Source organism: Osmerus mordax, chromosome 16 (genome assembly GCF_038355195.1).
Source record: "Osmerus mordax isolate fOsmMor3 chromosome 16, fOsmMor3.pri, whole genome shotgun sequence".
Taxonomy (NCBI): domain Eukaryota; kingdom Metazoa; phylum Chordata; class Actinopteri; order Osmeriformes; family Osmeridae; genus Osmerus; species Osmerus mordax.
In genome coordinates, this window is record NC_090065.1 from 4476006 (window position 1) to 4602200 (window position 126195).

The window sequence follows — 126195 nt, forward strand, 5'->3', positions numbered from 1 at the left end:
CCTTCAGCAGTGGAGAGGCCCACAGACACCCAGAGCCGCAGCACCAGGGGGACCACACCACCAACGCAGCCACACCCACCCTGCAGCCCATCTCTGCCCCCCTGCAGCCCAGCCCCATGCCCTGCAGCCTGCAGCAGAGCAGCCTGTCTGAGAGGCCCGACCTCAGTGTGAGCACCAGGGGAGAGGTGAGACCCAGGGCCTGGCTCTGCCACGTGTGTCACGCTGGGGTTTCAGGGCACAGGCCCCCTCAGCTTATGCTTCTGTGTTTTGCCATGTCATGTTAACATATGAGGGCATGTGTGATGTACAGTACTGTTTTTGTGCTTGATTGTGGCTGGTAGTTTCAATGGCAGTTTTAGCGTCAGACTTCCTGGTGCTTAAAGTCGTGTTGGGAGACCCCCCAGGTGGCCCCTGCATCATCCAACACACTGTCCTCAAGCAGCTAACAGTGACCCAGCTGTTTAAACAGGACACGCGTTACGTAACAGCCCAAAATCACTGGGCTCATGACTTTGACCTGGATAGAGCAGGCATGATGGGCAAGAAAAGTAAGTAGATATTCAGAGATTATAAAATGTCATTCAAACTGCCCCCATCCTCTCCCCGGCCAGTGGAGCCAGGGTCAAACATTGCATGATAGAAGTTCAACTTTTTTTTTCTCCCAAATCTCCAGAGGTTTGGTGTCACCTCTACCCCCCCCCCACCGCAGCACTCTGCCATCTGCCTGCGGAGGGCTGGTGCTGGGCAGGCATGACCTGTTCATGAGGAAAGGACAAGCAAATCTGCCCACCAGGCTGTCACTCAGTCTCCTCATTCTCAAACCTGCCCCCATCGCAAGTTTCACTTTTTATTTTGATACACATGGACATTTGTCAAGGAAAAAGGTTAGAGAATGTTTTGTCAGTGAAAGTTTTACAGTCCAATCACCTTTAGGGTATTCTTAATACATATTAGAGTAGGTGTTCCTAAATGTGTTGAGATGGAAACAATACACACATTAAACTAGAATGTTCTACAATGCTAATGTTCCGGAATACTCTTCTGCTCTACAGTTCTAGAAGATGATGTAGAGAGGAGTCATTGGCAGGTCAGAGACTCTAATAATAACTGTGTCCCAGTTGGAGTATGAGTTAAATGTGTGTTCGGGGTGTGTGAGGATGAAACTGGGCAGGTATTGAGTAGGTGGTGCAGGGGTGAATGGGTCCAAATGAGAAAGTTGGTTGCATTGCACATGTATTCAATGTAGACATTTATCCTAAGTAGCTACCCACTAGTTCATCTCTATTTGGACTTCTGCCTCGTAACGCCCGCACCTCACCCCCCTGCAGCCAGAGGCCCCGTGCTGCTCAGCCTGCCAGCAGCAGGAAACAGCACATGAACACATAGGGTCGATATCCCCTCATCCGCCACAGTCACTGTCTGCCCACGCTCTGCCAAACTCCACCCCCCCCCCCACTGAGGTGTCTGACCAAGCAATAAACACACATTTCCCTTCTCAAACACACACCAATGAACGGTCACCTGCTAAATTCAGCATCAGCAGATGATCATTTTGGAAGAAAACCTCTGTGTGTCCAGATGACTCAACCCTAAACACCAGCTGAGTCATTACCTGGTTCCACTTTTAGATTTTTCATCGGTTTATGTTTTAACGCAGCCATTATGAGAATTAAAACATAAGTCCCGATTATGCAGCTGAAGCTCAAAATCGATGCACTCAGTGACGGTGATGAGTGATTAAAAGCACATTGTTCCTCACATCAGTGCCTCCCCTGTCGCCTAGGAGACGGACGACTGAGGGTTCTGCAGGACGTTTGTTTCACAGTTCCAGACCTGAGACTCATTCTAGTTTTCAGACACAGCAGAGGGACGTGTTCTAGACCTGGAACAGGTGATTCGTCAGGCTGATCCTGAAGTGTGAAATGAAAGGGGAAGTAGCCGTTTTCAGAATCGCTGTAGTGTAGCTGTTCAACCTGGGATCTGGCATCTGACCAGGCAGACCAGGCAGACCTCACCTGGAGGAACACCAAAGAATGTTGAATGAGGACAGGTGCATGGCAAACGGATTCTGCAGTGTAGATAAACATAACTGATTTCACAGTACCCAGGCCACCACAGTGATAAAAAAAACAACTAAACATTCATTTAAAACGATTAAACTGTAAAAGTCAATTGCGAAAATATAGTTTGAATCCATAGGGGTGTTCCATAAACGGTTGACAAGGACAGATAGGCAGTGTTTGTGCTTTGAATGGCACTCAGGTGGATGAACAGAAGAGGACTGGGGAATAGTGTTCACACTGGCTTTCAACTGCATGAACAGGGGATAAAGGAGGCTGCAGAGACATAGCATCCTACAAATCAGCACTGGCATTATGTACCCTCCATGTACCCTCCACCCCCCACACACTCTCTCATTCCCAACTCTCCTAGCCCCTCTAGCTGGAACCCTCTCTACCCTCCTTCCTCCTGTATTTTGTCTCTCTCCGCCATTGTCTCTGTCTCTCCTCTCACCTCCCCCCTCCCTCCCCAGCCCCCCCTCCCAGCCTCTCCTCCTCACACTTGGACTGTTTCCCTTTTCCCACGCTGCCTCCGACTATAGAAGTCTCTTGAGCCAAATCGGCAGGGTTCTGTTCAGGGACAGAGGGAGAGATGGAGAGCAAAAAGAGACAGAGAAGGGAGGGTGGGGTGCAGTGAAAGAGAAGGGGAGACAGAGAGGAAAGTGTGTGTGTGAGAGAGAAGGGGAGCAGAGAGAAAGAGAGGAGAGGAAGAGATAGGGAGGGAGGTGTGAGAGACTGAGAGGAGAGAGAGAGACTTAGAGGAGAGAGAGAGAGAAAGAGAAGGGGGGCAGAGAGAGGAGAGGAAGAGACAGAGAGGGAGGTGTGAGAGACTGAGAGGAGAGAGGAAGAGAGAGAGTGAGCCACATGATAGATTATTTGCCATCCTGTTAAAGCGTGATGTGTTGCAGTGGGTTGCAGTCTTTTTAGCGAGAATCTAATTTAGGCGAGGCAGACCTGGCTGTTGCACAGAGTGTAAAAGACAGTGAGTGGGAGGAGGGAGGGGGTGAACACACACACACACACACACACATCATCTACTTTGTTTGAAGACATAGTTTGACAGATTTCATAATATGTACAGACAGCTCCTGCTCCAACCAACAGCGTAGTCACATTTTATTTTTCATTTTACTGCTGAGAGGATTATTGTGACATATGGCACTAAACCTCCTACTCATAGAGATGTTTTGATAATCAGACAATCAATGCCAATTCTTCACTTATAGCATAGCAATTCATAGTCACAGACCGCTGGCAGGAATGTAATTCCTCAGTTGCAGCCCCAGTTCCTATGTACAGTATGTGTGTGTGTGTGTTTGTGTCCTCTAAGAAAAGCTGCCATCAGCAGCTTACGGTAGCAGTGATGTATCCTGTCTGCCAGATCTCTGACAGCAGCCCTGATGCATTGTGACTGCCACCCAGCTAATCCCTTATCACATCCCAGAGTAACCTTTCCTTTTATAGATGGTCATTCTGGATGTGTGTGTGTGTGTGTGTTCCTCAGGTGCAGTTGGTGAAGACCAAGCTCTCTCCGAATCCCTCCGCCGTGTTTCAAAGTGGGCCGAGGATCTTCAACATCTGATGTTCCAAAACCAACCATTCCACTGGGCCTAGAGTCACAATCTGTCTGTTCCACACGCCACGAGCAATCTATGCAAGGGAATGTTCTAGACCAGTAAGGCATTGTCTGTAGAATGTCTTCAATTATGTAATTGTTGAAAGAGAATAACAAACCAGATGTCACAAACAATAGAATACCTTTACAATCCTATCCCTATTGCTATGGAATTGAATATGCATGTAAGAAAATAGTTTGAAAACAAGCTTTTGCAGTATTAGACACTCAAAAAGAGAAACTGGCTGCTTGGTATATTGTGTGTCGGCCTGTTTGTACAGTATGTGTGTTTCTGTATGTACAGTATGTGTACACCTGTTACTTTGGAATGATTTTGTCCTCCTGTGTGTGTCCACTCTGGCCTGTGTGTAAGAGGGCGGGGTTGCTTGATGTTAAGTGTAAGCTCACAGCACTTTGCCCTAAAAGTATAGTGATTTCTTTGATCTCTGCTAGCCTTTTATTAAATTACAATAAACTTTGAATTATTTATTTCCTTTATATTCAACTAGTTTACAATTTTGCAAGAGTAAATTTGTTCTAGTTTCATTTTGTAAAAAATTGTTGTTTAAAGAAAACAAAGATGAAGTATATGATGTAAATGCTATTACAATAAAAGAATATTAGGTTCTTATAAAAATGGATTTCCCCGAGTCATTCGTCCATACTAATCATCCTCATCATGGGTCTCTCATGAATGTGGTGCCTACATTTGCTGTGTTGTGTCTCTAGAAGCACCTCGGTGCACTTATGTGAAGAGTGAACATAGGAGATAGATGAAGACCTTTGGCATGTCAGTCTAGTGTACCAGTGCTGGATCCAACTGTGTAAAGCAGCAGCCTGTTCTTGACTGTGATGCTGATTATGTCAACGGCCTTTCTCTCCTGTCAGGTAAGACGCACAGATCATCTAGCATAGCAGGAGCCCTCTTCCTATGTGTGTTCAAGCATGAGAGACAGTGAGAAGAGGCCGTCTTGTATGAAAAGAGCCATTTAATCCGAATGATTCATATCCTCCAGGAACACTGAAGAGTGCTCCAAGGGTACTCCATGTTCATCAAGACAGCTGGTAAATGCATGAATTCCCCTGCTGGAGTCTAGGACTCCAGGAGTCTAGGACTCCAGGAGTCTAGGAATCCAGGAGTGCAGGACTCCAGGAGTCTAGGACTCCAGGAGTCTAGGAATCCAGGAGTCTAGGACTCCAGGAGTCTAGGACTCCAGGAGTCTAGGAATCCAGGAGTCTAGGACTCCAGGAGTCTAGGACCAGGACAGGGTAGCTGGGCAGGCCTGGTTCCAGGCAGGCAGCAGGGATGGAGCTGTGGCCTCACAGCCAGGTTAGGAGGGACCATGTCAGCTACTCGACAGCGGATGGTGACCCCTCGAGCAGAGGGCTCTCACTGGCTGGTCATGCAAGTAGCCTCCTTCCCCGCCTCTGCCCTGTGGGCTAGTCTTTGTCCCGTAATATAGCATCTATGCCTCTTAATCTGCCATCTCTGTCCTGCAATCTAATCCCGTCCGTACCGTAATCTACTGTCTCTGTCCTGTGATCTCCACACCTCTCCCTTCTTCATTTTCCTCTTTTGGCCATTTTGGTGCGTCTCTGCCCTGGTAACATCTGTGGTAGAAACACCTTGTGTAGAAATGAAACACAGGTTTGTAAACAGGTTCTGTTCTATTACAAGAATATTGATGGTATTTTTGGTGAGCACAAAAAAAAAAAAGGAAATACAACAGTCAGATAAATTCTACAATACATTAAATTTGGTCAAACAGGCAATACGACCAATCAGGCCAGAGGGGCATACACACTCACACAATTCATACATAACACCCAACAGGTTGACTTCCAGTATCACACAACTGCATCAATACACAACATTTTCATCCGTAATACTGTACACTTACTATCACAAACTCATCCATTCATACACCACTATTATGACTTTGCTGGTTAGGGGATTGATGTACAATTAAACAAAAACAGAATTATGAGACGTTCATACAGTACTCAACTTGGTCATACGTTTCGGTTATCACAGCATACATACTGCCAATATATGGATCACAAAATGCAGTTGCATTTGACAAGGGAGTCGAAGCAGGTCCAATGGGAATATTATTATGGGATTATTATCCCAGACTCACTACAATGGGCATCAATTCTTCCTGTATTTTGTTGTTGGGTGAGAGCAGCACTGACAGACATGTTCATATGGTGGACATGTCTGTCAGTGCTGCCACTCTCAACACACAGGACTGCAGATCAGGGCTGTTTTCACGTCACTCATGCAGCGCTGCATTGATTTGGAGGCGAAGGTCACCCTCTGTCTGATCTTGAGGACATCACTAATTCATGCTAAAGTGCGCACGCACGCCATTAAAATCATCATTTCTACTGCCTAGTTCAACTCCATCTAGAAGTAGCCAATTCAGATCCAAGAGCAAATCATGTGTAAAAACAAAAAAACAAACAAAAACACACAGTGAAACCCATTTCCAGTTCAAAAAGCTAATCTATTTCAATGTATCTGCATTGACTGCATAAGAGGGATAGTGTCCTGTACTGAAGACTAAATCAACAGGATTAAGACTCGTCTAGTGGTGAGGGAGTGGACAGTCTGGCATGGCACATGTCTGGAAAGCACCTCCACCTCCCTTGCAGCGGTCAGGAAACCCTTCCCCACATCCACCTTGTTACCCAGGTGAGAGAGAGAGGGCATCTCTGACGACACAGGTCCCTCTCTTTTGACCTTCAATGGCGTTACAGGACTACGCAGGGCACTTCTGTGAGGAAAAACAGTCAGTGAAAACAGTCAGCGAAAACAGTCAGCGAAAACAGCGCAAGACTGTCAGATGAACTCCCGTTATAGGAGAAGGCCCAGTTAGAACGATGATGATGATGATGGGGTAGCCAATCAACCCCTGTTAAGAGTTCCGTCGCTCCCCTCGGTTCCTCCTTCATGGTGGTGTCCCAATCATAAGATGGAGTCTCAGACAGACGGGGGGGGGGGGTTCAGTTGCCGTGACCACCGTCCAGGGTCAGGTAGCCCATGTGAGTGTTGGTCAAGAAGTCACATGATGGGATGCTGCTCAGCGCCTGGTGGACATTCATGGCTGTGATCTCCCTAGGCACCCTGGGAAGGGGGAGGTATGGGGGATAGAGGGAGGAGGAGGAAGACAGGGAAAGAGACAGAGAGAGAGATAGACACACAGAGACAGAGAGTTGAAATGTATTTGGAAGAGAGGAAAATATATCAGTTTTTCAGGATTTTTTCTTTTTTTTCTACCAGAATTGGATGTGGTTTTGTGTGTGTCTCACCTGTTCTGTCCAGATCTGACAAAGGCCCCAGCTAGAGATTCTCTCAGGATGTCACTAGCAAATTGCTCCGTCGCCTACCGAACAGCACAAACACAGAGTCAAAACACAAGCAAGCATACCTTTCCCTCCAGCCCCCTCTCCCTCCAGCCCCTTCTCCCTCCAGCCCCCTCTCCCTCCAGCCCCCTCTCCCTCCACCCCCCTCTCCCTCCAGCCCCCTCTCCCTCCAGCGCCCTCACCCTCCAGCGCCCTAACCCTCTCCCTCCAGCCCCCTCTCCCTCCAGCGCCCTCACCCTCTCCCTCCAGCCCCCTCTCCCTCCAGCGCCCTCACCCTCTCTCTCCAGCCCCCTCTCCCTCCAGCCCCCTCTCCCTCCAGCGCCCTCACCCTCTCTCTCCAGCCCCCTCTCCCTCCAGCGCCCTCACCCTCTCTCTCCAGCCCCCTCTCCCTCCAGCCCCCTCTCCCTCCAGCCCCCTCTCCCTCCAGCCCCCTCTCTCTCCAGCCCCCTCTCTCTCCAGCCCCCTCTCCCTCCAGCCCCCTCTCGTTCCAGCCCCCTCTCGTTCCAGCCCCCTCTCGTTCCAGCCCCCTCTCCCTCGTTCCATCCCTCCATCCCAGTGGAGAAGGCCTCTACGTAAGGAGCAGGCTCTCTCCACAATAACAGTCATCTCATCCTCCCGGGTTCTCAAGTGAGTTCCTCACCTTCAGAATCATGGCCTCAATCACTGGAGCAAACACACTCTTCTCCACCTCCACCGGCTGAAAGGCCACTCCGATCTGAGAGGAGGAACAGGGGAAGGACGGAGACAGGCAGGCAGGGATGGAGAGAGACGGAGGGAGGGAGACAGGGAGGGATGAGGAGAAGATGGGAGATAAGAAAGGAGAGCTGTGTCAGGAGAAGGAGGCGCTGGAGTGGTGAATGAGTTTCCCTCCTCTTGTATCTCAAGAGACGGTCTCCTGCATCCCAGCCGTTCCAAGGCCAATCAACTCCAGCCTGTTAGCTACAAAGAAAATGTCCGGCAGACGCCGGGGGAAAAGATCGAGGCGTTTCCGTCGAAAATCTAATAACCTGGATCAAATCACCATCAATTTGTAGGAGAGGGGGGAATTATACAGAAAGCAATTTGCTCACCAAAGTAGAGGACGGATCGTCAAATTAAACAAATGACATCAGTCACCCCCCCCGCCAAAAAAAAGGAATTAATAGAAAAGTAATGAGGCACGGCAGTGGCGCTTCCCAGGCGGTCCTGACCTGCTGTGCCGTCTCACTGACGAACTGGGCGGAGGGGCAGGGGGGCAGGAAGTACTTGGGCTCCGGGTCGGCTTCCTGCTCCTCCTCCTTGACCTTGGGCCTGCGGGTGGGCGGGGTGACGCTGGTGATGTCCACCAGCTGGTCGTGGCCGTCTTCCGGCTCCGTCTTCAACAGGATCTGCATCTGCTCCAGCTTCTGCACCACCTCCTCACAGCTGCCCAGCGTGGACGGGCACTCTGCGCACACACACACACACACACAGGTTTAAATGACTGTGGGCCGTTTCACTGCCCGTGACAGAGGAGGCACTTAGATGGTACCGAGTTCAAATCCTCGGACTACCTCCAGACCGGCTACATCGGACATTCATCACCAGCCATCTACCAGGCAGTAGCTGTGCTAACCAGAGGACCATTAGATCTTCTGTGTGCTTGGCTTCCATCGCATCGACCGCGCCTCGTAAAAGTCGGCGTGACCCTGAATAACTGTCCTCACACACGCAGGGGAGAGATGAAGGCAGAGGGATGTACAGAGGGAGGGGGGTGGGGGGCAGAACAGAGCGGTGTTGTTGCTGGTCAGGCCCGTGTGAGGCCCACTAGCCTCCTCTCTGTCCTCTCATTAACCAGGGCGAGGCTTCCTTAGGCTCAAGCAGGCAGCAGGCAGCACAATACAGGCCCAAGCACACAGCAGGCAGCACACTGGCACTCTCACAGTGCAGTGGACAGGCTGTTTCACTGGCAGGCTAGATGCCGTGGACTTCACACCGGACACAAAACAGGAGGGAGTGAAGGAATGTTGTGAATCGCTGTCGTCTATTGAGGTGGAGGATCGGGGGGCTGTGAGAAAGAAGGGAGAAAACAAGGACAATGGACCACACACACACACACACACACACACGCACACGCACGCACCAGGCTCGTTATCTATCTGGGTGAGGATGTCCTCTATGGACTCCTCGTCGTTCTTGCGCTGGGGCTCAGGGTCGGGGGGGGTGTATCCCCGCTGTCGGCACCACTGCACCACCTCTCTGGTCTTGGGGGGGGTGAGGGCCTGCAGGCGAGGAGCGCGGTCCAGCACGTCCTGGACAACACGCTTCACCGCCACTGCCCTCTGAAGCTAGGACACACACACACACACACACACAGCAGCATGATCAGGTTTCTAATCTACAGTCTTCTTCGTGTTTCTAATCTAAAATCAACACATGTTCCCACACTTTGTAAAACATCAAATTCAAGTACTTTTCAAGGTACAGTTCCCTCAAATTCAAGGACCCAGCATGGCATAGTTTCTATTTCTTGTAGAATATATATAAAGCACTTTCAAAGGCCCATGTCTATTTAAGTCTATTTTCAAAAACATCCCAAGGCCTTGGTTCTTTCCCCCTTACATTCACGAACTTACAAGGATTTCCAGGACGCTCTTACAGTACGTACAGGGACATTCCCCCCGAAGCAAGTAGGGTGAAGTGCCTTGCCCAAGGACACAACGTCTTTTGGCACAGCCGGGAATCGAACTGGCAACCTTCAGATTACTAGCCCGACTCCCTAACCGCTCAGCCACCTGACTCCCTACATAACATTTACAGCTAAACAGCATGACATCACTCTCCTGTACCTCGGAGGCCCGCCTCTTCCCGATGTTCCAGGAGTAGTACTGCTCAACAGAGGAGGCGCAGAACGCAGGGGAGGCTTCAGCTGGACACACCAGAACACACACACACACACATTACACACACGTTACACACACCAGAACACACACACACACACATTACACACACGTTACACACACCAGAACACACACACACACACATTACACACACGTTACACACACCAGAACACACACACACACACACACATTACACACACGTTACACACACCAGAACACACACACACACATTACACACACACACCCAGAACACACACACACCCAGAACACACACACCAGAACACACACACACACACATTACACACACACACACACACATTACACACACATTACACACACGTTACACACACCCAGAACACACACACACACATTACACACACGTTACACACACCCAGAACACACACACGTTACACCACCCACCAGACCAGCACGACAACCCACATCACTACCATTCAGTCAGGGGGGCTTCTTGTTAAAATCCTTCCCCTTCTGGATGACTAATCACAGCATTTAGACGACTATGACTCCTTTTCAAGATACTGGGGGCTAATCCCTCCTGATTGTACTCAACTTTTGGGTTTAGATATGTATTTACTGTGTCTGTGGGGAAGGCTGACGAGCGCCAATCCACACTGGAGGACAGGATGAGAGAGACAGGGAAGGGAGAGACAGAGAGAGACGGGAGAGAGACAGGGAAGGGAGAGACAGAGAGAGACGGGAGAGAGACAGGGAAGGGAGAGACAGAGAGAAACGGGAGAGAGACAGGGAAGGGAGAGACAGAGAGACGGGAGAGAGACAGGGAAGGGAGAGACAGAGAGAGACGGGAGAGAGACAGGGAAGGGAGAGACAGAGAGAGACGGGAGAGAGACAGGGAAGGGAGAGACGGGAGAGAGACAGGGAAGGGAGAAAGACAAGGAGACAGAGACAGACAGAAAGAGACAGAGAGAGAGAGAGAGAGAGAGAGAGAGAGAGAGAGAGAGAGAGAGACAGACTCACTCTTCTCTAAGATGAGAGGTAGTTTCTTCATGACGGCGGTGAGCAGCTGCATCATGTTCTCTATGTGCTCCGTGCTGAGGAGACACACACACACACACACGCACGACACTATTAGTATCACTGGATTACCAGGGATGTGTATTGATTGGAGCATGTGACTGCAAGTCAAGAGGTTCAAATCTCCCCGTGTGTTGCTTTGGATGAAAGCGTGGGTTAACGGAACCCAGTTGTAAGCGCGGTCCTCTCACTTGATCTCGTGCGTGGTGGTCTCGGCCCCCTGCTCCATCTTGACGATGGCGGCGGCGGCAGGAGCGGGGGTGGAGGAGGAGGAGGTGGGGGGTCCGGGGGCCGGGACGGTGGGGGACGGGACAGCGCTGACCGGAGTGCTGCCGCCTGGCTCAGTCTTCACTGTGGACACGGAGAGGGGGGGGGTCAAACAGATAAAGAGTCATGGAGCAAAGTGAGGGTGTTAGGAGGACAAACAGGTGGGAGGTCAGGGATGGAGGGGTGAGATGGGGAAGATGGGTGACAGAGGAGAGGAGGAGGCCAGGGTGTCTCCTCTCACCTTGGGCCAGAGGCAGGGAGAGGGAGAGGGGGGAGGCCTGGGCAGGAGCAGCACTGCCTGGGGAGACTCCTGCTGCTCCTGGTGTGGTGGAGGGGGGGGAGGGGACCGGAGCCTGGGCCTCTAGACACAGAGCTGGACTGGACAACTGCACACACCAGAACACACACACACACACACACAAAACAACATCATGGATGGAGGACGTTTATGAGTTAAGAAGACAAACATTCACGGCTTTTAAACCCCTTTATTTACATGCCATCTTTTCCCTCCCCTGTCCCTAAAAGACAAACTGAATGGCTTTTCAAAATAAAGGTCCTGAGAAGCGGGAGGATTTGTTGTTCCTGAAGACAGCAGGGCTCAGCTGCTTAGCCAGACAGCTGCTCGGTACCCAGGTGTGCCGCCAGCATCCAGCGCTTATAGTCCGTGTTAGACAGCTTGGTTCTAAACCCAGGTGCGGCGTCTCTGTCTGTGTTTGAGTGGGGAGGCTGATGTGGGAGCACATCTGAAACATGAGTGTGTGTGTGTGTGTGTGTGTGTGTGTGTGTGTGTGTGTGTGTGTGTGTGTGTGTGTGAGAGAGAAAGAGAGCAGCTTCATATTGCTCTGTTCCAGCTTGTCTGCAGTCCTCTGGGCCTTACCGCTCATCATCCTGGACTCCATCACTGCACCGTCTGGGGAACATCTCCCATCCCACAGCTCCCTCACATGGCCTCCTCCTGCCTCTTCCTGTCTCTCATCCTCTCCATCAATATCCCTACTCCCCAACCCTCTGTCTCTCTCTCTCTCTCTCCCTACCCCCCTCTCTCCCTCCGTCTCTCCCTATCCCCTGTCCATCTCTCCAATAACCATTTTAATCTCCCCCCCCAAAGCTCATCCATCCATCCTCTGCCAGGATCTCATCTCTCCGCCGTATCCAGATAACCTAATTCCCTGATAGATCAGATGACTGTGTGGGGGTGTCTACGTGGGCAGAGTGCATGGTGTGGATGTGGTCCACCACGGCTGGGTGTGCTACCTTTGCTGACAGGCATGAGGATGGTCTGGGCGCCCCCAGGGCCGGAGCCCACGCCCAGCTGCTTGAGCTGGTTGGCTGGGATGGTGAGCACCGTGGGCTGGGAGCTGGGTCCTCCAGGGTGGATCTTCAACATCCCTAGACGCACAGGGCCACAACACACACTGGTGAGACACGTCAGGACAAGACTGCAGAATAGACTGCTGGAGAACACATCTGAATGAGGACGAGTCAAATCTATAGAAAAAGAATCACTCATTTTGGGTCCAAACCAACCAAACAGGAAACAGACAGCACGGCTGTCTGTGACATCACTTCCTACCTGAGAGAGTGGTGCCAGTCTTCCCTCCTGCTGCCGCCATCCCACTGACCAGCGACGCCGCGGTGACCAAGGACGTGCTGGAGCTCTTGGACACACCCACCACCGACCCCGCCCCTTTGGACAGGCTGATGACGGGCATGTTGGCGACGCTCTTGGCGACCGTGACGACAGCGCCGGATGCTGCTGAGGCGCTCTTCGTCATGGTTACCGCACAGGCACCGCTGGAGCCCTTCACCAGGGAGACGGTTGCCGCGACGCTCTTCGCCATGGAGCTGGCGGCAGCGGCGTTCTTGGCGGCGTTGATCACTGCCGCCTGATTGGCTGCCACGAGAACAGGGTGTTGCTGGGATACGGGCTTGACCCCGTCAGCAGCCTAGAGCAGAGAGACCACACGTTCGTCAGCCAATCACGCAAGAGCGCACAGGGACAACCTCACCCAATAGCCGTACGCAGAGAGACTCCCACCTGTTGCGTCGCGGTTGCCACGGCGGCAGAGGGGATGGAGCTGGTGGCTGTGATCACGCCGCCCGTCATCCTCAGCGTGGTCGTGCCCGGCTTGGAAAGGTGAGCTGCCGTTGCCGAGGAAACCGTCTTCACCGAGCCATCAGACAGCTTCACCTGGGATGCCTGGGACCCGCCCACGACCTGTCAATCAACACACATCAACATGTTGAGCATACTGACGCAGCGTCGAAGACTTCCTTCACCTCTGAGCTAATGTGTCACATTGCAACCGGGGCTTTCTGAACATAACACTTCACTTCAACTTAGCTGCCTGACGGGCAGCTCTAGCAGGTCCTGTGGATGCTCATGATTTACCCAGGAGTGACAGGTTCAACAGAGGCTCTGCTGACCCATTCACACCAGATCCATCAGCCTCAGTCTGTATGGCCAGAAGAGCCAGACTGACCTACATGAGACACAGCTGTCCTTCAACACCCTGTACTTAGAACAACAACAACATTGAACATTGAAAATCCTTTTAGTGGCTCCAACAGAGAGCTTCCACTAGCACTGTTCTAACCCGGTATGTGAACACAGCAACAGCAACAACCACAGCTCACATGAAGAGAGACAGGAGGGAGAGAGAGACAGAGTACAGGGTGAGAGGAAGGAGGGGGAAAGAAAGAGATGGGCGGTGAAAAGAAGATTTAGGAGGCGAGAGAGAAGGGGGAGACAGACCAAACAACGTCTGGATGGGGAGGGAGGGGGGGGAGGGAGAGTTACGTAAGCCGAGGCAGAACAAAGCATCCTGCTGAGTCCAGCGCGGCACACAGGGCAGCTCCACCAGCTGGTCCCTTGGCAAGCCCTCCCCTCAGACGCTCTCAAGACTGTACCTGCTCTGTCTCTCTCTCTGTGTTCTCACCCACACCTCCAACACCCCTACTGACTGCCTCCAACACCCCTTCTGACACCATCTTCACCCTGCTTAAAACGCGCCTCATACACAGGGCTGCCTTCAAACCAAACCGTCAATTTCCCCTAGTTAATGGAAGTGAGGAGTTTGGGATGCTTTGCTGAAGAGGCGAGCAGTGAGCAGTGGGCACAGCACTGAGAGAACTAACTGGCACAGGGAGAGAGAGAAAGAGAGAGCCTTTTGGCAGTGTTGAGTAAATTAGTCCAAATTACAGCCCCAGACCCCTGCCAAAGGCACAGTCATTAACTCTGATCTCATAATCTGGAACAACACACACCCATAAAGAACTCTTGCAGACACAAACACACACACTGATGTGAACACCAGGGCTGTGACTAAAGACCATTTTGGTAATCCCAAAAAATAAAGAAAACCGAAGAAAACCACTGCTTTGCAAAACTACATTGCTGGAGACAATTTATTATTTACCTAAATAGTCAAATAGAAGATGTACAGCAAGGTAGGCAGGCTACTGTTGAGGCAACATAACCTTCATGTCTTGGGCAAAGCACTAACCTGAGCCAAAATGGCCGCCTTCTGTCCTGCCGTGACCCGGATAGCCTGCTGGGTGCCGGTTGCCGGGGACGACACAGTGTGACCCGCAGAGCTGGATGTGCTCTGCTTTCCTGAGCTCTGCGAGGCCGGCTGGCCAACCAGAAAGGTGCCCTGGGGAGGACCAGAGAGAGCACAGCCAGGTCAATACCCCAGTCTGACACACACAAACACACACATACAGGAACAGCCAGGTCAATACCCCAGTCTGACACACACAAACACACACAGGAACAGCCAGGTCAATACCCCAGTCTGACACACACAAACACACACAGGAACAGACTGCGTTAATTTGTTACCGACCAGTGGAAAGAGTTGACTGATTGTGACTGTGCCCTTGAATGTCTCTCTCATCACCACACATTGGATGAGAGAGGGAGACAAATATGCCCAAAGATAACCAACGTCCGTGGGCGGGGAGAGTGCACAGCGCTCCAACATGAGGTCTTCATGTGGGCTCAGATGGACATGGTGCAGGCCTGGGTTACTCCTGACTTCATTAGAAGTGGCAGGGGAAATGCCCATGCAGCATTGTTCTAATGCTGACTACAGGATCAATGGTCCAGTAATGAGAGAATCTCATTACAGCTGCACAGCACTCAACTACTCCACCAGAATACTAAAGACGCATAGGGTTTGATAAGGATGAATACCTCGCCTTTTAACATTTTAATATGTATGTGTGGGTGTGTGTGTGGGTGCGTGTGTGTGTTGGGATGCAGTTAGCCTGTGGATCTAAGTCCCGTCATATTTATAGAGGAATGTGTCTAAAGACAGGTTTGAGAATGAGATCTCCTGTCAGGAGTATTAGAGTGATCATGTGGAAGTGTTTAAAGCCTCTAACAGGCTTTGAAGACAGGGTTTCCTCTACTCTCCACAGGGGCGTCTGGGAGAAACATAGAAAGACGTGTGTGTGTGTGTGTATGTGTGTGTGTGTACCTGTGGGGTCTGTTTGAGAATGTAGGAGAGGTTGTAGGGCAGACTGTTGGAGTTGTGTGTGTGTGTGTGTGTGTGTACCTGTGGGGTCTGTTTGAGAATGTAGGAGAGGTTGGAGGGCAGACTGCTGGAGTTGTGTGTGTGTGTGTGTGTGTGTGTGTACCTGTGGGGTCTGTTTGAGAATGTAGGAAGTGTAGGAGAGGTTGGAGGGCAGACTGCTGGAGTTGTGTGTGTGTGTGTGTGTGTGTGTGTGCGCGTACCTGTGGGGTCTGTTTGAGAATGTAGGAGAGGTTGGAGGGCAGACTGCTGGAGTTGTGTGTGTGTGTGTGTGTGTGTGTGTACCTGTGGGGTCTGTTTGAGAATGTAGGAAGTGTAGGAGAGGTTGGAGGGCAGACTGCTGGAGGAGGAGGAGGTCTGGGAGCTCCCAGAACCTGCGGAGGAGCTGCCCTGGGACTGCTGACCTGCAGGACACACACACACCCAGACGCAGCGTTTAGAGGTGTCAACAGAATTATAACCCTTTAGGCCATAAACAAAGAAGCTTAAACTCTGTTTAGTGGGGGTCAGATGGCTGAGCGGTTAGGGAGTCGGGCTATTAATCAGAAGGTTGTTGGTTCGATTCCCGGCTGTGCAAAATGACGTTGTGTCCTTGGGCAAGGGACTTCACCCTACTTGCCTCTGGGAGAATGTCCCTGTACTTACTGTAAGTCGCTCTGGATAAGAGCGTCTGTTAAATGACTAAATGTAAATGTAAATTTCAAAACCGAAACTGTTATTCACCAAAGGGGATTTAAAGAAGACTTAAGGTGGACATAGAGAGGGGATAATTTTTGTAAGGAAAATGTAAAGAAAATCCTGGACGTGAGTGTTTGGTGTGTGTGTGTTTAGCGTGTGTGTGTGTCTGTGTGTGTTTAGTGTGTCTGTGTGTGTTTAGTGGGTCTGTTTAGTGTTTGTGTGTGTGTTTAGTGTGTGTGTGTGTTTAGTGTGTGGTGTGTGCATGTTTAGTGTGTGTGTGTTTAGTGTGTGTGTGTGTTTAGTGTGTGTGTGTTTAGTGTGTGTGTGTGTTTAGTGTGTGCATGTTTAGTGTGTGTGTGTTTAGTGTGTGTGTGTTTAGTGTGTGTGTGTTTAGTGTGTCTGTGTGTGTGTCTGTGTGTGTTTAGTGTGTGTGTGTGTTTAGTGTGTGTGTGTTTAGTGTGTGTGTGTGTGTGTGTGTGTGTGTGTGGTGTGTGCATGTTTAGTGTGTGTGTGTTTAGTGTGTGTGTGTGTTTAGTGTGTGGTGTGTGCATGTTTAGTGTGTGCGTGTTTAGTGTGTGTGTGTGTTTAGTGTGTGGTGTGTGCATGTTTAGTGTGTGCGTGTTTAGTGTGTGTGTGTGTTTAGTGTGTGGTGTGTGCATGTTTAGTGTGTGTGTGTTTAGTGTGTGTGTGTGTTTAGTGTGTGCATGTTTAGTGTGTGCGTGTTTAGTGTGTGTGTGTTTAGTGTGTCTGTGTGTGTGTCTGTGTGTGTTTAGTGTGTGTGTGTGTGTGTGTCTGTGTGTGTTTAGTGTGTGTGTGTTTAGTGTGTGTGTGTTTAGTGTGTGTGTGTTTAGTGTGTGTGTGTGTGTGTGTGTGTGTTACCTGCTGAGCTGGAGGCCCGGAGGATGGCTCCCTGGGGGATGAGCAGCAGCTTGCCCTTCCCTGAGGGGTTCTTGCTGTTGGTGGTCAGGTACAGCTTGGTGCCCGGGGGCAGGTTGGCCAGGTTGGCCAGGTTGTTGGCAGGCAGCTGGAGGGTAGCCATCACTGAGGACAGGAAGGGCCACAGGTTAGTCTGGCCCAGGTGTTTCTGGGCGTGAGAAGTGTGTTTTGAGATTATTGGAGACTTGGGGGGGGGGGGGGGGGGGGTTCTATGCATATCTGACCTCCACTCTTTCCACTTCCTCCCGCGGATCCCGTTGCCTTGGCAACCACCTGCTGACCCACAAGGCTGCTGGCCGCTCCGCTGACGATGGCCTTGGCCACGCCTTGGGCGACCACCTGCTTGCCGGCCATCACCTTGGAGACGGAGGGGCTGCCCTTGGCGACCAGGATCTGTCCGCTGCTGATGGCCACTTGTTTGACAGCAGACTGGAGGGCCGAGCCCACAGGAACACCCAGCACCTGGAGACCAGATCAGGGAAGACCCACCTTTACACTCCTGTTTCATATTGGCAAAGTGGCTTGTGGATCTCTCTGATATATGTGTACCATAGGGGACTGTGTGTGTGTGTGTGTGTGTGTGTGTGTGTGTGTGTGTGTGTGTGTGTGTGTGTGTGTGAAAACGCCCCGGACCTTGCTGGACATGGCCCCTGCTCCTGACGCCCCTCCCGCTTGTTTCTGGGGCGACATGGAGATCACGTGACCTCCTTTCAATGCGACAAACTGCTGCGTTGCCGTGGCGGCTGGCTGCTGCTGGGCCGTTACCGTGGAAACCATTTGCTGCTGCTGCTGCTGCGTGGGAACCTCCCCCGGCTCCTGCTTGATAATGACCTGCAGGCGGACCAGAGGTGGAGGAGAGAACACACACAGTCATGATCCCAATACTCAGCATCATGACCAAGCAAACAGGCCGAGTCTAGCCTGCTAGCTGGTGCTAGCTGTTCCCCCTAACCTCCATCCTGTCCACTGCAGTCAGTCAGTCAGACAGACAGGCTGCCGCCTCATCACTTCTCCTCAGGAGTGTCTAATATCATCATCGTTTGGTTTCCTCTCCATGCAGCAGGGTTTGCGTTCCCCATAAGGGGACAGGGAGGTGGAGCAGACCAGGCTGGCTGGGCCCTGGGCAGTGTGATGGGGGACAGGGAGGTGGAGGAGACCAGGCTGGCTGGGCCCTAGGCAGTGTGATGGGGGACAGGGAGGTGGAGGAGACCAGGCTGGCTGGGCCCTGGGCAGTGTGATGTGGGACAGGGGAACACATAACAGCTTGGCAGTAAAAAGTGGAGGAACTGTTCTCCACTGAAGTGGGCTTTATTCTTTGTGGAGGGGAGAAGTGGGAGTGAGTGGATATTTTTGCAGGCTTTTAGAGTTTATGGAAAGGCTGGGCGTGTGTGAGTGTCAGAGAGAGAAAGAGAGAGATGAAAAAAGGCTGTTTGTGTATGCGTGTGCCTGTCTGTTTGAAAGTTTATACAGAACCTTGCGATTGTCTTTGCATTGCCAGTCCCCCCCTCCTCCTCCTCCCCTCCCCCTCCTCCTCCCCTCCCCCCCCTCCTCCTCCTCCCCCTCTCTTCCTCTCCCCCCTCCACAGACACACACATCCCTCCCCATCTGCAAGTGCTGTCCCATTTAAAATAGCTTGGCGAGGCGCTGCCTCACATGAGCTGAAGACAGCGCCATGGCAGACTATTAATACACCCCCGACGGTGAGAGGAAGTCCAAACACACACACACACACACTGCATCGCAAGGCAAGATCATCGCAGTCTCTTGAGGAGACAAAGAGAGATAGCAACAGATAGACATCTGTGAGGGCTTGCACATCTCCAGTCCTAAACTACATCTGGGTTAGCTACCCTATTGTGCAAAGGTCTTAGGCACCCAATATTTTTTACATGAATACCGTCTCAAATATAATTTTTTTTTGTCTTCTGTATTTGTGCAGAAGTATAGAAATTGCTATGTTGTGTATACATATATATATATTTTATTTATTTATATTTTTCTTTTCTCAGACTTTTGCACAGTACTGTACATCTGGTCTGGGCGAGTTCTCCTCACCCTCCTGTGTCCCTCCTAGGAGTGAATTCTAGTTCTAAGCTAAACTTTAGATGTTGTTCCAGAGTCCAAACACACCCACACACACACTGCCCTCACCTTGACCCCTGAGGGCAGGAAGTTGCTAGTGTGTAGTTTAGGAGCAGGCGAGCGAGTGCCATGGGATCCTGGCAGCTTGGCTGAGGGGCTTCCTGTAGGAAAAACACACACACACACACACAGTCATTCTTTCCTTTGACAACCCCAGGAATAAATCACTTCCTACACTTCAAACTTGGGATAAAAGCTGCCCTTCCGTAGACAGCAGACATCTGTGGCTGGGCTGAGGTCAAATCCTTTCAAGCACTGTGCTGGTATGAAAGAAGTTTTTCTCCTTTACTTACTGAGAACGACCTTGACTGGGTGCTGCTATCAGTAACTTGTGCATGAACCAGATGTGAACCTAGGGCTCCCATGCAGCACACACACACACACACACACACACGCTCATGACGGACTGACATGCTGTTAGAAGCACGCACTTCTGGTCCCTCCCTGTGTGCTGTTCTTACACTGGGTCCTGTTTGCACGGCGCTCTGGATAAAAGAATCTGCTAAATGAATATGTTGATCCAGCCTGAGCAGGTGGGGCCTGGCACATGCAGGAGGCTGACGGGAGGCTGAGTGGAGGCTCACTGGAGGCTGTCTGGAGGCTGACGGGAGGCTGAGTGGAGGCTGAGTGGGCCTCAGAGCAGAGTGCTCCTGCTCCACTAGGGGGAGCCGTGAGCTCAGTCACTTCTTTTCAATTAACTTGCTTAATTAATCCCCAAGGAAATTCAAGAGAAGTTCTATTGATGAGAATCAAGGCGTTTTAATTTCATGGAGCTCTTGTGACTGGTACATGGAGCACATGGTTGGAGGTGGATTTGGAATCCCCAGTGAAACACTGTGAACTGAGTGTTGGGTGTTCCAGCGCCACGCAAACAGGAAGTGCACACACAAACATACACGGCTGAGCGGGCCAGTGTATACTTCTCCAACCGCCCAACCCTCTTCTAATCTCTCACTCTAATGGAACACAGCAGCCCAGTCGCCATGGAAACCCCTCTCAAACCTGCCTTGGCACACATCATGATTTGTGAGCGAGAGGGAGAGAAATGGAGGCAGAGGAAAGTGATGCAGACACAAAGAGCAAGAGAGGGCAAGTCAGACAGAGAAAGGTTCAAGAGCAAACCCAAGTAAAGAACACAGACGGAAAATGTTGTGAAATTCAAAGTCGGGGCGGGAGAGAGAGAGATAGAGGGAGAGAGGGATGGAGAGAGATAGAGGGAGAGAGGGATGGAGAGAGATAGAGGGAGAGGTATGGAGAGAGATAGAGGGAGAGAGATGGAGGGAGAGAGAAAGATGTAGGGAGAGAGGGATTGAGGAGAGGAGTGGGGTGATGAGTGATCATCCAGCCTAAGTCTCAAGGTTGTGTGTGGGTGGCAGGAGATCCGTTGTTCATGCACATATCCAGCCCAGGGGAGCTTCAACCCAGCAACGTGGTATTCTATGTGGGAGGCACACAGCTCCGCTGGGAACAGCTTTTAGGACGAGAGAGAGTCCTCTCTCCCCTCCATCTGTGATCTGGTTCAGAACCTGATGTCTACGGGAAACTAGTGGGTTTGTGCCTTAGTCATAGTTCCTTCAAGCTACAAAAGATGATCTCTCAAGGTAAAGTCTTGTGAATGGTTAGTCTGGTGAAAGGAGAGACATCTCCAGCAGTCTTGGTAGTGTGGGAGACATCACGATGAGGCAGACCACGTACCTGTGGAGGAGGCGGGAGTGGTTGCCATGCCAATGACCTGACCGGGCTTGTCGACGATGATGTAGGGGTTGTTGAGCATGGAGGAGCCCTGCTTGGCGTGGAGAGGGGTGGAGGAGGCGGGGAGGCGGGGCAGGGGAGAGTGGCTGGGGGTGGAGATGGGAGAACCTAGAGGGCGCGCACACACAGACGATTCTGCTGTTTATTTGTTACTGCTTACGGCTAGCATTGAGGAAGGGGGAAAACACTCTAATTCTATTGTTATGGAAAACAAATGTTATCCCTTTAAGGATTTTGTTTTTTTGACAACCCCCCCCAAAAAATCAATTGCTACAGAGGGCAAGCAGGAGTTAAATGAGAATCTAAATCAGAATTATTGACAGAAAAGCTTCAGTAGTCTATTTTCTGAGGCATGTCTAAAAGAAGTCCCTTGTGTCTCCCTGGAGTCTGTGGCTTGGCACCCATCTAACATTTGACGTTTTCAAACAGATTGACTGTGAGATTGTTTCCATTTCATTTCATCTCATCTCATTTGAGTGCCGAACTCCCCACTGACGAGAGAGAGTCGGAATCTGGATGAGCACAGAGCAAAATGACAAAACAACAAAACAACACTCCTAAACAGTCCGGCCCTCTCTCCCTCTCCCTCCAGTCCAACAACTGTACGCTCCAGTTGGAGATAGTTACCTGACACAATCTTGCAGCTCATGGTGATTGGTTGGAATGATTTCCCAGGGGACTCGGCCGGGCTGGGCGCCTGTCCCTGGGGAACGATCTTACAGCTCGCTGTGATTGGCTGGAAGGCCGAGTTGCCATGGGAACCCAGGGTGATCATTTCTGTTCCTCTGGGCCTGGTTGGGGTGCGTTCGCCGGGGGCGGGGGGCGCTGCGTGCCCTCCTGCAGGTCTTGGTGCCTCTGCTTTGATGGCCAGACCTGGGAAGAAAGTGGTAAGAAGGATGATGATCATTAACACTCACTCCAGGGCTCGTGGAGAGATAATTAGCTGTACTTGTCCTGGCCGAGAGAGAGAGTGTGTGTGAGAGAGAGGCATAAAAGAGACATGGAGAGAGACGTGGAGAGAGAGAGAGACAGCTTTAACGCCCTGCTTCATAAATAATTTTGTGGAAGCTCGCGGATGAGAGGATCACAAAAAGAGGCAAGGGATGAATAAAATGAACTAATGTGCCATTTGAGGCAAGAGGGTATTAATAAAATGATTGATGGGGTTGAAAATGAATTACAAGTAAACAATGATGCTTCTGCGGTTCCATTCCATAATGTGATGAGAGAGAGACTGCTGTTTTCATTTTCTCACTGCAGACACGTGTTTGTAGTAGAGAGCTTTAACAGGCATTTCCTGAGGCCCCACCTTTCTCTGTGGAAGCCGGGTGGGGGTCCTGTGAGAGGGGCTCTGGGGAGACGGCGCGTCCAGACACAGGGCCTGGCGTCTGGGCCAGGGAGCAGGGGGAAGAGGGGCTGGGGGCCCGGTGAGCCCTGGAGGAGGACGAGGGAACAGGGAGATAGTCCTCCCCTAGAGAGTTCCTGTGGAGCTCCACATCCACCACCTGGAACGGACACACTACTTAAGGTCTGGTGTGTGTGAGTGTGTGCGACTGTGTGTGTGTGTGCGACTGTGTGTGTGTGTGCGACTGTGTGTGTGTGTGTGTGTGTTTTTCTTTACCGTTTCTGCCCCAAGGGTCTGCAGGCCTGTGTAGGTTCTGTCCAACTGTAGACAGAGACAAAAATGGGACAATAAAGAGAAGATGAAACCGAACACCCCTCTGATTAGTGTCTGATGGTGTGAAAGGTTCACACTATAAATCCAGCCGGGTCCTGGCAGACCTTCAGGTGGTGGATGATGTCGATGCGTTTGTTGCGTGGGTCTTTAAAGTGAATCTGGATCCGGACGGGAAACTCCCCCCAGCCGCGACGAGTCAGGTGGAACTGAGACTCACTGAGAACACACACACAGGAGTTAGACACGCACACATGCAGATCCAGACAAACACACACCTGCAGGCACAGATACCCACACCCACAGACTAAACCAACACGATAATTATGTGCTTATCTGGCTTAACTGAGCAGACATAAAAATGAGTGAAACAAAAATCTCTCGCTTTATTAACAGAATTTCACTCTTCTTGAGTAGTATGCACTAACGGAGCCTTGGTCTGAAGCTATTGCTTATCAGTGGTTTTGTTGAGTAACTGTTCACGGGTTAAGGTATAATAAGAAAGTTGGAAAACTCCAGAAGGTTTTTGCAACGTGTTTTTTCCATCAACTACATCAGGGTTTGTATGAAAACATGGATGCTCGATTTACTCCAAGATTCTATTCATGACCTAAAAAGATAGTGAGAGATAGAGTTAGCTTTAAGAGAGAGCCATGTTTATATTCCTTGCTGCCTTTTTGCCAAGTCCTCACGTGCCTGCTCTCAATCATCTCAGAAGCAGTTCCTGGAAAAGTAAACATCTCTCTCTCTCCCTCCCTCCCTCCCTCCCTCCCTCCCTCCCTCCCTCCCTCCCTCCCTCCCTCCCTCCCTCCCTCCCTCCCTCCCTCCCTCCCTCCCTCCCTCCCTCCCTCCCTCCCTCCCTCTCCCCCTCTCCCCCTCTCTCCCTTTCCCTCTCTCTCTGACCTGGGGTTGTGATCCCTGCGGCCCACAAGGTGATCTCACTGTGTGTTCATTATTATATCCACACTGAGGGACTTGAGTAGATGTGTCAGATCAGCAAGGAGCTCCATGTCTGGATGTGTCTGGATCAGGGAGTCAGAGGGACTCCTCCAGTCAGCAAGGGCTTATCTGGGCCGGCGGGGGATCTGCACGTCAGCTAAAACAGCCTTACTGGAAGCTTCAGAAAGTCTCTCTGATTTGCTGAGACCCGTAGCCAGGGGTTCTCAGCATTTGAAATGCAAAGATGACGTTATTCCTAAGAAACACATGTTATGCAAGTTCTTAATGGCACAGCCCCATTGGACTGCGCTTTTGACATTTAGCTCCTTCTGAATGTGTGTGGGGGTGTGCTGGTCTTAACACGTCAATGCCCTGAGCTGAGAGAAGCTCTTTAAGGTATACAAGTTCGAATTAGCCTGACTGTATAGAATGGCAGGGTGTGCCAGATAGCTAGCAACATGAGTCACAGGTTGTTGACACCTGTCGTGACTCAGGTTTGTCTTCGGACTAACGTCACACGCCTCGGGTCAATCTTGGCACCTGAGCTATGGATGAAAGGCCTGGAGCCTGGAACTGGAGGAAGATGGAAGGTGAGGAGCTGGTGGAAGAACCTCAGAACCATAAAAGCCCAAATGTGAAAGTACCAGACATGATATAAAGGACAAATAACCAGCATAAAGCTACAATCTTGTGTTATCTCTCTAAATATTTAAACACTGTATATAGTTTACAGCAGTGAGATGAGGCCTATTCACTGCAGAACCCCCCTCGCATGCCTCAATAGATGACATTTTCATGGCCCAGTTCAGAGAAAAGCATAACACCAATTTATAGAGTTGCGTCTAAGGACTGCTTCATCTCCCGCCTGTCTCAGACTTGAGGCCTTGTGTAGTAATGACATTTAGACATTTACATTTAGTCATTTAGCAGACGCTCTTATCCAGAGCGACTTACAGTAAGTACAGGGACATTCCCCCGAGGCAAGTAGGGTGAAGTGCCTTGCCCAAGGACACAACGTCAGTTTGCATGACCGGGAATCAAACTGGCAACCTTCGGATTACTAGCCCGATTCCCTCACCGCTCAGCCACCTGACTCCCCGATGAGTCCTCCAGAGGGCACTGTAGCAGTGAGGACTCTGACCACTGTCAGTTTCACCTGATGCTACTTCAGTCTTACGGAGGGTAACATCACGCTGCGTGGGTCAGACACTATCTCCACCCCGCACTGCTGGTTTCATTCACACTTCTTTTTTCTTCCCCAATTCAACCAGATGGCGATTCAGCAACAGGCTAATCAAGTCGACCAATGAGGCCTTCTTTTGGCTCGAGTGTTTTGTTTGTGGAACATGTGAGGAATGTGTTTGTGTGAGGGAGCAGTGCTCTTGCTCGTGACCCGTCAACTATTCGGTCTCTTCAGGCCAACCCTCGTGCAGCACAGGAGCCATGCTACATGCCTGATCAAAAACATGTTCTCTGGAACCTTCTACCCTTGCCTGAGGCCTGTAGATAGAATCAACACTCAGCCTTCAACTCAACAACAAGCCCTGCCCCTTCGATCCATTAGCATAGACGAGTCAAACACACACCAGACTTCTACCAGGTCGTTGGGCTTGTAGCTAGGGTGCAGAAAGAACCAGACTTTCTTGACAAAGTGGTCGATGCTGGGCTCTCTCCTGGACCCTCGGACGTACACCATCCACTTATGGGTGGACTGGTCATTCTCTTCTCGCTTGTCAGGAGGGATGTACCTGGGGGGGAGGGACGGAGCAGCAGGAGAAGAGGAGAGGAGGAGGTTGACAGAGTCATGTGATGGGGAGATGGGAGGGGAGAGAGGTAGAGAGAGGGAATGGGTGTGGAAAAAAAGACATAAGATAAAGGTGAGATCAATATTTAGGATAGAAATTCAAAGATGCAGGCCACAGGAGAAAGAGAGGGAGAGAGAGAGAGAGAGAGAGAGAGAGAGAGAGAGAGAGAGAGCGAGAGAGGCGGAGGGAGGGAAAGAGGCGTGTTGGTGGAACAGATAGGCAGGCCGAGTTCAGTAGCTGTCAGTTACGTTGCACACTCGCTGGGTCTGAGAACAGTAATGATGGAAATCAGCCTGTGGATCAAGACTGGGCTTGTACACGCCCCACATCTTACCCAACACTTTTGTGTTCTGAGAGAGCAAAACAAGAGCGATACGCTACTGGTTTGACACTGGAGTACAGAGTGTGAAAAGAGACTGGATGTTCCATTTTGTTCTCCCTCTTTGTCCTCTGTTGTGATGGACATTTCTATCATAACTGGTTTCAGACACAAACAAACACATTTCAGGGGTTGAAGTCAGAGTTAAATAAGTCAAGCAGCAGTCAAGAGAGCAGTTATAATCCCCTTGTACACTGGGAACAAATATAACATGTTGCGCCCTTTACACTTGGCCTGGTTTCTCGTTGTATCGATGGACAGGTTAATGTGTGAGTGGTTGGTGGCCAGGAAGTTGCCAAGATAAAAATGCAGGACAGAAACTTACTTGGAGACATTCCCAACTACAATGGTCTTCTTCACATACAGTCTGGAGGCCTCGTCTCCTGTCGTGAGGTAAGTCACCCTGTGCTCTCCTGATCCTGATGCAGGCACGCCAAACGTGTCCTGAAAACACACAAACATTCACTCGGGGATCCCAGTGCTGGTTACCATCACACGGTAAATCGAAGAGGGAACATCCAGCCAGTTCTTCCCTCCTTCCGCACTCACTTTCCCGATGTTGCGCCCAGGCCTGGCCTCCGGGCGGTCCCCGTCGCCCCTCCAGGACCCATCGCCGTCCCTCTCGGGGCCCTCTCCCTGCTGGGACAGCGACTCGGACTCCGAGGGCCCCTGGGAGGTGGCGTCCGAGCCGTGGTTGAGGGGCGAGGAGGAGCGCGAGGGGGAGTCCAGGAAGCGCCTGATGGCTGGGTGGTTCAGCACGGCAGGGTCACTCTTGGAGGCCTGCTGGAGAAGGGACAGGAAGAGAAGGGAAGCGGAGAAGGTTTGGTTCGAGGTCCTGGGGAGAAGAGGAAACGCTACTCGGGGAAAGCAGCATCCATCTCAGGAAGTGTTTTCCCTCATTGTCCAAACGTACAGATACGTCTTTCCCCCCCCCCATTTCTGATGAACTTCAACACATTAGACTTTGAAGTCTTTCTCTACCGATACACAGAGTCTGCTCAGTAGAGCCTCACCTCAGAGAGCTTTGGCAGGCCAGCGTTGGCATAGTAGTTGGCCACTATGCAGGCTCTAAGCTTATCCATCATTCTCCTGGCTTCATTCAGACGCTGTCGGAAAAGATACAGATAATTCACGACCAACGGTGTCTCTTAAGAAGATTCGTTTTAAAAAGTCATTTCAAAGAGTAGTGATGTTGCCGTGTCTCCTTCAAGTGAAGAAGTGACAATCCAAACGTGATCAAATACCTGTCCGATCACTTCAATCTCATGCTCTTTATTCTTCATTTCCAAGGAGAATTGTTCTTTGATGATAGCCTCAATCTTCTGTACTGTTGCTTCACGAGCTGGAAAATGGTTCAGATAGACTTTGTGTAACTCAAGTTCAAGTTGTTTTGGCCATTTGTATAATGTACAGGTGCAAGTAGCCTACATTGACATTCTTTGGTCCTTCTCTTGTTTCCTGGCTATCTAAGCCTTATCTACATGTACATAATAGAAATGAAATTTAGAAAGAAAATGTATAATAATACTGAATAATTTACCTAACAACTTGTCAATGATCATAGACATGACACTGTTAGTAGTGACAAAACCAGTCTCAAGCACCACAGTAGCAAACTATCCACATGCAGAACACTACACTATAATACTAGCTACAATACATACTCTGTACTCCAGAGGTCTTACATGCAGGACTAATTCTAATTCTGCTAGCAGCTGTATTTTACCATTGTGTTCCACCACTTTGTTTCGCTTGCTCTCCTGGACCAATGAGATGTCCTCATAATCAGGATCATTATCTTCAATTTTCCTCTTGATGCCTGACATGACTGCCTGGGAAAAGTCAAGATAGTTTAAGTTGAATTAGCTGAATTAACCTGAAGTCACTCGTTTAATTTGTTCATACAACCATGTGCAGCTGTAATAACACCAATAAATATATATTATGGCTTCAAAGTTCCATGAGCGTATAAAAAGTATTACTAATACTATTAACATCTCTTTTCTGTGCCAGCCAGCACCACTAACTTCATACATACTACATGACTAGCTAGCTAGGTAACTACTGCACATTTTCAATAACGTTACCTTCGTTTTAACTTCACGGGTATACTTGTTTTTATACCTAGCAACATATGCACTTAAATCTCTGTTGCGTTAGCATTAGTTATATTCGACTGTGTATCTACCATGCCTAATGGTCTATGCAGAAACCTCGCATTAAAAGTAGGACGCTAACTAGCTCATTGCTAATAGAAACTAGCTAGCTAAAACGGTGGTAATACATTGACGGATCCCTATCACTACTCTACCCCGTTGTCCAGAAACAGGCCTACTAGCGTTGTTTCTTGCAATTGATTATTTCAATGTGCACGTTCCTAAAATGAACCATATTTTCAGCTCTCTTTATATTTAATATATTAATGAAAAACTGATTAGTGTTTCTCAAATTCATAAAGTACATTGGCACCATCATCGCAAAACTGTTCGATAATCAACCCTACCTCACGATTGTGCAGGACCCGGGAGGCGAAACAGATGTCCTGCTAATGTTAGCTCACCAGCTATCAAATTTACTGTTTCTGGAAACACAAACAAGTCAGTTTAATTATTCTACTGCCATTTAAAGCCCAGTAAAGATACGTTACTGTATCAATTGTATTTTAATTCGAAGCTAGCCAGCTAACTCAGCTAGCTAGAATAGTTAGCTAGCTTAGATGTTAATGTTTTGATTAGAGCCTCGCGTGGGCTTTGAGGAGATGGGCCTTGTAATTCTGAAGACTACCAATGGAGGGTGCTAAAACAGCTCAATCTTGCACTGAAAAGTACTGCAATGTTGCAATGCATGGTTACAGTTGAAATCAGTTGAAAGACAGAGGCACTTTGATAAGTAGTATTGGAACTGACTGAGAATGTTTACCAAAAGAGAGGGCAACATACCTACCATAACACGTATTTGTAGTTTTCCATAGAATTTCTGTGTGTGAGAATCAGAATCTGGCTTTATTCGCCATGTAAATTGCCACAGGGAGAATGTCCCTGTACTTACTGTAAGTCGCTCTTGAGAAGAGCGTCTGCTAAATGACTAAGTGTAAATGTAATATAAATGAATACGATAGGCTACGAATCTTAAATATAAAAAGTTGAAAAGGGAGGTATAGAAATACAACAGCTAGTGCCAAATGGAATATCTAATCGGCCTACATACACCGACACCTACAGTACAGATCTTTATCTATGAGACATACAAGTGCCAAGAAAATAAACCCGATAACCTTTTTTTGGTGTGGCACTTTCTATTCAACAACATTTAAAATAAAGGGTTGGCGCGGCCCCATGTTATACCTGTAGATACCTGTGGTTTGACAAAACCAAGCAATAACTGCAACATGAAAGGCGCCATATATAATATATAACTTGTATTAATTAAGCTACACATAACTTCAAAATGACTCACAGGGAAGATAACATAGTCTCGATCCCTAATTTGTTGTTTACAGTTGATGTTGGTTAGTTGAAGCCTGTGGGGGGCATGCAGCTGTGAGCCTTGTCTCTCACCAGTCTGTAATTACACAGCCTATAAACTATCCCTTTGCTTCACAACATGAGCGTGAGACAATCCCCCCCCCCCCCCCCCCCACCCTTCGAAACCCGACATTAACATGCCACGGCCCTCACACCCTCTGACCCGCTGTCCCTGCCTCTTCCTTTATGTGAACACATCTGGTTTTGCTTTGCCCCGATGTATGCACATTTGTTTGTTATAGGCCTATCATTTGGTGTATAACCCCCCCTACAATGCATGTACGTCTCATTTTTTTGTAGCAGAACTGATAACTGACAGTTCCGCCAAGTACACTGTCTCTACTACATTCCTCCTCCACATCAGCACCTCACTTACAACCTAGGAAAAGTGCACACGTCAAGATTCCAGAATTCCAATGGAATGTTCTATATTTCTTCATAATGGAAGACGGGATGGAAGACAGGGAAACTGATTGTTTTGTTTCCTTCAGGAAAGCTATCAGCATGATAACGAGCCACACGATTCAATATCGATAGGGACTTTATTGATGCTTCAGTACACAAGTCAGAAATTACAGTCCAACGAATTGTTGCATAGACAGTCAGATATATTTCTCATCGTGATAAAGAGCCACTGAGACGAAAAGAGAGGTTAAAATAGCACATCATACATACTATAGGTTATAATTTATTTTTTTAATCAAAATTACACATTTCAATGTATTGGTTCGTTCCATGAAGGCACATAGGACTGGTATTTCCAAAGCATATGAAGGCCCCAATCTTGTACACTTATACAGACATATTTTCCCATGAATGCAGGATCAGCTGTTACTCCCAGGGGTCTGATTGGAGCAACTGGAAGCCTGCGTTAAAATCCATCAATTAGTTTCCCTGTTTAGCCCTTGAGAGTCGTCCAAAACATTTGCAGACCAATTGTATGTGGCAGAAGATTGTAACACAAGCATCACACATAATCCCATAACTCACCACAAGGAAGAGAAAGAAAGTTAGACACTGAAAAACAACGGACGATCTCACCCAGGCAAAACATTGTATGAACCTCTACACTACTAATGAAAATCAATCAATCAATGTGTTATAAAGGCAAAGGACAATGTTTGGGTCCTGTATGAGTAAATCCTCAGTGAAATCACAGACGCACACACAGTCAAGACGACGTCTTTATCACTCTCTCTCAGTCGCTTTGTTTCATTCGCTCTCTCTCACTCGCATGTCAGTCTACTCTGGTCTGCACCCCCAATTTAAAAACCCTGAGCAATACATTCGAAGACAGACTGTGGGTGGGCCAGAGGGATTCTAGATCATTCCAACGTCCAGCCACAACATTCCTGCATGTGGCACCACTCTATAGAAATGACATCACATGTCAAACACCCATTGTGCTGGAACGTCTTGAAAACACACAGCCAACATGTGTGTCACCCTGTCAGGGTGAATTTCAGGTGATAAGTTATGCTTCATGATATATTGATCATAGAAACGAATCGCAAAAAACTGATCCCAATATCGCCCTCAAAGGTCTCCTGCGGCCTTTCCCCCTCAGACTCTGTCAGGCTCCCCCTCTCATCTCTCTCCCTGTGTCGCTCTCATGGTACTCATGGTGGGGCTGTGGTGATTCAAAGCAGAGGCAGTCAGAGACCATGACCCGCTGACATGCCCTCTTTCTCTCTCTCACATACGTCGCATGAAAGCAAAGAACATTTAGTGATACAGTAAAAAAAAAAAAAAAAGATCACAATCATATACAAGTCATATTACTCCACGTCATACTGTAAAAGTGCACATTTGGGGCTCTTTGTTACAAAAAACTCAAACACTATGCAAAATACAAAAGAGATACATTTAAATAAAAAAGGAAAAAGTGACCTTATTCACAGCAACATATCTCTATTCTAACAACAACCAAAGTAATAGGTGACTTTTACTGACCACAATCCAGACTGTTCAAATTCCCACCTTCATATCTTTTCCTGCTTGAAGCGTACAGGAGAAAATACATTATCATCCTAAACAGTGTACACACACACACACACACTCACACACCAGGAGGTATGAATGGTTACCCCCAGCCACATTGTTTATGTGTGTGCCGGTGATAGTCCCATTGAGTCTAAATCAGGTTTGCCTAATGCACGCCAGGTAAACTGATGAAGTTGCACATTACAGAACACGCTTCAACCAACTACTGCTGGTTAACTAGCTCTATGATGTGTCCACACCACAAAGTATAACCGACAAACTTAGAACAGTCTTTGAGATCTACAAAATCCTGTCATCTAAAAATCACCCAGGCACCCATCATCCAAACCAAATAATCTATGTGTACATTGCAAACAAGTGCAGTGGTACAGCTAGTTACATTAATTTCAACAAACTTCCAACAGTAAAAAAAAACAAGCAAACAAGTATAATTTAAAAGTAAAAACATGTCAAATGTAGGTAACACAGCACAAATAGCACAGGAAACAGTTAAAGGGAGACACGACTGTAAGTTATAAAACCACAAGGCATAAATCATTGATGAGAAATTGGATATAAGAGGAAGAAGCGGATAAAAAAATGGAAGTAGGAAGCCTGAACAGGAAAGGGAAGTGAGATAAAGTAGACAGAGCAGTGCTACAGTTTTCCAACTTCAGCATGGGAGTTAAAACAGAGATAACAGCAGCAGGGTATCTGCAGCCATAGTCAGGTGGTCAGCGGTGGCCACGTTCTGATCACGCCTCCCGCCTCCTTCTCTGTCTCCTCTCCATCCTGGTCAGGATCAGTGAACCCAAGTGATCATGAATGAGGGTAAACATGTCGGAACACAGGTGGAGGAGAGTGGAACACCCCGGATTTGATCCAAATCAAATCAGTGCCTTGTTCTATGGGTACTACCTCTCTACTTTTATCTGTCTCTGCATCAACGCTTGGTTTTGGTCTTGTCGTTGTATCTTTCGTTTTACTCGTCGAATGTTTGGTTCTCGGAAATCATGTCAGATACTGTGATGTTGCAGTATCTGATGCCTATCATCAAACGACAACGCTTTTCCACAGAAACACAGAGGTGCATAGCTGGAATACAAGCTTGTCAACCGAGAATACTGCTACATGAGACAATGAAGAGATTAATGAGCCAGAGTCATGCTGGGGTCAACAATAGAGACCTTTCAAGACGTGTGCAAGGATGTGTGCTTGCACAGATATGCGTGTTCCCAAAGTTTGCAAATGTTTTCCCTGCGTGTTTGTGTCACTGAAAATAATTCAACGGACAGACAGTTTGTGTTAGTTAGTGTGTAACGTGGTTACGTGTGTGAGTGTGTGTGTATGTGTGCGTGTTTGAGAGTGTCTTTGTGTGTGTGCTGTCATGGCTTATGGAACTTTTCGTTGTATCGGTGGATGGTGACACAACCATGGTAGGAGATGGGCCTTGGCATCGCTGCCACCCCCGTGATGATTCCCGTGGCTGGGTCGTAACACAGGATGTTATCTGACGCCTCGCCTGTCTCCCCCCTCCCTCCCAAGATGAAGATCTTCCCGTTACACACCGACATACCACAGCTCTCCTACAGAGGGGAGAGATGAGGAGGGGGAGAGATTTATAGAGATAGAAATGAAATTAGGAAAATGGAGAGGGAGGGGGGGGGGGAGGGAGGTATGGAAAGGTAGAGAGGAAACAAGGGGAATAGAGAGGGAGGGGGGAAAGATGGACAGAGAGATTAGGGTTGATACTGAAATTGTTTGGCGTGGCTGTGTGGTTCATGTGTTGGTCATTGTTGTGTTGTGGTTCTTTACCTGCTTGCTAAAGGTGCTGACCACATGCATCCAATAGTCCTCTATTGGGTCGTAGCAGAAGATGGACTTGGTGAGACCTCCCGACACGTAGATCAGGTTGTTGAGGGACACCGCCGTGATGCAGCGCTTAGCAATGGGAATGTTGGCCCTTAGCAACCAGGAATCGGTCTCTGGGTCATAGCACTGGACCTGCGAGGAGGGATGGTTGATTGTTCATTCTTTTGACTGAATAGATCCAAATAACAGCTTATAGACACTACACTCACTAGAGACATGTTCCACAATTAAGACGGCAACACTCGATGACCTGCCTTCTTCTGTGCTAAGTAGAGAAGCAGCTGTCTACCAGACTGAAATCTCTTTGTGTGTCAGGTAGTCTGTCGTACATCTGGCCCCCGAGGCCAAGCCCTCTCTTTTGTCTTCAACCTCCCTCTCGCTGTGTCCCAGACGTGCCCCTTCCCCTTCTCTTTTATCTACCTCAACGGCGCTAGATAAAGCAGGTGAACCGGTATGGACCACAGCCCACTGTCTCCCTTCAGGCCACTTCCAAATGACCCACGGAGGTTTGGAGGGGAATCACAGCTATCCAAGAGGTCTTCCGAGAGTCAAGTTATGATAAGTTATGCTAGCTTCTCTACATGTTCTAGTTTACTGGTAGGATCCCTGAGGGCAGGCACACAAACAGTCACACTCAGGCACGCACACACACCTTTACTGTAACCATGGAGCTAAAGGAAAGGAGTCAGGGAGAGACAGGCAGATTGATAGGTAGTGAGAGAGGAGAAGAAAAGAGACAAAGACACAAACATAAAGACATTGTGTTCATGCCAACTAATTACCTCGCACACAAAACCTGTCTGCAGTGTGAAAAGGATAACTTTACCCAAGATAGTCCCAGTATATCAGCCTGGAATCAGTCAATAAATCATATTCAGGTGATACAAGCTGTGCCCTGAGGTAACTCAATCTTCAGGAGAAGGGAAGCCTTTTTGAATTGTGGGACTTCCTTCTCATGTATTATCATTCTAGACTTGAACAGACTGTTTGTTCCAATGCAGCCATATCTGTCCTCCCAGTCTGATAGTGACTCTATGACAACCTGAGGGTCATTGGGTGTTCACTAGCTGATATGACAAGGTTCAAATATTTGTGTGCCACACAGTAAAAAGTGGACAATAGGGACAATGAATGTCCTGATTAATTTGAGCGTGAGCTATGATTCACTCATAACCGTCTATATTTAACAGTTCAAGATAATGCTGTCAGCTTTTAAAGGTGGATCCACTGTGTGACAAAACAACTGTGATTTTTTGGACAGTCTCTGACAATTCACTCCACTCCGCCCCCCCCCCCCCCTCCCCGCAAGTGCATGTTGGGAAGATGCCCTCATGGGCGGGGTCTCTCTGCCCACCTTGTCTGAGCAGGTGTTGTCATCGGGCCCTCCTCCAATGACGAAGAGCTTGCTGGCACAGCTGGCCACGGCGGGGGAGCTCACAGCCTCCTTCATGGGGGCCACCTCAGTCCAGCGGTTGGAGAAAGAGTCGTAACACTCCACACTGCTCAGGCGACTCTGGCCGTCGTAACCGCCCACGGCATAGACCTGCGAACAACAACACACACACACACACAAACAAACACGTTAGATAACAAGTCATGATTCAACATTGGGAGTAGAGCACGCCTAGCTGTTAATTCCAGGTATTGTTATTGTCTTTGGCTTTGAGATGACGGTGCTTATGGAAGCCATAGCCACGTGTGCTCTTCCTCTCACCAGGACGACAGAGATAGAACCGGTGAATCAGGTAAACGGTAAAAGTGACATGATGCATCATGACAGGCAGGAGTCCAGCTCCTCAGTGTGTTCTCCTAACTCCTGCTGTAGCCCGGTTTGGCCAGGTATGACACGCACACAAACTCTCTCTTATCTCCCCATTCTTTCGGAGGGACGTGACAGATTAGCCGCCCGGGTCGAGCTTGTCGTTTCGGTCATTTAAGATCTCGGTGTGGAGGCAAAACAGGGGGTGGTTGCAGGTGTTTAAGCATGACAGTCTTTTCTACTGTGAGGACAGTTAATATCAGCAGAAAGTCGGAGGACATTTACCATGTTTGATAGCGATGTATGTGTGTGTGTGTGTGTGTGTGGGGGGGGGGGGTCAGATGGCTGAGCAGTTAGGGAATCGGGCTATTAGTCAGAAGGTTGCCGGTTCAATTCCCGGCCGTGCACAATGTCGTTGTGTCCTTGGGCAAGACACTTCACCCTACTTGCCTCGGGGGAATGTCCCTGTACTGACTGTAAGTCGCTCTGGATAAGAGTGTCTGCTAAATGACTCAATGTAAATGTAATGTAAATGTGTGTGTGTGTTATGTTTGCATTCTGTGATGGAGACAGAGATCAGACAGTCTGACAGGTTAAGCAAACAAAAGACGTTCTTGCGTAACTTAGTGCCTTAAGGCTGGTCCTGTCTTATATACAGAAAACCCGCCATAAACACGAGAGCAAGGAAGAAGTAGGAGACAGAGAGGGGGAGGAAACAGAGACAGGGGGAAGAAGAGAGAGAAACAGAGAGAAGGGGAGGAGAGAGAGATGGGGGGTGAACACAGAAAAAGAGAAACATAGATAAAGACTGGAGAGTGGAGATGGAAGGGAAAATATAGGAAAATGTTAAGAAATAGAGGGAAGCCTACAGGACATATCTGCATAGCAACAGTGTCAGCTCTACCGACTTGCCAAACTGCAAAACAGACGAACCAATTGACACTACCTCCAACTACTCATGCAGTCTCCCACAGCTGGCACTAACCCAACCACAACACATAGTAGAGAGAGAGAGAGAGAGAGAGAGAGAGAGAGAGAGAGAGAGAGAGAGAGAGAGGGAGAGGGAGAGGGAGAGGGAGAGGGAGAGGGAGAGGGAGAGGGAGAGGGAGAGGGAGAGGGGGAGAGCGACACAGAGACAGAGAGACAGAATCAGAGTGAGAGAGAAATCGACAGAGAGCCAGAGATAGAAAACCAACAGCATTGCCATGCTGTTCCACAAGAGTCAGAAGACACCCACATGTCGATAACAAGCCACCAGTTCACAGAGGGACAAAGACAGAGTGTGCAAGTGTGTGGGTATGAACACGTGTGTGGATGAATGCGTGTGTCTGTGTAAGTGAGTGTGTATAGCGTGTAAGTGAGAGCAACCACAGGTCACAAAGGGGCCCCCCCCCGGCCCTTCCTGTGAGGACAGAGGGTCCTCCTCATGTGGACACACTGACACAAAGGGGAGTGGAAGGAAAGGGTCTAAGCCCTGAACACACTCTCCATAAACATTCCCTTGTTATACATGCAAAAAGATACGACTTGCACTCTATATAAGAACATTCCTCATAGGCTTGATAAGGACAATAGATACTCTGCACACACTTGCGAAATGTTATTGAGGCGTAAATAACAGCACTCGTTCCAAACACAGTCCCATCAAATGCATCTCCAGCAAGACAGACATATGTACCCACACATGCAATATTCCAAACTTATTTGATACAAAGACTTTAGAACCACATTCACACACGCACGCTCCGCCACGTGACAGAAGAGGAGAGTTCCTTTTGGAGAGGAAAACAGTGGTGACCTAGATTACTCTGCTTTCTCTGACAGGGAACCAGACCAGATGGACATCAGAGGAAGTAAGTATCACTTACAGCCTAAAGGAGTGTGTGTATGAGTTACTGTGTGTTTGTGGTGAGAAGTGTTTTATCGGGTGAGTGGAGAGTATATGAGATGTGAAATTAGGAAACTTGAGTGTCCATCAAACACAGGAAAACATGGGAAGAGGTTCTGGCTTCAACTCTCCAAGAATCAGCAGCAGTGACCCGGAGAGGAAATGACCTACTCTAGAGAGGAAGTCAATGTATTTATAAACAATAATATTCTGCATGCCAAAAGATTATTGAGTCCCCAACTTATGGAAAAACAGCAACGGTTACAGAGGGGAGAGGAGATAAGGGGATAACGAGATTTAAAAACAGGATTGACAGTTGTTAATCTCAGATTTAATCAAATCTCCATAGAGGAGACAGGTCTATGAGATGAGAGTGTAATGAGAAGGCAGAGTCCAACATCATCATTCTGGGGATCAAAACAGCGCTTTTTAGAGAGCGGAGAAAGGGTGAAAAGAAAGCAGATGAAAGGAAAGACACATTAAAGAAAGTGTGGCGCAGACACACAGGAAGTGTTTGGGGATATCTCGTTGTTATGTGACATACGTATCAGTGACCTATGCTCTTTTGTAAAGCTCTCTCTTGGAAGTCACTTTGGATAAAAGCGTCTGCTAAATGCATAAATGTTAATATGAAATTATCTCTCCAAGGATTTATAGCAGTTCTTCCTAGATTTCCTAAGACTAGAAGTCTTATCAGTTACCTTTCTGCTGTATGCCTGTGCCCCTCAGATGGCCTCTGTCGTGACATTGGAAAGGTGCCATGTCTCTCAGGCCCTAAGGCAATGTTACAGTCACAGTGTATAATGACTAGGTTTGTGAAGTCATGTAAACTACAGAAGGTCCCCGCTCATCTTGGAAAGTGTCTCTGTAGTGTCATAGTTAGTGTACAGCAGCTATCAGATAACACTGGCAGCAGACAAGCCTGTGTGCCTGTTACTCCCACATGCCCAGCCATGACAAGACCACACACCTATCTACCTCTTCTCTCCCCCTCTCACAGCCCGTGTCCATACACAGCTGGTAACAGGAGCGACTCAACACTCACGAACACGATGTCCTCTCCCCCACCCCCCATTTAGCAGACACTTGTATCCAAAGCAATGTATAGTACGGGGGTGGGATTTGAACTTTGACCTGCAGTCATGTGCTCTAACCACTGAACTATTGTATAGTACGGGGGTGGGATTTGAACTTTGACCTGCAGTCATGTGCTCTAACCACTGAACTATGTTTGCACATGCTGTACTGTAAACACACAGACAGGGACACCGAAAGCACATGCGATGTTCTGTATGAACCTTCCTCTGCTTTCCTGTATTGTTCTTAAACTAGCTCAACAGGTCTATGCTGTTAAATCACGCAAATTCTTCCTTATAACCAAAACAATACTGTAGTTGACCACTGGTCTTGGTGTTTGTATTGCACATGTCCAACATAGCTCTTTATGTGAGGGCCTGTAATTAACATTATGTACACATCGTTGTAAGTACTTACTGCCTTACTCAATAATTAGTGGACTGTGAACTTCGCAGATTAGTCAATGCACACACACACACATGCAGGCCTACACACACAGGTGCAAGCACGCAGGCACACACACTCACATACAGTCACACATGATTACATGCTTCAATTCAGTAATGACTCAGTGGTTTGTTGTGGTTCTGCAGCGATTGCGCAAACCATCTGGCCCTGGCCAGGCCTCCCCTGGCCAGGCCTCCCCTGGCCAGACTGCGTGGGTCTAGCTGGGTCTTTGACAAAGCGCCCAGGGGATCTGTGTGCCATGGCACAGTGAGGTCACAAGATACCCTGGCACGACACAGCTAGAGGACACACTGGCCGTGTGGGGAAACAGCTCAGATCCACCCAGGTTGAAATACAGCTAAGCCCTCTTCATTCAGTTATAACACTAGGAAGCTAGTGAGGTCTCTAACTCTTGGCAAGAATGGCTGTGATGATGATGACGAACATGTTTAAATCATAAACTCCACATTAAGGTGGTGAAAACAGAGAAAGACGCTGACCAGAGAACAGGAGTGAGGAAAAGAAGGGGAAGAATACAGGTTGACCTGAAACAAAAGGTTCCATTGAGCAGCTTCGAACAATGCTCTGTCAGGTGTTTTCTGATCAGATACCAGATCCTGAGCCAACCGTTCAACCAACTGTGAAAGTTGTTGATGCACTTGTTTAATAACAGGGGGCAACCCGCCTGCTGTCTGCTGCCTAAGCGTGGACCAGGTTGAGCTGACGGTTTATAAGCCCTGGGGCTGCCTGGCATACCTCTCCTGTCATTCTCTAAAAGAGTGAAGATGGAAAAACGTGCCTGGGTGATTCAACGATGTTGCAAAGATGATCTGTGAGGAGGTCAGTGGATCTGTAAGGACTGGTCACGGGAACATCGTTAGAATACTACTGGTCTCTGATTATATGCTGTACTTACTGCGTGTTCTATTTGTACGTCGCTTTGGATAAAAGCATCTGCTAAATGAATGAAATGTAAATCAAAGACGTGTCCTATGGCACTGAACTACCTGTCATTTCTCTGGCTGTTACGGGAATTTGTGTGCAATGGTACGCGGTGAGCAGTCTTTATCTTTCATCAGTAACTTCACAGTTCCTTGTAGGTTGCATTCTTTGAAAATGACGTCCATCGAGCACTTTTCCTCATAGCTTCATTTGTAGAGCAAATCAAACAGACGTTCAGGTTGTGCACTGCTAGTTGGAGTGATCTGTTAACGGTACTTTTCCGGTTTCTTTCGAAGACACATCAAACCCCCGCCGCCAAGAACATCCTGTTGGCTCACCTGAACAGGACTGCCGACGGTTTCTCAGCTTTACATTACAATGCTGATGCAACTTCTTCCATTGACGCCTGTGTGTCGTCATGATGTCTAAGTCTTTGTCTCTACCGACCTTCTTGTAGGCATGTCGTGATCAGTCCACACCACCCAAACAAACAACATCAAACACCAACAACAGTTTGGTTGGTTTGGTGTGATATGCCTGTTGGCGTTTGTTGGGGCAATGTGACAATGACAGTTATGTGGTGTTTGTTGGACTCTGTTGGGGCAGTGTGAACTAGGTGTACAGGGCTGGACCAGGAGGGGTGCTCACCTTGCCCAGGAGGACGGTCATCTTGTGTCTCCAGCGGCCCTTGTTGAGGGAGGCCACTCTGATCCACAGGTTGAGCTGGGAGTTGTACATCCACACGTCACGGCTGTTGATGCGACCCCCTTGAACAACACAAACACGAGCACGCTTTGAGATTGTGTTCATTTCAGCAGATGCTTTTCAACAGTGCACACATGTAGAACACAGCCCATGTCTACATCAGGCATTTTAATACAGTTGATGTGAAACACAGTATTGACAGTATGCCAATGTGCACAAACAACAGAAGAAGAAAAACAATATTATTATCTAATCTGTCGGCTACTGATGCATTTCTAAGAATAGGATTAACTGTAACCAGATTTTGTCTGATAGAAACAACTACTCTAAAAATACTTCACAATCAGAAAAAACACATAATCCATGAAAAGATTATGTTTTGGGACTAAAATGTCAAGGCCATTGTTCACAAGGGCACAGCTGATGGCTTATCTCATCAAGAGCAGGCTCCATGTGTAAACCCAGTAATCAAAGTCCAGTCCCTAACTAACCAAACACAGTCAACACTTCCACGCACCTGCCACCTCTTTACACAGCTTTGACTACAACATTTCTTTGTATTTAGAGTACATGCCATGCAAACATCAAAGATTTTTACTGAGCTTTTAAACATACACACTGTACATGTGCACACACATTTGCACACACACACACACACACACACACACTTACACACACGTGCATGTATGTGCACACACACACACACACACACACACACACACACACACACACACACAGTGTGGATCTTTTGTAAATGACAGAGCAGCAGTTGATTGGTTTCTTCCTCTGTCTCTGGGCAAACCTGTACTCAAAGGAACCGTTTTTTGCCTCTCTTCCTCCTCTGGCAAGAAAAACAACATTCAACACTGCGTGTCCCAGACACGTGCAGAACAAGTCACAACGCAACACCAATATCTCCCTCCCTCTCTCTTTGCCTTCATCCCTATCTCTCTCTCTCCTACCTCTCTCATGCTTTTTCTCACATTCTCCACACCTGCCTGTTGATTCTACACAGTCTAAATCAAAAGGCCCAGTTGATCCCTGTGACAACACGAGAAGCACTGAACCAACAGAACAATATATAGACTAAGAGTAGAATATAGGTCAAAACCACACAAGAGCAACATCGTCCCTCTGGCATGAGGCGGAAGCAGAGCAGACAAAAGGCTGATTGACGATGAGTCTGAGGCTGTGAGCTCTGAAAATCGAACAGTACTTGATAAAGGTCCACTGGAAGGCTAGGGCCTAACTACCACGTCCTCATGCACACAGGAGAGGCTTAGAACAGGCCATGTCGTGAGACAGCATGGAGTTTGGTTAAAGGTGCAGAGAGGCCAATTGGACATGCCCAAACGTCTGCCCAAATGTACACAAACAACGACTGTGTTGTGTGCCACCCCTTGAATGAGAATCCTGTAGTAAACATATAAATCGTGCTTGTTGTTTTGTATGACAACAAGACTTTGCTTAACGCCGCCATTTCTTAGCCCTGTGATTTTCTCAGGGCAGGAGCTCCAACTGAACAATGGGTATCCATACTTGATACAATAACTCATGGGCTCAACCTTCCATAATGACACAACATTATTCTCAATCCAGTATGGTCTACAACCACTGTGGTGCAATTTTATCTGTCTCGGAAGAGGGGTTTTCTTTAGATGAAGAGGGTGGTGATATCCTGTTTGGTAGTAGGCAAAAAATCATATATCCCTTTTATATACCACAGAAAACAAAACAAATGGTTTGGCTCATTGGTTACATTCATATGAGCACTGGCCTCTTTCTTCACATTGTCAGCCATGGTTATTAACAGACTTCTTGGAAAGAAACACGCTTGTTTTATGATCCAGTCCATTTGAACTTTGGCCTTTCTCCCTGGCCTCTTGTCTAACATGGCTGGGTGGCAGAAGAACCATGCTTATTCTGGCTACCAGCTAAATCGGTTAACATAGAGGAGAAATTTACGGACTAAATCTATGGACTGACCTGCTGAACAGAATTCTTTCTTAAGTTCTCTTGAGTAGGAAAGAGCTCATGGATGACTTAGGTGACAGAAATACTGCACATTTGCATACATGTATTTGAGCACAGTACCTGTCATTATGGTCTTTTTGGACTTTGAGAAATTCCAATCATTGGGTACATGCTAACATTACCTCTAGACCTCTACTCCAGGAATGCAAATCTGGCTCTCTAGCCATTGGCTGTCGTCACAGTTCTGTATTTTCATAAAACCACGACACTTAGGAATCCAGCCCACCATTCTTCAACGGTACTTCTAGGTCAGGTGTTATGGTAGTTGACAGTACAGTGTCGTGAGAGCAGAGGGTCTGTGATAAAAGACAGCCATGGTTCCAGTCAGGTCAAGACAAGACCGCCTGAGAGGCCCCCGGTGCCCTTTTGATGCTGTTGAGTCTATTTCAGACCACAGCTTACTGCAGCTGTGCTTGAGACAGGAGGCCCTCCAAAGTATGTGTCCCAGAGGAAGAGAAGGGGGAGGGGGGTGGGGGGGGAGAGAGAGGAACATACCAGGAATAAAGGGGGTTCAAAGGAAAAACGTGGAAGATTTAAATCGAGACAGAAGTATCTGTTTTGGAAAAAAAGAAGCCAGTACAGTGGGGTGGGGGAAGACCAGGGAAGAGAGAGAGAGAGAGAGAGAGAGAGAGAGAGAGAGAGAGAGAGAGAGAGAGGAGGAGATAGGGAGAAACAGAGAGAGATAGGGGGAGAGAGAGAGAGAGAGAGAGAGAGAGAGAGAGAGAGAGAGAGAGAGAGAGAGAGAGAGAGAGAGAGAGAGAGAGAGAGAGAGAGAGAGAGAGATGTTTACTTTTCCAGGCACTGCTTCTGAGATGATTGAGAGCAGGCACGTGAGGACTTGGCAAAAAGGCAGCAAGGAATATAAACATGGCTTTCTCCTAAAGCTAACTCTATCTCTCACTATCTTTTTAGGTCATGAATAGAATCTTGAAGTAAATCGAGCATCCATGTTTTCATACAAACCCTGATGTAGTTGATGGAAAAAACACGATGCAAAAACCTTCTGGAGTTTTCCAACTTTCCTATTATACCTTAACCCGTGAACAGTTACTCAACAAAACCACTGATAAGCAATAGCTTCAGACCAAGGCTCCGTTAGTGCATACTACTCAAGAAGAATGAAATGCTGTTAATAAAGCTCATGTTGCTTTCATTAGGAACAGTGTATGACGTGAGGCTTCTGCCCTGTTAAATCAAGGCCCTGCTGAGGTTAGTAAAAGAGAGGCTTGCACCATACTTGGCGCATGCTCTCTTCCCAGCATGCATCAGCCAGGTCAGAAGGCTACAAGTCACAGCGGCCATGAAAAGACTGATCTACAATCAGCCTGCAATCCTGTTAAGCAATGTTTTCACCAGCAATGTTCTCACCAGCTACACAACTGACCTGTGATCAGTAACCTACAGAGTTCCTTGAAAGACATCAATAACAAGTTGTGTGACCCTAAGCACAGGCCAATTGGGGAAAAGAAAGTGAAGAGGAAGCTGGGCCAAAGAGGACCTCCCTGTGCAGCGAGCCTGGAGTGTGAGCCCAGATGTTGTTCTCACATTTTCCTCTGACTCAAACAGCCTGTGGCTAAATAAAACACACAACGCTAACAGCCACCGCCTCCCGGCTGGTCTTCCTCCTCCACTGTACCAGTCCTTAATACTGAAACTGGACTTACTGAGGAGTCAGAAATATGAGACAGGCCCATTGGTTTCAGATATTTGAAATAGGATTCAGACATAGCCAGGTAGGAAGTAGGGTATAAGCAAGCTACATCTAATGCAAATAAGGCTTAACCGTTTTTGTCCAAAATCAATCAAGTCTAACGGCTCCATGCAACGTCAGCGTGGTGACGGCTCTTACCTGATACCAGGATGTCGTTGCGCAGGGCACAGACGGCATACTCGGACTTTGTGAACTCAGGAAGCTTGGCCAGGGACTTCCACTCGCCCGTCACCGGGTCGTAACACTCGGTGTAGGGCAGGTTGAAGCCCCCCACCCTCTCACAGCCTCCCACCACCACGATCACCTCAGAGAAGCCTGTCGACCTGTGTGGAGGAGACAGGGAGCGAACGAGAGGGGGTTAGAGAAGGGAGAGAGGGGCAGGTGAAGTGGGAGGTGTCCTGCACCACAGTGAGATCCAACACTGGGAAGACCCAGCCATGGCCTGACCTGAGACAGGAACAGAATTAATATGATGATGGTGGAGTTCAGAGAGAGGATGGTTTAATATGCCGGGACAGGTGGAGAATGGAATGGGGATATGGTTTCTGTTGGCTTGCATGTGGCATACAGTTATCTTTCGAGACAAATAGAAGAGAATAAAATATCACACTTGGGGCGAAACTGACTTTCGAATTGTCCCCTTATCTGATTTCCTTGCCATAAGCGAAACTCACACGCTGAATACATTTCATTTCCTTTAGTCTAGCAACGGTGATCCACTGCTGGCCCTCGGGCAACAGTTTGGAAGTACCATCTGTGTACCCCATCATAGACATCCCACCATCAGCATCAGCATGCTGCTCGATTGGCTCTCCATTACCCTCTCAGCACCAGCAGGGTGTCTGTGCACTTTCCCCCACATTCTAATGTCTTCATTCATGCAGGCTGTTTCGAGGCATGAGGTGTGTAGAAGGGGGGGGGAAGTTCTCTCGTGTGTGCTACCCAGTAACAAAGCACAGGCAGTTTTGAGGAGAGCTAACGGAGGACAGTGAGGCCCTGGGGGTGTCCCCGTAGATCTGGGGCCGGGGTAAGGTGGGTGGAGTTGGAGGAAAGGAGAACTCATGAATCTGTCGACAGATCCTTCTCTATATCTCAGGCTTGGAGGGGCCCCAGGGCTATGCAAACACAGTCAGACAGACACACACTAGAGCAGCTACCTGGCTGATCTCGTTTCATCTGCCTGGATACTGACGCGATTGAACTCAAACACCTTTGTTAACTGACGCCCTCCGCTGTTGCCACTGAACCAGCAGATACATATACGGATTAACTCTTAGAAGAAGGGCCGCAAGTGGTAGGGCAGCACAAAGAGTCGATCTGTCATCACAATCAACAACTGAAGTCGTGCTTCAGTCTCAAGGTTGTTTTCTACGACAGTTGAAACCAAACTTTCAACGCGTACAGTCCACCTAAACATGCAACGAAAATCGGAATCTTTGGGTAAATGGGGTACAAAGAGTTAACCCTATCTGTTCATAAAAGGCTAGGTTAACGCCTCCAAATACATGCATGTTTGTGTTTATGAGTGATTCTACTTCCATTCTCGTATGACAAGATGGAACAATGTATGATCCTTCTGTGATAGCTGCTCCTTGCAACATTTCCCTAATTTTCAAGAGAAGTCGAATGTGTATGGACTTGTCATGACATTTTTAGTAGAAATTGGGCTTATAAATCTATTCTCACTCAATGAAGGCTCTGTGTGCTTAGCTAAGCACAATAAACTGTATGAGAGAGAATGAGTATCCATACACACGCAAACACACATACAACCTCAAAAGGTAATTGAGTGCGTCAGTATGTTGAAACCCCGACCATATAGGAGAGCACAGTGGAATGTCTATTCTCTCTGTATGTCTCTCTCTTCCTCTTTCTCTCCCTCTCATTACGACTGTCATCTGTCTTTTGACCAAAGAAGAAGGTGGATGGAATTTCAACGCTCCTTATATGCAAAGCACATTCAAACAGCAGGTCCTAGTAAAAAAATACCAAAACACCAAGTCACAGTAAAATAGCTAAGCATTCCTGTGAGATGGTGTAGTACATCACAACGCTTCCTGTTCATGGTTACCTGCGTGGCCTTGTCCTGGGTGACATCATCTCGTTCCCCAGCACGTGGTAGCGCCGGGCCTCATGCAGCAGCTGGTAGCACTCGGGAGCGTTCTGGATCAGCTGGTCTCCCTCCACCGTCTGGACGAAGTAGTTGGGGTGCAGCAGGGGCAAGCGCACGTGGTGGAGCAGCTCCTTGAGCAGGGGCCTTCTGTTCTCCACCGTGTGGTACACCCAGCGCATCACCGCCTCAAACACCATCTCCTCCTTCCCGATGGCCAGCTCGTCGCTCCCGATGTACTCCTCCAGCTCGTCCATCCTCAGGTCCAGGAACTCCTCGTGCTGGGCCACGTCTTGGAAGTTGGCCAGGGCGTAGCCGCGGCAGCGGCTGGCCAGCTGCTTGAGGGCGTGAGCGTCAGCGAAGCGCTGGATGCCCAGGCAGTTGCAGGGGTCCAGCTGGTCCTCCAGGAACTTGGCGCAGGCGTCGCGCAGCGTGGAGATCTGGAAGAGGCTGGAGGTCTCAAACAGGAACTGGACGTTGTCTGTGGTGATCTTGGCGCGGCCCGTGTACACGAAGCTGAGGAAGGAGTCCATGGCCTCGGCCAGGATGCCGTTGATCTCCACCAGCATTTCGCGGCTCTCGCGGTGGTCGTTGCAGAACATGGCCCGGAAGTAGGAGGAGCAGGCGGAGAGCACGGCTCTGTGGCAGGGGAACTCGCGGCCCTGCACGCTGATGACCACGTCTGTGAACAGGCGGCTGTCGCGGAACTCGTTGAACACCTGGAGGATGGCCTCGGAGTGGGACGAGCCGGAGGAGAAATCCAAGATGTCCTGACTCGTCAGATTCTTGGAGTCCACCTCGAACACCTTGGGAGTTATAGCAAACGACAACATTGTTGCGTTTCAAAGTTGAGGGTCTGTAAATGGGTCATGTCACAGTTGACTGTCCAGGTTGGTGAGTCAAGATAGTTCAAACACACAGACATGTATCTTAACCATTACAAAACCGGACAATTTTGCCACGAGCAAAAAAAGAAAAAGACTTGTCTAGCGGTGTTTGTAGAAACTCACCTTGCGTTTGACAGCAGGGGAGTCCCGGGTCCCCGAGTCCTCTCTGTTCAGCCTTCTGCCCAAAATCAACACCATGGCTGCTGCCTCACCGTAGAGATCTGCTTTAGTCCTGAGAGGGAAATGGAGAGGGACAGGGAGACAGAGTGTTTAAATGCATTGTGTACTGTACGTTAATTATTTAATATCGCAAAACTGTTAAGTGTGTGACAAATGTTTCACTTAATAACATCATGTGTTGTTGTCATGTGGGGGGTGGGGGTGGGGTGGTTAGATGGAGCAAGAGAGGAACTGCAGGCTATAGAGGCAAATAAGTCACAAGGGAAGTATGCGAAACAGAGCAAGACACAAAAAAAATACGTAACACAAACAATTCCAGAGCCCTGAGCCCTAGGATAGAGTTACAGTGTTTTGCATCACTGCAACGAGAGACTAGTAGTTTTAAGGATTGGATTTTAAGCTAGAAGTAATACTTGAGAAGACCTCCTGGGGCTATGTAACAGTTTTCCCTCAAGCTCTGTAGGTGACATGGTAGGCTTACATATTCATTACACAAAAACTGTACATGCTGAACTCCTGTCTGGAGATGAGTTAGGCAACATTGGCAAGGACAACCCACATGTCAATCAGTTTTTTTTTAGAAAGGCAAGTTAGGACTGTAAAGAAAGAGCGCAATAATACCATGTTTTCAACCGCGATGTTTGAAGACTGAACAACAATGATCGCTTTTTACTGCCAAACAGATTAATTCGCATTACCCAGCGTACCTCTTTCTCAAGTTTTCTTTGATTACTCTCCAGAAAATAGAGACTAATTTTATATGATACATGTAGGCCTATTGTTTTATGACTTGAGAGAAAAAAAAGAATGGCAAAGACACTAAAACAGCACAATATTACCTATTCTTATTTTCATCACATACACTTGTAATAGTAGATTTACATTTACATTTAGCCATTTAGCAGACGCTCTTATCCAGAGCGACTTACAGTAAGTACAGGGACATTCTCCCCGAGGCAAGTAGGGTGAAGTGCCTTGCCCAAGGCACAACGTCATTTGGTTTGCATAGCCGGGAATCGAACTAGCAACCTTCTGATTACTATCCCGCTTCCCTAACCACTCAGCCATCTGACTCCCTGATAGTATATCAGTCTGACAATTTGCGACGTGTAAAACATGAATAAGTGAATATAACTGTTTGCGAGCGTATCCATGCATGGATGTAGCTAGGATTCTTGTGGACAATAGTCACGGAACAGGATCCTACTTGCACCAGTCTGCAGTGCTAAAAAGATGACGTGAAGTCATATTCAGCCGAGTTATTAATAACGTGGACCTCGGTATAACGTACCCATTATCGCAAACAAAACACACCTATTTGCTTGTGTTTTCGTGTCAGTGCGTCGGTGGATTCACCGACTCACTCAGTGAGTTGGAAATAATGAGGACAGGTTTTGCCAGTGCTCCCTGACACGCAATTTCCCTCATCCTACCCTTTACATCTTATTCATATTACTTCATGCATTTTACTGTCTCTATAATACCATTATTTGATGCAATCTTGTAATCTGATAGCTCACAGTTATAATAGATTTTAACCAAGCGCACTATAATAAACAAATGTTCCCATGGCAATTTTTGGAGTAAACGTTTCTATTTTTGTTTTTGTTTATTTTAATCTAAGGTAGCAACGCTGCAGCAGTAGCATAAGTAGCATGCAGACAACGACTTGCAGATTTATGCAAATAATGTAGATATACTATTTATATAAATACATTTGAGGAGTAATCAATATGTAATTGAAATGAACTTGGACATGAACGTCTGATACATTTCTCCAGTCTAGACAGTTAAAAAATATTGACAGAATCATACCTTATACAGAAGTTCCCGAACAAAACAATCCAAGTAGGCTAGTTTGTATTGGATAAAAAGCACACAAAAAAAGAAAAGTAAAGTGTTCCCTGAAAATAACGACTATACTGTAGCCTACAAGCTAAACTTCTTAAAGAAGTGAACTAAATTATATAAATCATGCACCAGACATTGTGACTTGTTATGATGGCAGAGACAAAGAAACAGTACTGAGCTGTAAACATAGAACAGAGTTGGGCTATATGTCACATCCTTAAAAAAAACATACTGTTCCAAGTCAGCTGGAGACGTAGGGGGATCATGGGTAGTGTATTTCGTGTGAGAGGGAAGTCCTTATTTCTGGATGGGGAAAAAACAACACCTCCCAAGATGCGCATGTCCTCCACGTGGCTATTCTTTGTTTGCAAACAAAACAGCTTTTAGGACAAAAAACGGTCAACCATAAAACTGCCAAATCAGATTGTGTAATAATCTGGATATTTGCCGTAAAGTAAAATGTTGCCTAATAGGGCAACGTATTTTTGAGTTAGTATGAGGGTATAGTTTAAATAGATAAAAAAAAAACTTTGGCATGGCCCATATGCTGGAAAAGTTAAATTATTTACAAAACATCGTTGAACAACTATGGGTAAACCACAGCACTATCGTTCCTTCTATCACCCATCTGTCAGTTTGTTTATCCAGACACGTGATAGCGCAATACCCAAATAATAATAAAAAGTAATAGCCTATTCCGCTTTAAAAGTGGTAAACAAAGGGAACGTAATTTGATATAGAGCACGTGGATGGAACAATAACATGCTGCACACGGTCCTCTTTCAGGTGAGGGAAGAGGTACGATGACGTCACAATTTACGGGTAATTCAGACAGCAACTTCCTTAATTCTGTGAACTGCCTTGCCACATCCTCTTTGACCCTTTTCCACAGTTTGTTGTGAATTTCCAAGTTAGTGGAGCCAAGTCTCAGAACATAATATAAGCCTAGGCCTGCTTTAATCAACAGTACCCTCTAGTGGAAACTTTAGTACACCCAAGCAATTCAATTACATACACATTAACACCACACACACACACACACACACACACACACACACACACACACACACACACACACACACACACACACACACACACACACACACACACACACACACACACACACATACACACACACTGCTGTCCTCTCCATGATGATGATCCACAATTAAGTTCTTTATTAAACGATAGTTCCTTGATGGTGTAGTTCCATCGGCATCCCGGTCACACAATGGGGGTGATGCTGGTGGGTCTCCTCAGGCTGTAGAAGGCGTGCAGAGGGGCTCGCAGGTCTCTGTAGCGCAGGCCATACAGGTACGGCGCCAGGGCTTTGGGCAGAACCAGCAGCACGTTACACACCACCAGGGACACCCAGAGATCGGCCTGCAGGTCCAGGGGGCTGTGGAAGGAGTAGATGAGCAGCTCGATGACCAGCACCAGCATCGGGCAGAAGGAGAGGAAGAGGTGGAGGTAGTGGATGAGGAAGGTGCCCTTGGCTCGGTTGGAGCGCTCCCCCCTCCAGACCCCAGACATGTGCGTGTGGCAGTAGAGAGCCAGGTATCCAGAGAAGGCCAGGAACAGGATCAGCAGGATGATCGTCACTGTCAGGAGCATGGAGGCCTGGGAACCCAACCAGACCACAGGAGTGGGGATAGGGGATATAACAATCCAGCGATCACGTTTGAGTATAAAGCACGTCTCAAATGTTTACAATGTTAACCAAAGTGCTGTAATATAAATAGCTAAGTGCGGGTGAAGATTGTTACAAAGTACACACAAGTAGAAGAATCAGACAACAGCTTGGATCTGAATGAGCTCTTGTTGAATAACATGCTCCTGCCGTTGGAATTATGGCAGTAATTATCTTGCATTGATCAAATGTGTTTTCAGATCCCTCCGAACCTGTTTCTGGACAGCCATCCTTCCTTGCTTACGCTCCAACTCTAATCAAGCTCTCTAATTAGCTGTTATCCATATATAGCTATATATAGCTATATAGCTAGAATCCAAATATCAGTTGGGGGTTGGAGCAAAAACTCTGCAGGAGGCCAGCTCTCCAGAAACAGGGTTGTAGATCATTCGTTTTCCTGATCGACCGGTCGATTCATTTGGCTGATGAGGTGACAGGTTTGAATGGCCGGCTGGTGACGGAGTGCTGGGTACCTGCAGGGGTGTGGAGTGGCTGACGGTGAGGACCAGCAGCAGGGGCAGAGAGCAGATGTGGTGGGAGCAGGGGGTTGTGGAGTGGTACCACACATATACCCCCACCGAGGCTGCTGGGAACAACACCGACACAGCCCAGATGCACACCACGACCTGCCTCGTCCTGCAGAGAGAGAGAGAGAGGAGAGAGAGAGAGAGAGAGAGAGAGAGAGAGGAGAGAGAGATGGAGGGAGGAGAGAGAGATGGAGGGAAAGAAAGGGAGATAATAAGGAAGGGAGTGAGAGAGAGAGAGGGAAGGAGAGAGAGAAGAGAGAGAGAGAGAGAGAGAAAAGAAGAGAAGAGAAGAGAAGAGAAGAGAAAGGCATAGCCAGAGTTGTAAAGACAAAGATACATGGAGAGGAAAATGCAGAGAGAACATTTTGAACAAAAGATCATGGACTTCAAACAGGCAAAAAATCCTTATAATATCTGCTAAATTACCTTGACACGGGCCACAAGGCTAGGTACCGAAGCGGCACTCGAACAGCCAGCAAAGTGTCCAGGACCATAGCCATGGTGCTGAGGATTCCCACACTGTATAACGCCCCCATCAGGAAGAGAATGGTAGCGCAGGTCCACTGAGACATCAGCACACCCGCCGCAATCACACAGGAGTTCAGCATGTACACAGACAAAAACAGCATGTCGCTAAGCAACGAGTTGGCCAGCAGGAGGTAGCGGGTCTCCTGGCGCATTCTGGGGCTGGGGGGGGGGGAAGGGAGGGAATGAGGGGGAAGAAGAAGAAGAAGAAGAAAGACTGAGGAGAGATAGTTACCTTGGACTTTGGACAAGGTATCCACCTCCCTGCACTGTAGGAGGGAGGTGATGGACTGCATGCCTGGGGGAGTACTCACCTGGTCAAGATCTTACCCAGGATGACAGGGACAACCAGCAAGGCGGCTATGAAGGCCAGGATGGGACAAACCTTCACCGCCCTGGTGTGGCGAGGAGGCAGGAAGATGTTCCACTCTCTGGCAAAGTGCTCCCTCTGCCTCTCCAGCCGGTCTGAGGAGTTGGTGTGACTAAAGGTGTGATAGTGTCTCTCAGCGCTTCCCGACCTGTTGTACCAGCTCCCGAAGGTACACAGGACAGACAGCACCAAGTTCCTCTCCTTCCCCATTATCGAGGACAACGCCTCGTCAACACCACCGTTCTCCATGGCAGGCTTGGACGATTCTGACATTGGGAATGAGGCGAGGGGGTGTGTGTCCTGTTGGTGTCTCCTATCATCCAGTGGTGCATTAGGTAATGGTTTCCTTGGACACCTGTCTGTGGTCAAACAAGGTCTAGGTGGCTAATGGCCATAAACACCATGCTCAGGCTGTCTGAGGCTTCGTAACGTTACGTAATGTTATTTGTCACAAAAAGAGGAACAGTGTATGAAACAGACTCAAATATTTCTGTTTGGTTTGAAACAGGCGATGGCTCAAGTAGAACATGTTGATGATATAAAGTGAGTTGACCTGACACAGTTTCTTTATGGCCCCTTTATCGTTTACATCCGGAGACTCACAATACAAAACGATGGTTTGGGATAGAGACATCATGAAAAAGGAAATGCAATATTCTTCAAGAATGTTTAATTATTTTTGAAATATTTTGTTCATTTCTGGACAGAAACAGAAATCGAGTCACATTGGGTATAAATATGTATGAGGGACTGTGACTGAATACACGATTGGGGTAAATACTTTGAATTAAACAACTTTTAATACATTTAAGACAATTGGTCTTTCACATAATATATCAATGTCTTCATTTCATGTATCTCTGATGCCTTTATTGAATGCCCTCTCCAGCAGCAGCAGGTGTGTGTGTGTGTGTCTAGACCCCGGTGACCTGACTGGGCCTCCAGCATCGATGCAGCAGGTGCAGCATAGTGTCCGAGATCTCCCTGTACCTCATACCGTACAGGAAGGGGGCGCACAGTCGGGGTAGCAGCGTCAACACGCACATGTTGACCGTGTTGAGCCACACCCGCACGTCCAGGCTCACGTGCTCATTACTCAACAGGAAGAGCTCCACGGTGAACACCAGGCCCGGTCCGAAGTAGAGCAGGAGCAGAACCCCGTGGGCCAGCAGGGTCACCCGGGCTCGGGAGTAGCGGCTCTGCCAGATCCCCTGGGTCTTGGTCACCATGTAGAGGCGGATGTAGCAGTACAGGATCAAAAAGCTGCACAGGAAAACGCCGGTGGCAAAGTACAAATGGACCCCGATTATGGTGTTCCCCCCCATGGTGCCCAGGGAGATGAGGACCAGGCACATGGCGGGCCTCTGACGCACGTTGTCCCCCATCACCTCCATCAGGATGACCTGGGACAGCGGGTACATGGCCGCCCCCACCCACACCCCGGCCAGGATGCGCCTGGCGCGGGCCAGCGGGAGCAGGTCGTGGTAGTGAAGCGGCCAGCGGACCGCCACGTACGTGTCGGCCACCATGAGGGTGACGGTGAGGATGGCGCAGCAGTAGGCCGTGACCGTCGCCGCGGACACCAAGTCGCAGAGCAGCCGCAGCATCTCCACGCTCAGGGCGTTGCAGACCACGGTGGTGAGGTTGAGCAGGAGGAAGATGATATCGGCGGCCAGGGTGTTGGCCACGAGGAGGTAGCGGGTCTCCTGGCACAGGGTGTGGCTGAGCAGGATGCACGCTAGCAGGACGGGGTTGGCCAGTAGGGTGACGATGGTGAGGAGGGTGGTGGGGATGAAGAACAAGTCCAGGTGCCAGCTGTGCAGACTCTGGAACCACTCCTCTGAGACATTGCGCATGTTGCCCATGTTGACAGGAAGGGCAAGTCTGTGTGTTGACTGAGTGATGATGTTGGAGAAAGTGCTTTTGATTTCTCCTTTTACAGAGCAGGACTGTTTGCTGGTGTGTGTGTGCTGAGGTGTTGTACACAGATGGTACGATTCACATTGACCACTGCTTTCCTGAGGTTCAAGACAGAAGGGTATCTCAGATATCAACAGACTTATTAAAACAAACAGTGGTGTTGTGTTGAAGGAGCTTATCTCAATGAACGGGCTCTTATCTGCATTATACAGACTTTCAATTCACACAGCAACCATAACTGACTAGTTTTAGTGTAATGAGTGTGACGAACATTGAAGGGTGCTTTTTCCATGGAAAATATCTCTAATAACAACCAGTCCTCTATGGACTTCAGTCCCTGTGTACTTATTATTAGAATCAAATAATTTTTATAACGCCCTTCTCACGTGAAGGGCTACTTTGCCTAATAACTTTGGTTTTGCCTAATTTGTATAACACATGCAAAGAGGAACTGACTACATTCACAAAAACTTTAATTTAACTAATGTTAAAGTAGTCTCATTAAATAATACCAGTATCTTTCAAAACAGTCAAGTATTTAAATATGCAATTGAACTGTTGTCTTATTAACACCAGCTGTTATTCCCTCTAAACCTGCAAACCTGTACCAGCCAAAATACTGACGTTTACATAGTAACAACTATTAGCACAGACACAACCATGAACAAAAACTATCGATTTACCAAAGGTAATGAAATCTCCTCAAGCAACAAATGAAAGTCAGGGGTTTCATATCCAATATCCACAGCGTTTGGGGCGAGCATCCATTAGCCTTCATGCTTTTATAAATCAATGGCAGCTATGTCTTCCTGACGCTCCTCTGCTAGGTTTATCAGCAGATGTACTATGTGTTGACTCATAGCTGATAACGCAGGGATGTGGAAAGCTATAGCCACTTAGCCATCCCATAGAAGCACTGGCTGAATATCAATTCAGGCGGTAGTTCACACATCAGTTCTCATTCACTCCCCTTCATTGATGTGTGCCTGAATAATGAATTCCTAGGTGCCTACCCCAGGGCTTGTTTCTTATCTTGATTTTTAACCATTTTCTCTCTATCCACCCGTCCTCTCCATTAAAACACAAAGGAATCAAACCCTAAAGGGAAAGGACACATGTCCTGATTGAAATACTACCCAGTCTCTGCTTTCAACAACAATACCAACACTTTAGGTGTGAGTCATGGCAGTTTAGTTGACGTACATCTCACTTTATATTGACACCAGTGACTAAGATGTGCCAAGTCCATGTTCACCTCTATCAGTCTTTTTGTACAGTGTTCACTCAACCCAACATTACCATCCTGTCTAAGCAGCTTGTATGCTAAGGCAAGTAAGCAATGGGCAGAGTGATGGGCAGAGTGATGGGAAGAGTGATGGGCAGAGTGATGGGCAGTGATGGGCAAGAGTGATGGGCAGAGTGATGGGCAGAGTGATGGGCAGAGTGATGGGAAGAGTGATGGGCAGTGATGGGCAGAGTGATGGGCAGAGTGATGGGCAGAGTGATGGGTAGAGTGATGGGCAGAGTGATGGACAGAGTGATGGGCAGAGTGATGGACAGAGTGATGGACAGAGTGATGGGCAGAGTGATGGGCAGAGTGATGGGCAGAGTGATGGACAGAGTGATGGACAGAGTGATGGGCAGAGTGATGGGCAGAGTGATGGGCAGAGTGATGGGCAGAGTGATGGGTAGAGTGATGGGTAGAGTGATGGGCAGAGTGATAGGTAGAGTGATGGGCAGAGTGATGGGCAGAGTGATAGGTAGAGTGATGGGTAGAGTGATGGGCAGAGTGATGGGCAGAGGAAATGGGCTGCCATCCCGTTACGCACGTTACAAGAACATGCCCTATTTAACGTTACACTATAAGGTCTTGTTTGTCCATAAGCTTTGACAATCCCATACCACAGAACAAAAAATTATTTAGTGCAGTCACAGATTATATCATAAAAAAAAGTTTTCATAGACAACTATGGGGCTTATTGTTGTTTTTTTATGATTTACTTATAAGCAACAACATCAACTTGAAACACATGAACTGCAAGTCCACATTCTCAGCCTCATCTCTTCCTCCTTTTCTGGTATCCATCGATTTCTCCTTCCTCCTCCTCCTCGCCGTCCTCTTCATCACCCCCAGACATCATTTCCCTCTCCTGCCCTTCCTCCTCCTGCCACTCTTTCTCCATCAGCTTCCGGAATATGCTGTACTCCTCCTGTGTGGCCATGGCAACTTCAGCAAGGTAGGTCTCCTCGTTGACGCCGAGGATGTCGTTGAGTTTGGGGTTGAGGATGAGTGTCTGGCCCTTCTTGTCAGGAGTCTGGTACAGACCCCGCCTCTCCAGGAAGCAGTGCCTGCAGCGTACTTCCTCCAAGGGAACCCGGAAGAGCTTGGACCTCACCATCTCTGCCTGCTTGACCCCCATGCGGAAGTAGACATACTGCAGGGAAAGGGGGGCTAGCGTTAGGTCAAGCACTATAGTTGACATTACTATGGACAACAATTAACCAAGATATTTTTTATTGTATGTCTGGTAGAGATATCATGAAGTCAATTATTTGGATACACAACCTAGGTCACGGCTATATCTAAATAGTAAACCAGCCATAGACACACTGTAGGCTATATAATGGTCATTGAGATGAGGTATAACCTGGAACTTGTACTCCAGCGAGCCCAGGTCCTCCTCCACCACGGCTGGTGAGTCCCTCAGGATGTCTGTGGCCTGCGGGAAGGTGAAAAGGCACCTTTCTCTGAGCAAGCGCACCACATTGTTGATCCTCTTCATGGGGAAGGTCAGGATTTGGGGGTAGTAACTCACTACCCTCTGCAGACTGCCTGTGAGAGGGTTGGAGAGGAAATTTAGGGGTAGTAACAGCCGTTTATGTTCATATCTGTAATGTAAAAATGAACACCCTCACCTTCAAGCAAACCTAGTTTCCTCAGGTTGCTAATGCGCTGATTGAACTGTGTTCCCTTCACTTTGTAAAGATCTGGACATTTCTCCAAAACCTTCAGCACACTGGAAGGGTTGAGGCCGAGTACGAACAGTGTCGTGAGAGTTGATAGGGCAGTGTCAGAATGCCCACGACTCTTGGTTACAGCATCGCAAACCTGCTCTGCCTGGGTATCTGTGAAACCCATATCAAGTAGTGACCGAAGGGTTAACTCTTTGCCCGTTTTAAGATTAGACGTGTCTGCGTTGTGCTGAACACCTGTCTGGTAGTGGTTGGAAGACAGGACTCGGTAGGACGTAGGAAGTGCATTCCGCACATGGTATCTGGCAAGTCCTTTTTGATGCAATATAGAGCGGTTTGCACATCGAAGAGTCCATCTGAGAAGCTACATGTTAATGAAAAAGAAAGTGCAAAACATCGATTATTAGGTCAGGAAAAAATACTTTTTTCTACTTACCGTTAGGGGCGACATTACCTTGCAACTCAACTAGCAATGTATTGACCTTGGTAGGCATCGCAAACGCTTAAAATTACTTAAATATTGGTTATTGTCAATTGTACTCTGCAGTGTGAGATGAATTGTACATGACTAATTACAAGTGTTAAATTTGAAAATAACACGGTAGTTTACCTGCCGACTAACGATATGAGCGCTCATGCTTGTCCGTCCTCAAAATATGTTCACGGTCTCCTACGTATTCCAAGAAATAGTTCCGAGCTACGTTTACAATTGTATACACATTTATTATAAGACCACAAGACACCAAGGATTATGATAAAAGCATTTATTCGGGTGAATTAAATACATATTAAAATATTGCAAACATATTTACAATGTGATAAAAACCAAACTAAAGCCATTACATTAGCATTTGTATCAACTTCATTCTAAATAACAGGCGTGTATAGGTCCTGGGGTGAAAAGCACCAGGAAGATCTTATTCAGGTAACAAGTCATTCAGGTTTTAGTTTTAGTTCATTTTTAAGCATAATAACCCAGTTTTATTTCCACATGGTCCTTATATGAAGCTTCTTTTACCATTTTTACTTGGCATTTTAGATGTTTTAAACCATAATATGTATGATTCTAATGACATTATAACATGTTTAAACATACATACTAATGATTCTACTGTAGTTATCCAATCCTTCATGTAAATGTAACTTTTTTTGTTTGTCTTCTCTTTGGTAGCATTTACTTACTTAATATTGTCCTGCTCCATGGCCAAATAATCGTACTCATATTACCAGTACGCTATTTGATTTTGGTGGTGAAAATCTATAATTCCTTTTGGTTTCCAAGACTTTGAAGCCACCACTGTAGTTCAGTTTCTCAGTCGTCAGAGAGGTACTTCATGAGCTCCGTTTCTAAGGCAAACATGGACGCCTTCTCCTCCTCATCTTCCTCCTCCTCATCGGGGAGTGACTCATCCCCTACGTCCGGGTACAAACCGTCCCCGAGGAATCCTCCAGGACTGAGCATGTGCTGCTGTAGAGACACTGTAATGGACCAAGTTCAAATAATCATTCAGCTTACTGTCATCATGCCTTCTATTCATCAGTCTCAGAAGACAGAACACCACCACACTCTGTTTATTGCAACGTGACTAAACTATATAGAGCAATCTACTACACACTATGGGAATGCTGAGGAACAGTTTTGGGTCACTGAGCACTAGTGGGCATCTGTCCTCCACTCACCCTGGCTGTGGGCCCCAGGCACCACCTCGCTCCAGCTGTACTCGGCCAGGGAGATGGGCTGGCGGACCCAGGGCTGGAGCAGCAGCTGGGCCAGGGTCATCCTCTGGTCGGGCGCTGGATGCAGCAGGCCTGACAGGACACCATGCAGTTCTGGAGCACAGGAGGACAGACAAGACACCAGTCAACAGAAGACGAAACAACCAAAAATAAGCTGCCAAAGGGAACTAGACTCCCCGAGAAGGGAACATTAGTAGGGTATAATGCAGGTTATCTGGGAGAGCAACTCAAGGCTTTATAATGTGTGGATACGTTGGACTGTACCTGGTGAGAGGGGGAAGGGGGGTCTGAGGTGGGCCTCCAGGATTTCCTCCATGCCACAGAAGGGGTTCTCACTGAACAGAAGCGTGTACAGCAGCACCCCCAGAGACCACAGCTCCAACTCTGGCCCCTCGTAGCTACACAGGGGCACACGGATACAGGACAGGGTTACAGAAATACAGAGAGACTGTGCGAGAGAGAGAGGATGTAGAATAGTGACAGAGTGAGAAAGTGAGCGATACAGCCAAGTGACTGAGTGATGGCGAGCGAGTGTGTGTGTGTGTGTGTGGGGCGAGAGCTTACGGGTTCCCCTGCAACACCTCGGGGGAGCAGTACTCCAGGGTACCACAGAAGGTGTAGAAGAGTTTCCCCGGACTCAGCATGGCGGCGGAGCCAAAGTCTATGAGCCTGACGTGGAAGCACGTGTCTATGATGATGTTCTCATCCTTGATGTCACGGTGCAGGATGGCTTTGTTCCTCAGGTAGGCCACAGCTGCCACCAACTGACAACCAGCGGGAGAGACGGACAAAAGAGAATTGTTTCTTTAAGAAAAGTTATGTTTTGTTTTTTGTTTTTTTTACCCAATTGTGTCTGAGGAAATGTTTCTTTTGAGGCCCTAGAGACGGGGCTGTATGTCAGTGTAAAAGGGTGTTCCGACAGCGCCGGTTTCTCACCTGTCTGAAGATGTAGCTGGCTAGGACCTCGTCCAGTCTGGGCTGCTTGTCGATGAACTCAAACAGGTCGAGACCCTCGCCATGCTTCTCCATCACCATCTGGAAGAAGCCCTCGTTCTCAAACACCTCCAGCACCTGCACAGGGACGAACGGACATGTGAGCACCCAGACCTGTGGGCTTCCATCTCCACGCTACTGATGGGAGGGGCTGGCGGTGACCTTTCCTTTCACAGGCACGCTATGCGTGCAGATATGAAACGCGTCAGGTCAAGCGTAGCAGCAACGCTGGGGCGTTACCGTGGCGATGTTGGGGCGTGGCGTTACCTTGACAATGTTGGGGTGTTGTAGACGTGTTAGGATGGCTATCTCCTGGCTGACTCGTCCCAGCATGGGGTCGTCTACCCAGCATTCACTCACAACCCTGGCCTTCCGGATGAACTTCACCACCACCTGTGAATACACACACACACACGTTATGCCACTCCTCCATAAAAACCAGCCCATGCTTAAACAACAACTACCATTCAGAAAAGCACAAACACACCAACATAACATTCACCAAACAGTAGAAAACTGCCTGCTTCAGTCCACCAGTGACTCCCCCTTTCACACGAGTGCTACCTGTGTACAGAGAAAAGGGATTCCGGTCTAACCTCCTGTCCGTCCGAGCGCCTGCAGGCCTGCCACACAAACCCGAATGCCCCTTTGCCCACAGCTCGGATGGGGTGGTACTCCTCGTCAAACTGGCCGTTGCAGGCCCGCGACTGCTCCAGGTCCACCGTGGAGCGCAGGGCGTCCCCGCGGCTCGTCTCGCACGTCGCCTGAGTAGAAAACAGACAAACCGGTCCACACAGGAAGGGGTGAGAGGAACCCTGAGTCAGCCCTCACCACACACGCTGGATTTGTATGGAATTATCTTTTTTTTACCGATAACCGACACTCGTTAACGTCCACTAACCTTTAACGACAAGATAAAAAGTTTTGAATGGACGAGAGTCTGTGACCCATAAAAATAAATACCAACAAATGTTTTTTTGTTGTTGTTGACTCCTCACCTCCCCCAGGCTCAGAGCTGAGGAGTCCGGCTGGGAGGCCATGTTGGAGGGCTCCATCTGCAACAGCGCCTCCTGGTGGCTCAGCCACACACAGAAGACCGCGCGGCCCTCAGGCAGCTCTGCCCTGCACACCTCACACTGCACCTCTGGACACAAGGCAGGGGGAGAGGACGGCTCGTCACACAAGACATCAGCCAGCAGGCAGAGATCAGGACAGCTCGAAACTGAGCTGTTGTTTAGGAAGACCAAGTCTGCCCTTTTGGAACGAATCTGAAAATCAGTACCAACCTATTCTGGAGCCATCCCTGTGGTAGCCGTTGCCCTGGTATCTGCCCTCCCGGATGTGCTGCTTGGGGGCTGGGGAGTCTGTGTGTCCATTCAGCTGGGGCTTCTTAGGGGTGGAAGTGCTGGGAGCATCCATTTCTGACTGCATCCCCAGATTCATCTGACTTGTGAACTCCTGGGTCTGGGCCTGGTTCATCTCAGTGAAAGCTCCCCACTGATTCTGCTCCGACTCCTGATGATTCTCACTCCTCCCCCCCTCCCGTTCCAGCGATGGACTGTTCCTGACCTCAGCACCCTTCTTACTGGGAGACTCCGCTTCCTGGTCGGACTCTACCACGTACGGGGAAGGGGTGCGCAGGAGCTCGGCCGTGTCACAGGAGGTGTGGGACAGCAGGTCAGCGGGCTCCTCCCCCCGGGGGAGCTCCACGCTGCAGCTGAGGTCCAGGTCAGCCATGGCCCGGGTCACCTGGTCCCCATTGGTGGTCAGGTCCACGAAACAGCTGGCAGAGTCCAACACCGCTGCAGATTCCTCCAGGCGGTCGGGTCCCGACCCGCCCTGACCCGCCCACTTCTCACAGAACCCAGAGGAGGACCTGGAACCACATTGTGTGATCGTCTACTGTTTTTTAGTTTCTTTATCAAGAAGCTTTTTGTTCAAAGTGACATTCCAAAGGTTGGCTGAGTGGTTAGGGAATCGGGCTAGTAATCTGAAGGTTGCCAGTTGGATTCCCAGCCGTGCCAAATGACGTTGTGTCCTTGGGCAAGGCACTTCACCCTACTTGCCTCGGGAGAATGTCCCTGTACTTACTGTAAGTCGCTCTGGATAAGAGCGTCTGTTAAATGACTAAATGTAAATGTAAAATGTAAATAGTGAATTTAGAAAGTGTAGCCAAATCAAGGGTCAGAAGTGCATAGCTCTAACAGTATTTTGACGTTTAGAGTGAAGGAAGTATATTTTACTAGGCACAATATAAAAAGAACAACATTTCTCAACCTTTACAAATCAGACGGAATGGACTCATGAGGCGAAAGCACAGCTGACGCACTGACCAGGTGGCCTGACAGGAAGTTCCTCCCTGATATGACACTCTGATGAATAACATGAGATCAGGATCCCCTCACCTGCTCCCCATGGAGATGACTTCAAAGCTGGAGTCCTGGAGGACGGAGAGGTCCGTCCGCTGGTTCTCCTTCTCTGGGTGGTTGGCGCACCCTGGCCTGGCAGGACCACAGGCATCCAGGCTACCTGGATGAGGGGCTGGAGGAAGAAGAACTTGTGTTTACTTCCAATACCGTCTTTCATCGGCATAGCAACAGATCATCCATTTACGACAAGCTAATGTTGACCTCCATTGAGAGCCTGTTGACAGTGTGTCCCCTCGGTGTCGCAGGGCTGCTGTCCGGGGTTTGAAGGCTGGGTTGGAGAAGGGAGGCAGATGGTGAGCCCCTCGGGGTACTCCACCAGGGCGAAGGTCTGCAGGAGGACATCGGTGCTGTCTCCTACCTCCCCTGTCAGCTCCAAAGTGTCCTCCGCCCTGGGGGGGAGAGACTATACAATCGTCCTGCGAACTCTTGATCTGCAGTCAAATGCTCCACCACTGAGCTATAGCCTACCTACCCCAGGTACGAGCTCAGACGCTGAGTGTGAGACGAGGGTCCACTGACCTGACCGTGGGGGTGGACGTGACTGCGGGTGGGTGCAGGGTGGAGGGGGCGCTGCCCTGCTGCTCCAGCCTGGCGCTGGTCCCTGTGAAGATCCTGCCCCTGGCGGAGGAGCCCGGGGTCTGCCAGGCCTGCAGGACCATGGCCATGTCCCCAGCCAGCAGGGACGAGGGGTCTGAACACACACACAGACACAGGAAAAACAAAACTGGAGGTTTACAACTGGTTCACGAGGCCCATTGCACGCCACATCCCTGATTATGAAAACAATCAACACCCAGGCACTGAGAGGTAGCAGAGTAGATGAGAAGGGATGAGAGATAAGCAAGCAGGTCCTGAATATCCTGTCAGCAGGTGCTAACCTTTCCTGTCCTGGGGCTTGTGTCTGCCAGAGAGAGCAGACTGACAGGACTGGGGCACCATGCAGCTAGTGCCAGGGTTAGGACTACCAGAGGATCTACAGCGGTCTGTAAGGGCCACAGAAAGAGAGAGAGATCACTATGCAGGCAGCATGCAGAAATCTAACCCCATGACTCCTAATAGGCTACAGTCCAGCTGGACCAGAGGTTCAGACTTGAGGCGATGTTTCAACAGTTTTACTACTATTATGGGGGTGGGGGATGGGTATAGCTCAGTGGGAGAGCATTTGATCAAGAGGTCACAGGTTCAAATCACCCCTGTACCTGCCCAACGGAATCCATGACATTGTTAGCTTAGGAAACCCTGTGTACCCGTGTCCCAGCTGGAGGGATGAGAGGAGCGTGTCAGGAGCAGCCCGTCTCCTGGGGAACGGGCGAGGGGGAGGGGCATGTCTCTCCTCTCCAAGCTGCACATCCAGTCATAGAAGGCAGGCATCAGGAAGGTGACAGTCTGTAGGGCACAAGTCAGACAAGAGCAGTCTGGAAACCAGCTCAAACAAGGGCAAACGAGGAGCACGTCATTCAACAGAACCAGATTAGCTTTAAAACTATTTTCCTGTCGATTGGATCTACAGGGACAGTACATTTACATGTAGTCATTTAGCAGACGCTTTTATCCAGAGCGACTTACAGTAAGTACAGGGACATTCCCCCGAGGCAAGTAGGGTCAAGTGCCTTGCCCAAGGACACAACGTCATTTTGGCACGGCCGGAAATCAAACGGCAACCTTATGATAGGTAGCCCGATTCCCTAACCGCTCAGCCATCTGACCCCCCTGACATGAGCCAGATCTGTCAGGACTTGGGACTCTCCCCGTCTTACCTTCCCCGTGAGCTCGGCCGTGCTGTAGCCAAACAGGCTGAGAGCCAGGAGGTGGTGGATGCTGAGGAGGGAGCCGTCGGGGTGCAGGGTGAGGAGGCCGCTGATGGGAGCAAACACCCACACCGTCCCCGAATAAATCAGGGCAGAGCCTGGGGACAGGAGGACGCCGTCCGCTTTCCCTACTGACACGACAGACGCAGGCAGAGAGAGGGACAGACACACAGAGAGAGAGAACATGTATATGTCAATATTCTGCAGTGCGCAAACTTGTTTACAACGACACTGGAAAACCTGCATCGCTGATGTTATTTTTGCCGAGACAGTACCAGAGGACGTGTCCTGTGACTGTGTCTGTTCATGGAGCTCAGACTGGGAGGGCTCGGGCGCTCGACACCCCGGGGAGGTGAGAGGAGGCCCCGGCGGGCTCCCCTGGCCGGCCGCTCTTTCGGGGCTCCAGGTCAGCTCGGCACAGCCGGACCCGAGGCCCTGAGGCTGGGCTCGCCTACACACCACAGCCCCCTGGAGCTTGATACACAGGGGCAAGGAGGTGCCCTCCCTGCTTCTACCGCACACTCTCTGGAGCCGCAGCGTCTAGGAGGGCAGAGAGCGGAGTTCATGCGCATCCCTGATGAGGCATGCTCTTACATACAGCAGCAGATTCTGGGAAATGGTGTATTCTGTGACCGGGTCGATCAGGCTGTCCTCATACTACCAGACTCCAGCCCTGCACATCGTAGCACGTGTGGGCGTCAAGATGCTGGCAGCGAATACAAAAGCCCAGAAAAGGACCCTGGTGTGCAGGAGGGTTTACCTTGGGCAGAGCTTGGCTGTGGAGGGGCATTCGCAGAGAGGGCATCAGATCACTAATAGACAGCCCCGTCAACTCCCCGGCCTGGTGGTAACCATGGAGATGGGCAAACGCCTGGTCACAGCCGAGGATGCTGCCCTGAAAATGAACACAGCGGCACTGACAGTTAGAATTGGGAAGCCGTCAGCCGATGGCATGTTGGTTTCTACAAGGTCGGGTACATAAGACAATCCCATTAGGCTGCTTACTTCCTGCGAGAAAGAGACTTGGGCTGCTATCCTCTGAACCCGCTCCATCAAGACCTGGCAGTGCTGCCCTCCCTCCCCTGAGGGCATCAGGGTCCACACTGACACGGGCACCTCGGCACCACACAGGCTCACCGCATCCATCTGTAGGACAGAGGAGGGTCACTCAAAGTTCCACACTGGATTTAAGATATGTTAACCATGTGCATGAATGAAAATAATCTACTGAGAAACATGTCTCCTACCACTTTTCCGGTTACGACAGCAATATGTCCATCTGCTTGTAGGTACTCTTCATTTAGAGCTTCTTCCAGGATCTGATTGGTTTTCTTCAGGACATAGGACAGCTTTTGCCCAATCAACTCACTGCTGCAGCAATCAAACAGCTGGCAAGCCAGTTTATTGGCAGCTGTTATCTGCAAGGGACAGAGAAAAAACATTTCTCAAGAACTGCACGACAATTGTACTTATGGAGATGGAAGTCGGACTTATAAGGATAGAAGTCCTCCTAGTTCCATTCTACCTCTTCTGTCCTGAGGTGCACGGTGAGAACTGCCTTGTTGGGGTTGTGAGAAGCAGGGGCTCCACAGGTGAGCTTGCCGAGCAGGGTGTCTGTGTCTGACAGAGCTGACAGGTGAGGCAGGGAGCCAGGCCGTGTGTGGGACTGGGAGCCATGAAGACAGGACATCTGGATGTCTCTTGTTGCGACAGAACTACCAGAGTTCACATAGCCGCCTGTCGTGGAAAAAGGGTGGACGCTGGTTAATACGAAAGCATGGAAGAAGCTAATCTCTATGGCCGTTGCTTTGTTTAAACAAGGTAGCGGTAAGTGAATAACAATCTAAAGTACAAACCCTAAGCTTCATCATACTGATGAATAAAGAGAGTATGTTTTTAATAGACAAGTTGTTTTATGCAGAGCTAGCTAGCTAGCTAGCTACACACACACACACTCACCCGTCAATGACCCAGGGTAATGCCAGTGCTGCAGAGACAGCTGACCTTTCCTGTGAAAAGCACGCTGGGCAGAGGGATAGGACTTATTTAAATCAAAGTCATTCTTCAGCATGTCCAGCGAGTCTGGGGCCCCGCACACGCTGTCCTCTTTCAGATGGATGTTTCCGAGCTCTGCAAAAGGAGCCTCAGCCCACAATGACATGGTTGTGGGCTCTAGTAGTGAAAGAAATAGGTCAATACAGTACTGTATATAGTATCAAATAGAAAAGCACCGTATACTGCAGCTAGGCTAGCTAGCTACAGTAGAGAACTCGCTACTCCCAACGACCATTAATTTCTTGTAAACGTTCACAAAGTCAACACAGTTCTCAAACACTCACCCTTTTGACTCCCTAATTAGTTGGGCGTGAAAAGTTTCTTATGTCTTTCTGGCTTATCAGCTAAAACGGCAGGCTGTTTGACTAGCCCTGCTCTAGTTCAACTAGCAAGCTAGAGCTTTTGTTATTGTCTTCGCTCGCGAGTTGGTTGGTGCTGGTGGTTGCTAGGAGGAGGAGACGGGAAAGGTTACCGTAGGTAACTTGAAGACTTAGTATCTTGCAGGCTATGCTTTGGAAGGCAGGTACTATAATCGGACAATGAATGTATCTAATTTTGGCGAGCACATCACAAGCTAGCCTTACTTCTTGAAATCCGACTGGGAGCATTAGGCTAGTTTGCTAGGATACTTTACAAAACGCGGGGATCACTCAAGGTACGCGGGCGCTTTCAAAGAAACTAGGAGGAATCAACCAATCGGGCTAGCTTATCGACGTTGTAGGAGGAGTCAGGAAAATGAGTATGGTTGAATGAATGGTAAAGATATTAAATATTTATATGAGATGATAGAAAATAAGGGTTACTGTACGACTTGGGAGGGACATTTTGTTTCTTTAGGGGGAGTGATTCTTTTATTTAGAGAATACATACTAAAAGTTCGAGGCCAAAAAACCGTTGCCGAAAAAACGGCCGAAAAAAATTGAGCCCAAAAATATTTTGGTAAAAAAATTGTGGCCAAAAAATATTTTGGTAAAAAAATTGTGGCCAAAAAATATTTTGGTAAAAATATTGTGGCCAAAAAATATTTTGGTAAAACATTTGTGGCCAAAAAAATAGGATCATAAAAAAAAATATTTGAGCCAAAAGAATTAGAGGCCAAAGAAAAAGGAGGAAATTTTGAGGCCAAAATATTTGAGCCAAAATAATTGAGCCTAAAAAAATTGGAGCCGAAATATTTTAATCAGAATTTTTTTGGGATATTAATTTCACCATTCGAATTTGAGCAGCCTGAATTTCTGAAACTTGAATTTTTTATCAGATTTGTTTTAAAACATTTAAATAAATTAATGTTTCAATTGTAAAGCGGTGAATTCAAATGTTTACATTTCAATATTAAGTATTCAATGCCTTATTAAATTCAAAACATTATGTCACTGATTTGCTTCCATACATAATCACCAAAACCATCTTGAACTGCCCTACCAGTTTACGTTTCCAGCTAGTACCAAGTTTTCATTAAAACTCACAGGCTACAGACACTTTCACACTAGATATTTATTTATATATGTACAAATCAACAACAACAACAAAATACATTTAGGAGCCTCTGGGCACAGCTTATCTACAATTGTTTATGCTTGCTTAATGCTTACACAAGGGTAAACCATGACTGCATTCTTTCAATCAAAAATACGCTATTGTAATACATTTCACTGCTCAATATACAAGCTACTTTAGTTGCACATACAATGAAAATAGTCAGTGTAACAGTCAATTTATAGTTGTTTTGAAATATCCTTCAATCCAACTTTGCTCTGTTGGTATTTTAGCAATACGAGATATGACAATAAAAATGAAACAGGATGTCATTACATTGCAGGGGAACATGGGTTTGTACATTAGTGTTTTCTAGATGCCTTTTTTAATGTAATCATTTGTTCATCACTAATTTATGAAATGTAATGTAGAGATGTGTCTGGCCCACCAATCAAAAGTCCCTCCCTCATGGACATAGTTCTTGGCTTTGACAAGATCACCCCACTGTTACGGCATCCACATTCATTATAGAAGCTGATTGTGAAGCATTAGAATGTAGCCTGAGGGGTGGAACTATTTTGAATTGACCATATAGTCTTTGGATATTAGGACATGATAGTTTTATGTCATGACCTGCATCTTAGCGTCCTAGGTTGAATAGACTGGATTTCGCTGTAATTGTGGCATAGCTGTAACATGCATGCTTTGTTAAGGAGCTCAGACATCACAACATTGAGTACTGGTTGACCTCGGTAAGGACAGGACAACACATACGCACACACATACGCGCACACACACACACAAGGTTGGGCACACATTTTGAGTTTCCATGGCTGAGAGTGTCTCCAGCTTCTTGGGTTCCAGTTCTCTCTGTGTGTGTTCTCTTAGTGGGGGTAGTCCTTCTTACTACGAGGTTGGTTCCCCAATATGTGATCAACTTCTGTAGCAATGTTTGCTGTCATTTTGGGAATGACCTGCAGTCCATGCATACAAGATAAACACACAAATAACACTTAAATGTTGCACATTGTCAAAGGGTAAATCAACTGTTGTAATCGATTTCAAAATGTATATTGTTTGTCTGATGTCCCTGCTTTTTAATACATTCTCTCTGCACCAGATATTTTCTTAATAAGTAAAACAGCAACTAAAGATAACTTAAAACACATTTCAGAAGGTACATTTAGCCAAGCTTTGTTCCTTGCCTGTATAGCTCCTAGGTTCTCTGTTAGCTGTGTGGGGTTAGAAGTTCCCAACAACACTGAACTTACTCCTTCATTCCTCAGACACCAAGCTACAAAGAGAGAGAGAGAGAGTGAGAGAGAGAAGGAGAGAGCATGAAAGAGCGAGAGAATGAGAGCATTAAAAGCTTTTCAGGAGGGTCTCATCTCTAAGCTGTAAAATGGATCAGCTGGAGGGTAAGGGGAAGTTAACAGATAAGGGTTTGTCTGGAGCGTTCAAAGAGGAAGTGATTAAGGAGATTGGTGCTGATGAGCTGTCCTCTCTCTGTCTGCCTGTAAACTACATTAGTAACAAAGCAGTAACTTAAAGGCATGGATAATCCACCGGGGTTAAGGATGGTAGTTTCTCTGCACAACAAGAACATTTTGTTTAAAAGTTTTTGGAGAGATTTCTGTACACCGCTACAGAAGAGACAGGAGGCCATTCCTTCCTACCTATGGCCAGCTGTGGCAGTGTACAGCTCAGCTTCTCAGCGATGTGAGCCAGCTCCTTCAGCTTGGCCTGCTGTTTCCTTCCATCTTCACTCACTATCTTCTCCTTGAGCCACTGGTAGGGCTAGGACAAGAGAAAGACGGAAGAGAGGGGGGAAGGGGGGGGGGGGGAACAAACTAAAACATGTAGCCACAATGGGTGCCGCCTCTATCAAATACGAGATACATAGGCGGTTGACAGCACAGTTCGTAGTAAGACGTCACCAGAACCAGGGTGTCCTCTGCACCTTCATTGAGGCCCTGGAGGTTTCAGGGACACCGTTCTCATATTTCCCAGTGATGATTCCACAGGCAAGAGGAGACCAAGAGACCACCCCCACACCTGCCAAAACACACATGGGAATCAGTATCAGGCTGGCTTCCAAATATGTACCCGACTCTTTGTCAGATGACTCGAAAGACTAGATTATTTGGGTGGCGCATGAGCGGTCAGGACAGATGCCACCTGCCTATCTTGTGGTAGAGTTCAGGCAGCTGCGTCTCCACCTTGTCCCTCTGGAAGAAGTGGTACTCTGCTTGTTCACACACCGGAGGGATCAGGTTAAACTGCCTCGCCACAGAATAGGCCTCCTGGGGGAGCGAGTGATGAGAAGAGAGAGGGATTTGGGGGTGGTCGAACACAGAGGCAACATGTCGAACGTTTTCGGAAGAATCTCACCTTTTCAAATGCGACGGGTAATTGCACTCTCCAGTTAATGTCAAGCTTCAAGATAACTTGGCATTATTAGACTGCGTCTGAACTTCACTGACTCCATTCACTTTTTTCCTTCTAAAGTTTTGGCCCATTACTAAACAGCCTACTGTTTGCTCACTGAGGAAATTCAGCTTCAGCTAGTTTGATGCGTTATGAAACCATGCTGTTCCCACCTACCATGATCTCCATAGCAGACCACCGTGAAGTTCCCCAGTACATGGACATTCCCTGGTTGATCGCATGGGTCATCGCCCTCACGATCTCTGCAGATAGATAGAACCAACACACTTACATACACAGAAAACCAATGCATGACAAAAGAGAGCCACGGAGTAAAGAGATCACAATCGCCTACAATACCAGGGGAGATCTGTTTTGTACGTTTGTCAGGAAATAGATGGCTCAGTGCTGTGTGCAAATCCTAGAGAGGGGGTTATAGTGAGTACAGACTTGTAGGGGCAGGTTTTAGACAGTGGAGGGTGCCAGCTTCCTCATTATCCAAACACACAGTTGCCTTTCATGGTCATTACCTCAAAGACACACATGGAGCTTAACAAGACAATCACATTTTTTCCCAGCCATAGACGATGAAATTCAATTTTTCCAACTTGATTGAAAACGGCACTCTATTTCTGTTTTGAGGTCAGGTTGACACATCAACCAGATGCATAACAATTTACATTCAGTTCTACTCTGATTGGAATATAACTGCCAAAGAAGTCTCAGCAAAGAGACAACAGTTGGAACCCATTAAAGACCAGCCTCGGGGCAAACGGCTAAAAGGAAAACGTTTAAAACAAACTAGACCAGGTAAAAAAAAAGGAGATTGACTTGAGTTGAACCATTAGAGCTTCATAGCAGATAAGGCAGAGCTAGTATTAATGTGACTGAATGCTGCAGGGAGGAGAGAGTGAATGCACTGAGTAAAAAATGGTGAGGGTGGAAGTGACATCTTGCTATGGTTATTATCACAGTAGTAACAGTTAAGGGGGGCTGAAGTCAGCCGTGGAGGACCTTTGTAGCCTGTGTTGTGTTTGTGCTTGAAGCTAGCAGCAGGCTAGTTCTGGTGATGGAGGAGGAGTAACTTAGAGAGCAGTTCCAATAGGAGACGGAAATAACTCAAGTACTGGGGAAAACAACGACATAACAAGGGGTATAACCAACCAGGAGGAGACCAAAACCTATTATTCTCTAAATGTGATTCTTAGGGAGACAAGAGTACGATTCTCAGCCTCTTATTGCACACAGATGACTCTGAAGTGTTTGTTAACTGCGGAATGAAAAACGGGAGAAATAGAAAAGCAAGGCGCCATGAACCTACAGTGTGTGATTAAAAAAACTCATTTCCTTTCCCCAGTCTTTTCGCTCTCCGAGCCAAAACATAGCCGAGCGAGCAAGTGTGTGTGGGTGAGGCAGGTGGGAGGTAGAGAGGAGAGAATGTCAGGGAAGAACAACAGTACATCTGTTCTGAGAAAGAGGGTAGGAGGGAAGGAAAGGGGGAGGGAAGATGGGCAGAGAAGGATGACAAGCCAGGGATCTTGAAACAAACACTGCTGATCAGAATGGGAGCACTTGTAAATTTACCTGGGCTAAGCTGGTGACACACAATGGGTTATTGCTGCAATGTCTATGATAAAATCTGAAACACAGATAATAGAATACAACAAAAAACCATGCACTCCACAATGGTCTCAATAGTGGATACTTTCAGCTTTCCTCAGGCACCAATCGTACATGACGTATTTTTAAAGATTGTGAGAGAGAGAGAGAGAGAGAGAGAGAGAGAGAGAGAGAGAGAGAAAGAGAAAGAGAGAATAGGCCAAGCCACTTCACTTGCCTTTGCAACCCAAACTACATCAAATGCACACATACACATGCACACACACACACACATGCACACACACACACACACATGCAAACACACACACACAACAATCCGTGGGCTGCTACTTTTCATTTAACTCTTGTTTTCTTCCACACTTCCACGCCTTATTAATTAAAGCACTTTTCTAACATATGTTCCCTCCTCTCACTCCCACTCCTCATCTCCCTATCTCTCTGCCGGGCTGAGGCTCCCAGCGAGGGCAGGCAGAGAGGGGGGTGTAGGCAGGAGCTAACAGGACAATGGGAGTCTGTGAACAAGCCTTCAGCCTCAGATGGTTGTGAAGGAACAGTCTCTGCTCACTGTGACAGTATGCTTTTTTATATAGAAGAGAGGGAAATAGGGAGCCGGATATAGCAGCTGTTTGAGGATACGATTTAAGTTTTTTTAAATTGTATTCTTCCTTTGTCAGCAGCTGTATGCCTCCATCTACCTCCTCTCCTTCCAGCTTGGTTAGTTTTCTGACTCAAAGACTCTATTGTCTCCCAGGGACTTATTAAATATTGCAAGCTTTATCAAAGAAACTAGAATCCTGAAGCCGGATAGTGGGAGTGTATACTTCTGATCGACCACTGCAGTTTGCCATGCTCCAGTCAGCTCTTTGTGGATGTATTCAGTGTGTGTATCACTAAGATGTTCCTATTGGCAACATGTCAGGTCTGCCCGGAAGCCAGCTGCCCTCTAACCCTCAAGTCAAACACACTCCGTAATTGACAGCCCCACTGGCAACAACCACAGAGCCACAGTATCAGTCGAGGAATGCTGTCTGTCTCTGGTCGCTCCCGTGTCTCAGCGACTGGGAGGGAAGAACAGAAAGAGGAAAGAACAGAAAGAGGGGAGAGAGACTGAGAGAGGGGGAAGAGAGGCCAGGGAGAGGGGGGAGAGAGGCCGGGGAGAGGGGGGCGAGAGCCCGAGAGAGGGGGGCGAGAGCCCGAGAGAGGGGGGCGAGAGGCCGGGGAGAGGATGACAGCACCAAAATCAGACTTTTACCCCTGACATCACCCCACGTACCCAGAGGGAGACACAGGTCGTCTCTCTCACACGCTCGGAAGCCGTTAAAGTAGCAAAGCAGAAAATGTCAGTAAGCGTTGATCGTTTTTAAACTCAGTACGCATTCTGTAAATAAATATGAAAGTATTTTCTCACTTCCTGTAAACAATAGCCATTTTACAGGCCAGAATTATCATCAACGTCGGCAAGCTATAATTAATTGTTCAATGGTACTTGACATTCATAGCACTGTCTTTTCTTCCTCCGAACACCCACTTTATTCTTTGTTTGTTGGTATGTGTGTAGGTGTGTGTAGGTGTGAGTATGTGTGTTAAAAAAAAGAAATCACTGCGTGATAAATTACAGTAATTTGAACTCACCCGTTTTTTTGCGGTGGGAGAGTGTGTGGGTGTGATGTGAAGCTGAGTTTAATCCTGAGTGTCTCATTGGTCAATCGACTTATATGCATGTGCTCTCTACATTTGGTTATAGAGAGTGACCTTCAGAATGATGAATCAAGACAGCTACCTTGTACTGTAATGGTGAATGGACATGAATGCAAATACTCTATCACTGTGGAAGCCTGTACAGCCTGTACACTTTCTCTCTTTCTTTCTCTTTCTTTCTTTCTTTCTTTCTTTCTCTCTTTCTCTCTTTCTATCCATCTATCTATCTATCCATCAAACCATCCATCCATCCATTCCAGAGTCTCAATGGATCTGTCAGTCTCAATATCAGTACAGGGGTATATAAGTCTTTCTGTCTGTCTGTCTGTCTGTCTGTCTGTCTGTCTGTCTGTCTGTCTGTCTGTCTATCAGAAGTCACAGTGTTGTGGGAGGGGCCCATCTCCAGACAGAGGCAGCCTATCATCCGTGTATACTCATGGCTCCGAGGCCAACTGTTTGCCAGTCACCAGCAGTGGTGCTGACAGGCTGAGTCTGCGCATGGTAAGTATGACAGATTGGCTTCCCATTGGCTCAATTGGGGTTCAGCGAGATGCATAGCTGAGAGTTTGTTCGGGGCCTGGTTCTGGAATATGTACCACACCCAGAAAGGGATGGAGACGAAAGAGAAAGAGGGGCATCGAGAGGGAGGGGGGCGGGGGAGGGAGGGGTCAGGAGTGTGAAGGTGTGATCTATAATGAGCAAGGAAAACGAGGGATGAGGAGAGAAGGATTTTATTGGGACAGTGAACAGATCCTCAGGTTGATAGTGAGTGGAAGGAAGAGAAGAGGTACAGAGATTGCAGAGGAGGAGGGAGAGAGAGAGCACAGTAGGGTCTGTCTATCCACTGAGACCAACCCAAAAATACACCAGCTGCCCCGAGGGGGCAGATAATCCTGTTTCAGTAGAACAGGGAGGGGTATGTGGGGGCACAACATACACGACACGCGCACGCACACCCACACGCACGCCCACACGCACGCATGCACACATTTACATTTAGTCATTTAGCAGACGCTCTTATCCAGAGCGACTTACAGTAAGTACAGGGACATTCCCCTGAGGCAAGTAGGGTGAAGTGCCTTGCCCAAGGACACAACGTCATTTGGCACGGCTGGGAATCGAACTGGCAACCTTCTGATTACTAGCCCGACTCCCTCACCGCTCAGCCATCTGACTCCCGCACACCCACACGAAAGCACGCACGCACACCCACACCCACGCACACCCACACGTACACCCACACGCACGCACGCACATGCACGGATCACAGAGAGAGACAGTGATACAGAGCCAGAGACACAATGCTGTGTGTTTCCCCAATCCCAGTCCCAGCTCCCAGTCCCAGCTCCCAGTCCCAGCTCCCAGTCCCAGCTCCCACTCCCAGCTCCCAATCCCAGCTCCCACTCCCAGCTCCCAGCTCCCAGTCCCAGCTCCCAGCTCCCAATCCCAGCTCCCACTCCCAGCTCCCAGTCCCTGGACACTCACCCTCCATGGGAGTGTTGGTGTCGGGCCTGTTGGCAAAGACCACATCCACATACTCCAGCTGCATTCTCTGGAGAGAGCCTCTCAGACCTAGGGGAAACAGAGGGAGAGGCCAATGAAAGGGAGGGCGAGAGAAACAGAGAGCAAGGACGAAAGACTGAGAAAGAGGCGAGAAGGAGGATAGGCTGCGACGGGTTGGAAGGAAACGGCCGCTACAGGAAAGGAAGACGCAAAACAACAAAAACAGCTGGGTGAAGAAGGGATGGATGAGCAGGGAGCTTTAGAGTTTTCACTCTCTCCTTTGCTCTCCTCTCTCTCTCTCTCTCTCTCTCTCTCTCTCTCTCTCTCTCTCTCTCGCTCTCTCTCTTTTAGTCAATTTTTGGGCTTTACTCTGGGAATCCTGAGGGAAGTGAGACAGGGGGAAGCAGAGAGGAGAGGGGGCCGAGAGAAAAAGATGAATGAAGGATTGTCTGTCAGATCAGGCCCATTCACAGACAGAGGATTCCACAGAAAGATGAAAGGAGAGGAGAGGGATGTAGCCCAGGAAAAGGAGAGGGATGTAGCCCAGGAAAAGGAGAGGAGGGAGGAGAAAAGGAGTCAAATAAGCTCTTGCCTCATGTGTGTATCTTTAAACAGTGTATGTTCTGTATCTGTGTGTGTGTGTAAATGTGTGTATATTCTGTGTGTCTGTGAGAGATTAGTGTCATAGTCATCAGAGCAAATCCAGAGAGGGTGTAGTGCTCTCCCCATCACTATTCAAATGTCTTAATCCCTGCACTGTCATCAGAGGGCCAATAATCCCAGAAACACCCATTACACGCACCCTAATCTCAGTCTGCACATCCATGACTTGCAGTTTTCACAGATTTCACAGCTCTGACTTTCTTTCTGGAAAGCATAGGTAAACAAAGATGTACTGTGAGAGGACGTTTTCAAACAGGGGCTGTGAGGACAATATGCAGATTTCTTTTCAGGGAAAACCTTACTCACAGATTGCTTTCAGTACTGTCTGCAACGTTATCTGATCAAATTTTTGTGTCAGGTAAATTTTCCTCCTAGTAAATAACCCAACAGCTGCTCCATTTCCACATTCAGCCTGGCTGCTATTCTACCACTGGATTCAGTGGACATTATCCTGCAGTAAGACTCAATAAGAAATAATGCCAGCAGGAGTTTTTCTCGCCAAGTTTGTTTGGCCATCCATCAGGCCTGCAGTGACATCCGCTACACCAGCAGTGACAGGGAGGCGGGTTCCCCCACACAGTCATCTATCCTCTGGACAGAGCAGCTGGGCTAAAGCTAATGGTCTGTGCAATCTCTCTCTCTCTCTCTCTCTCTCTCCCTGTCTCTCCTTCTTCCTCTCTCTCTTTACCTTGCATACCCTCACCAGCACATTCACAAAACACTCCAATTCACACACACCACTCTCTCTCTCTCTCTCTCTCTCTCTCTCTCTCTCTCTCTCTCTCACACCCTCCTCTCTCTCTCTCTCTCTCTCTCTCTCTCTCTCTCTCTCTCTCTCTCTCTCTCTCTCTCTCTCTCTCTCTCTCTCTCTCTCTCTCTCTCTCTCTATCCTATCATCAACTTGGCAATGTTTCTTTACTTGGTCCTCCTTTCTCTCTCTTAGTTTTTTTTGGGAAAAAACCCATCTGTCGCTCTTTACTTTGGGGAGTCTGATGTGAATGTTAATAACAGTGTGGAAGAGCTGAGTCACTGCTAGAAGTGCACCACTGCTTTCTGGACAGGACCGCCAGGCACCAGGACACCAGGGGAGGAGAGGGGAGGGGAGAGGAGGGGTGGGAAGGAAAGGAGAGTAGAGCAAAGGAGGGGAAGGGAGGGATGGAAAGAGGAGGGGTGGTGAAGGGAGGGGAGAGGAGGGGAGAAGAGGGGACAAAAAGGAAGCGAGGTGAGGAATGGGGAGTGAAGGGGAGGGAAGGGAAGAGAGGACTCAATGAGTTTTGTGGGTGCTATCGTGTCACCCATGATGGTTGGAGACAAGCAAAACAAATAGACAAGCTGAGCCTCAGCCAGTGTTGGGGGCCTGAGGGGAGATCGGTACAGGTGTTTCAGAGGGGAGGTCCAGTTCAGCTGAAAGCTTAGAGGAGAAAAAAAAATCAATCAGGAGAGAGAAGAGAGGGAGTGAGATGAAAGAAGGGGTTTATGGCCGAGTACCAGGGCAAGGAGTAATGGGGTGATGTGGAGGACAAGACGAAGCAGAGGAAATCCTCACCCTACCCTCAATGATGTGTTTCCTGTTGAGGCCTCTCTCTGTCTCGGCTCTGAAAGACAGGAGGAATAGATGTGTGTGCGCACCCACCCACACACACACACACACACACACACATTCACACACACATTCACACACACACATGCAAAAACACATCAGAATACTGCAAGACTCTCACAAGCTGCAAATCAATAACTTCAGCATATTCATACATGCTTTTCAAGGACAAAACAACCTTGCAAAAGTGTCCTCCTGTCTGGCTGTCCACAGATGTCTGTTTATCTATCATACCTACGCATACACACACACACACACACACACACACACACACACACACACACACACACACACACACACACACACACACACACACACACAAATACAGTTTCTACATCTTATACTCATTCATACTGGCTCAGAGGAGAGACTGTCCAATTAACATACCAGTGCAAAATCTGACATCAAGTGGGTTATCATCTCCACCAGCTGTATGTGTGTGTATCTCAGTGTGTCTGTATTTATCATGTGTGTGTATGTGTGTGTTTTTGCATGTGTGTGTACTTTGTGTGTGTGTTTCTATTATGTGTGTGTGCCTGTGTACATGTCTGCAAATGGGCAGATAGCTTTTTTGGTCCTCAAACTGCTTGCTAGACGGTTATTTAGTCAGCCTCTCCGCACTCCGAAGAGCTGGCTTTCTACTCTTCTGTCACAGCCACCTCGTCTGGGCGCCACTCGGCACCATCCTCCGGTCCTGACCCAACAATGATCCCAGTCTCCACCGGCTCAGAGGGGAACCCCAACTGTCTCTGTCAGCCTCCTTGAGAGCTGAGCAGCATATTAGAGGTCTGATGTACTCGCTCGTTTAACTTCCCCCGTGGCTCCGTCCAGCCGTGGGGAGATGAAGACAGTGTGACTAACGCACACCAGGAGCTCTTTAGGCTGTCCACACAACAAGACTGCAGAGTAGGCAGTTGGAGCATTTGAACAATTCTCTCCTCGCACTTCTCTTTCCTGTTGCCAATGGGACTTTCTGGGGTTGACACGTCGGGAAGCAGTTTGGATCCAATTTCATGGCCCTGGGCTGGGCGACAGTGTGGAAGAGGAGGCGTCCTGCCTGGCGTGGTGCTGAGGCAGCAGGTACTTACTTTCCTCCCCAGTAGAGCTTGGTGGTGATGACCAGACTGGATCTCCTGAAGAAACACACACAGACCGCAAAGTCAGAGAGACAGACGGAGGGAGAGAAGGACAGACAGACAGACAGACAGACAGACAGTGAGGTTGTCAGTGAGGCAGAGACAGATGGTGAGAGACAGACATGGAGGTCAAAAGACCAGTCAGAAGTCTGGAGGATAACAGACAGCATTATGTACAGTAAAGACTCGTTCCCACTCCAGGAATAAAAACATGGAGGATGTTTCTGAACTGGAGACACATCCGCTGTGGATCCAATCACATCAACGATGAATAATAAACCTCCGGAGTTACAGAGGAGTCATGGCTACCGCCCGAGCCGAACATGAGGAGAGGGATTTCCGATGGGAAATTCACTGTGGTGTAGCGCAGCATAAAAGTATGAGATCAATATTTGCGGGTGCCGCCTACAGACTGGGGCGCTTCTGAGCCTCTGTGTGGCTGCGGTCAGAAAAGCTTCTCTAAACTTTTCTTTGATCGCCATGGTTACAGCATGGTATAGTGATAGCGAGATGGAGGATTGGCTACTTCAGCGATGAAGCTGCGATAAACTGAGATTTCCTGGGGATAATGTTAACCGCCTCTCAGGCAAAGATCGTCATTGCAACCTACACTAAAGATGGATGCTGGATCCACCATCTCTTTTCCTTCCTTCCTTTCTCTCTCTCTCTCTCTCTCTCTCTCTCTCTCTCTCTCTCTCTCTCTCTCTCTCTCTCTCTCTCTCTCTCTCTCTCTCACGCACACATACACATACACACACAAGATTATACATTACCTCCAGCACTTCTTCTTGATGATGTTTCCCAGGATTATCTCCGCTCTGTAACAAAGCAAGGAGATTTACTTTCATGCCATCGCCACAGTGTGTATACGTACGTATGTGTGTGTCTTTTTGTGTGTGTGTGTGCCTTATCTCCCACACATCTGCACCACTAATCTCAGATGAAAATCCTCAAGAAAGTAGCAGAAGATAAAGGCAGCAGTCCTATCATGTTAGTAAGAGCCTCTGTCTTAACCTTGACATTGACATGCAGGGTGAGGCCGGGACTCGAATCATTCCCCAACTTCAGGTCTTAATCAGATTAACTGGGCTGGCAAAAAAGAAACATCTTTCCAAGATTTTGATCTTGGACTGAAATCAGAGGCGCATTGTTAAAACAATTAGCATTGAGCTGTGGTTCCTGTTCCTTTCTGTGTGTTCAGGAGCTGGGCTAGGGCTGGATCAGGAGGGTTTGGACAGGAAGCCAGAAGCAGCCCTGATGCAGGCTGGATCTGAGGTGTCACTCACTTCCCCCCAGAGTAGACCTCCGCCGTGTCGAAGAGGTTCACCCCGTTCTCATAGGCAATCGTCATCAGCTGCTCCGCCACCTGTGAGACAGAGACATGAGGTGGGGGAGGGCTGGCTGACTGACTGGATAGCTGACTGGCTGACTGGATAGCTGGCTGGCTGACTGGATAGCTGACTGGCTGACTGGATAGCTGGCTGGCTGACTGGATAGCTGACTGGCTGACTGGATATCTGGCTGGCTGACTGGATATCTGTCTGGCTGACTGCCCGGTACTACCTGTTATAGATCCTGACAACACACAAGAATACCGCAAACAGGAGTCAAATAATAAACTTGGACCAGAATCTATCATGATTTAATACCTCAGTGCTAGAACATCTGACAGCAGATCATGAGGTTTGCAGTTTCAAACGCTACCCCTGTGCATCGCTTTAGATAAAAGCGCGTGCTGCGTAAACACATCACTGGTAAATTACTATGATGAGCAAGAGTATTATTCTCTTGGGCGTTTGTGTGTCTTTTTCTAGTCATGTTCTGCCCAGCACCCAGGACAGACAGGGCTGTACTCCTCCCAGGCAGGCTGTGAGACTGACAGCATGGGAACAGCCCTCCCTAACAGGCTCTGACAGGAAGGCCTGATATGACTAGTGGGAAGTGCCTGGGAGGCAGAGCTCCCTTGGTAGACGGCTGAGATAGAATCAGAACATGTTCTCATTCCTCAAAGGTTCCAACAGGAAGTTGGGGACACGGAGGTCACGGAGATCACGGGTTCAGATGCCAACATGAATCATGTGCTTTTGCAGTATCTGCAGCTTCAAGGGACGATGTACTGTTTACAGCAAATTGTTTATGTGTGTTACATACCAGGAAGGAACATGCAGTATGTCCTACCTCATCTGATATTTGCCCACCGAAAGTCACCCAAGTGCCTGTAGAGGAGAACACACAGAAGTCATCCACAGAGATAGGTCAGCAACGTGGAACAGATGGGGTGGAACATGCTGAAAATACTCTTTTTCATTCTAGGCCCCAAGACCAGGAGCACAGTTAACCACGCTTGAGTGGTCGCTGTGACATTAGAGTATGGACTCCATTGTAGCCTACCATTTCCCCACTTACTTTTCTTTGTCTTTTCAAATGTAATTGAGTTGGGAGGTGAGAGGGAACCGCAAAAGAGAAGGGCTGACCGACCCTCATGTGACACTCATCATCACCTTCTATCCCCGCAAGAGGAACCCTCTTCCGTCCCATGCTGAAATGTTCCCGCCCTCAAGACTGTACTTACCCATGGTGCACCGCGACAAAATCACCCCAAGGCAGATCTGTGTCTCTCGCTCTTCCTTTCTAGCGCACTCTCCTGCACTCCCTCTCTCTTTTCAGTTTGTATGCACATGTTTGTGTGTGTGTGTGTGACTCATGAGAATGACTGTGGGTCTCGTTGTGTTGTGGCCAACCACAGTCCCTCTGTCCCTGTCATAACCACCTAGCATCACCAGATATAATGAAGGGACCAAACATAGCCCTCCCTGGTCTCTCCCAGGCCCCGGTACATGAGCTGGGCTTTGTTTATTTTCTTGACCCTCAGTTACCCTACAGTCCCTCAGTGGCTGCAGATCAGCTTTCTTCAAGGGACCCTGCACACAATCATGTATTCATGAGCCCTGTTAAAAAAAAAGAAGGATTTACTATGACTGTCCCAGTGTTTTAGCAGAGTGTTCCTCTGTACGTTTACTGACAAAACTATTTAAAAAATTGTCCAGTGCAGCGATGTACAGTAAGTGTTCAAATCATATCCACTATCAGGGCTGTTCACTGACCCATGATGCTATGAGGTTGTGGTAAACAAGGGCGGTAAGGCTGCTTGTGCTATGGCAATGACAATTCAGGTTTGTACTCAATATGAACTCATTGAGGATGAAACAGCCTGTAGACAGCTGTTCACTGTCCTGACCCTCTACTTCCTCACAGTCGATGGAGTCAAGGGAGAGAATGTTACGGTAAGAACGCTGCAGCATGAAGTCTTTTTTTTTTTATTCTTTACTCGCAACCCTTCCTCCACACTCTCACACGCTCGATCTCATAGACACACCCATCAGTGCACCTGGAGAGAATCATTGGTCCCAGCTGAGATGCACATGGATGCTAATCAAATCATCAGCTGTTTGCTAATTAAATGTACTCACCAAGCCCCAAACAGGAGACACGCAGGCCTGATTTCCCCAGGTTCCTATGGAGAGAAATCGCAAGTAATATGTAAATGAATAATGCTGGGTACACACCACAAGATAATCGGGCTGATTTTGTGCCGATTTCCCCCTTAATCTTATCAGATTTCCCTTGGTGTGAGGTGTGTTAAGAGTGACCGAACTTAAAGGATAAACACACTATAGGAGCAAAACGGTTCAATCTAGGATTCTTTTGTCCTCATGTTTGTTATATCTCACATTTTGAAAATCTTAAAAGATTGATATAATATTTTAGTGTGTGCATAGACCTAGTGTGGCCTGCCTTACATGCCATCCCAGCTGGTGTTACTGTAGAATTCAATAACGTGAATAAAATGGCTCTTGAAGAAACATGCATGCAATGTGTTGTCCTGACAGTAATGCTTGAAGCAGAACAAGTAATAAAATAGGCTAACCTCCCACCTCCAAATCAATAGTCATCTCAACACGTAATGTTGATTCCTGCTGGGTATGTTGTCTTTTATATGCATTTGTGAATCAGAGTTCATAGCTGACTGCAAAATTGCAGTTCATGTAGCCAAGCTATCACTATAGCCTGTGCCTGGTGATTTTGGGGGAGGCCTGATTAGATACAGCCCTTTGAGGACACTAAACTTTACGTCAAAGACAGAATGTTTTCACTTTTGGAAACTTTGTTTCACCCACTTTCTCATTCACTTTTAGACTTGAACCCAACAAACCTGCATGCTACCAGCAGGACTCCACATTCACAAACTGGATATGAAATTGTTTCATTTTCATTGTCTGCTTCATGAAAAATAGATTTGTCTAGGCGTCTGTGGTGTCCATTATCATAAACATTTACTGCTGTTTTATTACTATAGATGCATTCACATCTCATTTTGCAACTTTATTTATTTATTTTCTGCTCTAACTCTAACTTCCTCCAAGCTGCGGACGAGTAGACTTGCAGTCGTTCATTACCTCACGAGTTGAACATTTTCAACTCAAGCAAAAAATTCGCGTGACGCTGTGTTGCGAAAGTTTATCAATGTTGAGATGTCACAGACGTTTTAGAAGATATGGAGGGCAAAATTATTGTTGCTGTCTGTGGGCATCCTCTCCTATACAACACTACTCCGTATTTGTTTATTGTAATAATTTCGGACGGGGTCAGCCCTATGTTCCCACAGACCAATGTTCCCAGATTTATTTAGGGTTAGGGTTAGGGTCAAGAGAGTTTGGAAACTAGCTAGCTCCTTCAAATCGCCAGCTACGGAATGGTGAACCCTTAATTTTGAAAAAGCTCTTAGAAATGTGGGAACATAGAGCTGTGGGGACATAGAGCTGTGGGGACATAGAGCTGTGGGAACATAGAGCTGTGACAACATAGAGCTGTGACAACATAGAGCTGTGACAACATAGAGCTGTGGGAACATAGAGCTGTGGGGACATAGGGCTGTGGGGACATAGAGCTGTGGGGACATAGAGCTGTGGGAACATAGAGCTGTGAGAACATAGAGCTGTGAGAACATAGAGCTGTGAGAACATAGAGCTGTGGGGACATAGAGCTGTGGGAACATAGAGCTGTGGGGACATAGAGCTGTGGGAACATAGAGCTGTGAGAACATAGAGCTGTGAGAACATAGAGCTGTGACAACATAGAGCTGTGGGAACATAGAGCTGTGGGGACATAGGGCTGTGGGGACATAGAGCTGTGGGGACATAAAGCTGTGGGAACATAGAGCTGTGAGAACATAGAGCTGTGGGGACATAGAGCTGTGGGAACATAGAGCTGTGGGGACATAGAGCTGTGGGAACATAGAGCTGTGGGGACATAGAGCTGTGGGAACATAGAGCTGTGAGAACATAGAGCTGTGAGAACATAGAGCTGTGGGAACATAGGCACGCTCCCTTTCGGACATCGTTGACGACGCAGAAAAACGGTTGGCTCCTAGCGATCCATCAGCAGCTCTCAGTGCCGACATCCATTCACCACCACTAATGACCTCATAAAGAACTGCAGGCCCCTTGAGCAGCTAAACAGACCGCTAATGATTGGGGCGAAGTGAAACCGATGCAACTTGATCAGAATACCCATTTAGCACAGACACAGTGACAAAGACGTCAGACGCTCTTATCCAGAGCGACTTACAGTAAGTAGAGGGACATTCTCCCCGAGGCAAGTAGGGTGAAGTGCCTTGCCCAAGGACACAACATCATTTTGCATAGCCGGGGAATGGAACTGGCATCCTTCAGATTACTAGCCCGCTTCCCTAACCGCTCAGCCACCTGACTCCCAGACTTACAGTCTGTGCACTTAATCACTCTCTGGAGCAGTCCGAAAGATGTAATGCACTGTAAATATGACAAACATTTTGAATGAACACCCCAAGGAACAACCCCCAATCACACTCAAAACCGTACGGTGACTAGCCCAGGATTTGGATGGACAGCGTCCCCCTCACATCTGGAAGCCTGGCAGGGCGGAGAGGCATGTCACAACTGTGCAGGGTTGGAAAGGAGGGAGATATCATGAGCTCCTGTGTTGAATTATGGATTCAGACTGGAGCTCTGATCTCGAGACGTCTTTCTGGGTTACATGTCTAATAGTGTGTGTGTGTATGTGTGTGTATGGGGGGGGGGCTCTGTCAGTCTATTTCATTGTCCATCTCTCTCTCTCTCTCTCTCTCTCTCTCTCTCTCTCTGTGTCTATCTGTCTCTCTCTTTCTATCTAATCAGTTTTGGTATCAGTGATCAGTGACCTTCCATGAACCCCAACCTCCTTCCTTACCAGAACAAGCTCACAACTGACCCGTCCCCCCCCTCTTCTCCCCTCTTCTCTCCTCTGTTTGACTGTGTGTGTCTGGACCTCTTACAGACCATTTCAGGAAGGGTGTCTCGCGTTCGTGAGCCCCTGAGTCTGAAGTGATGGAGGCTGGAGAGAAGTTGTATGCAGCATCACTGCCAGGGCCAACTAGCTTAACAAAAGGTTTCATAAGATCAGGACCTCAATCTAGTCCTGGTGGAGGTCCAGGAAAAGGCTGTACACACAGAGCTTCCCGATCACCGATAACACTGTTAGAACCTTCGATCTGTGATGATCTTTATCTGTACTTACTATATGCACTCTTTGTATGTCGTTTTGGATAAAAGCATCTGTTAAATTAATCAACTGTAAATGTAAAAATGTTCATGTGGAAGAAGGGGAGGATTGTGGAAGCAGACACAAGGAGGAGGGAAGATCTGACCTGGGAGTGGTTACGGGACATGAAATATAAACGTTTTTTTTTTGCAACAGACAAATCAAATCTAGACGACCGTGTGTAAACTGGGGTGTAGTAAACATAATTTCTCTTTCATGGGCCGTGGCCAAGAAGCCTCGAAGTGAAATGACAAATGAGTCAGTTGAAGCCACCCCCTCACCCCAGCTTGTCACCACTCGTAAGCTTCCTCGCTTGTCGTGTCTCTGAGTTATTCTTAGCATGGATCCCCCACTATCTTCAGTAAGCGAAATAGCTAATCAGATAGACATATAGTTCATGCTCACAGAACTGAAACTATAGTGACAAACATTGTCTACTTCTGTTCTTGTGCCCAAACTATTAACGACTGTGGTCTCAGCTTCAGAGCAATCATTCATAGTCCTTCCACTGTTTCTAGCTTTCAGTAGAAGGAATTATTGCTGGGTACTGGTCCCAACAGAAACCTCTCAAACTGGGCACTCACCTATCAATTTATGAAGGACAGGAAAAGAGAGGGTTAATTTGAATAGAGCTGTTATATGCATTTTGAGTGAGAAAGAGAGAGAGAGTACTTTGGAGGAAAGCTGTGGAGATTAGGACTCCCAAAGAGAAGCTGAGGCAGAGATGCAGGGGGAGACTAAGCCTGCAGCCAGAATCCTCCAAACCTGCCCTTGACTGTGCTCACTGTAGGACGAGGACCAGCGAAGTGAGGGAAGGGAGGCAGGCCAGGAGAAAGAGAGAGAGAAGGGGAAAGAGAGAGAGATTGAGAGCAAGCGATAAGTGCACAGTACCGAAACAGATGGTGAGGTAGAGAGAGAGAGGAGAGAGAGAGACAGAGAAAGCGAGAGAGAGACATAGAAAGAGAAAAGAGAGACGAGAAACAGAGGAAAGTGTACATACATTAGAATACAGAGATGTGAGAGTGAAGAGAAAGTCTCAACACCAAGTCTGATCAGATCAAACGGTCTCCACAAATAAAGTATTCTAAATGACACGGAATAGAATATGTGAAATGACAGCTGTATCCCCGAAAGGACTTAGTTTGTGAGTGTGTGTGTGATAGAGTGAAAGAAAGAAGCAAAGTGCCTCCTGCTTTCTACATACTTAAAGTCCCAATTAATCGGAGACAGTGGCCCCAGAGTATCCTGAACCAGGATCTAAGGAGCTGTGAGTAGGCCATGTGATGCTACTCTCTGCTCCCAGCAACAGCTGATGTCTCTTCTATGGGGAGACATGTCAAATGTACAAGGAAATGGCATCCGTTTCCTTGTTAATCATTCCCTAGATTTTCAAAAAGGTACTGATGCCACATCCGACTAGGTCTGTAGAATTGTAATGTATGAGATAGCAGGAGGGATTGCTAGAACTGGAGTAAAACATGCATTACTGGAGTTAAGCTTCGGGTTGGAGAACACTGTGGTTGTGTTAATGAGAGCTGTTGCACTGTGTGTAGCTTTGGGGATGCAGGGGCGGGCTATTGGGTTTGTCTGTGTTTTGGGCCAAGGCTGGAGCTGAGTTCTGCATTGCCGACGCCCCGAAGTGTAGAAGAACACTCTTATTAGATCTATTCATCACTGTGCTGCCATTTAGCAGTCTAGGTCATACGTGGAGAGTGGAGAATGCTAAGATATCTATTTCATTGAGGGGGAGAAGCTTCTGATGTGTAATAGAAATAGTGGAAAGAAAAAATAAATCAGTGTACTGGATGCACACACACACACAAACCCACCAAACACACACACACAAGTACACACTAACACACCAAACACACACACAAACACACACTGGCATCCTGGCGTAGAATGAATCATAGCTTACTAGGGCAGAAAAGCCTGTGCAAGCAGAATATCTAATGGTAGGGAAGACAGTCTCATCCAGGTCGGCTTCTGTTTGACATTCATCTATGACTAAACACACTCTTGGATGGGGCCTGGATGCAATTACACTCAAATCTTTAAGCCTTGTACAATGCTTACCCAAAGTATTACCATCAAATGAGCACCATTTTCATAGTCACAGTACTACAGCGAGAGAGATCAGGTGACATCATAATAGACAGAAAGAGAGGGTTTGGGGGTGGGTTGAGCTGAGGGGGGGTATGGTGTCATTACTCAATAGTTGATTAAAAGCCAGTGGCTAAAGCCAAGTCGAGGAGGCCTGCTGTCGTAATGGGAGAGTCTTCATTATGGATGTAAACCCAGTGGGCTCGGAGGGTCATCGATGAGAGGACAATAATGTAATGGGTTGCTCTGGGGCGGGACGTGACCGGAGGAACTAACTCCTCAGTTACCCCTGAAAGTTTGTTGAATAATTAGGTTATTTGTCAAAAGGGACTGTCTTAATGAATCCGAATGGGGAGAAGTGTATGAACATGTTGAAAGATTAGGTCTCTCGGTTTTTCACACACTCTACACACGCTCTCTCTCCTTATTTCTGTCTCTCTCTTGGTTTGTCATAGTCTCTCTCTCTCTCTCTGTTTCTCTCACCTTTCTCCATTTATTGACACATTATGCAGTCACAGAAACAGAGACTATGGACTTACAAGAACACAGATACACACACATGCACACACCCTCATATGCGCACACACATACAGAACACAAACAGGCACACTGCAGATCAGTGATAGGCCACTGTCCAAGATGGCAGAATGGATTGTAACATCTGCAGTGCAGCACAAAGCACTGGAGTGGAACTCAAAGAAAATCGCCAAGACAACTGCATTCAACCTTGCTGATGCAGTGTGGGTTTAAGACCTGAAGGGTATGAGTTCCATGCTCAGAAAATGATACCGAGTCTCGGTAACTCACTAACTGAATAATAACACAGCCATGTGTAATTGTGCACAAATTATATGATTATGGTTTCAGTATTTTTAGGTGAGAAAATGATAATGGGGTAGCGGTAGCGGTTCCTTTTTTTATGAAGCTGCAGACAGGAATATAGCTGAGACCGTCACTGATGGTGACAGCCTGAGAATTTCTAATTGAAATAAACATATTTCATGTCTCCACGACAACTGTGAGTGGATCTACTGCATGTTTTATTACTTTCACACTCTGCTTTACAGGCTGACTCACTTAGACATTGTAGACAGACTAGACTATCAGGGCAACACACGTACACACACACACACACACACACACACACACCACACATTATTTCATAAAGCACAAGGACATGTAATATTTTAAAACTCAGATTTGGCTGTAGAGTCATCTCTTTTTACTTTCCAGAAAAAGAGATTCTATCTCATCTTATATTACTGAAGACATGTGAGGTTCATGTAATGAAAACAGCTGGGAGGGACTTGCAGGGAGACAGACAGACAGAGGGGTGGGGGTGGCTGGCAGAATGAGAGCCACAATGTGAGAAGCACAGAAATAACCCTCTACAGCGTCTGCAGAAAGTACAGAGAGAGTTGGGGACTCTCTGCCTTGTCATATTTACAGTGGAGATTTAGAGAGGTTTTGATAGGGCTTGACTTTAATTCCCTTAACCACAATCTGGGGATGATGGATGAGAGCTAAGCTTACAGTAAACACACAGGCACTGACACTGCCAGGAAGTCTATGGACTGGATGGCACCAGAGTCTAGACCCACAGGACATTCGGACCCAGCAGCTTCCTCAGCTAAATCATACCTTTTGTCCACAGTACATGGTTGGATTATACCAGTTAAAACCAGCTCAGATGGCTTCCTATGGCGAACAGATGAACTGAGATGGACCATTACAATGTTGTTATGGAAACTGAAGAAGATTCCAGAACAAGCAGATTGTTGAAACATTTCACAACACACTCCGCTCACATTCCCACAGTTGCTTCCATTTTGCAAGCCATCCCTTTCTCTCCATCATTCTCTTTTTGTCCTCTCTATTCCCTTTTCATGGCCTCCTGTCCATTTCCAACTCCATCCCCCTCTCCTCACACCTCTCTCCATCCCTCTCTCTCCATCCTTCTATTTTTGCCATCTCTCCATATCCTCCTCATGGCATTCTGTTCATTTCCAACTCTCTCTCCACCCCCTCCTCTCTCTCTCTCTCTCTCTCTCTCTCTCTCTCTCTCTCTCTCTCTCTCTCTCTCTCTCTCTCTCTCTCTCTCTCTCTCTGTGTTTCATTTAGCACATTTGGGTTGCGAGTCAACTCATCTCTACAAGCATGGTTGGCCTTTGTGGATGATTATAGATGTATGGCTATAGCCCTTTCAGTGCCACAGTGACTCATGCATGCAGTGGCTACTGTTGAACTCCTTCATTAGACCTCAGCACTCTGGGTGGTCACTGGAAGAATAAATAGCCGCAGACCAACGACATGCAGAGAGCTCCACAGACCATGATGGAGGCTGGGTCACACAGGAACCCCCAGAAGGTTCCACAGTCCTGTGCAATCTGATAAACTACAACCCTGGAATACACCATGTACTGCAGCTCATTAAGAACTAGCAGCGTTTAACGGGATAAGCTGGCTCTCAGGCCACACACATGAAATCTTACAGTTTGAAATGAATTGGTTTTACCTCATTGATAATTCTGATATCCATGCATCCAATATGTTCACTATTGCATCCTTTGTTGGATTTGTATTATATGTTGTCATATCAAGTACTGTGTATGAAAATAAGTATACTTCTTTTTATAGTGAATCAATCATCTTAGAGTTTCATTCTACACATTCTAATATCTGAGTTACCGACATTCAAGTAATGTATTAAAATATTTCTGTATTGCAATATATTTCCAATAATTGTTTTAAATATAATATGTGATAATCAATGTGTTTAGAAATTACATTGTGACATGTTTCATCTGTTTAAATGGACATATATGTACAGTAGGTTCCTTGCAACGTAAAGCCTGTTCATGTTGGTTACATACCGGTACTTCATGCCGGTGAGTTTGGCGGTGGACTCCTTCAGGTTGTGGTGGTAGCGTTGGGTGAAGGAACCCAGGCTGCGGGCGATCAGAGCCACGGTGCGGAAGCGTGCCCGCGCCTGGCTGGTCGTGTTGGGGCTGGTGGCGTTCTGCTTGCTGTGCTCGCCATTCCGGGGCGCCTTCAGCCCGTGGTCCGTGCATGCGAAGGACACCTGCATGATGGCCCGCTGCTGGAGTCAGTGTGCAGACGTCTGCGGGTGAGTCTGTGGATGTCCGGGGGTGCCGAGAGCTCGTTCGCCTCCTCTGCCTCAAGCTTCAGCTGTCGCCAGACCTGTTGAAGGAGGAGTTGTGGTGAAGTGGTCTTGCGAGAATGAGACAGTCCTCTCCACCGCTCGCTTCAGTCCCGGGACAGTCAGAGACAGGAGAGCACATCCACTGTCGGATGCCCTCGGGCCTCGTCGTTTAGGCTGTAGTAGAGACAGGTGATGAATATCCAACGGTGGTTCAGACAGTGTGGAGTTAGTGGGAGACAGTGTCAGCTGCTGTAGTCGGGTGCTCCTTCAATTTCCACCTGAGTGAGGGAGTGTGAGAGAGGCAGACTGAGGCGTGGGTTGACAGGAGGTCCATAATGGTTAGCTCAGAGTGCCCTCTCAGTCTCTCCACATAGAGCGGAGGGGGTAGGAAACAAATGCATGTGCGTGTGAGAGGGAGGGAATGTGTGTTTGGTTTGGATGTGTGAGTGTTTGTGAACAAAATGAAGAGGGATAGTATATTTGTCTGAATGGTGTGAGAGTGTGTTTTTGTATTTGCATGAGAGACAGAGAGAGGATTGTGTGTCTGAAGAGAGCATGTTTGTGTATTCGTGTGTTTGTGTGTTCATGTGTTACTGTGTGTGTTTATGTGACGATGATGTGCGAGACTGATAATAATTGCCTGCTGTCCTGGGAGTTTACAGGCATTACAGTGACCATAAGAAATCTCTCTTTCTTCCACTCTCCCCTTCAATCTCTCCCCCTCTCTCTCTCTCTCTCTCTCTCTCTCTCTCTCTCTCTCTCTCTCTCTCTCTCTCTTTCTCACTGATTCAGTTTCATCAAAGAATCCCACTACTTCCATTGATACCAGCAGACTTGGAGGTGTATGTGTGTGTGTGTCTAACAGATGCCAAGCCCTCCTGGAACAAGAATAGGGATACTGCACCACACACATAGCAGCACACACACAACGCTAAAACACGTTGACACACAGATACAGACCTAAAGACACACTCTGGCATAAGCGCTGAATGCTCAGAGAGAAACACACACTCTTAAATGCAATGCACAATTGCACAGTAATTTCACACTATCTCTCTCTCACGCACACACACACACATCCAAACCTCTGACTCATTGACCCACACACACCCCACGCACGCTGACATTGCAATGCAATCTTACCAACAGCAAGATATCCACCCCGCCTGAAGTCAAGAGAAGCAATGAGGGCACAGAGATAAATGATTGTGTCCTGAAATGTAAAAGAGGTGACAAGTAGGTCTATGCAGAGACCTGGAGCCCCATTGTGATCTTCTTTCCAGCAGACCCAGCAGTTTTGCAGACAGCTGCTTTCCCTCTACAAGTCCTTCAGACACTATGGAGCAGGACAGCCTCTGGTAAGCAGCTCTATAGGGAACCACGGCAACAACGACTCGCTTGATAAAGAGACCCTGAAATGACAACGGACAGGCGGAGAGGAGGCTGAGGGAGAAAAAGGATGCATGATCCCTCGCTCCGAGAAAGAGAGGACAGGAGCACAAAGAGAGTGGGAGCGAGGAGGAACGCGTGGTGAGCGAGAGCGTTAGTGTGAGAGGGAGAGAGAGAGAGAGAGAGAGAGAGAGAGGCTACATACAAGTCACTTGCGCTGGTTGAAATAACTGATGCATTTTCCGAAAGAGAGAGAGAGAGAGAAAGAGAGAGAAAGAGAGAGAAGAGAGAGAGAGAGAGAGAGAGAGAGAGAGAGAGAGAGAGAGAGAGAGAGAAAGAGAGAGAAAGAGAGAGAGAGAGAGAGAGAGAGAGAGAGAGAGAGAGGGAGAGGGAGAGGGAGAGGGAGAGGGAGAGGGAGAGGGAGAGGGAGAGGGAGAGGGAGAGAGTTTGTCTTTGAAACAGAGAAACAGCGAAACAGAGAGCAAGAGTCTGGTCTGATTGAATAAAAAAGCTGTGTGCACTTGGGAGCGAGCAATGATCATATGGATCATTACAGAACCCTGGGCGTGAGACACGGACATTACAAACGCACTCCATTTATCTTTAATTTACCAAGTCGCATTCACATTAAACAAAACAACAGTTTTATTCGTGTTCCCGATGGTCTGTTTACAGCTTGTTTAGATTTACACAGTGTACAATGATTTGCAAACGGCAAGCCAGCTGACCTATGTGCAGAGTGACCAGAGTGCCCAGCGTGCCCACAGTGACCAGGGTGACCAGAATGCCCACAGTGACCAGAGTGAGTGGTAATCGTGTGGTGAAAGGAACCCTAAACTCGCCCAACCAGGGTTGTGAGGGGGCAGCCGAGCTGCGTTCCTCTGTCCTCCCCCACAGAAAGACAGCGATGTGACATCGTGTAGGCTTTCACGGTTCATTGAACGCCAGAGAAGCCTGGGGCTAAGCTAGTCATATTTATATCCTTGTGTGTACATCCGGTACAACAGCAGCAGTTGTAGTATTAGACAGGGTCCTACACCTCACCCTCTCTTCTGAAAACTTGGAGCTGGCTATGGGTGGGTGGTTATGTGAATGACCGCCTAAGCTCGAATGATCTGCCTGTCAGATGAGGAATGAGTCTTTTATCTGCTCTGCCAATGTACTGACACTTAATTTGGTCCACGTAAGTAACAGGTTGTCTACTGTTTAACGGTAATGACCTTCTTAAGGAAGTCCTTATTATGTTCACTTTTTCCTTGTTGTAATATTCCAAGAAAAAAAAACTGGAAATCAACTTCTGTGTAACAGGACAAGGATGTACATACGCATATTACATTACAAAACAATGGTAACAATACTGTGTCTGTGACATGCTACGTCCAGTGTGCCTCCAGATGTCCCCCAGCCTGCGCCACAGACAGGTTCTCCAGGGTCCCATCTTAGTCCAGTAGGAGCCGGATGAAACAGGAGGCTTTGCTGGCGACAGCATATGCCTTGCTCTTTGCCTGGAGGCTTGGTTTTCCTCCACGTCGAACCCAGTTAAAAGTGTGTCAGTCAAATGTGTCAGCCAGAACTGTCACGTCCTGGGACAGAATCCCCAGCGGGCTGGACTTCTGTACCTCCAGGCTGAGTAGTGTACCTTGTCGCTCCACTAAAGATCTATTAATGAGTGAATCTGTGTCTGTGAATGAGGCAGACTGAGTCAGACTTACGCAATCCATGCTGATGGATTGTTACGGCATGTTCTGTTTGGTGTTTAAAGAGAGACAGAGTGAAGGGTAAAGTTACTTTTAACTGTAAAAGTGTCTGAATCTGTAAAAATGCACAGACCTGTCCCCAACCCAAGGGAAACACAGCCTTGATCAGTTTCAGTTCAAACAGGACTGATAAACTACTCCTGTTTGTCTTTGTATCTGTGGCCCTATTACAAATCAGTGATCTTTCAGGAAGGCACTGACATCTGAAAATATTTGACAATGGTTTATCCTGGTATGCTGTGTGTGTCATTTGCATACAAAACGTTCAACAGATGGAAATGTGCCTGTTATCTGTGCATTGACAGTACTTCTCTATGAGCCGACAATACTGCATGCCAAAGGGGACACATATGACATCACTGCCGCAATAGTCTGCCTCGAGTCTCCAACACTCTCTCTTTCTCCCTCTCTCTCTCCCCGTCTCTCTCCCTATTCCCCCCTTCTACAACTCTCTCCCCTGCTCTTCCTCCTTCCCCTCCACCCTCTCCATCCCTCTCTCCTCCTCCCTATGAAATCACCATTTAGTACGGCTCTCGCGTGCCTGCGCCAGTCCATAACAACACAGTATGCAGAGGATTAGCCAGGGAGCATGTGTCATTATAATGCAAGGCGTGGCTCCATACCACAGAGCTGGGACAGTGTGTTGAATGAGCCCTTACAGAATAGCTGTGACTCCACATAGACATAATGGCCTGACGTATTGAGCACGGTGGAACAGTGCGAACATCACCCCAGGTTTGAAGCACGTGTGCGCCATACTGATGAGAGTACAGGAGTCCCACACAGGCAGGGGTCCGGGAACGCTGTCCTATAGAGAGCGCCAGAGAATACGTCGTTGTCTGCTTCATCATCGACCCTTAACGGTCCGCAATGTCGGCGATCATCTACCATTAACATTTTCACTTGCTGGCAGTACATCGCTGTCAACCTCATCAGCCGTAATCATCATCATCCTTATCATCACCACCCCTGTTGCCATCTACCATTATTATTTTCACAACTTCCTGACAGTCCTCCTGCCCCAAAGGCTGCTTCAACATCCCTTCCATTCCCTGCCCTTGTCCTAGTAAAGTCTGTGGTGTATTGGATTAGAGAGCTAGGAGCTATCCGTAAGGTGACATATATCTACAGGGTTACACCAGTTACACTCATTATGCCCAGGGTGCCAGAAGACCTGCCCTAGAATCCCTGTTGATGAAATGCCTGGGCTGGCCAGCAGCATCACCCACAGAAAAAAAAACAGCCAGCTAGAAACACATTATAATCAGACTTTTATATGACAGAAGAAAATGTAATAGCGTGGCTTCTCCTCAGAGTGACTTGCTGGAGAAGAAGAATATTCTTCTCCAATACAGTCACACACAAAACAGCCAGGTATTCTTTTGTTGTTTAAAGCTTAGTGTCATTGTACAAGGAAGACACAGATCGTGTTGTTAAGATTGACTTTTTTTATGAGTGTTTGTTCTGTAACTGAATATATACCGCCATTACAAAGGACGATAACATAGATAAAATGGTCGTAAACATAAAAGGCACCACTACATAAAAGGTAATGGGTTGGCATTAGCCAGCTCTGATATGTTGCTAATGTATAATTCAACAGTGAGTTAGCATAGGCTATCAACAAAGCCGACTGCCGAAGTACTGGTCACAAGGGTGATAAGGAGAATTGATGATGACCACAGGTGGGGAAATGGGAGATTTACTCTTAATGGTATACCTGGTAGAGACCATCCTACCTAGGTATAAACACACACGCGCACACACATTATTGACCCACGGCTATTGGTAGACTAGGGACTTCCTGACCTTTACATACAAACAGACCTTCTTAGAAGTGAGGGTAACATTGGTTCTTAGAGGCCAACAGAAACAGATATGAGCTGATATGAATCAGCTCTTTAGGTCTTGAGAACGACTTCCACACCTCAAAAAAATCTCTGTGTCAAACGTCTAGTAAACTGTGAAATACTGCTGCAAATTACAGCTATGTTCCACTCCATCACCCGGGCGCCACACGTTAAAGGATACCAATGTTTGGGGAATGCCTCGCTGTAAGCTTTGCTTACGTCCTGCGACGCAGCCATTCAGTTTTAGGCTACTTATAACGGGGTTCCGCTGTGGCAAGACGGAGAGCTGTCAGTGTATGGCTCCTCCTCTGCCCTTCAGATCAAACACGCCCGCTGTGGGTGCTAGCAGAACCACCCGCGGCCTCCCTTCCGAAGACTCCTCCTGAGGACGAGCGTCAGGATGACATTAAGTATTTAACACGACACCTGCTGAGTCCACCTAAAATGTAATCATTAATTCCCGGGGTTAATAAATGATCTGCTCGAGACGTGTTGACATCCCTCCACTGAGTGTGTTAACATTTCAGGAAAAGTAATCCTCGCCATCGCGGACCGTCAATACCCAACTAACAATTACACTGATTAAGAGCTGTCACCCATGCAGATAAATGTGGTTTTGTCTCTATAGTGTGCCACTGTCATCTCAGTGGTGGCCTGGCAAATTATCTGATTATGTAAGACAGGTAAACAACAAAACCAATCACTTTTCTTTCTTTAATTCTCTCTCTCCACGTTCCTAACAAGTGCAAAATCCAGTAATGCTGTCGAGATCATCACTCAGTAACAAGAACAATTATTCAACAATCATCACTTACTGTATTTATTAAAATGTCATCCCCTTCCAATCATTTGATAAAGGCTGAGTACTGTTTAGCGCAATAAAGATTTGGTCCAGTAGGTTAATTGTATTAATCACATCAACACACATTAATTATGCACTTGCCCTTTATTACACCCTGTAATCTCTACCTGTAGACCATGCTGTTGCTGGGCTGAATGCATCCCTGGAAAGGCTGGCCGTAGACATGGAGAAAGTGCTCCAGGCGATTCCGCTCCAGGGCCTTGCTGGCTGGTATAGCCCCAGGGGGGCAGCTTGTGGTGGGGCGCACTCTGGGCCCTGTTCCCTGCCGATGGTATAATGAGCTGGGGACTCTGTCTAACCTCTGCCCACCTCTCAGTCTGGGTACGGGGATCTCACTGCATGCAGCCTTCAGATACATCTCTAGATCATTTCAACAGCAAAGGTTCAGAGAATTGTTGGGTGATATATGCATTCAGTAAATCTTCTAAAACAGACGTGTTTATTCACCCTGTCTCTTGTTTGGCCAGAGCTAAATATTGTCTGGCACAGCTGAATACTGTGGACTGCCACTCAGTGTTGGAATGCTGAGTTCATTTAGGGTGGTAGGATTCAGGAGGTTATCTGTGCTTTTGTGATGGAAAGCTCCCGGCTTACCACTGTCCTACTAAGACAATTTTAGTCAGAGATATTTAGGCTGCAGAGAATGTCAAACGCACACACACAAACAAACAAACACACACACACACACACACACACACACACACACACACACACACACACACACACACACACACACACACACACACACACACACACACACACACACACACACACACACACACACACACACACAAACAGTGACAGCAGGCTATTGTCTGCAGTATCAAAGCTGATAAAACCTAGAACAAACAGAGGTCCTCTCTGTGCCATACCTGTGATGTCAACTTTATTCATAGATGATTGATAAATTAGATAACAAAGACAGCTTTTGTTTAGGCCTCTCAGATATTCTGGTGGCACCAGAGTAGAGCGCCTGCTCGTCTATAAAGTAAGCTAAACAAAGGCTGCAGATATTTCAGACTGTATACTCAATCTGAAGCTGAGTCACAGTGCAATCCCCAGCACCAAACCCTACCTCTGACACGTGCAAACATTTTAGGAGACAGGGTAGGAGAAGAGAGGGTAACACAGGCAGGAGCAGGGCGCTTCTTCTCGAGGACATGTAAAACCCGGAGAGCTAAGCTGTTTTGGCAATATTTTTTCATTTACAGTGAGCAAGGCATTGTCATTCAGTTCTCAATCCATTCGTTCGCATTTCCCTCTATTGTACAATAGAAAGCATGTAACAAGTCATGTAGAAATGTGTTTTTTCATCTATTTATTTAATTAATAAAACATTTATATGAACCAGATTTAAAAGTAGGCTTTGTTAGTAATGCCAGAGGTGATTCATTTATCACATACAGCAGGGTCACACAAATCATCTCAGTGGCTATAGAAACGTCGGTTTGTCGTCCTCTTGATAGTCAAATACTGCCATCTAGTTTTAGATCAAAGGCAGCAGCAGCCGTGTAAAATCATACACATTTGCATGTTCTCATGACAGATAAATGCTTTTTTTCCCCATACCTCCATTAAAGTTATCATCAATTTCATCAAACTTTTCAACTGTTTAGGTATTCGATTTTTGCATAAGAGTTTACATCTTTTCACTGTCAAAAATACAAATAATTTCGCATCTGATGACCTTTATTTTGGAATTTCTTATGACAAAATACGCAGCCGGAAGGGGTTAGTGGGAATTTCGTGGAATGTGTAGATAGAGCTGGCCTAGTGTAGCTAGTCCACCCTATTTAGATTTGTGTAGGTGCTAGCCAAATCAGTGATCAGCCCGGACGTTGGAATGGGTTTATAAGGTAATTATTTTCGATTCGTATTTGTTCCGTTCCAGACTAATCATATTCCTTTTTCGAAAAAGCGCAAGTCAGTTTGTTTGGCTAGCGGATATCTCCTGTGCCATACTGTAGATCACAACACATTGGACGACTAGCTACTGTAGCTAGCAACAGTGTCAGTTATCAAGGCTAAATCTAGACAGTCCGACAAGAAAGTCGGCTAAAGTTAGAACATGCGTGCTAGGTTTAGGTTGCATGTCGCTAGTTAATTAAAATCTAATTCAACCACGTAGACTTCTGTAAAAAAAACTTGTCCGTTGCAATTTTTCGAGCTAGCCATCTAGCTAGGCTAGCCAAATGTGCCAATGCTCGCTATTCATCAGACATCACAAGGAAGAATAGGATCTGATAACACAATTATGTTTATTTGTTTTTCTAACCATTAGGTCGGCAAATAGTGGACCAAACATCGTTTTCTGTGCATGGACGGAAACCCAATGCGCAGGTACGTGTTGTATACGCTACAGTTACATGATCATCTAATCTCTAGCCGACTAAGATAACTAGGTTATTTCAGTTTGAAATTATTCCATTACCGTAACCAAACATTTTAACCTACTGCCATTCACTCCGTTTTATAGATTGACGTGTGAGCTAGCAATTTTCCTTTCATTGTGTACCCTAGTACATTTTTTCTTCTGTCGTCGCCACTGTGTGGCTATTGAGTCAATTCTGTCTTTCTATTCATAGAATAGACCCCACCCGACTCGAACTGACCTCAGAGTGTGTCTAGGGACTGGTTAAAGTGGGAGTGCTAAGTCTTTAACCATTATAATTTGCATTAGAACCTAACAGCTGCCTCCAGTCCCTATTCTCTGAGGCCAGTTAAAAGCTAGAAAATAGCCTCAGATATTTGCTGTCATTGTGTTTAAATACATCCCAGAGTTTGAGCTTTGATTAAGTTCCATATGAGCTGTATCCACCTAATGTCCTGTAATTCAAGTACTGCTCAGTGGTGGCAACATTCCCAACTCTTTTTCCTCCTCACCCTGCTAACCCCCCCTCCCCCCCCCCCCCCCCTGCAGGGCTACCAGCGCACGCCAAGACAACACCGGAATGGACATCACTAGCCGCTGTACCCTGGGAGACCCCAACAAGCTTCCGGAGGGGGTTCCCCAGCCTGCGCGGATGCCCTATGTGTCCGACAAGCACCCCAGACAGACGCTGGAGGTCATCAACCTGCTTCGCAAGCACAGGGAGCTCTGCGACGTGGTGCTGGTGGTGGGCGCCAAAAAGATCTACGCCCACCGGGTCATTCTGTCGGCTTGCAGCCCCTACTTCAGGGCCATGTTCACGGGTGAGCTGGCGGAGAGCCGGCAGACGGAGGTGGTGATCCGGGACATTGACGAGAGAGCCATGGAGCTGCTGATCGACTTCGCATACACCTCGCAGGTAAGGGATGCGTGTGTTGGGAGGGATAGTGTAAAAGCGGATCTGACGCGGACGGTCGTCGACTAGGGGAGACGAGACGGCTGTATCAATCTTTGTTATTTTGAAAGTCATAGAAAAGATATGAAAGCGCCACGGCTGGATGAGCAGGTGTTTGTGGTGCTCTTCCGCCTGCAGGTGACTGTGGAGGAAGGGAACGTCCAGACTCTGCTGCCCGCTGCCTGCCTCCTGCAGCTGGCTGAGATCCAAGAGGCGTGCTGCGAGTTCCTCAAGAGGCAGCTGGACCCGTCCAACTGCCTGGGCATCAGGGCCTTCGCTGACACGCACTCCTGCAGGGAGCTCCTGAGGATAGCCGACAAGTTCACCCAGCATAACTTCCAAGAAGTGAGGAGGACTCTCTTAACGGTGTTGTGTGTGTGTGTGTGTGTGTGAGAGAGAAGGTACAGGTCACTGCTGTAAAAAGTCAGGGCTTGGATTCCAGTTAGAGGTGTTCCTTGTACTTGTGTGTGTTTACATTTGCTTGCGCGTGCTGGTAAGTTCGCCCGGCACTCCCCTCAACACGTCAATATGCTTTCAAAGCTTCGCAAGATGTTGGACGAGTCTCCTGACATGGGTCGGTCTTATTCTTGTCCTTCAGGTTATGGAGAGTGAGGAGTTCATGTTGCTCCCTGCCAACCAGCTAATAGACATCATCTCCAGTGACGAACTGAACGTTCGTAGTGAGGAGCAGGTGTTCAACGCCGTCATGGCCTGGGTCAAGTACAGCATCCAGGAGAGACGACCCCAGCTGCCCCAGGTCAGACATGACTGTTTTCCACCTGCCTGGAAACTGTACACCTGGTGCTCTTCAAATGGAGTAATCTCCTCTCAATGGAGAACACCCTGGTCTGAAATAGAACTTAATAGCTCAAATCTGTACAGAACTGCGTAGTATTATAGCTACAGTGTTATGTTAATGCAGTATGGAAATGGGGTCAAGTCCAAGTCGTTTTCTTTCATCCTGTTATTGACCCTGTAGTTGTGTGGTTATAGGTTGCTGACCACAGTGGTTGTGGTTATAGGTTACTGACCACAGTGCTTGTGTTGTGGTTGTAGGTGACTGACCTGTGCTTGTGTTGTGGTCGTAGGTGACTGACCTGTGGTTGTGTTGTGGTCGTAGGTGACTGACCTGTGCTTGTGTTGTGGTTGTAGGTGACTGACCTGTGGTTGTGTTGTGGTCGTAGGTTTTGCAGCATGTGCGCCTCCCCCTCCTGAGCCCCAAGTTCCTGGTGGGGACTGTGGGGTCGGACCCGCTCATCAAGAGTGACGAGGAGTGCAGGTGGGCGGAGCTAGAAACACAGCATGATCAACTAACCTGGATCCAACATCCCCATCCTATATTAGCCCTCATTTCCTTCTCGTTTACTGAACAACAGTTGAATCATTAGTCACTTCACCCCAATCCAAGTCAACACGATGACAAAGCAGTGTGTGTGGGCTGCTTGATTACCTAGAGTTTTGATCATAGTTTCGCCTCACCTCTCATCCAGGGACCTGGTGGATGAAGCCAAGAACTACCTCCTCCTGCCCCAGGAGAGGCCTCTGATGCAGGGGCCCAGAACCAGGCCGAGGAAGCCCATCCGCTGTGGAGAGGTGCTGTTTGCAGGTCTGTCACCCAGAGCAAGACTTAAGGATTATAGTTGAGATGACGTGACTGTTGCTCTGTGTCTTCTCTGTGACTAACAGCTGTAATACTGTTAGAATTGTGCACTTCTAGTCTTCTTGAACATCTGCTGCACTAATAAATGTCATGTGTCTGGCAAAGTGGAATAAAATGAAACGCAGTGGAGAAGGCCTTACCAAAAGTTCACCTGTTCCTCTCTTTCCCTCTCCTCTCCGTGTTCCTGCAGTTGGGGGCTGGTGTAGCGGTGACGCCATCTCCAGCGTCGAGCGCTACGACCCCCAGACCAACGAGTGGCGCATGGTGGCGTCCATGAGCAAGCGGCGCTGTGGCGTCGGGGTCAGCGTGCTGGACGACCTGTTGTACGCCGTCGGCGGGCACGATGGTTCCTCCTACCTCAACAGTGTTGAGAGGTCGGTCCTGCTGGGTGCTCTCCCGCTGCAGGGCTGTGACCTGCCTCGGCATTGTTTTAGTTGTTCGTTACCGCCATTACATAAACACCGGGGCTTGGGTCTGTTTTCAAGTGTGGGTGGGACATCTTTATGTATTAACTGAGTATGAGGCTGTTCAATCTTCTTTATAAAAAAGAAGAAAAGTGGGGGAGGACCGATTTTCTGTTTTCAAAAAGTGGGTGGGACATGTCTAATGAAAGCTACCCCCCCCCCCCCCCCCCTTATAAACATCTTGTCGCCATGTCCACTTCCTGTGTGACCAGATACGACCCCAAGACCAACCAGTGGAGCAGCGACGTGGCTCCAACGAGCACGTGCAGGACCAGTGTGGGCGTGGCCGTCCTGGGGGGCTACCTGTACGCCGTGGGGGGGCAGGACGGCGTCTCCTGTCTCAACATCGTCGAGAGGTGACTGTTTTGTACTGGCCTGTTTCTCAGGTAGCTAAGACAGGGTTAGGTAGCTGTGCGCACGCACTGTGGTTACGGTTCGTTGCTTGGAATGACAGCCTGCTTGAAGGTATCGTACGGTATGTTTGTCTGCTGTGTGTTTGTGCCGTCGTGACTCACCCCCCAATCCCCCTGCTGGTGATGCTCCAGATACGACCCAAAGGAGAATAAGTGGACCCGCGTGGCCTCCATGAGCACCAGGAGGCTGGGGGTGGCTGTGGCAGTGCTGGGGGGCTTCCTGTACGCTGTGGGGGGCTCTGACGGAACCTCCCCGCTCAACACAGGTACACCTCCATCGCACGCTGAGGACATGTGTTAAACGGCATGAGTGGTCTGATGGCAAAATCATTATTGTTCCTACTACAAAATGTAGAGGGAAGGTGGTGCCTCACTCACAATGCTCTCCCACATTTACCTTTGTGTTAAGATGTGGTCAACTACATCTATGTGTGTGTGTGTGTTTGGGAGGTTAGGTCAAACCCACAAGCCTGGTTTGCTGCTTGCGTATGTTAAACTGTACGTCTGTCTGTGTGTGTGCGCCGCGTCACAGTGGAGAGGTACAACCCCCAGGAGAACCGCTGGCACACGGTGTCCCCCATGGGCACGCGCAGGAAACACCTGGGCTGTGCCGTGTACCAGGACATGATCTACTCTGTGGGCGGCCGCGACGACACCACGGAGCTCAGCAGCGCCGAGCGCTACAACCCCAGGACCAATCAGTGGTCTCCCGTCGTCGCCATGACGTCCAGGCGCAGCGGGGTCAGTGTTGGTCCACTTCTGATGTGTAAATGCAGGTTGGCAGCATCATCATTTGGATGAAAGAGTGTACCTTATTTATGTTTGTTTCTCGCAGGTTGGACTGGCGGTGGTAAACGGGCAGTTGATGGCAGTTGGAGGGTTCGACGGCACAACGTACCTCAAAACGATAGAGGTCTATGACCCTGATGCTAACACATGGAGGTAGGCCTTCTGGACCCTGCCATTGACTGCTTTTGTGTCTCCTGTATACTCCAAACTGCCCTCATCTGTATCAAGCGAATGTCTCACTGTACCTCCTGCCTTCTCTCTCTGTCTCTGTCTCTCTCTAGGCTCTACGGAGGCATGAACTACAGGCGACTGGGCGGAGGAGTGGGGGTTATCAAAATGACTCATTGTGAATCTCACATCTGGTAACGCAGCTCAAGGATCACAGCGTCTTCGTCACTCGTGCCTCCTAAAGAGACGTTCTTGTGCTGAGATGAAGGGAATGGAGGGCGACGGCTTCTCTCACTCACAGCCAGTCAGTTGGCATGCCAAGGAAATGTCTTTCGGTCACTTCACTACCGGTGTACTTTTTACTGTTCTGCCATTGGTCCATCGCTGCGCCACCAGTAGATCACATGACTGTCCAGGCCAATCCCCAGAGAAATCCACCAATCACGTGTGAAGAAGGATTTTTTTTTCTTTGAATCATCCCCGAAGCAAATACTCCACATCCCCATTGTTATATCTGTGTGACTGAGATGGCACTGTGCCTCTGCACTTTAGAATAACAGTCGAGATTTTAGGTGGCGTCTACTTCTCATAAACTCTGGCCATTGACCGGATGTTTCCATGCAGATACTCCATAGGGCTTGAAGACAGCCTCTCCAGGTGCACTAAGCCGATGGGGTCACTCTACTTGTGCTGGTCTTCATAAGTAGGTCATGTGGGGAACTTGTTTGAATCTCCTCTAAATTTAATGCACTGTGATATTATTCTATATTATTTTTTTTTTGTGTTGCTGTTTTTAGAGTGTGACACTGAGCATTATCTGGGGCCCTGAATTTTTTTCTGGGAGGGGAGAGAATCTGGTCCAAAAAATCTGTTGTTTTCACAAATGTTACAACAATTTTATAGTTGATCATAAAACCTTCATACTATGGCGTGTCCCCAAGGCTGTGTGAAAGTGGTTATTTGGTGCAGCAGGGTGACACATAATCACTGGTCTTTTTACTTCATAGGAATCACATTTCTAAAACGGTCTGCACTTTATTTACATTCTATATATTCTGTGGCGAATGAGATGCATAAACACATCCACAGCAGTTCATTGAAAGCACAGCAAGGAAGCGTAAAGACATGTTGTAATATGCATTTTGAACTTGTCAGTTGGTCTATGTAAAACCCTGGTAACGGTATTGTCACCATGTCACTGCCACAGAGTAAATCTTTTAGATGGAGCTGGTGAATGAAACACTAACCTAGATACTGTATGTGCTATGGCTCTGATAGCACCCTTGTTACATGTGAGGGGAAGAAAAATGTAGCCATCTTCAGAACCGCATGGACTATAGCGATGATGCTGTGAGACCTAGGCCAAAACAGTAGTTTCATTGTACTTTTGCCAAGCATAGTTTTGGAACCAGGCTACTATGGATGTGTCCATCATTGTGCTAATGTTGCTTTTTAGCATATGCTATGCTTTTACTCAATGGTGGATAATGTCATACTCCTATCATGAATGTTCACCATTCTGAGTTTTGTCAATCTAAGAGGGGGAAAGAAGACAGTAGATCTGTTATGTCTGAGGGTTTGAGGCCTGTGTTATCTGTAAGCCTTGATAATAGTGTGGCATTCTACTCGTATGAACCGTCGTGGATCTGTCTGTGCAATAGAAAATGACTCATGCTGGTAGTAAACAGAAGCTCACCATCTTTTCTCTTGTCCATTTGTATTTCAAACTTTATTGATAATCATGCAGTTAAACACATTTTCAATCAAAAACAAATCTTCCGGAATTCCTCTGATACTACTCCCAGAAGGAGTACATCAAGGGGACTTATTTCTTGATACAACTTTTCACTGAATGACCAGATTTTAGAAACTACCAGCAACCCAGAAGTTGCAACAATCAGTTGTAAACCAACAATGTTGAGAACCATGTCAACAGTATAAAAACAAAGACAGACTTTTAAAAACATGGTTGCTTTAAAATGCATATACCTTTTCACAGGGAATACTAGGATATTTACAAGGTCATTTTACACAAATATACAAATGTGGAAGGTCCAGTTAGATGGGCATCTTGAGGAGAGCACATTCTGTCAGTAACATCAGGATGGTAGTCATGTAGCTGCTGTCAATCTGAAAGGAATAAATACTCACGATCAAGATTTCACAAAATAAATTAATATGTGTATAAAAATTCAACAACAATCCCAAAAGGTATGTGCAATATTTTGTGCGGAATTTGCGTTAACGTCAGTTTCCCAACTCTTACCTTGACTTTGCCGCTGTGGTGAGCGGAACCTAGCGCTGTGGTCACCTGCACCAGTTGCCCAGCCGACAGATCGACCCGGAAGTGCCTGTAAAAGTGGGCTTCCAGCCCCTGCATGAAGCGGCTCACTTCCTGAAGGTCCACACTGCTGTCGTTGGTGACATCGTGCTCCTGACGGAGGCTGTTCCACAGCTCCCAGGCGTCCTGGGAGTTCACCGTGTAGGTCACATCCATAGGAGGCAGCGTGGGCATGGTCCACACCAGTTTAAGGTGCTGGATGCTGTTGTCTGGGTGGCAGCCAGTCCACAGAGAAGCCAGCCACTGCAGGTTGGTACAGTTGATGCCCAGAGTGCCGAAGCAACAATCAAAGGTCCTCTGGAACCAGGATTTGACGATTGTTGTGAGGGTCTCTGCTCCTCTGCTGCAGAACAGAGGTAGGCACACAAAGTCCAGGGGTAGAGAGCGCAGATAGATGGGGTCTCCGTTGACGCAGGTCAGCCAGCCACTCCACACCACCTTCTGTAAATCGTCTTTGGCTGCAAATAATGGTCTTGACTGAATCTGAGAAATGGAGAGAGCAGTACAGCATCAGTTAACTAACACATTCAACTAACAATTCGGCTAGCTAATACAAAAAATGCATTAAATGCTCTTCAGTAGTTTAGAGGGAAAATAACTAGTTTCACTGAAAATCTAGACTTTCAATCTGTAATATTCTAGTGGAGTGGAACTTTTACTTGAATGATAATTGTTTCTGCATCTTCGTCAGTCTCCGCTAGCCCGAGCACCACTGAGATGGTGACCTTGAAGTCGGACTCGGGTCCCACTTCCACTGCCAGGCCTTGCTGCTTCTCTGACACAATATATGCAGACAGCTGCTTGGAGTAGGACTTCAGCAGGGTGTATCTGAAACGATGCAGAGGGGTGACGTAGGACAATCGCCATTCCCCTTTGACCAGGAGGGCCACTTGATCAGGATCAACATTTTTCTTAAAGGGAACAGAAGAAAAATACATTTGTCAGTACAAATTGATATTACTTTGATCATTACAGGATATGTATTGCAAATGTCCTCTGCGTTAAAGTTGTTATTTTATGGTTCACAGTAGGCCACATTAAATGCCACAGGACAGCTTCAAAGTAGTCGGTCTACAGTATAAAACAACAAAAGCATGCTGCTACATTTGAGTTACCGTAATATCACGGGACTTGGGTGCTTTTCTGCTCGTCGGTACCCTTAGAGCTGTTAGTTGGCCAGGAGTGTAACCAAGGTGTGATGTTGCTTCAACACAGCTGCGCCGTGATCGCCTGTAACTTCTGCTTCGTCTTTGTGTCAAAACTCTGTTGAGTGGAGTCTTTACGATGCTGCAGAGAAAATAGATTAAGTTATAGCCAGTTAGCGTGACTTTTATAAGTCATGTCAGCTCGTATAACTGTTAGTCGATACTGCCTGGACGCTAGCAACAGTATGTGGATTAAGCTAGCTAGGCTAGCTTTAGTAAGCTACTGTAGCCTGAACATTTTGATGATTTTTGATAATGATGGTTCATCGTATTCCGAGTTTAGATCAAGAAAGTATGTCACGGCCATTACCTGCACTAGTGAGTGAAATTGGCTGATTTATAATAGTTTAAATACATAGACTACCTGTTCCGTGTCTCCATAGTCTCTGAAGAGAACAACAACAGACTGAAAAAGGAAATTAATTTGAACATCGCGCTTTCCCAGAATCCAACTGGAGCAGACCCGTTGAAAGAGTGTCTAGGACTGTGTAGTCGATTGCCGCATCATACAACTCTAAAGTTACACTTTGCATTTAAATGCATTGAGACCTTAAAATACAATGAACTCACCACTGTGACACAAATATCCACATATGCTATACATTATTTAAGGTTATTCATATTTACAAACAATGGACTTCAAATAGTTTTAAGGAATCAACCGATTACAATGCTCTATTACTTTGTTCTAAATTTGAACAAGGAGACAATCGCTGATATCCAAACTGCCTACTGTGAGATTGTTGTGACTTTTAGATGCATCCAAGTATATCAAGTTCAGTGAATGCTACCTCACCGTCACGGAAGCAAGGACATTTCATAAGCGTACTAGCTTGCTAGCCATACGAATGGAAGCAAACTAAATGGACAAAGAACAGTTAAACTTCAAAGTCGCTAGCTATCCAAATTGATTCTTGACAGTATCTGTCAGCAGAATCTTGCGTTATGTTTTTCTGTCATCCATATACATAATCATGTCAGCTAACTTTATTATACCGGTAATGTACCCATGTGCCGCCTTACTCAGACAAGGTACAAGGTTAGTTAACATTGAATGAATGGGAACATCCTTGGACAGAGGGTTGTCTTAAAAAAATGGCTAATAAAAGTAGGGTATTGGTACAGAGGCTTCTCTTCGCGCTGAGACGAAACAGCAGGGCATATTCTGTTTGGCAAAACACCGCTCTTCCAACTGTGAGCCAAGGACATCTGACCAAAGCCAACATCACTCGAATGAGGTGTACTCTCACTATAAACAGAAACTTCGCGTGCAGCACAGCAGGTAATTCTACCACATTATGTGTTAGCTATTAGTTATCCTGTTTGCTTGCTATGGTCTCAATAAACAACTCGTGTTCCGTTTTAGTGTTACTGTCAAAACAGTTTAGCGAACGTCACTCCTGTCATGATCCAACTTTACACACGCCTCTCTAGGTTCCAGCAGCCTGTCTTTCAGGAGCCACACTTGTGGAGAGTTGAGATCTGTTCACGTGGGCGATGAGGTCACTTTGTGTGGCTGGGTCCAGTACATCAGGTTGGGTGGTCATTGTTTAGTCCATCTGCCTATTTCTGATTTAATTAGGATTGTGCTAATGCTTTGCCTATTCTCTTCCATCAGACAAGACTTGTTTGTAATCATGAGAGATTTTGGCGGTTTGACACAAATTCTCATCCCTCAAGACAAGGTAGGCAACGTTTTACAGTATCATCAAGTTATTCAGAAACACCATTGAGTACTTTGTCACACTAATCATCCTTTCTGCAATATTGACATCATCTTATTTTCCGACAATCATCTTTTTCTGTTTTTCCCTTGATGTAGTCCAAAAGTCATCTGAAGAAAGTTCTGTGTGAGTTAACAGTTGAGTCAGTCATCAAAGTGAAGGGCACAGTCAAGCTTCGGCCAGAAGGACAGGAGAACACGGTCAGTTTAATTGGGACGAGATTGGGAGGCCAGGAACACTGTTGCCTGTGGGAACAAATATCACCGTGGGAACAAGTACCACCATGGGCACTGAGATCGTTTTCTTAAATTCTCTGTGTGTGTGGGTCTGTGTTTTGTGTGTTCTCTAGAACATGCCCACAGGACAGATTGAGGTCTGTGCTGAGAGTGTGGAGGTTCTTAATACCTGCCGGAAACTGCCTTTTGAAATCAAAGATTTCGTGAAGGTGAGCCCCAGCACGATCCAACTCCAAAGTAACAAGAAATGTCACTAACTTAGCCTGACATCAAACCACATCTCCTTCTAAATTCCCAGAAGTCTGAGTCCCTGAGGATGGAGTACCGTTACCTAGACCTGCGCTCCTCTCAGATGCAGACCAATCTGAGAGTAAGGTCCCAGCTGGTGATGAAGATGAGAGAGTACCTCTGTAATATGCACGGTGCGTACACCCATCTGACTCAACTCTCTTATCATCCAGGCCTGCCTCTGTACCTAATAGCCTCCAGTTCCTCTTCATGTTTGACTTCAGTATTTGTGCTTTTTTCCTATGCTGTTTGTCAAATGTTTATTACAGCTTTCAGAATGGAGGACCACAAACAAATTATACTTAACATTAAAAATGTATCGCCCCCGTGCTTAGTACATAATATACAACTTGAAAGGTTGCAGTGTGAAACTAAGAGAAAAAAAAAAATCTGAAATGAACCGTGTATAAAGTATGTTGTTGTTGTTTCTGTGCTGTTTTAGGATTTGTGGATGTGGAGACTCCTACCCTTTTTAAGAGAACTCCAGGAGTAAGTCGTGCCGTTCTATGACACATAACCATCCTGTGTAATTACATTCCAAAATAAGGAAATTAATACAACACATAACAAATGGTTGTTTATGTCTATATTAGCATGCATGCCACACATAGATTTACCCATATATATAATTGTCCCAGATAGTCAGGACGTTTTTATCTCACTAACACAATTTCCTGTCTTTTCCAGGGTGCTAAGGAGTTTGTAGTTCCTTCCAGAGAGCCAGGCCGGTTTTACTCTCTCCCCCAGAGTCCACAGCAGTTTAAACAACTCCTCATGGTGGCTGGATTTGACAGGTTCGCTCGATTACTCCATCCGTCACTCTCAAGACAACCCAGCATTTTGAGGGTCCCCTATAGATGATTTACTAGGAAACATTCAGAAAAGGGTTGAGTTCTGGGATTGGTTAGCTAAGTGTATGTTGATCATCTGTTCAGCGTATCCTTTAGTAAAGTTACTCGAGGCATATCTGCAGTTAATGCTCTGAGTCCTGTGCATAAAGATCTATAGCTTCTGCAGGAAATCAGATCTTATTCTGTCGGAAGCAATATAACTGTGAGGCTCTGAGAAGGTGGAGCAAAGTTGATGGAATTCATGCCAGGCACTACGTCCACACCATCTTGTGATGTGAAATTGGCATTCCTCAGTCCTCTCATGTGGATGGTTCTGATCTTGCAGGTACTTTCAACTCGCTCGTTGCTACCGAGATGAAGGCTCCAAGCCAGACAGACAGCCAGAATTCACCCAGGTAATGTGGTGATTAGCTGTGTGAAGAGAGGCACCATGAGCTGACTTCCAAGGCCAGACAGAGAGAGAGAGAGTTTGGCTGATGCAGATGATCTGCTTGCCACGCTGTTTTAATGGAGTCTGGCCCAGTCTAACACCCACACATCTCTTTCAGTTGAAAGTCTTTGCCGGTTGAACACACCCACCCACTACGCTTTTAAAATGCACGTACTGTTCTCATAGCTGCAGCAGCTCCTGTAATTCCTCTCTGGTCTCCTCTCATCTGCCTTTCTAGGTAGACATAGAGATGTCTTTTGTGGATCAGGCAGGCATCCGGACACTGATTGAGGGGCTGCTACAGCACTCATGGCCTGTGGAGAAGGGTTCTGTCAGTGTTCCCTTCCCCTCCATCCCCTATGAGGAAGCCATGAGGGACTACGGTGTGGACAAGCCAGACACTCGCTTCGACATGAAGGTCTGCTCATTACAGTGTGTGTGTGTGACAGTTTCTATGCGGTAGTTGAGGGGATATTCGGAGGGAAATGTGTCCTTTTGCCTCGACATGCTGCTATTTGAAGCCCGGTGTGTTTCCCTGTACAGCTGGTGGACGTGAGTGAGGTGTTCTGGCACACAGACATCCATTACCTCAAAGCTGCTCTCGACCAACCAGGAGGCTGCATCCAGGCCATCTGTGTCCCAGGCGGAGCTGTGAGTGCCAGCCTAGCAACACACCTGAACCATCCCCAGATATTGTTTTGTTGGAGTTTGTTTGAGCACCACTGTGTTTTATTGTCTCCTCACAGACACGTATGAAGGGCAAGGATTTGGAATCCCTTAAACATACAGCCAAGACCCAGTTCAGTCAGGTAGAGTCTGCCTCGGGGAACCCACCCGCTACCCTCATGAGCTGCCTCACTAAAGGGAACAGACAGCTGCCGTGAAATATTCATTCTCAGCATGATCAATGGCTCAAGATGATTGTGATGAAACAGCTAAATGTCGTAGATGCCATATTTTGCCCTAGGCAAGATCAGACCCCACTGGTTCAGAAGGTAGGCCTTCTCCCACGCACTCCCTTCACAGAACTAGATGATTAGAAAATAAATTCCTAATTTGTGGCTGTATTATAACTAATGATTTATTGGGTTTAGTAATTTATATAGAGAGGTAAGGGGTTCATAGGCATTCAAGGCTGCTCACTACTGCCTGAGGCTAAAGAGCTTCACATGAATACAAAGTAAGTTGCGTTTTTGGTGTGTGTGAGTGCATCCTTTGGCTGTCCTTCTGTGTGTGTTTTTACGTGTACCTGCTTTCGCTGTTTGTTCATTTGTGTCTACGTGTGTGTGTGTGTGTGTGTGTGTGGGTGGATGGATGGATGGATGGATGGGTGGATGGATGGATGTGTTCGTTCTCTCTACTTTCCCTCTCCCAGGACGTGAGTGTGCTGTTGGTGAAGGCAGATGGAACATTGAAGTCTCCTCTCAGCAGACTGCTGTGTGGCCCAGCCAGGGAGCAGCTGCTGCAGACCGCCCAGGCCCAGCCGGGGGACCTGCTACTCCTCTCTGCTGGCCCTCTGGACACTGTGGTGGGTCACACTCACAAACCCCCGGCCCCTCAACACCGGACCAGACGCCAATTACTGCTTGATTACTGTTGAGCATAGCATGAGCCTGGCTGGAGAGGGAGGTGGGTGGGGTGCCCTGTTATTTGAGTGTTGGATGACCATTGGTTCCATTTTGTAAAACAAGTATCATTAAGTATAGTTGGGTATTTGAAACATATTCACAATTACATCTTCAGATCTGGTAACCAACTGCACCTCGTCCTTACCCCTCATTGTATCCATACAGAATCTCCTGGCACTACCGAGTGTTATTTACTGCACACTTAGTAGCTAGTAGTTATGTTTGTGAAGTATTTGACATTCAGGAACATCTTTGAGGAGCACCAGCTTTAAATCCAATACATCTTGATGTGTTTAGTGTTTCCAACCCAAAACCGTAGACTGGCGGCTGCTTTGATTTGTGTGTCAATCAATACAGACCTTATGTTCCAAGGGATAGGGAGGAATTGCAATCGCAAGCCAAGTTCAAGAATTAGGAAAACAACCTACAGTCCACTCTCATATCAATCAATCTCCAGTAAAAAAACTATTTTGTTGGAACTTGTGTGCAGGGCATTAAAACAATGTTGTTTTTGACGCTGACATAACAGCCTTTAGATTACTGGCTGGTAAAGCTAGCTGCATCATATCAACTCTCCAAATAATGAACTCCCGTTAAATCTCTACCTTCTGAGAGTGTATTTCTCACACAGGCCTCTTCCCCATTCCTCTCTCCTCCCACAGAGACCCCTGCTAGGGAAGCTAAGACTGCAGTGCGCTGACCTCCTGGAGGGCCGGGGCGTGGTGCTGAGACACCCCTCAGACTACCACTTCCTGTGGGTGGTGGACTTCCCACTGTTCCTGCCCAAGGAGGGAGAGCCAGGCCAGCTGGAGGCCGCCCACCACCCCTTCACTGCTCCGGTCCCTGAAGATGCCCACCTTCTCTCCTCCGCTCCACACAAGGTTAGGGGTGGCTCCCCACCAGCCTGCCCACCAGCCTGCTTCCCTGCCAGGGCCCACGCAAGACAGCTTAACCCCCGATAGGGAGAGCGAAATCTGCTATCATAAATGATTGAAGCTGCCTTTCTGTGCTCTTGCATTCTGTTGAAACACTGATGCAGTACACACGGCACTGGCACGCTTGTTGTTTTGAGTGTTGTTTTATAACTTGCCCACAGTCAAAAAACCTCAGTTGAAAAAGAGTTGATTTATTTAGCAGTTATTAGTACTATCATATCTATCTGTGTAATTGAATCCTTAAGATGGATGTAAATAGAGAAACAAAATGGACCTTTGCGTATTGTCAGGTCCGTGGGCAGCACTATGACCTGGTTCTGAACGGTTCTGAGATCGGCGGAGGCTCCATCCGGATCCACCAAGCCTCTCTGCAGCAGTACGTCCTCCAGAACATCCTTCAGGTCAGACTTCCTGTTTGTCAGAACATCCTTCAGGTCAGACTTCCTGTTTGTCAGAACATCCTTCAGGTCAGACTTCCTGTTTGTCAGACGAGACTGTTTGTCCTGCTTCTCCAGTCTGTTTTGCCGTTTGCACTTGATTTACCCTGAACAACCAAAGGACGTGAACCGTCCCAGAGGTGCAATCTCCGGAGTACATAAAACGCACCTTAAATACCTTAAAGTCTGTGATGGATGTAGAGGCAGTTGTCTGACCCGAGGCTACTGTGGAGTCAGGTGGCTGAGCGGTGAGGGAGTCGGGCTAGTAATCTGAAGGTTGCCAGTTCGATTCCCGGCCGAGTCAAATGACGTTGTGTCCTTGGGCAAGGCACTTCACCCTACTTGCCTCGGGGGGAATGTCCCTGTACTTAATAGTGTCAGTCTCTCTGGATAAGAGCGTCTGCTAAATGACTAAATGTAAATGTACTGTCTGACTGGCCAGGGAGCACACACAGCTGCCATTAGAGCAGCAATCCCGGCCTGTCAGAGGAACTACTAATAGAGATCTCCCCCCCCCCACCCCCACCCCCCCTGTCAGCCTCTCAGCTTCAGGGTCTCTTCACATGCCTGAGGGCTTCTGAGAGTGTAACGTAGTCATGTATTGTGTTCCCTGAAAGACAGCGGAACTGAGGTTTTTATTTGAATGTGAACCTTGGGGCCTCAGTGAAAGTACTAAGTATAGTACTTTATAGTACTAAGTATAGTTTTAATATCCGTCTGAAGACTTTGTCAGGGAACCAGTCGGTCCTGACTGACGCAGGTTTGCGTTCCTCAGGAGGATCCGGCTCTTCTCTCTCACCTGCTGGAGGCGCTGGACTCTGGAGCGCCCCCTCATGGTGGCATAGCATTGGGTGAGTCAACACAACACGTTTTGGATTGACTTGACCAAATAATGCTTGAAAAACATTTTGTCTCTTATGGGAGGGGGAAAAAAATATAATCAATATTGCTATGATGCAATACTCATCTATGCTATAGTTTTATACTTCCGCGATAACATAGAGTTTGGGGTTGACCGATTCCTGATTCCACCAGGGCTGGATCGCCTGGTGTCTCTGATGGTCGGAGCGTCCAGCATCAGGGATGTGATCGCCTTCCCCAAGTCCTTCCGGGGTCATGACCTCATGAGCCACGCCCCGGACTTTGTGTCAGAAGAGGAACTGAAGCCTTATCACATCTCTGTCAGCTGGCCGGCCGAGGGCGAGGGGCTCTAGTGAGAAGATCTCTGGATTCATCCTGGCCCCAGCCTTTCTTTAGGACCTGGCTGGTCGTGTCTCTGTAGAGCAGCTTTCACCCTTGTTTACCAGTTACATCTGATCCACAATATCCATGAGTGAGTAAGGACACGTGTCTGGAATGCGCTCTAACCCTCCTTAGACTCCAGGTCTATTCTGGTCCCACCAGATGGTGAAACTGAGGATGTCCCCGAGTGGGCAGCCTGAGATGAGCCTTCTGAGGAATGACTCGTCGTGCCATGTCACCACGTCAACAGTGTAAGACTGGAGGACGAAAGATACCTCAGCCGTGAGAGAATGCCCTGTTTTTGCACCTTTGTGTACCATTTACGTTTCCCATGGTTCCTCTGCTTGCTAACGACAGTCTTACTACCCACGATGGTGTCGGAAAAGATGTCACTTTCAGCTGAATCGATATAGATCAATATGGAAGCATGCTGTGTGTAATAAAGTATGCCATGATTTGATGGAGACGTGGTTGTGTCTTGTTTTGTAGATTGATCGATTTGTAGGCTTCCTCCAAATATAAAACCTATATAAAACGATTCTACCCTGGATTGATTAAGTCATTTTCAAACTGACCAATAGGGGGTAGTATTGTTCCATGTCATATTTACACTATTGTATTCCCATTTTGTTGATGCCCATACTGTATCTAGGACAAGCTGACATTAGCAGAAGCAGTTAAGGTTAAATACTTTCCTCAAGGGTAGCACAGTCCCATACTGTATAGTAAAACCTGACATAGTTTGAACTGTAACCTATAGATCACTATCTACAACACAGGAATGACCGTACCGCTATTTCAGCTCTACAGAGACCGCAAACACAACTTCAGAGGTATACTGGGTATTGTGTGGATTCTAGATAGCACAGGGTTTAGAAGGCATTTCTGTAGCAGACCAGGTAGAGTTTGTGTGTGTGTCCCTTTACTCTGCAGTTATTTCTGTGCTGCCGATGTGCCCTTTTGTGCCAGTGTGTAAATAGTGCTTTTAACAACAGCAGCTGCCTGATGCCCAGCACTACACCAACACCTTCTCCAGGAGACAGAGACAGCCGTTAATGCCAACACAGATGTTCTCATTAGTGGAACAATGCTACAGCCAGCAGTTACTGCCTGGCTCTTCCCCTGTATGTCCTGGCTGGTTAGCTGTCTGCTGTTTGAGGGGTGAGGACAGTGGGAGAGAGACTGTTCTAATGGGTGAGGACAACAGGGGAGACTGAGAGTGAGACTGTTCTGAGAGGTGAGGACAACAGGAGAGAGACTGTTCTGAGGGGTGAGGACTGTGAAGGAGAGACTGTTCTGAGGGGTGAGGACTGTGAAGGAGAGACTGTTCTGAAGGTTAAGGACAGTGAAAGAGACTGTTTCTGAGAGGTTAGGCCAGTGAAGGAGACACTGTTCTGAGGGGTGAGGACAGTGGTAGAGATGCTTTTTACAGTTTTCCCCCAGTGCCTGAGCTTGACTAGCCAACTGGCTGTGCCAGAGAAATGTTCAGCAGTTACTGTTTTACACTGAACAGAGGTGGGAGAGAGAGAAGGGGGAGTTGTGACCCCATGGCCAGTGTACAGGGTTCAAATGAAGCCAGCCAGAGAGATGCACAGCCTACACTTAATCATGACTCAGAGGCTAAGTTCTGTCTTTTCATGTCTATAGTGCTGGAGGTCATCAGTAGCTTGCTGTGAAATGAATGGACCTTTTCAAGTCAAAGTCACTTCAGGTTCATTGTCTTGATTTGTGAATTTCATCCAGAGTCTAGTGGTAGCTAGCTGTTGGTACTCTAGCTGGAAATGTGAATTTATTCACAGTCACTGACGGCCAAATTACCTACGGCCCGGGGACAATTATGCGTCAAACATAAAAGGGCAAAGAAAGGACAATGATGTTTACCCTCCGCAGAATGGTGTGAGCTTGCAAGTTTAAAGTAACACTCCCCAACCATGACTAAAGCATAATTATAATGACTTCCAGCTCACTTTTCTGTCCTCAATTTAATGAGCATGTGTGTATAATTTCCAACATTTTGTAATCTCTGAGGACAGTGGTCTCCAGAGCGTAATCCAGGTTGATGTGGTCTGGGAGGGATTTTTACCCGGCACCTCCCAGACAAGCCTGCGGATAATGAGCTTTCTGACACCGCCTTGGTCCCTAATGGCCATTTGTTATGGAAAGCACTTGAGCAAAAATAAACAGTGTAGCCTACATGCACAGCCCCTTGCCAGATATCTAGTGTAAGCACCACTGCAGTACACGCTCAGAGGACGGGAGTGCATTGTTTGTTGTTCAGATTGTTGGCTACTTCCGAGCAATGTTTGTTTAAATGTGTGTACACGGTATTTGAGCTGGCGTGTAGCCCTGAATGTATGCAAAGGAGACATGCTATAATGCCAGGCGTGTCTCGCTCCACTCTGCGGTAACCATTCTTTGGTCATGGAACATACTTAGGCTTGCTTGACAGATTGAGATAGCTCCTTCCCTCCTCACCTGTCAGAAGGTTTCTGGGTTGAGATGATAGATCATCTGTCATGTTGTTTTTATGTCAGTTTCTCATGTCAATATGGTGACAGCTTGTGGAGCCAGACTGTTAAAAAGGGATCATCATGCCCCCACAGAGAAACATACACTAATGTATTCTGGGGACAAATATAAACAAATTAAATATTCAATATTGATGTTTACTGAAAAGAGCAAGACAGGAGAGAGTGTGTGATTGGGTGAGTTGTTGAAGGATTTGGGCCATGGAACTGCTTGGATACAGTATGGATGCAAGTCAACAAGCTGGAAGACACATGTTTATTGTATTGTTGTCTATTCTGAATGTCACTTCTGAAGAGAGAAAAAATGTTAGCTATTCTATTCTGTCAGAAAAACTGTATTTCTCTAAATGAACAAGAGTCTGAAGCGTAGAAGCTGTTCAGCTGTAGATTTTATATGTAACCAAGTGTAACACTCTGATGTTGATGTAAGTACATAACAACATCTGGTAGCATCTGTACGAATGGTGTAATGTATATTCTGCATGACAACTATTTAGTCAAATAAATCCTTGGGGAATCCTTACACGACTAGCCACAAATATTACCCAACATGTTGTAATGGGGAAGTGATCAATACAGGAATTACAATCTGCTTTACATTCATTCCAGTGTTTTTTGCACATCCCACTTTCTTCAAGTGGGATTTAAAATGCATATAGATCTTTCATTTTAATCGAAAGAGTGGCGCTATGTTTCAAGTTTAATAGGAGGAATACTTTATCTTATTCTATCGCAATGCAAATCCTTACCTCTGCATCTAGCACAAAAGAGATACATCATTGTGAGGCTTTAATCAATCAGTTTATGGCTTTTAGTGTTGTGATAGATACTATCATTAATATTTCAGTATCAGGCGGATACTATTCTTTAGCACTTGTATCTGTTACCTGTCCTTGCTCTGAAGATTGAAGGGGAGTGTTGGCTGCAGTTTTGGCAGCTTTATGCCAATACCGAAGGTGTCTTTGTCAAATTATCGAGTGAGAAATAAAGATCACCATATTTTCTGAGCCAACCAATATTTTCTAGTCATTTAGTCCCACTGTCGTACCTACGACGTTTTCAGTTCCATCACACCCAAGTACTGACACTAAACGTGAGGCATCTCATAACACGCTCAGTACCAAACCGATATCGAGTGCAACCGACCGCAAAAACACCAAACGGGCCATTCTAGAACGAGGGTGTCTCTCCATTATCGTCACCACTATTGTTGTACGACAACCCAACAATGGTAAACCCCCATATTACAAGCAATAACACTTAGTGCTCTGCCTATATTAGATTTATTAAAATCTGTCAAATGCAGAGCATCAGGGGATTGCGGCTATTTTGGCATCACGTTTGTTGAATACAAATCAAGGCGGGTAGCGTTTACGTGCCGGGAGCTGTTAGGCAGCTGAGTAATGCCAGCAGGCCTCAGGCAGGCCCAGACACGCTGCAGTAACACACAGTACACAGACAGGCAATGAGACAGACAGCCAGGGACTCAGAGGGAGAGATAGACAAGCAGATAAGCAGACAGGCATGCAGGCAGGCAGGCATGAAGACAAGCAGATTCACATCACTGGCTACTCTTTCAGAGGTCACCCTGAGCAGTTCTTATGAGATCAATGTGGCCTAGTTCTGTAGAACATCAAATATGCATTGAGGACATTAAAGACACAATCTATGTTGCTTGTATGTGGGACACAGATCATAAGGCTTTGAGGACATCATTCCAGTGAGAAACTGGAATTGAAAGATCATTTCGAAAGGATAGGAGTAATAGGGAATCAAGGTAATGAACCTTGCTAACGATAATCTTTTCTATAGTGACTGTCGGCAGATCAGGTTAGTCTAGCAATGGAAGACAGTATAAATGAAAATGTACACTGAGGAGCTGAATTTCTACCGTCACACCAACAAGTTTGAATCCAGCACAGACATTATTGAGAAAAAGAATTATAGGAGCTCACCGCTCCGCTGTCCGCCATACAAAAGCTTTGTTTGGAGGAAATTGCGAAGCATGCTGATTCCTAAAGAGACGGGTGGAGTGGAGTCAGGCGGTGTGAAAGGGAGAGACATTTTCTTGGCATGCCCCGCAAGGGCTCCGGTCATGCAAGGTTTCACTTTATGGCGAAGCATCCTTAGAAGACTTCTCCACGGGACGCACAAATATCCATAATGCTGCTTCTTAAACCATGACTCCATGACCTGGAGTTCCATGGAATGGAGCACCATGCCAAGCACTACTTTTGGGAGGTTTCAGACAATAACGACATTGGAGGAAAATGCTGCATTCTACTGTATATTCCTTCACCATAATCCAGTAGCTTTTTTTCATTAGCTAGCTTGAAATGTGGATGGTTACAAACCATATTACATGAATCGTGTCCACGTTTATATTTCATCAATGACTATTTAGTGAGACTGGGTCAGTGCACGTCAAGGACTGGCTTTCATCAGGAAGACCTCTGTTCCTACTGCATCACCTTGGAGGGCAACAGCGTCTTAGAGAATGAAAAATAAACAGGGTTTGTCCCACCTCTTTCTGCCTCTGTTAAATGGTTTAGACTCTGTAAAATGACGGGACAGATCCTCACTGGCCATGCTATTGTGTGGTCCCAAAGCTAGCTGTGACGGTTATTCTGACCATGGCGGATCAAAGGGAGAGAGAGAAAGAGAGAGAAAGAGAGAGTGTGTATGTGCGAGTGTGGTTGTAGGGACCCTCGTGCCATGTCAGTAGATGGTACTGATGCCATTTTCAGTTGTAACGTTCTGGTCGTTTGATGTCATTTAATTGGTGACTGCGTGGGTGCCCAGCCGTGAAGAGGCTGACAGAAACCTTCCCAGGACAGTGGAACTATGATATGGAAAGAAACCAGCCTGGTCTGCGGGTGTAGCCTGCCATGATGGCGGCCACTGCAGTTTCAGAATACAGATGACTATTTATCAGCGAAGAGAACAGTGGTGCAAGGACATCTACAGGCTGTGAAAGGCGAGGAGGTGGAGGGGGTGAAACCATGGACCACTCACACTCACACACACACACACACACTCACACACACACACACACACACACACACACACACTGGCACATGCACGGTCATGGACCACTCACACTAACCCTCACAACGCCCACTGGCACGTGCACGGTCAACAAACGCACACTCACACACATACGCACCTATACACACCCACTGTTTCAACTGCCACATTATTCCACGGCAGAGTTCCGATGGACTGAGGTTTCCCCTCCAGAAGTGTGTTAAGCCTCAAAGCCTCTTTGAATTCAATCAGTCTTGTGGCCAGTGGCAGGTTCGTGGCGTTCTCCCATTGATTCCTTTGTGGGGACCAGAGAGCCGACAAGGTGCATTTTCAATCTCCACAGTGCTCCCTGCTGAGAAAGAAGCATAAATAATACATTGAATGCATTTCAATCACCTCTGTTCAGATCCCCACAGTGACACCCACGAGAAAGGCCTCGGCTGACAGAGCCAAGGAGGGATATATTTGCATTAGGAATCATTAATACTTTTCTACCCAGCCATTGTACCTACCATCTGTGCCCATGGCTATATCAGGCCCTACAGTCGGCGCGAAGATTCGTCAGTTTAATACGGCACACACGATTGTTCCTGATGAGTTGATGTGTATGAGTGAGCAGTTGATAATGCTGTTGTACTGTGACAGTGATTAACTGGGATTATTACTGGATCTTCTATGCCATATGCAGCCCATTCTGGCTTGTTCTCTGATGGATGGGCCCTCCGTCTTGAGAAATGAAGAACGCAGGAGACATGCGCCACAGATGAGCAGGATGAAGAGTCCCATCTGCCTGCTAAACCCTCCATTCCCTTTGAGCTGAAATGGCTGTTTGTTACGCGACACATTATTAGGCTCTTACGCTTGCCACATTGATCTGATTTGTGCCATTTTCAACATACAGAATATTATCTTTATTTCCCTCATGGGTGCCATAGGAAGACTTGGTGAGGGAGAGATGTAAGTGATAATGTAAGCTTGAGGTGTGATAGAGAGTCAAACAGTGAGCTCTGTGCCCTGGGGCAGGTGGTGAGATTCTGTTCACACCATAAATCAGGCTGTCTAAGCAGTTTGGCAGCTGGTAAGAGTGCGTTGTTCAGGCCATCACGCCTGATGTAAACTAACCTTGAGCTTCATTCCTCGCTCTCCTCCTCTTTCTCCTCCTTCTGCATCTACTCCTCCCGTACCTCGTTCTACGCTTGTCAATCATGCCGCTGAGAAACACTCTGAATATGGAATATCATTCCTACTCAGAAAGATACAATATGCCCTCAGAAATACATCACTGTCCATTGAGTGCAGTGAGTGGACGATACTGTATCCGATTTGAATAACTGATTCATCCCCATCCTCTCATCCCGTAAACGTAGCTTTGCCTGGTTGAGGAGATTGTCGCCGTGGGAGACAGCAAAGTATTGGCGGGCCTGATTTCCATGTCCCTACCTGCCCTGCACAAGGATTAGTCTGACCTCACGCATTGATTGGTGGACATTTTGCATAATTTTTCGGAGAGCCGTAATTACAAGACAGCCTAATCCCCCTATCTTATCCCTTCACCATTTTCCTTGTGAGGCTTGACCTCTATCAAAGATAAGGAGCACACCTTGCTTCCACTCTGGTTAATACTCCTGAGCTTGGCTGATAAAAGCAGCACTCCACATCCTTTGGTCTATCACTTGTTTTCTGTTCCATCACTTCTCTTCTGTGTTGGCGTAAGTATGTTTTCTTCCCTTCCCAGAGTGACGGGTGTGAGTGAGCAGTCTGTGTGCTTCTAGAAGCACGTTTGATCTACTACGGGCTCTATCGACTTGCTGGTCCCAGGATTGTGTCGGCAGTACGGGTATTTTAGAACTAGCTTAATGAACATTGTAATTTAAATGTACAGTAGCAAGGAAGAGGTCTGTTCATGAAGGCTGTCACCGTAGGCATTGAATCACGACGCACGATACACTGGTAACCTTTTCATCGGAACCGGAATGAATTACATTCTAATGAGCAGAGACTTCTGGCCTGTTGCACGTTATGTACAAATATCAGCTTTCTGGAGATTGTCTTGTTCTCACTCCAACAGTGTGTGTATGTGAATGTGTGTGTTTGCGTGTGTGGTGGGCCTGGTGGTGATGAGTTCTGAATGAGATCCAAGCAAGCTCATATGTTGACGTGGGGCAGGGCCTCCCACAGAATGGAGACAGAAGAGAGGCCTTGTTGTGAAAACATGGAATTGCTCCTGAACAAGACGAAACCAGAAGTCTATTTAGAGACTCTGGGCGGACCTAGATGACTTCCTGGAAAGCCCTTGCCAGATAATGATATATGAAGAGACCGCTGCTTCCTGGTAAAGTATACCTGCATCAACCCCCATCTCAGAGACATGAATCCACATCTACACAGCTATGAGGGTTCTTGTTCAAGCTTAGTGGCGTTGAGGAGCTTGTTCAGGCTGTTGAATACCTACAGTATTTACTCTTCAGGGGTACTTTGAAATATGTATGATGGACCAAATCACAGTGTTTGTTGGAGGTCAATGGGTGAATGATGTATTACTAAAAAACTGTGTGGACACACTAAAAATCTTTCTCTATCCCTCTCACCCTGTCTATCTATCTTCACACTTTTTCTGTTTACTCTTTCTCTCTCAAAAAAGGGTCAGGAATGCTAGCAACAACAGACTAAATTGAATGTATTTTTCTCACAGCATGATGTTAGGTGTTGTCTCTAATTCAACCTTTTGCCTGCTTGTTTTATTCAAATACTTAACTTTAAGCCTACTATTTTTCACTTACATTTGAAATTACTATGATTAATTTTCAAAGGAAAAAGACGATTTGAAGTGATAGCAGGTGAGTGAGCAATGAACTCATTTTACAAACCAGATAATTAACTTTTTTGCTTGAATAAATAATATACCACTAGACCTTCAGAAGTTAATTTTGAAATGTGATCACAAAAGTGAGAGGACGATTATGTTCAAAGGAAATGTTGTATTCAGATTCAGGTGTGTGTGTGTGTGTGTTTATTCTGGTGTTTCAGAATGAAACAAACGTTGAGCACAGTCATTAGGCATTCTTCATTAACCCTACAGATTTAGTCCTAAGATGATTTCTAATGAGATCAGTGTTGGTATCCAGCTACAAGATCCAGTTTTGGTGACCAAGCGGGCAGAGCTGCTTTTGTAAAGCTGTGTATTCTTTTTTGAATCGAGCAACAGCCTACATGGGGAATTTCTCTGAGAGCTAAGGAGTTAAGCCTTGTTCTGGATGGAGGAGGGATGGCTTTTTTGAGGATTACTTTGAAGAAGTGGACGTTCACCCACATGGTTCGATACCAGGCTGGTAATTCTGTGTATGATGAGTGCTCTCTCCTTGGCAGCAGAGAAAGGAAAAAAGCTTTCACAAGAACAAAGTAAATTAGGAGGCCTTCATCTTATCAGGGGGAAAAAACAAAATCCTTTTTTTCCTTCCAAAGTCTGTGGTATAAACCATCCTCATGGTTCGAGAACAAGAGAAAGAAAAAGGAGAATGAGAGGCAGAGAGACAGAAAGAACAAGAGAGAAAGATAGAGAAGGGAGGGATACATAAAGACAGATAGAAAGACAATGAAAAAGAAAGAAAGAAAGGAAGGAAGAATGAGAGAAAGAAAGAAAATAGATGCACGGTCCTCATTGTTGCATATCAAAGAGACTGCCTCAGTTGTCGCTTCATTCCTTTGTGGTTCACAGGCAACATCACATCATGCCCACTGACACCGAGGCTCTCTGAATTATTGGTTGCCTAATGCCTCTGGTTCAGAAAATAACAGATGGGAGAAGATATTTAGTGTATTTGAATGAGTTCAGGGATGCTGCTGTGTAAACGCACATACGCTTTGTCGACGCTACTTGTTTTAGAGGGCACAGGGCTTTTTTCATGGCAACATGAGAGGGGTTCATCCATCCCTGATGTAGCCTCTATTGAGGTTCAGAGGCTGTTTGATAGAGCAGAGAAGACGGAGGAGGAGGACTGCTTGTGGAAATTTGTCACGTGCTGTTTTCTGAGGAGTGAAACGCAAACGCACAAACACACAATCAAGCACACCACACACACACACACTCCAAAACACACCACACACACACAAACACACCACACACACACACCACACACACACCAAACAAACACACACATTGGCTAACTTCCTTGGAGGCTGATCTCTTCCCTTCCAGTCCCTTCAGTAATGGGGTTACTTAATGTTCTCCCCAAATCCTGTTTGGTACAAAAATGTCTGAATGTTGGGGTGAGACAGTGTGTGAGTGTGTTGAGTATAAACAGCCAGGATTGACAGGTCTTTGCTTGAGACGTAAACACTCCTCCTGGCACCACGAGACACTTTATTACTTACCTTCCCAGCTTTCAGGGCTGCCAGCGACTTTCTCCCTTCTGCACTTAGCAAAATACAGAGGAGAAATGGTGTCTAGCTTTACAGGAACACGGCTTTCATCTGTTTTGTGAGCAACAGTCAAACCCATCAGCTATAGCTTTCATCAGACGCATGTTTCAGCACCACCTGTTCCAGTAGCCACCGTCCATGGAACATTTCAATCCAAGAGAAGAAAAGTGTTGAAGGGCAGAGTAACAAAGGCTTCAGTCTTCAATTTCAAACATGATGGATCACATTGAATGTTTATTGAAGTGGGTTATCCTGCTCACAGCAAACAGCAAAGTACTTACAGGAAAAAAGGTAATTGGGCAGAGGGCATGCATCCATAGTAGTCACACACACACACATACTTTAATGCAGATCACCACTGGCTCATTTAGAGCTTTTGTGAGAATCATACTGGACAGTCTAGTCTGATTTAAACCGTGTTTAGTCTCTGCCATTGATTTTCACTTAAGAGCTGTAAGGGAATCTGCCAGTACACGGTGCTGCTATAAAATTGCTAGTCCAATTTGATACACATGCAGCGGGTAGAAATGACCTTCATTACCTAGAGACACAGAAGTCACATTACATCCAAATGATGTTAAACCTATATGTGTGTGTGTGTGTGTGTATGTGTGTGTGGCAAGAAGAGGATTGGACTGGAGCCTGGATAGCATACCTTGCCGTGTGCTCCATTTCTATAATAGGTTATGTGTGGGACATCATTTATTGTGCACCTGCTACACTTGTGGTAAAACTGATATCATTAATAACAGGTCTGGTGACGCTTCCTCTGTCTTCACACGAAGCAAGCTTCGGAATTCATATCCCCCCCCCCCCCCCCCCCCCCACACACACACACACACACACACACACACACACACACACTCCAACACACGCCTATGAAGTGTAAATGAAATGTGCATAGAAGTATGTGGCAGGAACGACCCCCATTATTGACTGACTGGCGCTGATGACTGAGCTGAGTGCATCCTCCACAGATTTACCTTTTACTGTACACCAACTGGAGGGAAGGGTAAAAGGCTTGTCAAACAATAAAACACATTTTCTGCCAGATCAAAAAGAAAAAGAAATCGACCTCTTTATTGTTCCCATGTTATTTTTATCTTAAGAAGGATCTGCCATTTTTATTCCAAGCAACTACCTGTGGAGTCCTTGGTGGCACCTTGCATGTTGTGAAGAGGAGTCAGTAGATTTCTGTTTGCTAAAGACGCCACAATGCACATGTCACTTTCAACAAAAACCTTTATCCTCCGGGGTTTCCTTAATTGGTTAAAATCCTATATGGAAGTGAGATTAAATCTATTAGTAATACTAAAGGTAATTATGTGTTCAAATTCAATAAATTCAACACAGCTCTACAGCATTTTGAATGCAGCTGCATCTGCAGTGAGTGCCTGACATAAGAGGAACAGAGGTAATGACTTTGTATTCCTCCTAACAAGATAACAATCAGTGTGGCTTGAGAGCTGGCCTGACACAGAAGTCACATGGGGAGAACAAATGAGACTCTGTGGGGAAGTAGACAAAGCACATCCAAAATAGCCGAACACTTAAGATGCACTTGATGTAGTTTGTGAAGTGCACCGACACCAAACACAAACTTTACCACCTGTACATTTTGTGATAACCCATATTGCTAAGACTAAATGCCATGTAATCACATAGCAACTCCTTTGTATCTACAATGTTGTTATACAAGTACTGATACGTAGTTAGACAGTCGTTAGTGTACTCTGCATGTGAGGTGTAAGTTATCTCAAAATACTGTTTCTTGAATGTGTCTTAGACAGGTCTGACACAAAGCAGAATGTGGAGGCATTGAACCGATGCCTTCTGTCTGTCTGGACTGCCCACACATATGTTTCTTTCACATGAAGAGAGTTGCCAAGCTATGTTTAATGGAGACATCAGTACGTTATTTTTCAGGGTCTGAAACCGGTTTACAACACAGCACCTTACCGTTCACAGTTAATATGATTAGCTGTAGCTAACTCTGGCTCCGGCTAGCTCATGAATGATTAAGCACAGCTGCATTACGTTGATTCAATAAGAACGTTTTGAATATATTTTACGGACTAGCTTTTACAGGATATCTGCTGCTAGATTTTCCTCTCAGGGCACATCTGTTTCCTATCCAACAGACACGGAATGCTGTG

General features: G+C 47.3%; 11 protein-coding genes across 14 annotated transcripts in view; 3 read left to right on the top strand and 8 right to left on the bottom strand.

Moving 5' to 3' along the window:
• The window catches only part of map6d1 (MAP6 domain containing 1), a 5826-nt gene extending 1736 nt beyond the window's left edge, over positions 1 to 4090 (top strand). Inside the window, exons 2-3 of the mRNA XM_067252940.1 lie at positions 1 to 185; positions 3565 to 4090. The exon at positions 1 to 185 is cut by the window's left edge and continues 158 nt beyond it. Of these exons, the coding sequence (XP_067109041.1) occupies positions 1 to 185; positions 3565 to 3642 (263 nt within the window). The 3' untranslated portion in view covers positions 3643 to 4090. The remainder of the gene's footprint in view (positions 186 to 3564) is intronic.
• Positions 4091 to 4221: 131 nt separating this feature from the next.
• Positions 4222 to 28755, bottom strand: yeats2 (YEATS domain containing 2). Its single transcript, XM_067253466.1, is given in 31 exon segments — positions 4222 to 6805; positions 6991 to 7064; positions 7685 to 7759; positions 8235 to 8470; positions 9146 to 9350; positions 9852 to 9931; positions 10899 to 10972; positions 11147 to 11306; positions 11464 to 11555; positions 11557 to 11608; positions 12480 to 12614; positions 12799 to 13171; positions 13264 to 13443; positions 14732 to 14881; positions 16049 to 16167; positions 17321 to 17482; positions 17602 to 17839; positions 18011 to 18208; positions 19529 to 19620; positions 21215 to 21379; positions 21899 to 22144; positions 22581 to 22776; positions 22893 to 22937; positions 23054 to 23165; positions 25472 to 25633; positions 26395 to 26513; positions 26619 to 26852; positions 27083 to 27175; positions 27314 to 27411; positions 27796 to 27901; positions 28573 to 28755. Coding segments are annotated over 30 exon segments (4386 nt in total). The 5' UTR covers positions 27896 to 27901; positions 28573 to 28755; the 3' UTR covers positions 4222 to 6684.
• Positions 28756 to 30116: 1361 nt separating this feature from the next.
• klhl24a (kelch-like family member 24a) lies at positions 30117 to 49171 on the bottom strand. 2 transcript variants are annotated; one of them, XM_067253477.1, is made up of 8 exons: positions 49004 to 49171; positions 47132 to 47240; positions 46083 to 46927; positions 44150 to 44334; positions 40210 to 40328; positions 34803 to 34991; positions 33392 to 33580; positions 30117 to 33162 (listed from the first exon to the last, which is right to left on the bottom strand). In XM_067253477.1, the coding sequence occupies exons 2-8, from the start codon at positions 47204 to 47206 to the stop codon at positions 32962 to 32964; spliced, it is 1803 nt and encodes a 600-aa protein (XP_067109578.1). In that variant the 5' UTR covers positions 47207 to 47240; positions 49004 to 49171; the 3' UTR covers positions 30117 to 32961. The 2 variants fall into 2 exon arrangements, with proteins under 2 accessions (XP_067109578.1, XP_067109579.1); XM_067253478.1 differs by having other exon boundaries at positions 47132 to 47229; positions 48994 to 49171.
• Positions 49172 to 50263: 1092 nt separating this feature from the next.
• Positions 50264 to 52424, bottom strand: LOC136958828 (probable G-protein coupled receptor 148). The gene is made up of 4 exons (XM_067252941.1): positions 52096 to 52424; positions 51683 to 51943; positions 51203 to 51365; positions 50264 to 50659 (listed from the first exon to the last, which is right to left on the bottom strand). Exons 1-4 carry the CDS (start codon positions 52422 to 52424, stop codon positions 50264 to 50266), a joined length of 1149 nt encoding a protein of 382 aa, XP_067109042.1.
• A 641-nt stretch (positions 52425 to 53065) lies between these two features.
• LOC136958829 (probable G-protein coupled receptor 148) lies at positions 53066 to 54007 on the bottom strand. The gene has a single exon (XM_067252942.1). It carries the CDS (start codon positions 54005 to 54007, stop codon positions 53066 to 53068), a length of 942 nt encoding a protein of 313 aa, XP_067109043.1.
• Positions 54008 to 56048: 2041 nt separating this feature from the next.
• Positions 56049 to 57700, bottom strand: mterf4 (mitochondrial transcription termination factor 4). Its single transcript, XM_067253815.1, has 4 exons — positions 57655 to 57700; positions 56988 to 57408; positions 56720 to 56904; positions 56049 to 56506 (listed from the first exon to the last, which is right to left on the bottom strand). The coding sequence occupies exons 1-4, from the start codon at positions 57679 to 57681 to the stop codon at positions 56129 to 56131; spliced, it is 1011 nt and encodes a 336-aa protein (XP_067109916.1). The 5' UTR covers positions 57682 to 57700; the 3' UTR covers positions 56049 to 56128.
• A 118-nt stretch (positions 57701 to 57818) lies between these two features.
• pask (PAS domain containing serine/threonine kinase) lies at positions 57819 to 66460 on the bottom strand. Of its 2 annotated transcripts, XM_067253813.1 has the most exons (22): positions 66351 to 66460; positions 65971 to 66183; positions 65537 to 65748; positions 65259 to 65429; positions 65017 to 65157; positions 64772 to 64906; positions 64287 to 64551; positions 63961 to 64142; positions 63451 to 63589; positions 63082 to 63186; positions 62723 to 62894; positions 62405 to 62592; positions 62180 to 62315; positions 61061 to 61650; positions 60773 to 60918; positions 60371 to 60538; positions 60042 to 60167; positions 59718 to 59852; positions 59346 to 59545; positions 59046 to 59179; positions 58725 to 58874; positions 57819 to 58523 (listed from the first exon to the last, which is right to left on the bottom strand). In XM_067253813.1, exons 2-22 carry the CDS (start codon positions 66170 to 66172, stop codon positions 58357 to 58359), a joined length of 3864 nt encoding a protein of 1287 aa, XP_067109914.1. In that variant the 5' UTR covers positions 66173 to 66183; positions 66351 to 66460; the 3' UTR covers positions 57819 to 58356. The 2 variants fall into 2 exon arrangements, with proteins under 2 accessions (XP_067109914.1, XP_067109915.1); XM_067253814.1 differs by lacking the exon at positions 63082 to 63186.
• Positions 66461 to 67573: 1113 nt separating this feature from the next.
• Positions 67574 to 91399, bottom strand: kcnab1b (potassium voltage-gated channel subfamily A regulatory beta subunit 1b). Its single transcript, XM_067252749.1, has 15 exons — positions 91217 to 91399; positions 89784 to 90111; positions 81660 to 81703; positions 80368 to 80405; positions 79476 to 79555; positions 78963 to 79007; positions 78142 to 78186; positions 77005 to 77048; positions 74773 to 74859; positions 70147 to 70232; positions 69725 to 69845; positions 69503 to 69597; positions 69219 to 69339; positions 68748 to 68836; positions 67574 to 68516 (listed from the first exon to the last, which is right to left on the bottom strand). Exons 2-15 carry the CDS (start codon positions 89996 to 89998, stop codon positions 68427 to 68429), a joined length of 1200 nt encoding a protein of 399 aa, XP_067108850.1. The 5' UTR covers positions 89999 to 90111; positions 91217 to 91399; the 3' UTR covers positions 67574 to 68426.
• A 6269-nt stretch (positions 91400 to 97668) lies between these two features.
• On the top strand, positions 97669 to 104446 carry klhl20 (kelch-like family member 20). Its single transcript, XM_067252717.1, has 13 exons — positions 97669 to 97787; positions 98213 to 98271; positions 98852 to 99218; positions 99393 to 99599; positions 99853 to 100011; positions 100439 to 100533; positions 100745 to 100860; positions 101105 to 101288; positions 101591 to 101734; positions 101924 to 102057; positions 102324 to 102532; positions 102627 to 102733; positions 102862 to 104446. Exons 2-13 carry the CDS (start codon positions 98249 to 98251, stop codon positions 102944 to 102946), a joined length of 1830 nt encoding a protein of 609 aa, XP_067108818.1. The 5' UTR covers positions 97669 to 97787; positions 98213 to 98248; the 3' UTR covers positions 102947 to 104446.
• A 9-nt stretch (positions 104447 to 104455) lies between these two features.
• cenpl (centromere protein L) lies at positions 104456 to 106683 on the bottom strand. The gene is made up of 5 exons (XM_067252718.1): positions 106659 to 106683; positions 106205 to 106376; positions 105749 to 106000; positions 105015 to 105572; positions 104456 to 104878 (listed from the first exon to the last, which is right to left on the bottom strand). Exons 1-5 carry the CDS (start codon positions 106673 to 106675, stop codon positions 104807 to 104809), a joined length of 1071 nt encoding a protein of 356 aa, XP_067108819.1. The 5' UTR covers positions 106676 to 106683; the 3' UTR covers positions 104456 to 104806.
• A 472-nt stretch (positions 106684 to 107155) lies between these two features.
• On the top strand, positions 107156 to 114529 carry dars2 (aspartyl-tRNA synthetase 2, mitochondrial). Of its 2 annotated transcripts, none has more exons than XM_067253158.1 (17): positions 107156 to 107576; positions 107729 to 107828; positions 107913 to 107979; positions 108117 to 108218; positions 108368 to 108463; positions 108553 to 108676; positions 108985 to 109031; positions 109230 to 109336; positions 109719 to 109788; positions 110062 to 110241; positions 110367 to 110474; positions 110570 to 110632; positions 111199 to 111351; positions 112114 to 112332; positions 112677 to 112820; positions 113599 to 113674; positions 113859 to 114529. In XM_067253158.1, the coding sequence occupies exons 1-17, from the start codon at positions 107390 to 107392 to the stop codon at positions 114035 to 114037; spliced, it is 2022 nt and encodes a 673-aa protein (XP_067109259.1). In that variant the 5' UTR covers positions 107156 to 107389; the 3' UTR covers positions 114038 to 114529. The 2 variants fall into 2 exon arrangements, with proteins under 2 accessions (XP_067109259.1, XP_067109260.1); XM_067253159.1 differs by having other exon boundaries at positions 112677 to 112787.
• The last annotated feature ends 11666 nt before the right edge of the window (positions 114530 to 126195 follow it).

Bases quoted from the DNA above. Each gene is read 5' to 3' on its own strand.
- klhl24a (XM_067253477.1), bottom strand. From the start codon at position 47,206: ATGGTGTTGATTTTGGGCAGAAGGCTGAACAGAGAGGACTCGGGGACC. The intron at 46,928-47,131 runs GTGAGTTTCTAC...ATAACTCCCAAG, and splicing joins CCCCTGCTGTCAAACGCAAG to GTGTTCGAGGTGGACTCCAA. The intron at 40,329-44,149 runs GTAAGAGCCGTC...GTGTTGTTCAAG, and splicing joins CAACGACATCCTGGTATCAG to GGGGTCGCATCAACAGCCGT.
- LOC136958828 (XM_067252941.1), bottom strand. From the start codon at position 52,424: ATGTCAGAATCGTCCAAGCCTGCCATGGAGAACGGTGGTGTTGACGAG. The intron at 51,944-52,095 runs GTGAGTACTCCC...CCCCCCCCCCAG, and splicing joins CTGGGTAAGATCTTGACCAG to CCCCAGAATGCGCCAGGAGA. The intron at 50,660-51,202 runs GTACCCAGCACT...TTGGGTTCCCAG, and splicing joins GCCACTCCACACCCCTGCAG to GCCTCCATGCTCCTGACAGT.
- LOC136958829 (XM_067252942.1), bottom strand. From the start codon at position 54,007: ATGCGCAATGTCTCAGAGGAGTGGTTCCAGAGTCTGCACAGCTGGCAC.
- mterf4 (XM_067253815.1), bottom strand. From the start codon at position 57,681: ATGAGCGCTCATATCGTTAGTCGGCAG. The intron at 56,905-56,987 runs GTGAGGGTGTTC...ACCCTCTCACAG, and splicing joins GAAACTAGGTTTGCTTGAAG to GCAGTCTGCAGAGGGTAGTG. The intron at 56,507-56,719 runs GTTATACCTCAT...CTTTCCCTGCAG, and splicing joins CGCTGGAGTACAAGTTCCAG to TATGTCTACTTCCGCATGGG.
- pask (XM_067253813.1), bottom strand. From the start codon at position 66,172: ATGTCATTGTGGGCTGAGGCTCCTTTTGCAGAGCTCGGAAACATCCAT. The intron at 65,749-65,970 runs GTGAGTGTGTGT...TTTCCACGACAG, and splicing joins TTACCCTGGGTCATTGACGG to GCGGCTATGTGAACTCTGGT. The intron at 62,316-62,404 runs GTCAACATTAGC...TTCTTCCTCCAG, and splicing joins TCAACAGGCTCTCAATGGAG to CCCCTCATCCAGGTAGCCTG.
- kcnab1b (XM_067252749.1), bottom strand. From the start codon at position 89,998: ATGCAGGTGTCCTTCGCATGCACGGACCACGGGCTGAAGGCGCCCCGG. The intron at 74,860-77,004 runs GTAGGGTGAGGA...TGTTTCCCCTAG, and splicing joins CAGGAAACACATCATTGAGG to GTCTGAGAGGCTCTCTCCAG. The intron at 70,233-74,772 runs GTGAGTGTCCAG...ATCTATCTGCAG, and splicing joins CACCAACACTCCCATGGAGG to AGATCGTGAGGGCGATGACC.
- klhl20 (XM_067252717.1), top strand. From the start codon at position 98,249: ATGGACGGAAACCCAATGCGCAG. The intron at 100,012-100,438 runs GTCAGACATGAC...TTGTGGTCGTAG, and splicing joins GACGACCCCAGCTGCCCCAG to GTTTTGCAGCATGTGCGCCT. The intron at 101,289-101,590 runs GTCGGTCCTGCT...CTGTGTGACCAG, and splicing joins TACCTCAACAGTGTTGAGAG to ATACGACCCCAAGACCAACC.
- cenpl (XM_067252718.1), bottom strand. The intron at 106,001-106,204 runs GTAACTCAAATG...GTTCCCTTTAAG, and splicing joins CCAAGTCCCGTGATATTACG to AAAAATGTTGATCCTGATCA. The intron at 104,879-105,014 runs GTAAGAGTTGGG...TATTCCTTTCAG, and splicing joins ACCACAGCGGCAAAGTCAAG to ATTGACAGCAGCTACATGAC.
- dars2 (XM_067253158.1), top strand. From the start codon at position 107,390: ATGGCTAATAAAAGTAGGGTATTGGTACAGAGGCTTCTCTTCGCGCTG. The intron at 107,577-107,728 runs GTAATTCTACCA...ACGCCTCTCTAG, and splicing joins CTTCGCGTGCAGCACAGCAG to GTTCCAGCAGCCTGTCTTTC. The intron at 109,789-110,061 runs GTAATGTGGTGA...CTGCCTTTCTAG, and splicing joins GACAGCCAGAATTCACCCAG to GTAGACATAGAGATGTCTTT.